Here is a 117,654-nt window from a genome sequence, read left to right as displayed (position 1 = left end):
TATACCAGGAACTGGGTGTTATATGGGGTTGGGGATAAATATCACATGATTCAAACTGCCGAGTTGTTGGCCATCTTAGTTCCAGGACACGTTGAGTCCAAAGCACGTGTCCCTTCTTATATTTATGTAAAACTTAGGCAAAGGTTAGCCTTGCTTACTCGGTGGTAATGCCCTCTTGTCTCTACAAGACAGGAAAATAATAAACCACATGGAAAGGACATTTTTTCCATTCAAATCACACTCAATTTTCTTAACTTGGTATTTTTTTTTCCCCTAGAAATCCTACCAGAAAGACCAGGTCAGTGTAGCCAAAAGAAAGGACACTTCAATTTTCTTTGACTTCAAGCTTCAAAGACTTTACACATCTGTACCTATGTGGTGATTTGGGTTAAAATAAGTCTGTTGAGTGGTTCATGGCTAATGAGAGGCCGGGACATTGCCTAATGATGAAAAGGGGACAGTTGGCAGAACTTGAGATAAGAATGGGTGCTATTTCCTTAGTGTACCCCAAAAGTTCAGCAACATGTTGTGTGTGTAACACAGGGTTGAAAATGTTCACATGTTGTATAAAGCAGATAGGTACACAGCAAAGCAAAAAACAGTCTCAAAGATAGGATTAATGCAGATTGGGTGACCTTGGAGTTCTTCCTGGCCACAAAGCAGAAGGGAGCTGGCAGTAACTGTAGTTCTATTTACTCTGCAGTAAGGGACAAGAGATGGCAAGATTAAAGGCTAGACTACACAGTGAGTTCAAGTGCAGCTAGGGCAATTCAATGAGACCTTGACTCAAACTAAAAGTAAACAACGATCTGGGATATACTTCAATGATTGAGCACTGCCTAGTGTGTCAGGCCCTAAATTCAATTCCCAATCAGATTAAAAAGAAATCTAACTGGATTTCTGATAGGAAAACATGTTTGTGGCACATACCTCCTCTAACACTCTAATACTGCTCTACTGCTGAGCAATGGCAGGCTGAGACCTTTGTCCTGTTCTCTTGGGGGAATCTGTCTACCTCTTAGTATCACCTTCTCTGTGTCCCTGGTGCCTGTGTACCTAGTCTCTTTACTCCGTTCCTATGAAGAAGCACTGGATATAGCCATCTTCCTAAGGAGTTTTGATATTCTGCTTCTAAAACCACCATTTAAATACGTGGCACTCCCAGCACCTAACACAACGGATGGCCATACCACTAAGTCATGCCACCTGTAGGCTAATTAGGGGCCATTGGTGCCCCAGCAGTCCTGCCCTGATGGTTTTGGAGTCGCCTTTTTCCTCTGCCCACTAAATTCTGTTGGCTAGTCTCTGCTCTCATCCCAAGGAGCCATGAAATAAGTTGGCTCTGCTTGATGAATATGAGATTTGATGATTTTGCTCTGTGAGATGGCTCCCTCCTTCTGGTGCTGAAATTGAAATTATTTTTGGAGACTATAAAGCACAGCAAATCCAGGCAGCTCTCACCTAACAAAACTGCATTCTGAGACTTAATGTCCAGAGAAAACTTCACATGGGAGAATCTCAGCTTTATATACCTATGAATATTTTATTTCCCAATAATTCGTAATGGCCCTTAAGGAGCCATTACTGTTAAGTAAATGTGCATGACCTATGTTCTCTAATGAGATAATTGCCCATGTTTTTGTTCTAGGTGACAAATATGCTAATGTAATTTTTACTGAAGTATCATCCCCCCTCCTGTCTGCCTCTACCTTCCTTTCCTTTCTTTTACCTTTCCTCATAAATCTAAAAATATAGTAATAACAATTTTATATTGCATTATAAATGTGATGCCGTCTAAAATGGCACATCACCAATGTGCCTGCTCACCTCAACACAATCTATTCGACCTTTAGAAGACATATTATCTAATGAAGCAAAAAAAAATATTAGAACATCTACTGAATTGGGCCTTTCCTGTCTCCACTCCATTCCAGAAGCATAGTGGAAGCAAAATTCATAGAATTTACAGGACAGAAAAAAAAAAAATCTTTGTGGGATAGGAAGGGTTGAGTGGTGACCCAGCTCTAGATCTAAGTGGGAATAGCAAGGTTTATCAGACTCAAGTCTGTTCCAACATGTGCCAACTTCCAGTCCAGAGGCAGAAGAAAAAAGTAAAGAATTTCAAAGCACCTGTCCTGTGAGGTTTTTATGTCAGCTTGACACAAGCCAGAGTTATCTGAGAGGAGGGAACCTCAATTGAAAAAAAAAAATGCCTCCATAAGATCAGGCTGTAAACAAGCCTGAGATCGTTTTCTTAATTAGTGATTGATGGGACAGGGCCCAGCCCATTGTTGTAAAAGTATCTCTTTCCCCCTGATTTAATTGTCCTCTTGGTCTGCTAACTTAGGCCTAGTCCTAGAAGCTTCTAGCCTCTGCTCACTCTTATCTACACCTAGAATGTTTTCAGCCTCTGAGATTTATTGGTGAATAAGCTCACCCTTTCTAACTCTTTCTGAACTCTGCCTGGCTGATTCAACTCAGCTGCCCCAAATCCCTCATTTTCATACCCCTTTTAGATTTCTCTTGGTTCTTTTCAGTTAAAGTAAGACACCAAGACGAGTTTGAGGGATGAGTAAGAAGTAATTCAAGAAACTATGTCCTGCTTCTTTATTATACTGTTCTAATAGATGCCTATAAGTGATCCAACTTACATCAGCTACCAGTCTTCAAGACTCTAACACCACACACATACCAAATACAAAACCAAAGAGGCACTTGGCACAAAGTGAGCTGTTACAAAGTGCTAGTAAGTACCGGTAGGCAAAGTTAAACTGTTATTCCCAGACCTCAGGGTTCCCACAGACCATCAAAGACCACCAGGAGTCCAACTTGTATGCAAAAGCAAATAGTCTTTATTTAAGCTTGAGCTCAGACTTCTCTGTCTCCAGCAAGTGGATGGGTGTGGAAGGTGCTGAGCTGGTGTCAGCCTTATCTTTGATACTGTTTAAGTTGGGTAAGGGGCTTTCTAACTTGGCAGTTACTTGATGGGTTGACTTTTTAGAAAGCATAGCTTGCATGAAATTTTAGCTAACATTATGAACTTTGCTATAACTTGAGTCATTTGTCCTGGACATGACATTGGGCATGTCCTCTTATCAAGGGTGGTGTGACTATTATTTGGCACTTGTGTGTGTGTGTGTGTGTGTGTGTGTGTGTGTGGTGTGTGTGTGTGTGTGTGTGTGTGTGTGTGTGTGTGTGTGTCTTGGTTCCTGGAACAAGCTGTGTTGTTTTTCCAGTTACCAAATTCAAACTGAGGACAGGCTGGACATAAGATAGAGTTTGAACACAAAGTTGAATTAGCTGGCTTGGTTCTTCAACAGTCCTGAAGCCATTCAAAACAACCTACTCTTGAAGAAGTCCAAGGCAGAGGATGTCTATGAGTATAACTATAGACTCAATGCAGGATCCAATGAAAGATGTATTTTAATGAATCTTATGAGATCCCTCACTTATAACCAGTGAGCCATGGACCACTCCTTGGGCTAACTTCTCCGTAGCTCCTCCTAGAGACAATAACTTTCATGCTTGAGGTACAGGAAGCTGCTGAGAAGGACAACTCTGTGAGTTCTTTAGAATGGGTGGTGTTCTGGGATGCCTTTTAGAACTCCTGAGAGAATGACATTTTAATCTTTGTACCTTGGTGCTTTTTGGTCCAATCTCAGTGATCAGTCTCTGGACAGGTAGTTTACATCTCATCAGGGCTAAGGAGACATAATCTTGTCATATCACTTGACTGCTTTTGCAGTTCTTATCTATCCACCAGGCACTTGGGCTCAGTTATGCCTGAGTTTCAAGGCCTCCTGCAGCCTCCATTAGAAGAAATGCAGAGAATTCAGCATCAGACCACAGTTGCCTAGCCTAGAATGTGAATCCTGGTGACTCATCTCCCCAGTCACTTCCACTGTCATCAAAGATTCCATAGTGTGTAGTTAAGAGTGTGAGGAATCTCAGATCAAATCCCATTAAGGCCACTTATCCGAGCTGTGTGATTTTGGACACATAGCTTCACTCTGTGAAGTTCTAACTCCCTTATCTCTAAGAGGAGGATAAAGAGGAGCCCAAATGAGGGAGCAAATGAACTAGCTTTTATAAGCCCCTACTCTGTTGACATGTGGTAACACTCAAGATGTGGTGGCTTCATCACCACTGAAATATAATATTTTGAGATATGGTTTCACATGCTAATTCTCAGCCTTTTAAAGTCCAAAATTCAGTGGGTTTTTAAAAAGTTTTTTTTTGTTTTTTGTTTGTTTGTTTGTTTGTTTTTTAATCTTGCAGAGTTGTGACATACTGCCACAAAGCACCAGCATTCTGCATAATGAATGGCTTCTGCCGAGGTCCAGCTCAGCATCCAGGTAACCAAGGAAGGCAGTAAGGTGGCATCAGCGGGGGCAAAAGCTGATGACTTTTGGCAGGTTTAACTCCTGTTGATAACATCAGGGGAATTAAGAAAAAAATTGTTACTTGGGCTCTTTTTGCTTTGACTCCTGGGCCTCTTGCTGTCTAGGCAAGAAGATCAGAGGTCCTTAGCTCTTTGTGAGCCAAAGAGAAAAGAAAAAAAGAAAGAAAGGAAGAAAGAAAGTTAGGTACACATACAGGCACACACATACTGAATGAAGCAGAAAAAGGTTAAAATGCCACTTTATTATTGTTCTTAGTTTTTATACCTTCTTGCGATAACTGATCATGATAGAACCTAGAGGGGAAACCCCCACTCAATTCCCGATTCGGCGTGCACCCAAAAAATCACGAAGGACCATCTTGATGTAATTACGTGAGGTCGTTTAATTATGGAGCTCCAGACCAACATGCATCCCACACAGGAGATAACGGATGTCGGCCACGAGGCTCGAAAGCTAGGGGTTTTTATGGGGTAAGGGGCTTAGGGGTGTGGAATTCAGCATAGCGACACACTATTGGCTTACTCAAACATCAGCAGAAAAATTACATGTACGTGCAGGGTGTCAGAGTTCTGTGAGTTGTTGACTCAGTTCAGATAGCCCTGTTATGTCTTCACATTCCTCTTTATCTTTAAGGTCTTTTTTTTTTTTTAAGAGTCCTTTTATGCTTTCCAGTGGCAGGGCCACTTCCATGTACATAAACGAATTTTTTTTTTAAATGTGTTTCCTTCTTGTAGATTATCACTTGTCTTTTGAGATGAAACTATCTTCAGGAGGTAGATAAAAATGTTTAGAGTGAAGCCTTGGAATTTCTTTTCCCATACGGATGGTATTTTTTGTTTGTTGAGACAGTTTCTCTATGTAGCCCTGGCTGTCCTAGAACTCACTCTGCAGACCAGGCTGTGAATGTTTTTATTTTGAAGCCAAGGTTTCACTCTATAATCCAGGATGCCCTGGAACCAGCAATCCTTCTGCCTAAACTTTCTTTGTGCTGGGACTACAAGTGTGCACCACCACTCCTGGATACATGTGGCTCCCCTTATTCTATCTCCCATCTTTATTTTATTCACCCTCATTTATCTTGTTATCTTTATTTTTCTTCCCTTCTTTATTTTATTCTGGTTTTTTTTGGCAGACAATTGTCTTTCCAGTAGGATGGAGAACTCAAAATTTCTCCTTTGATGTTATTATGTCTGTTGGTTCCTTGGTTAGGTCATAAAGGGCCTTCTTCATGTTCATATGTAATCACTGCTTTTGAGCTGCCCCTGGGAGAAGTAAGAGATGTCTTATTCAAATCTGTTCCAGGAATGTTTTAACTACGGGGCATACCCAGGTTTGTTTTTCTTTTTCCTCAGCCCCAGGAAGCCTCTAGGCTCACAAACAACCAGCAATTTCTGAGTACTTTATATGACTTACAGGTCTTGAAATTTCATCTTTCTTTCAATCACATGGTTTTTAAAAGTATTTTTACATTCCATAAGTTCATAGTAAGTTTAAGGCAATAGTTCATGTCATAGGTCATCAAGTCTTAAAAAGTTACAACAGAATTGTTTACAGTCTTTCCATTAAGACTAATATCTGACAAAACATTATCTGTTTTCTAGTTCCTCAAGTTCATTATGTTTAAAGCAATAGTTTGTATGTCACAAGTTAACACAGACAAATCATATACCTTGTCAAGGACAAATCATATACCTTGTGTCTTATTATTTTGAAGTCTTGTATAGATAAACTAGTCCATCATTTATTTTCTGTCCTTGCACCTACAATAAATTGCCCATTTCCAGCTTATGACCTTTAGTTACTAGATTGTGGCCTCATTCCTAACCTAGATTGTAATTTTGTTTCAAGCCTGTTTTCCTAGTGCAATTAGCCCATGGCACATGAAGGTTTACAGAGCTCTATTTGTAGCTTTTATTCTATAGGGGGCTTGAATATTTGTATCAGTTTAGGAGTTCTATAAAACCATTATCAGGAATTATGAAATAATCAATTTGTCTACATAGCATTACAACATAAATGTACATCTTCACGATTCTGCAGGAAATCTGTCCAACAGAGTAGGTAAATACCCATAAAATCATTAAGCTACGTAATAGTGGCAAGAAAGGCATATCAGCATTGAGAAGCAATCCTGCGGTGAAGTCTCTTGGGACTTTTCCTCCAGAGTGCACCCACAGCAGCCATGAAAACAGTGGGCCATCTCCAGAACGCTCACTTGCTTGCCATAGCTGTTCCTAAATGGCTTCTGACAGGCTTCCTCACTTGTCTTTCTGCCTTTGTCCATGTCTCCTCACAGTCTATCCTTCCCATGGCAGTCAGACAGAGTGAACTAGAATAATCTATCAGTTTCCTCCAAGACAGAAAAAAGTAACAACAGAAAAATAACTCTAAATAGCTTTAGGAAGTTCCTAAAGCTGACAAGATGCACTAGGCCCCTCCCTCTCCAAGTATATAAGCTCAAAGATTGCTGAGAAGTGTTTTTTTAGATAAGCTGAGCAGACTAGAAGAGACTTATACCAACCAAGCTACATAGAAAGGATATTCCTCAACCTTTTTGGCTGCCTGCGGGTTGTATAGTGTGTTCCTGGTTTCCAGCTTTTGTGGACTGTCACTGCTGCTGGGATGGGTTTTGTTGACACAGCTATCACCAAAACAGATAAGTCATTTCTGTTCCTGTAACACCAATACAACTCATTGGCTCACCAAATTTGGACTTTTGACATCCTTACTTTCATTTTGTTGTTGGTTCCTTAACTGGGGTGAATAAACATTTATTATTTTTTTTATGTCTCCCAAGGAACAGTGTCACACAAGGTTCTGTCACTTACTCCTGTGCTCAAATTACCTCATTTCAAAGGCTGACAGTAGTTACTAGCCCTTCAGGATTTGGTTTCTATTACCATTCTCATTTCCCATCTCACTACCCTACTCTTCAATGTCTTCTCCACCATTCCCTCTGCCACAGGTCTTTTGCACTTAATATGCCCCCATACAGAGCAAGAGGCACGTGGACAGTAGCAAGCAAAGTGAGAGGATTGATTAAGAAATGATATATTTCCAAGAGAGTAAGTGGCTTTAAGGGATTTTAGCAGGTCAACTGGCCCTCTCTACAGAATTGAGACCTCTATGTTTCCTTAGTGAAGGGTTTGGACTCATCTGTACAGCATAGATGTCTCTGCACAGGCTTTGTTCCATGTAGTTCTACATATCTCTCACAGTTCACTTAGCAACTTAAATGTCGACCCAGAGGTGTGAGTTTTAGTATTACAATGAACCAGGTCACCTTCAGACTCTGGAGTGCCTCTGTGCCTCTGGGTCTCAGTGGGTCTTGGGAGGGGTTCAGCCTTCCTCACTGACAACTTTAAAATTGTTTAATTTAATTGATGACCGGTGGTGGTGGTGGTGGTGGTGGTGGTGAGTTTGTGTGTGTGTCTGTGTGTCTGTTGTATCTGTGTGTAGTCACTTGTGGGGGCACTTGTACAGGTCAGAGGACAACTTTCAGGAGTTGATTTTCCTATTTCATTATGGATCCAGGGATCATACTCAGGTTCTCAGGCTGTGTGGTGAGTGCCTTTGCCTGCTGAGCCGACTCACTGACCCTGGCAATGTATTTTTATTACATGCTACGTTTATGAGACTTTGCACAAAGCCTTCCAAGCTTTACCTTTTGCTCCACTCTTCTGCCTCATCACCATATTATAATGACTTTTTCTTGGGCCTGCTGCTAATTGGGAGTCATCCTTACAAATAAAGTAACTATTAGTAACTTTATACTTTATACAATGTAATATACTAGACCCTAAGAGTTCCAGCTTTGGAAGCAAAAAAAAGTCCATAAATTGATCATCTAAAAAAGTGATTTTTATGTAATGCTGTCAAAGTCCTAGGAGTCTTAGTTAGGTTTTTACTGATGTAAACAGACACCATGATCAAGACAACGCTTATAAAAGACAACATTTAATTGGGGCTGGCTTAGAGGTTTAGAGGTTCAGTCCATTATCATCAAGGTGGGAGCATGCCAGCATCCAGACAGACATGGGGCTGGAGGAGCTGAGAGTTCTACATCTTCATCCAAAGGCAGACAGGAGAAGACTGACTTCCAGCCAGCCTCCACAGTGACACACTTCCTCCAACAAGGTCACGCCTCCTGACAGCGCCACTCCCTGGGCCAAGCATATTCAAACCACCACACTGTGTTAAAGTAAATGTTGGATTATTTAAAATTCCTCAGTAGCTTTTGGTGGCATTTGCAATGTCTGGATGTTCTCTATAGGTTCTTCACAAATACCACCAAACAGAATATTTCTCTTAGAATTTTTAAAAATTAAAAACCTATAGCAATGAATGAAAGATTGTCTGAGCTGGGCATGGGGGCACTCCTTTAATACTAGCACTTTCCCAAGAGACAGATCTCTGAGTTTGAGACTAGTATGGCCAATGTAGTCACTTCCAGGACATTCAGGACTATGTAGAAAGACCCTAGAAAGGAAGGAAGGAAGGAAGGAAGGAAGGAAGGAAGGAAGGAAGGAAGGAAGGAAAAGAAAGAAAGAAAGAGAGAGAGAGAGAAAGGAAGAAAGGAGGAGAGAGAGAGAGAGAGAGGAAGAAGAGGAGGAGGAGGAGGAAGAGGAGAGGAGGAGGAGAAAAGAAGAGAAAAACAAAACTGAAAATAAAGAATTCCTGGCTTCTTCTATCCCTAAGGATGAAAATTGACTGAAATTTTTGAAAAAAACCAGAATGACATAAAAAGGTTGATCTACTTTGAAACTGTGCCTGGAGGCAGCCCTTGTTTTAGGAGAAAACATAATGGTTTCCAAGAAGCCACAGGTTTTGAGGGAAGCAGAGTTACAACACACACAGACATCTCCACAGGCGCCCCTGAATTTGCCCCAGTTTCTCTCACTTCCCTTGTTCTCTGTTTCACTCACAGGCATCATTATACCTCTGTCTTGGCTGATAAGTCAGCTCTCCCAAGGAAAAATGCTTAGGGGAACATAGCAACCCTGGCTGCCATGCTACCCAGAAAATCCCAGCTTTATAAATGTGTCTGGTTTTGTTAACTTCTCTGAGGACCAAGGAGCCTTGGTGAAGCAGTGGGTTCTGCAGCAACCCATTCACCCACTGAACGTTTTCTAGTCAGACCACTTTGGGTAGAACAAGGTTTTAGAGGCTGAAAGCACAGAGAATATGTAAAATGAGCACCTGCAGGCTTACATTTTCCTTCAATCCTCAGATCTGCCCTTCTCCATTGTCCTGAGATTACAGGCCTATGCTACCACACTTGGCTTCTATGTGGATGCTGGCCATCTGAACCCCACTTCTACTTTCGCAGCACCCACTTTACTGACTGAGCCAACTCGCCAGCCCTCTAGTATGGTTTCTATTAAAAGTATAGATTAACTTCAGAAAATTTGTGATGATTTAAAACTTCAAGTTATAAATAGGTGTATGTAGGTTGTCCTGGCCAGTTTTATGTCATCTTGACACAAGCTAGAGTCATCTGAAAAGAGGAAATTCAATTGAGAAAATGGTTCTATAAGATCCAGCCTTAGGGCATTTCTTAGTTGGTGATTGATGGGTGAACGTCACTCCTATTGTGGGAGGGGCCGTCCCTGGGCTGGTGGTTTTAGGTTTTATAAGAAAACAGGATGAGCAAGCCAGGTAAGCAGCCCTACTCCATGGCCCTTGCATCAGCCCCTGCCTCCCTGTTCCTCCCTGCTTGAATAGTACCTATCCTGACTTCCTTCAGTGATGGACTACAATGTGGTAGTGTAAGCCAAATAAAGCTTTTCTTCCCCAACCTGCTTATGGTCATGGTGTTTCATTAAAGCAACAGAAATCCTAATCAAGACATGGGTAGGCACTTGATATACCCTGATCAGATACTACATATACATTTCCAAAGTTTTATTATACAAATTTCAAACATAGAAAATATTTGAAAAAAAATATCTGCATACACACATCTTAGATTTTTACCATTAATAGTTCACTCTGTTTGATGGTCTCATGTCTGTGGGCTGTCAACCTGATAGAATTCAGAAGCACCTGGGGATATGGGACTCTGGACATACTTATGGGGGTTATCTTGCTAAAGCCTGTCTTAAAAAAAAAACAAAAAGGCAAACAAACCAGACTATTCATTAATATAAGATTACATGGAAGACCTCAGATGTGTGTTTAAAATCATTCAGGAACTGTCAGTAGGATGTCCATATTCCAGACAAACTGAAGAAGCCTTTCCACAGTAACCCACACCCCAGCCTCTCTTGGACATTGCCAAGTTGCCCATTTGTAGCCAAAGCTCAGTTTAGGCAAATACTGCCCATGTTCTTGAAGGAAGCCCATCTCTTTCCCCTAGAAAAGAAATTCCATTAAGCTTATGGTTCTGGGGATGTAACTCGGTGGCAGAGTGACTGCTCAGGTGTTCAAAGCCCGGAGTTGGAGCCTAACACCACAATGAACAAGTGCTCATGAGTTTCTTGACAAGAGTCTTCGTATTCAGCAAACCATTAATCTTACCCAAACCATCAGATTCAACAGGAACCAGCTAGCTGCAAGCGCACTGACTGCAGGTTGTACTGTCTCCTGGTAGCCAGCTTTGCTGAATGGAAGGAGTAAGAGTCAGCTAGTTAGCACTCCTTCAGTGTGTGGCTATACGCTATTGGGCACGGTTGAAAGGTCAACCCTGTAACATGGCGGGCATTTCTGAGCAATTTATGCCAGTGAGAATTTTGGTTTTGGAAGTGGCAGAGATATGTTTCTGCTGATCAATTCTGGAAGCTTCCTGCTGGGGTTTGAATGCGCAAGGAAAAGTGAAATCAGGTTATCCAATGCTGGGGGGCGGGGGGGGATGACTCTTCCGGCCCTTTGAGTCCTCAGATCCTGTGAATTCTAGCCTTAGTTCTAACTAGCAGCATCTGTCTCTGTATCCACGGACATTATCTAGTAGCTGAGGTCTGCTCTGTTCCCGAACACTGCAGCATAGTGCTTGAAAATGATGTCTCCCAGTTGCTGCCTTAACCAGCCTCATAGGAACTGGTGTTTACATTCCCCTCTCTCACTGCATATGAAGAATTGCAAGGCTTGCTTTCTGCCTTGGCTGCCAGACTCTCTCAGTAGGATTCATCTCTACTTGGCCATTTGTTTAGTAACATCATCTTCTTGGCTTCCAAACTCTGTCTCAGCCCCCCTCCATGAAGAAAAAGGACTTTCATTTGAATTTGTTCCCCGGGGTCTGTTTCTGAGAGGAACATAAACTAGACTCAAAGGCAGAGAAGAGGACCCTGAAGGGCTTCCCAGCTGTTTGTTTTACACCTTGCAATCCTCTGAGGCAATCAGAAAGCACTGCCAAACACTTACCCTAACCCAGGAAATTCAAGGGCACCTTTTCCCTGTAACAACTAAGCTCTCAGCCATTGGGAACCACTGTCACGGTGTCATCTGGGGCCTCATATTACTAAACCACACATCACTATCTGCCATTGTGGAATCTGAGAGCCATCAGCAATACCCTGAAATGCAGAGGCACAAATCTAAGTTTCAAGTCAGCTCTGACCCAGTCAGGTGGCTCTCAGCCTGGCACGCTTTCACATGCAGCTCTAAGTGCTGACAGAGCCTCCAAGAAGAGACTTTAACACTCACTCTAAGGTCTAAACAAAGCCAAGTAGACACACTGTGCTTGATTCTCCTTTATGATTGGGCCAGGTGACACGAATATAGAGAAAGAAGCTGGTTCCTCTTTAATGAGGTTAAAGCCTTTGCAAACTTGGCACTTAAAATAGTATTGCTGCTTGTCTGGGGATAGAATACATTAGGGGAGAGAATTGAGAATAAGGGATGCTTTAATGGATAATGACTGTAGGCTATGCTAACCAAATTCAAGGATATCTAATTTAGTTTACAATTGCACAGAGGAGGGCCAGAGGTAGGGACATCCTATCTGAACTTTCTCTGAAATGTGACTGGCTATTCCTCCTGTCCAGCGTCCATATATCTTACCAGTTTTTAGAAACCTGGCATCTGTCCTTCTGCCCAATTCCCTTAGCAACTCGTTTGTCCTTTTATTAAATTCAGGCAGAGCTCATTTCTTCCCATGCAACCCAGAGCCTTGACTGACAGAGAAATCAATAGCCCATAATAGAGCCTCTTCTGGGCTCTTGTGCAGGGAGGATGTGGGCTGTGATGAGGTCCTCTACTAAACTGCTTAGTTTATACTCCTGTTGTAAAGTTCTGTGATTTTACATGTTGTGCTGGCCAGTTGAGACTCTCAGCTAACAGAGATTTGCCATACTTAATGGTGATGGAAGAGGATATGGAAAGACATCCTTATAAAACCAGAGATTTGGTCCAGATAAAACCTCATAGTGTCCTAAGTTACTATGTGTGTGCACAGGGTAAAGCAAATGGATGTACCCAAAGAACATTGCTTTGGTGTCAAGGCCATGAAAGGCCATGGTTCGTATTATGGTCACAGGTGACTACGTCATGCTGATGCTAGCAGCAATCTAAATAGTTCTGTAACTCATTAACATAAATGGGCTACGGGGCTTTGTACACAGTGAGTCATTTTCCTCTATCCTCCTCATAAGCAAGGAAAAGGTCACGCTGTATCAAAATGCAGGGGGAAATAAGGTTAAAAACTTATGGATCAGGAAATCTTTCTTGGTTGATGATAAATAAGCCAATGAATTTGGAATATGGTTTCAAAAGAGCCTTTTTAGATGCAAAACTTAAAGATTTAGTTTGTTATGTATTTGTGTGTGTTTGTCTGTGTGAATGCATGTGCATGTGGGTATCTGTGGAGGCCAGAAAGAGGGAGATCACCAAGAACTGGATTTACAGGTGGTTGTGAGTCACCAATTATGGGTGCTGGGAACTGAACCATGGTCCTCTGCAAGAACGGCCAACACTCTTAACCACTGAGCCACCGCTCCAGCCCTCAGTATGGTTTTGAAAAGAAGAGAGGACTACTACAGCTTGAAAGATGCTCCTGGAGTAGTTCGACCACATGCAACCACAAATCTTTGCTTGGATCCTTATTCTAATAGTGAGAGAACAGAGGAACTTTCCACATGGACCAATGATGTTGAGGGATTGACTGTTTCCTTGGGAATATTAGTGGTACTGTGGTTGAACAAGAGAAAGAAGCTGGGTGTGGTGGTACACACATGGAATCAGAGCACTCCAGGAAGGGTGATCAGGAGCTCAAGGATGTCTTCAGCTACGTACCAAGATTGAGGCTAGCCTGGACTAGCATATCCCTATCTCCCATTCTCAAAAGCTTTATCCATAGGGTATATCTGCTGAACTTGACTATGCAATAGAGCAATGCCTGAGATTTCTTACAATACACTCTAGTGCAGGGCTGCATTGTATCTTGGTCGCTTGAGTACCTACTTCCAGCCCCACATGAACCAGGCGTACTGGGCAGGCCTGTTATCCCAGCATTTGTGATGCAGAGATAGGAGAATCACCTTGAAAGTTTGGGGCCAGCCTGGGCTACATAGAAAGAATGTTTTTAAAACAAACAAACAAACCGGCTGTGTTGGGGGGGTGACCTCAATTTGTCAATAAAGATATTTTAAACATTTGAAATGTATATATGTTTACATCTAAACATAGAGTATATATACACAACACATATATATGTATATACACATATGGATGTTACAAGTAAAATAGCATACAAGTGCTACCCAGAGCCCAGAGCTCACATAGGAACTGCATTTAATGATTCAGGTTGAGCCTTTTGGTTTTACAAAAGAAGTTTTAGATAAACAAGCTGTAATTTGCTGGAGTATGAGCCTGAGAAGTTTGTATTATGTAACAAACTCTGATTATATAACAAAACTGCTTTAGGGCATGGATCCTGTGAGATGCCTGCCCCTTCTGTCTCCATAGCACTCAACCCAGGGCTGCAGAGTAAGTGGTGTTTAATAAACGTGGGCTGATGGACTAAACTCAGGAAATGAATTGTTATGAAGAGCAGTTTAATTCTCCCTGCACTTAGTCCATGCTGCTCAATCAATTTGCAAACCAGGCTCCCATATCCACCCTCTTTAGGGATTTGTCACAGCGTTTGAGCTTGCAGGGGATTTGGAAGTGTCCTCACTTGGCAGAGGCAGAGATAAGGGCCCAAGGGGTTATAGGGCATCCTGCTTGCTATTGGTATGTTGTTAGCTCTCACCTGCAGTTGGACAGTTCTTAGTGGCTTTCAGAGGGCACAAACCTATCTCCTGCTTGCTTGTAACTTTGGCTGTCTGTGGTTTCAGCGAAGGAGAGAAAGAAGTTGTTGGAATGCTTCACCATGATGCTGAACGAAAGACCTGAGTATAAAACTCATGCCCTGATTAACCTTTGCTATGTCTGGCAGAGGTCTGGCCATCGGAAGCTTTCTTTCTACTAGGGAGGAATGTGCATGAGCTAGGATCTGAAAGGTGCCCTGCCATGTAGGACTACTGGAGCTAAGTAGTTAGGTAGAGCCCTGGTGATGGAGAAGGAACACAATGGCTTTGGAGGTTCAGGTCCAAAAGGCATAGAAAAGGAGAGTAAGTGGCTTTGATCCAGCCTGGCCTTAGAGTCATGCTTCATTTTGTTGGCATTCAGGAACTTGGGAGGCCTCTGTGGGGGTGATTTGGAAAGATCCTGTGTGTGTTAGTGGCGACAGGGAGGGAGGAAGATGAGAGAACTGGGCCAGGGAGAAGCTGATCGGGTCCTAGACAGATAAAGATTCCAAACAGGTGGTGGCCATTGAAACAAAAAAGCAAATGTAAGCATTTGTGGGTTTTGTTTTGAAAAAGTCCTTCCTATCCTTTATAAAAGGTGCTTTCAAAAGTGGCCTCCAATGAATTGTGTCTCTGTATTCATTCTCTTGCATAGTCCTTTGTCACAATGCCTCAGAACTTGACCCTGTACCTTACTTTGGCTCATGAAGCATTGGTAAATATGATGCAAGTAGAGTCTTAAACAATGTTTTGTATAGTGGGAGTGGAGAATGCTCTTGGAAATTGCCAGTCACCCTCCGCATGATGGTCTGTCTGGTCGACAGCTGGCCCCAGTGGGTAGACTTGCATCTAAGGTCGTCTCCAAGCGTCCAGCACTAGTGGATCTGCCAGACGAATAAAACTACAAGAGTAGTCACCAAACAGCTGCTTAGCCAATCCTTCCAGAATATGGGCCCCTCCCCCCACTCCCTTTGAAATAGGGTCTGTGTAGCCCAGGTTGAACTCTCTGCCTTCCTGCTTCAGACTCCTGAGTGTTGCGATTGCTGGTGAGTGCTACCTAATGCATGGCTCTTCACTGTTAAGTTGCACTTATGTAGTATTATTGTTACTTTATGTGGACTAGTACGGGTGCACTCCTGCTATGCCATGTGTAGGGACCAAGGGGCGACTTTAAGGAGTAGGTTCTCTCCTTTCACCTTTATGTGGACTCCAGGGCTCAAACTCAGACAGTCAGACTTGCATGGCAAGTGCTTTACCTACTGAGCCACCACTCTGACCATCTTCAGTTTTTTAACCTGGAATTTAAATTTTTGTTCTAAGTGCATTATCATCCGCAGCTGTGAGAAATGATATATATCCTGCATATCTTGCATAGATATCTGCAATTCTTACAGCATTTACCTTATCCACGTTGTCATGCAAAGCTATAGTATAGTATCACAGCTAGGATATTGCTATTTGTAGATGATGTTGGTCAGATTTCTCCATTTGCTTTGTACTCGTTTGTGTACCTTCAGTTGTGTGCAATTTTCTCATATGTAGGCTCTATATCTTGGGTAGAAGAGAATATGGAAGTGTGAAACACTTTCATGGTATCCTATAGTTTATGAAGAGTTTAGGCACTATTTGCATGCATATATACTGAACATCTATTGATAGAAGTCTCATGAAGCCTGGGACATAGCAATGGTTCACTAATTTAAAGACTGGAAAACTTAGACAATGGAAGCAGAGAGAAGAGGTGGTCAGAGAAAACTATGATTAAATGAAGAGCTTGGTAGGTTGGCTGTGTACACAGGTATTTATTTGTTTGCTTATTTTAATATATAGACCTGTAACTCCACGACAGAATATGAAAGGGGAAAGATAGTAGGCTGGGGATGTTAGATGGGAGGGAGGGGCAGGCACTATAGCATCCTTGCAGGAATAACAGCACATTTTACACCAAAATGTTCCCACAGCTCCTTTAGAGCCTTGCAGCAGGCACTGAAGATCTCATGGGAGGGGAGTGGGACTTGTGCAGGCAACCGGAAGATTCTCACAATTTAATATGCAAGAATTACAGTCTCATGAGCTAACCCAGGGAGTTCCAGGCACCTGCCAGTAGGCTCCAAGGCTGAAGAAAAGCAGGGAGTGGGCACGGATGCTGTCTTGTGTCTTCTGCGAATGCACCACCCACAGAGACAGCAGGGAGAAAGATTTGCTTGGAATGCCTCGAGGCTTCTTGGTAAAGTACTATCTGTGATGCACAGCAACCAGGGATTTAAGGATAAAGAGAGAATGAGGCCAACACACTTCATGCAAGCAGATGGGCCCTGGTCCACAAGCCTATCTTCTGAGAGAGAGAACGGCTCAAGAAACAGAGACCCACACATTCACACACCCAGGAGTCCTATGAAAACACTAAACTGGGAGCCATTCTAGATATGCAAAGGACCTGGAGGGTAAAAAGAGAGGAGAAAGTTAATATATAAGTAAAATAAAAATTAAAAACAATAAGATAATTTTTTTTTAAAAAATCCCTGAACAATATTATGAGACAAGGGCCCTCCAAAGACGCTGCTGCTTTGCTTCCTGTTGGCCTTCTACTGCTGGGCATGTGGTTTGGCCTTAAGAGTAGTTTGTTTCCCCAGTGAGACTCCTGTGGAAGAAATTAAAATTTCAATTGTAAGTGGTTATCAGTTGGAGATTACTTCTGGGTTAGGAATGGAGCCGTGTGTCTCTTCAGCTCTAGGACGCAACTGGAGCAGCTTCCTATAGATGTTATGCATGCTGCCTTACTCTCTGTGAGTTCCTATGTCCGTCAGTCATGAGGATATTGAAGGCCTGGTTTTCTTGGTGTCCACCATACCTTCTGGCCTTACACTCTTTTTGTCTTCTCTTTTACTATGTCCCTCAATTTGTGTGTGTGTGTGTGACTATATCCTCATGGTTTTGCTGACTTTATAGCAAAATCAGCTTACAGCTGGATCACGTGGTGACCTGCATCCTTTCATCACCTGCCAGTTCGGAATGCTCGCCTCTGTTTCATAGCCAGCGTCTCTGGCAGCAGCAGCTGGGCTCAACCCACTCCAGCCTCACGCTATCTTCTCTGTGGCTTTAGCCTTTTTGCAGAAACATGGAGTGACTCTGGTTCCTGTCCTAGCACCACTTTCCCCGACAGATGACTGGTCCTTGCCCTTCTTATACCGTGTCTCTTTGTGGGTCTGCTGCCTGCCACACTTCTTGAAGAAAGCCTTGTGGCTTTTAGGAATGTTCACTGTATTTGCAGGAGTACTCCTGACACAGAAAGAGAAAAGAGAGGAGGCTAAAAGTGGAAGCCCATGCCTCAACTTTTATGTTGTCAGGACTATTGATCTTTTCTTGTTGGCACTGCTCTCTGTTTTAGGAAGAGCTTCTCACGCCAGTTACAAAACAGCAACCTATAGTGTCATCTGTAACTTTCGTAGTGCTGTTTTCCCATTTCAGTAGTTAATCCATAAGGAATTTATATTTTGCATGCAAATTGAGGTGCAGATCTCAGCATTAGATACTTAGATAATTCATTATTAATTTTTTTACATTTAGTTATTGTATTTTATGTATATGAGTATTTGTCTGTATATATCTATATAATTATATAGATAAAGAAATGCACCACATATCTGCCTGGAGCATGTAGAGGTCAGATGACAGTATTAGAGCCCCTAGCAGAATCTGCAGTTACTAGGAGTTGTGACCCAGTGTGGATGCTGGGAACCAAACCCAGGTCTCCTGCAACAGTAACACGTGTTCTTAATCAGTGATCCAGCTCTCCAGATCCTAGACAAGGATCATGAAATGTTGTTTATTTGTTTGTTTGAGACAGGGTTTCTCTGTATAGCCCTGACTGTCCTGGAACTAGCTCTGTAGACCAGACTGATCTCAAACTCAAGAGATCTGCCTGCCTCTGCTTCCCAAGTGCTGGGAATAAAGGTGTATGCGCCATCACTGCCTGAAGAAATGTTATCTTGAACAAATTCTTGGTTTCCAAAAGTATTGCAACCTATCCTTACTCACTCGTTGAATCCTCAGATCATTCTCTGTTGTCCTGGACTACAAGGCTACAGCTTTTGTGAAACTCATCTATACTCTGTCCTCTGGGAACCATCCTAGGGCCACACAGGACTTCCTCTGCCTGGATGCTTCAAGTTCATTCCAGGGTAGTTTCACACGAACTCTGCATACACTTTTCCCTATGCTGGATGTTTGGTCTTTCTGCCATGCTTTTTTTTTTTTAAGATTTATTTTATTTTATGTATGTGAGTACACTGTACCTGTCTTCAGACACACCAGAAGAGGGCATCGTATCCCATTACAGATGGTTGTGAGCCACCATGGTTGCTGGGAATTGAACTCAGGACCTCTGGAAGAACAGTCACTGCTCTTAACCACTGAGCCATCTCCAGTCCCTCTGCCATGCTTTTAAAATGTTTTATTGCCATCTATTAGCTATATATGACAATGGGTTTCACTATGACACTTTCATACATGTACATACTGTATTTCAGTCATGTTCAACCCTCCCCGTTACTGCCCCTGTGCCTTTCCATCCTCCACTATCCTGTCCTCTTGCTATTAGCACTTGTCTATTTTCTCTTTGTAGCCCAGGTATGGTTATTGGGGTTATTTACAGGACTGTGTCTACAAACACATCAAAGAAGACATATATATCATTTTCCTAATGTCATATTTTTGCTCTTTTTTCATCTTGGTTGTATTTCTAATGCTTTGCAAGAACTTTGTGTGTTGTAACTCCCTCTATTTACATATTCTATGTATTTTCTTTATTTTGATCTTGTTATAACTTTAAAACTTTTCCCACCTTGTTAGAACATAATCAAAAGAATGACCCATGGTGAATAATACTTTGGGGAACTGTAAGAGAAGCTCCAAGAAAAAAGGCAGAGGGTCTTTTATCTCAGGTGCATTTTGTTCCCTGGACTGTTCTTGGACGTGATTTCGTGCCTCCTGTGACAAATATTTACATTCAGTTTACAAGACATGTTTATTTGTGTTGGATGTCAGAACAAAGCTATAGAGCCCAATCTGGTGAAAGGATGTGCTAAGAGCTGTCCTCGGTGTGCCTTGGATCTGGATACGGCCTTGTGGCTTGCCTCATGTTTTCCCAGATATAATCTATAATATGTGCCAAGCAATTGTGTTTAAACTGGTCTGTCTTAAGAAAGTTCTGGGAAATGGCTGCTCTGTCAATATTTAGTAGGTTCCTACTAACATTTATTTACATGCGTTTTCGAACTCAAACAACCTTTCTTGGATCATTGCTTTCTTTGTTACATTTGTGTATAAAAGTGCACTGAAACTTTAGGAAGGCTGTCTATAGTATTAGACTACAGTCTGCCCCATTCTTTCAGGTCCAGATCCCAGGTACAGCAGACAAGATCTGCAGAGGTTGTCAAAAGTTGACACCACCTGAGGTCTTATGGTTCTTTTAAAAAATGTTTGCATGTGCATGTATGCACGAGTGTGTGTGTGTGTGTGTGTGTGCACGTGCCCATGCATTTACACCAGTACAATTTCATAGGTCAAAGGACAACTTGCTGGAGTCAGTTCTCTCCTCCTGCTATGAAGCCATGGGGATCAAACCCAGGCAGATCATCACACTTGGTAGCAAGAACCTGTTGAGCCATTCTTGCCAGTCCATAATAAAGATGTGTGTTTTTAGATAAGTTCATGAAAAAAAATTTTTTTCAATGTTTAGGATTTTACTTTTTTTGAGCAATTCTTAGAAAGATTTCTCCATTCTAAGACATCCCTCTCTCCCCATATGTGTGTGTATACTCTTTCTATATTTCTATATATCTATATATAGATATATATACATATTGCATATATCTCTCACATTTTTTAATTTAAAATTTCACCGTGAAACCATCTAGAATCTTTTTTGCTATAAGAAGTGAGATAGGGGAGCTGGTGAGATGGCTCAGTGGGTAAGAGCACCCGACTGCTCTTCCGAAGATCCGGAGTTCAAATCCCAGCAACCACATGGTGGCTCACAACCATCTGTAACAAGATCTGACTCCCTCTTCTGGACAGCTACAGTGTACTTACATATAATAAATAAATAAATCTTTAAAAAAAAAAAGAAGAAGTGAGATAGGGAACCCAGCCTTCTACTTTGACTCTCACTCTCCCAAAGCAGGGGTCCATCACTCTGAACATTGCTGAGAGCTCTGTCTTTGCCTTATGTTTTTGTTTTCCTTCCTGTGCTGGTCATCAATGCAGGACTGTGTGCATGCCTGGAAAGTGGTCCTCATGAAGCTACATCCCCAGCCATGCCTAACTTGAAACGCCACCTTTATCACATATTCAATTTGCATATCTGCTTATACATATTTATGGGCTCAACTTTTTCCTTCGATGTATCTATTTTTACACTGGACCTGCTTCAACTGCTAGACAGAAAATGTTCTCCTCTTTGATAAGGCTACTCTTTTATATTGCCTGGCCATTCGTGTATGCTTTTCTTTTTAAAAATAACTTTCACTGTAGCAACGAGAGGCAAAGGTAGCTTGAAACATAATGTATTCTGCACTTTCTAGTCCACCTTGTAATTGCCCACAACCCCTCTCCTAGGATAGTCTATTCTACTGCATCTTGAACTTCAGCAATTTCAGGAGAGGAAGTGTCATCCCATATTCCTAATTTCTGATGCATGATTCCACCTACTCATTAATTTTTATTAAGTCAGCCTTTTACATCTTAAGCACTTATATTAAGCTGACCCTACACAGCTATGTAAAAGCATGGATTAGATGTAGCACTTGTGTTTCCCTAGCATACTGAATGGAATAGATTAGCAATGAAAGAAATGCTACCCATGTGTTTATCCAGTGTGTGCTACCAGCACCTTGAGAAAACTGGTCAGTGCCAACTGCTCCCATCAGCTCGACAGATGGAACCTCTACTTAGAAGGCACCACCAGGCTGTTGGTGACTCTTGCAGCTCGAGATTTCACAAGTGGGCTCAGTCTGTGAGAATTATTAAGACACTCACACATAGGATATATGCGCCTCTGTGTGCATCTGTGATCCAATATAACATTCAAAAACACCTTTACAAGCTTAAAAAGAATGGATGTTTCTGTACTGTTTTGAAATTGCTGGTAGTAGGATCAGTCACATGTGCCCTAAAAGAAATCATACAGGCTTATGTGTATCTGAGTGCAGGCTGAGCAAGTGCAAGGTGCTGGTCAACTGCTGAGCTTGGGTCATCTGAAGAAACAAGACTGAGTGTAGGACAGGAACCTTAGATTCTGCTCAAAGTTCTCATCTTCGGGATTTGATGTTTCTGGAACAAAGTGGCCCTCACTAAGGCTCTGTAGATCTGGAAAATGTCACTGTTGATATTGTAAGTCCTCCCCCAGACCCCCCATCCCACCCCAATGAGATGATAAGATGCCGTGACCGTACCCTCAGTGATGAAACAGGCAACACTGCCAAGGGCCTGAGCTGCAGGATCCTTATCTCTTAGTCTTTATTAAAGGTTCCCAGAGATAAATGGAAAATGTCACCCTATCCCCACAGAGATCAAATTAAGAGGCAGGATCACAGAGAATCAAATATCTTGTACTAGCCTGTCACAAACACTTACTCCGATTTATGTAAACACATGCCATACTCTGTGCTGCCCCAAGGCAACCCTGGCTTTTACTCTCCACATCCCAAACTGGCAGGCTTCCTCTTGCTGAACACCTTCAGCACTGACTCCCGTGAAGCTTAGACATTCTTTGATACTAAAATCTATCTTCAAAATAGAACCCACTACTTCCCAACATGAAGAATCAAATAGTTTTTTGTTTGTTTGTTTGTTTTGTCCTTTAAAAACAAGCAGAGAATAACCCAGATTCCCTCTGTTGATAGTCATGGAAATGAATTGTAAGTATTTCTGTGGCTGAATAATTTTCAGTGACACTCTTTAAGTAATAAAATAATAAAACCTGGAACCTTCACATTTAACGTGCAGGTTTGGTTTGGTGTGATTATTGACTGATGTGCACCCATCTTGGGATTATTGCATGGACTGTTGAACAGGAGGGAGGGGGAAAACTGGAGTCACATTTGTGGGCATCTCCCAAGGTCCTATTCACATTTGATTTCCTACCACATGAGACCCCTTCCATTGGTACCTTGATATTTCTATGTGGGATCTCTTACCTGTGACCTTCCCTGAACTGGAAGCCTGTACACACCCCTGCTTCTTTTTAGGCTCCTTTCCATTCAAGAATGGTCCCCAGGAGACCTCCAGTGCACCAAGCTTAGTATGCACTTGCTGGCTGCCTCATTTGCATAATCCACTTCCTGAAAAGCTTTGGAATTTTACACCAATTAAACTTCACCCCGAGTTTCTCAAAATTTAACTGCAGAGTGTCGCCAGCTTTTGCATTCCTCCAAATGAGGGAAATAAGCCTTTCTCCTGATGTAATTTGCTTGAAGAACTCTGTGAGGCTTCCAATTACTGTCCCGAGTTCCTGGTGCCAGTTGACGTAATTCTCAAACTGAGGTACAGGATACAACCCGCAGAGCAGAGCATCTGCCAGTGCAAGCCTGAACTAGCTATTTAAAGAGCTCCCTGTCAGGCTAAGCACCTGCCTAGAGGGCAGGCACAGGTGACAGCAAAGCCCTGCTCTGGGCAAGCATTGGCACTGAGCTCAGGGTACTGGAGGCGAGAGCAGGGCGGGGATGAGGGGCAACCCTTCAGAGGGTGCTGGCAGTGGGCAGAGGGCAAAGGTAACAAGGACAGGGAAAAGCTCCGGCAAGGGATTCCTTATTCCCACGAAGCACAAATCAGAAAGGTCACCCGGTACACCCGGTGCACCCTTACACATTAGGCTTGTGTTCCCACATCCGAATGAGCGGATGGTTTGGCACCATCTCCTCCCCTCCATGCTGCCAGCTAGTAGTGATGATGAAGCCCTTTGTGTGTGAATCTTAGCTTTGTAGATGGAATTTTGGTTTTGGAGTGGAGCCAAAGGTGATTAAGATGTGACACACAGACTGTTGGAAGTGTATTTAAATCTTTACATTGCTTTAGGCCAATCAATTGGTCTTCACCTACAACTCGGTACAATCGCTACTCTTGATTCAGCACAGAAATGTATATCCTTAAAACACTCATCTCCCAGAATCCTGTTTTCTGAGGCTTGTTCTCCCAGAAATAGACTGAGTCAAGGATGCAGATATAAGAAGTTTATTAAGAAAAGGCCCTAGAGACACCAGTAGGTGAGTGGGGGAAGGGATGAAGCCAAGCAGGGAAGTGATTTCCTGCCAAAGTCCCAGCTCTGGCCAGGTCCCCAGGACAGCACTCAGGAGCACAGACTAAGGCAAGAAGCTGGGCTAGGACTCAACCCTAATTGAGTCAGTAGCAGCCTTGGCCAAGGTAAGCAAGAGGTAGCACACCAAGATGCTTACTGACTCCATCACCAGGTTGCTGAAGCTAGCCTCTAACTGCAAAGCTTATGGCTAACAGCTGGAAATAGAAAGATGCCAGAGAAGCCCACATGTACCCATGGACTCTGGGGACCAGGCAACAGCACTTCCTCTCTAGCACTGCCCACATTCACATCAGCAGCAGCTACGAGTCTTTCATTACAGTCTGCTCCAAGAGGAAACGAATGACCTCTCTTGACAGTCCTGGGGTGGGCTCTTCATCATCTACAGAGCTGCCTTCTTGCTCTAGTGGGTAAAAGCGTGTGTCCCTGGAATGTCGCTGTAAGATAGAGCAGCCATCCCGGCTGAAGATGACCTGGGCCATTTGGAAACTGCGGAGAGCATACCTTTGGCTCTCCTGGCCCTCGAGCTCAGAGATTGTCTGAGACAAGCACTGACACACAGATGCAGAGAGCGGATCCCCAGAGCCTGGCAGTGGATGGGCAAATGCTTCATAGAATCTATCCAGGGATTTCCGAAGTCCATCCTCTTCTTCATTGGTCTCCAACTGGCCTTTCGAAGAAGGATCAAGCCAGAAGTTCTCAGAGTCCCAGGAGCCTTTTTGCTCAGTATTTAGAGAATTGCTATCTGCAAGACAAAACACATTCTGATACTCAACACAGGCAGTCAAAAGTATCAGAAAGTGGGCTGGTAAGGAGGCTCAGTGGGTAAAGGTGTTTGCTACACAAACCTAATGTCCTGAGGTAGATTTCATAATCAAAGCAAGGTGGAAGGAGAGAACTGACTCTTGCAAGCTGCCCTTTTACTTCCACATACATACATAGCATGTACTCCCACAGCACCATGCACACATGCAAATACAAATTTTAAGACCAGAAATCAAATCAACAGTACAAATGCCTTTCTTCATCTCAGTATACTTACTACTCCCAAGACACTGACTCTAAGCAGGATCTACTGACTTCAGAAGTATTTCCCATTGCCCTTGGGCTATGCCACATGCTTGCTCTCATGAAGAATATTGTCTTAGCTAGGGTTTCATTGCTGTGAAGAAACACCATGACTATGGAAACTTCTATAAAGGAAAAACATTCAATTGAGAGTAGCTTGCAGCTTCAGAGGTTTAGGCCATTATCATTGTGGCAAGAAACATGGTGGCATGCAGGCAGACATGGTGCTAGAGAAGGAGCTGAGAGTTCTATATCTTGATCCACAGGAAGCAGAAGGAGAGACTACGAACTACACTGGGTGCAGCTTGTGCATATCAGACCTAAAAGCCTGCCCCCCACAATGACACACTTCCTCCAACAAGCCCACACCTACTCCAACAAGGCTGGCAAGATGGCTCAGCGGGTAAGAACACTGACTGCTCTTCCAAAGGTCCTGGGTTTAAATCCCAGCAACCACATGGTGGTTCACAACTACCTGTAATGAGATCTGGCATGTCTGAAGACAGCTACAGTGTACTTATCTATAATAATAAATAAATCTTTGGGCTGGAGCAAGCAGAGGTCCTAAAAATTCAATTTCTAACAACCATATAAAGACTCACAAAAGAAGAAGATGGAGGAGAAGGAGGAGGAGGAGGAGGAGGAGGAGGAGGAAGAGGAAACAACCCCATGTTTTTAAGATTCCTGGTTCCCTTAGTGCTTATCCATGATTGATCTCCTACACTATGTCAGGGATAAAGAAGGACCCACACTGCCCCAGTGTGTTATTGGGGTTTGGGTACCATTTTTCAAGATGAATCACCTTGCACATACTTTTATTTTTTAAGATTTATTTATTTTATATATATATATATATATATATATATATATATATATATATATATATATATGAGTACACTGTAGCTGTCTTCAGACACACCAGAAGAGGGCATCAGATCTCATTACAGATGGTAGTGAGCCACCAAGTGGTTGCTGGGAATTGAACTCAGGACCTCTGGAAGAGCAGTTAGTGCTCTTAATCACTGAGCCATCTCTCCAGCCCCCCTTGCACATACTTTTACTTTGTATGTTACTTTGTGCAGCATGGAGATTATTCATTCTTTGTTTCTAACAATGTGCTTTGAGTTTATAGACTCTCCCCACTTCTGACTCACTCTCTCAGCTTCCTGCTCAGCTACTCTTCCTGCTACCATGTGTCCCACCATGATGGACTTGTCCTTCTGGAACCATAGACTAAAATAAATGCTCTCATCTATAAGTTGCTTTGGGTCATGGTATTGCAAAACATAACCCATTCTGGCTGATGCTGAAAACTCACTGAGAAAGTAGTATCTGAAAATGGACATAGAATAGCTGGTGTAGGAACTAGGCATGCACACATACATGTGAAGAAACCATCTAGACACCTGGAAGAAGCTTATGGAAGAGAGCACCTGCATCAGGTATTTTTTGGTTGCAACATAACAAGTGTTACTGGACTCAGGGGTCACAGCCTGCAGCACTCTAACAAGCCATGTTTAGTTACTCATCCTCAATAAGCCAATTAAATGAGCCAAAGTAATAGTGAAAAGCAGAAAAGAGATTCAGTCAATGTGGCTACCCAACCCTCAAGGCTACCTCTGTGGCCCTGACAAATAGAAGGATGCATAACTGAGAAGTTTGTCCCTGTCATAGTCCCGCCCATCACTGCCTGCTCTCTGAGCTGTGTTTTGCTAATTTCCTCAGGAGACAAGTTCCTCTTCTGGATGACCCCCCCCCCCCCCAGATGTCAGTCATTTCTCAGCAGAGGGTTCCTAGGTAAATTTCTGGGGTTCAGTTTTTCAATAGTCAGCTAGGCAAAGAAGGGGTTATAAGTGTCCCTCTAAAATATATTCATTTCTGCCAGATGGGCTGTCAGCAAGCACCAAAGTTCAGGGGTGTAAAACAGCAAAATGTTAGCTCTCAGGTCTGTGGGATGTGTCACATGAGAAGTATATACACATATAAGCAGATCTGTTCATCCGACCCTTACCCCAGAACCCAGTCTGATAGATCAGTTACCTTAATATAATTGGCTGTGATGCTGGTAAGAGCATGATGAAGCATTATACCCAGGAAGCCTGTTATTTCAGTTTGTATTTCATTGACCAGGCCTGATTTCAAATGGACATGTGGGAAATTATTGTGTAGGGTCAGGCAGAGAATACTGGTGAACAGTGATTTAGCAGGCACCTTCCCATATCATATTATTTAAAACCACATTTCCCAATTTAACAAGAGCCAAAATGAATGCAAAAGTGTCAACTGTTCCAGGAACACTGACCACTGAGGAACCAAGCAAGCACCTAGAGTACGACTTAGCTTGATTTGCAAAGGCTTGGGCCCAAACTAATGCTTTGTAAAAGCCCAGCACCAACCAAGAGCTGCTTACAGGTTTTATAGGTTGGATAAGTGTTGAAACTCTATGGGACCATCTGAAGGTGGAAATTTCCATCACCATTTAGACATAATTGCAGGAAACAGTTCAAACATCTCTTCTTAGCAAACGGGATCTGTGGGTTGACCAGATAGCTGTAGTAATCATTTCTCAAGGCAATCTCTTGCAAGCATTTTGTTTTAGTTACCATTCTATTACTGTGAAAAAACATCATGACCAAGGCAACTCTTAAAGCATTTAATTGGGAGCTTGATTATAGTTTTAGAGAGTTATTCCATAATCATCATGACAGGGAACAGACAGGCATGGTGCTGGAGCAGTAGAAGAGAGCTTTACATCTTCATCTGCAGGAAGCAGCCAAGGATGGGCCTGCCATGGACTTTTGAAACCTCAAAGTCTATGCCTGCCCCCTCCCCCAGCCTCCCCCATGATACACTTCCTCCCAGAAGGCCATACCATCTCCAACAAGGCCACACCTCTTAATCCTTCCCAAACAGTTCAGCCAACTGGGGACGGAGCGTTTAAACATATGTGCCTGCGGAGGCTATTCTCATTTAATTCCACCATACATTTACCTTCCCAAGATAAGAGGTAGGGGCTTTAAGAAGCTAGCAGAACTCAGCACATCTAACCATTTCAGAAGTAAAACTTTAAATCCTTCTATTCCTACACACTCCTATAGTTTCTAGGCAAAGACTGCTATTAGGCTGTCATAATACAGAGTAGGAATGTGATTTTGTTGTGCATACATAAGGTTTACTAACATGTATGAATGTATGTATGTATGTATGGTGTTTACAGAAAGCCTTCTGCTGAAACCTGCTGGGTTGGGGTCTGTCTCTCTCTACTCTGGACAGTCATCCTTCTTTTTCCCTTCCCACAGTGGACGTCTCTTCTGTCCCCTTGCTGTTCTTCTATAAAGTGCTGGGAGGGGTGACACCTGGTCACTCTGTCAGCATCTTGAGTCCTCTTTCTGATTTGTTCCTGTCTTCCTCCCATATAACACCACCACCTGCACTGGAATTCTAAAGCAACTTATATCCTATTAATATTATTCAAATGAATCATAAAACATAAATAAGCCTGAGCCACCTTCATGCCTAGCAACCCCGCCACCCACAGTCTATGTTTTAGGTTTTGCAACAGTGTGGATATTGAATCCCAATTAACAAGGAGGATGGCTGCCTCTGGGTCAGGAGCTTGTGAGGCTGGGCAGTCTCTGTGGGTACTTGTTTACATCTAAAACCAAAGCTGGATGAATCGTGCAGAGGGAAGTGGCATCTGCTGCCACCCTCCATCTTAAGGAGGAGCAGATGCACTGCTCGAAGGACAGAGCCCTGTGACAGGCCACTGCTGAGGAGGAAAGTAAGAGCCAGAAAAAGCCAAAGATATATGTGCGGAGACAAAGCCCACATGAAGGGCAAGGCAACCGAATCCCACCCGTGTTCTGAATTGTAAATTATCTTACAAAATTATATATTAATCTTAAGAAATTAAAATGTTCTAGAGCTGGAGAGGTGTCTCAGTGTCTGGAAGTACTTGCTATATAAACCTGATGACCTGATTTTGATCTCTAGATCCCATGGTGGAAGGAGATATGCTGCTCCTGAAAGCTATCCACTGAACTCCACATGCATGTACATATGTATATCCATGTACACACACATGTACATATGTGTACCCATGTACATACATGCACACACTCACATGCATGTACATATGTATATCCATGTACACACACATGCACACACACTCAAACAATCACACACATGTACATATGTGTACCCATGTGCACACACATTCACATGCTTGTGTGTACCTGTGAGAAATCAGTTTTGTTTGTTTGGGTAAATATAGTTAGCTCAGCAAGGAATTCCTGAAAAATGCAACCTTAGCTGAATGTGGTGGGTGGCACACTAAAACCCTATATAAAAAAAAAAATCTCTCAAATAGTTTTTAAACTTTCATTTCAGGGGCAGAAGGGATGGCTCAACAGTTAACAACACTGGCTGTTCTTCTAAGGGGCCCTAGTTTAGCTCCCAGCACCCACATGGTAGCTCACAACCATCTGTAACTCAATTTTAGAAAATTTGAAGCCTTCTTCTGGCCTCTGCCAGTACTGCAAGCATATGCAACAGACATACATATATGCAGGCAGAACAACCATACACATAAAATAAAATAAAATAAAATAAAATAAAATAAAATAAAATAAAATAAAATAAAGTAATCTTCAAACTTTCAACTCAGTGGATTGCTCAAATCCCATCTTGGTCAGTCAGAAGCCCTTGTGAGAGGAAAGGAAAGCAGGGGATTGGGATCCTAGGTTTCTTGTTGTGTGTGACACGTTCTCATGTTGCCTCAGCATGTACTGCCGTGCCCAGTTTATGCTGTGCTGGGGCTTGAGCCAAGGCTTCTCAAATGCTAGGCAAGCACTCTACCAAATGAACTGCGTCCGCAGCTCCAACACTGCTACTCTGACTATGACTTCCTTCAGCAGAATCGGGTTAAAGGTGAGTTTCTAATTAAGATGCTGCCTGAGTTTTAACCTTAGTTATAACACAAATATAAGCATCTCAAAAGGCTGTTTTATTTTTACTCATGTGTATACATGTGTGTCTGTGTGCATATGCACATGTGTACAGGTGACTGTGGAAGCCAGAGGACTTTAAATTCCCTAGAACTGACATTATAGGCAGTTATGAGCCACCTAGGGTGGGTGCTGGGAATTCAATTTGGGTTCTCCGTAAAAAGCAGTATGGGCTCTAAGCTACCGCTTGAGAGCCAGCAAGATTGCTCAGTGGGTGAAGGCGCTTGCTGCAGAGCTAGACAAGCTGAGTTTGATCTCCAGGGTCCACAGAGTCGAAGGAGAGAACAAACTCGCACGAGCCCTGACCTTCATAAGCCTGCCATGGCATGCATGTGTGTCCACAGCCACAATCAATTATTAAAAAATTTAAGTCAGAAGCAGCCTGCTTGCAGGCTCCTCTGAGATCTGCCAAAGAAGCAAGCCCCGTTTTGCTTCCCAGGTCTGACTTTCCTTAGAGCCTTCACCTGCTGACTTTAGTGCCAAGACCAAAATTCTCAGACTGAAATCCATGCTGTCTGCCTAGTACGTCTGTTCATGGCTTTCATATGTCTTCTAATAAACTGATTACCCCCCAACACAATCTGTCTCTTGGTGGAACCCCTGGAGCCTGCACCCAAGACCTTTCACTCTCCACTTGAGACTGCTATTTTATACAGATGTTACCATTCTTTATATATACATTATGGGGACAAATGATGCTTGAAGTGTGGCAGATACAGTTAGGCTATTGGGGAGACTGGTCCTGTGTCCTGAAGAACTGAAAACCAATCCTTTCTCGTTAAAGAGGAATGGGACCCTCTCATATTTACCCAAATTACAATGTTCAATGACCAGACAAGACTCCTGTGGTGCATCCAGTTGCAATGTTGACAATAGCAAGACCTGTTCAAGAGAATGTGACATCATTGCTCTGTGATATACCGTGTTTCTATATTCAGGAGGGGTTTGGCTAGATGCAAGGTTTCCTAAATGGATTGCTATCCACACTAATATGTCAGTATTTTGGGAAAATAGGCAGACATCCCAATGCTATCGGAAGTGGTACCTCAGGGGTTCCCCAGGCTGCTGGGGACTTCTAGCTCCAGCCAAACTTGGATTTGTTGCTTAACACCAAAAGAACTTCAGGGCCAGCCAGTTACTGAGGTAGAGTTGGGGTTAAATACGGCTATTTTTTAAAAATAGTGTTAGCACAGGATTAGGAGAAAGAGAGGCTCTCAGAAGAAAGCAAGATGGACCCAAAAGAACAGGAATGGCTTCTCAGAGAAGAGCTGTAGACAGTAAGTCACATCCAAGTATGAGATGGGCTCTCCAGGGAGAGCATCGGATCGTCTTTGTTTAACAATTATTTTTACAATCGTCATACATTGTAGTTTTGTGGGGTTTAAAATTACTGTCTTTAAAAGATTACTAAAAACTTAATAGGGTCACAGTATGATTCCTGGAGGGCCCTTGACCAGAGATCACAGTTGATGAACTGCCCAGTATGCAGGAAGGTAGGACTTCTCTAAAGCAAACAAAGTCAATAGTATTGCTTGGCATTTTCAGAAAATGTCCTGAGGAAGGGATAAGGCCCTATGCATCATCATATACACTCAGTATATTCATCGCTAATTCAAATACAAAGGGCATTATCATCTCTGTGTCAGCAGCCTTATAGCACATGGTAACTGTGCAGGAATTCTTGCTTCTCAGCTGGCAAGAGGCTCAACCAGACTTCCAGGGTGAGAGGCTCCTTGCCTTTCCCATATCCCCCTAATTTCCCTGTCTTTCCATATTGCTTCAGATCTGTAGGTACAGATTTAACTGTGAACAAATATGCTACAATGCACCCAGCGGCCATTGCTCTTATTTGTAAGACTCAGAATCGTCAAAAATTGTCTTTGGTCCTAGGATCTTTTGGGCATCCTCCCTAGTCACAATCATAGCCCCAGGGGACAGCATTGCCCTTTTAGAAATTGTCACGAGGCATCAGTGCTGAGATCTGGTAAATAATGTGGATGATCAGAAAGGAAACATAGCCTGTGGTAAGAGGTAAGGATTTGACACAGAAAGGAAAGGACTGCATTGTGCCTCACAAGCTAATTTAAAAAGCAATCCTCACACAATCAGTTGTGTGTAATGCCAGGCAACAACATGGACAGACTTCTAAATGGTCACCTTGCAAGGTGGATTTCAGTTTTGGCCTTGTAAAAGTTAGCTAGCTCATGGTCAAAGATCTGAAACTGGAATGTCTTTGTCCTGACAGAAGAACTGCTTGTAAATCTAGGACAGGAGCCATGTGATCTTGGGCAAATTACTCAACATCTATGAATCTCAACTCTCCACCTATAATGGCAGTCTATAATCTAGACAACAGGGCTGCTCAAAGCACCGAGTGAGCTATTAACATAAAGCCTAATACATACCAACTGCTCCAGGAATAAAAGATACTTTGTAATTATTGCTATAGTAACAAAAGCAGAACTGTTACATCTGAAAATCAGGGAGTTTGTCATGTAACATCTAGAACTTTGAAAGATAAATTGCGCATGCCCATGTCTGTGTCCTAGGCTGAGAGAGGTTGTGGTAAGGAATGAGTCACAGGGAACATTACCCAGCTCCCGGCAGAGGTCCCCAGAGCACCCACTGCAAAACAATCGTGATCCCAGTGTGGGTGGAAACAGCGGGTGCCTTAGCGTGTGGGAGAGTCACACACTGAAGCCCAGGCTGGCTGAGCCCTCCAGCTGTCCCCAAGCCACCTCCCCCACCAGACCCCAGGATGGCACCGGAGTGGGTGAGACTGAAGCCGTCATGGGGAGGTTTCCTCTGTTTCAACCCCAGCAGCAAACTCTGAACTTTGAATCTGTGCTCCCAAGGATTCATATGGGGTATAGTCCAGACACATGGGAGTTAGAGCCAGCAAAGAAGCAAGATGCATTCTTTAGAGGGAGTGGGCTGGACGGGAGAGAGGCTCAGTGGATAAGAGTGCCTGCGCTGTTGCAGGAGCTGAGTTCTGTTCCCTGAACCCATGCTGGGCAGTCCACAATAACCTGTAACTCCAGCTCCAGAAGATCTGGTGACCTCTCGGGCCTCAGAGGGCAGGCAGGCAGGCAGGCTGATAGGCAGGCAGACAGGCAGGCTGACAGGCAGGCAGACAGACAGAGAGACAGACAGAGACACACAGACAATAAGTAAATACATACATACATACATACATACATACATACATACATACATACATACATAAATACATAACATACATACATAAATACATAAAAACACAAACAGGAGCCACCAGACGCTGACAGGGAGAAAGAAAGAGAACAAAGGGTCCTTGGTGGGAGTTGATGCTGCTTGTCTCCTCCCCCTCCTCCCCTGTCCCCCCTCCTCCTTCTCCTCCTCCCCCTCCTCCTTCTTCCCCTCCCCCTCCCCTTCCCCTTTTCCTTCTCCTCCCTCTTTCCCCCACTCCTCCTCATGACTTTATTCAACTTTCTAAATATGCCCCCCCCCCCCCGCTTATATCTCCAGGACTTTTCCTAGGGTATGAACTTTGTCTGTGAGACTACCATGTAAACTTTCTGTGCCTAAGGATTTGTAAGTTCATTGGGCAAAGTTAAATTTTTTATAAAAATCTGTAAAAAAAAAAAAAAAAGTTAACTTAAAACTTGAAACGAAGGGTTGATAGTTAAAAATCTACAACATGCTTATAGATAACTTGGATTCAACTCTTGTTTAGGAAAACAGATTTTTTAAGAAGGGTGTGTGCATACTCAATGGGCTCACTTTGAAGTAAATAGCAATTAAGTGGCTTGCCACTGTCTTGGCTGATGATCATCTCATCAGGATGGAAGCAACCACGTTGCTGCTGGCCATCTTTATACGGTTAAAAAGAGGACATACCATGTGATTTCACCACCATCATAAAATGACCACGTGGCATAAACCAAATAAAGCAACATCCATCAAACGCCTTAGTCCTCTGAGCCTCTGATTATCACTACACCTCTTTTTCAGACTAAGGGGGTGACAGCAGCACCCCAGGATATTTTTGATGGATCTTTTATATATAAATTTTGGATGGATCTTTGTACGATGATTTTTGTCCTGAGGATAAAAATAACAGATGAGGATAAAACCACAAACAAGGTTTTTGAGAAGCGGGGTTGTAAAATAGTATACGTTGATGAATAAGTTATTAAAGCAGCATCCACATGCATTTACATGCAAGGATTTAAAAAAACAAAACTGCAAAGCTTTGCAGGTGGGGGAATGTAGGCAACTTTCTCTTTTACCCTTGTGATGCTCTTGGATTTAATGCCTGAGCAACCAGGAAATTTTGGGGGTCAACCCTGAAGAGACCATGCCAATTAAAGATGTAAATAAAAATGTTTAGTGACTTTTATTTGTCCATCAAGGCAACATAAATGAGGCTTTGTTTACTGTGTTCACTAACTTTTTGCTCTTCTTGAAAAAGGCTGAGTTACTGAGTAAAGCACTGAAATTAAAAACTATATATGCCTTTTAAGGAAGCCAAGGAAATAATTATGTAAATATTTATGTAATTACAGAAATATTTAGTCAGTCTATCTAGGTCAATGAGTGGTTTCCCAGCAGGAAAAATCATTACTGCCCTTGGAGATGCCAGTGTGAATAACAGGTCTTCTGGAGGTCAGCTCTATCTCAGAATAGTGTCATGGACTGAACCAGAATGGTGTCCTTGAATGTCCTCAAAACGCAGAGTCTGCAAATGTTACTGATTTGTCACATGCAGAGATTCTTCAAGAAAATTTGCCAATTCTAGTTTTCAATATAAGTAGCGGGCTGTGGCCAGATATATCTCCGAGCTAAGAGGATGCACAGCTCAGGACCCAGAGAACTAGGCCTGAGGAATCTATTTAAAAGGCCAAGGCAGATAATCCCAGCACTTGGGAGGCAGGGGCAGGCAGATCTTGGAGTTCCAAGACAACCAGGTCTATCAAGTAAGTTCCAAGATAGCCAGGGCTATACAGAGAGGCCCTGTCTCAAAAAATCAAAACCAAACCAAACCAAATCAAACCAACAAACCAACCAAACAACAACAACAAAAGGTCAAGGCAGGAAATGCTACCAAAGCAGGACTATGGGAGAAATCAACACAGGTCACCTTCAGGAAAGCAGAGACCAACTGGCTTAGCTCATGATTAGAAAGTCAAAGAGGGGCTGGAGAGATGGTTCAGTGGTTAAGAGCACCAACTGCTCTTCCAGAGGTCTTGAGTTCAATTCCCAGCAACCACATGGTGGCTTACAACCATCTGCAATGGGAGCCAATGCTCTCTTCTGGTGTGTCTGAAGAGAGCAATGGTGTACTCATATACATAATATAGATAAATAAATCTTTAAGGAAGGAAGGAAGGAAGGAAGGAAGAAAGGAAGGAAGGAAGGAAGGAAGGAAGGAAGGAAGGAAGGAAGGAAGAAAGAAAGACAGACAGACAGACAGACAGAAAGCCAGCCAGCCAAAGGGGTCAAGAAAGAAAGAAAGAAAGAAAGAAAGAAAGAAAGAAAGAAAGAAAGAAAGAAAGAAAGAAAGAAAGAAAGAAAGAAAGAAAAAAGAGAAAGCAAGCAAGCCAAAGGGGTCAGGCTGGGGCCTGGAAGGAACCCCACAGAGAGCCTGATGGTTTGGAGTTATTCCTGGCCACTCACAGGTGCCTCTGTGCCCATTAGGAGGCCAGAGAGAGAAGAGCAGGAACAGTGATCCCTTAGTTTAACAGCTTCGCTTAAAAAAAAAAAAAAGAACCCCTCCTCCTTCCTTCTGCAATGCAAAAGTGTTCCTTTTTCTTCCTTTTGTGCACCAGACAAGAAGGCCTTTCTGGTGGGGACAGGAGGGACCTTATATGAGTCAACTCCACCTCCTGGATGCTTGCCTCTAGCCAGGTTTTGATGCCAAGCTGACAGTTACTAGCAGGGATTGGCACCCTTAGTTGGGTCTTCTGATTAAAAATATGCTTTAGGGAAGACCAGCAGAGGTTTAATTTCGTGAAACAGGATCTGGCCAGGGTTTTGGTTAGACTGAGATGGCAGAGATCAGAATGATTGTAGATGAAGGATAGCAGAGGCTCAAGGAGCAGTGAATGGCCCAGGAGTGAGAAGGGATAACGGAGAGTTAGGAATACGGGGAGGGAGGTGAGATGCTAAGGAGCTAGGGCCACAGCTCGGAGCATCAGAAACTCATTGTTTCAGTCGAGGGAACACTGCAACCGGAAACACTGAAGTGTTCCTAGCTTGGAGTGCAGCAAGACAATGGCCGGAGCAGTCTGGCAGGAGGCGGCAAAGCAGTGGTTCTCAGCCTTCCCTTGAATACAGTTCCCCATGCTGTGGCCACTGTCAATCAAAACATTTTTTTCACTGTTACTTCCGAACTATAAATGTGCTACTGTAAGGAATTGTAATATAAATATCTGATACACCACCCCTGTCAAAGGGTTGGTTGGCCCCCAAAGGGGTTGCAACCCAGAGGCTGAAAACCACTGCTACAGAAGGTCTCTCCTTATCTAAGGTCTACTCAGCTAGTAGAAGTCGACTTGAAGATGCGTGTCTAACCACTTATGCCTTGGCTAGCTTTGTAAAGCTTTAGCTATTTAGATAAACTGAGTCATACAAGAAACTGTGATATTCTGTAAGGGCACACTATAAAAGAATCAGAAAAGTAAAGTCCCCAGTCTCTCGGTGTGCTGCATTTATTGTTTTAAGGTTTTATTTTGAGACTAAAGGATCTTCAATTCAAATATTTAAGACAAAAAAACTCAACAGGGATAAAACTACAAAATCCTAATCATAAAAATGTCTATTAACAGTCTGTAAACTGTTAGAGCTGATTAAGACAAGCAAGTTAACGGTCAGCCACCTTATACAAATTCTTTAATGTACTCAGAACTATGCGTGTCGTCATGCTAAGTCCAAACGTTAATTCATTTACAGGGCCAAGATTTATCTTCCTGTATATGTTTTCAAGGTTAAGCCTGAAGCCAGTAATTAAAATCAAGTAAAAGTTTGTTTTTGTTTTGTTTTGTTTGTAAATCAGATATACTTAAGAGATTTGATGATGGCCCTCAAGCCATCAAGAGATCTGCTGAATACAGAAATTAGGTATTTATTGAAAAAGGCTTCCTCTGATAGACAAAAACATTAGCTTCTGGCAGCAGCGGCTGAGGCTACCTCCAGGAAGATGGGCAACAGAAGGCTCCACCTCAGCTTACTTCAAGTGGGTAACGCTGACCACTGGGCAATAAACTGCCTCATGCCTCTCCCATCACCAGGGCCCTGTCCAAACTGTGGACACTGTTGGGCGAGTGCTCTACTCTGCCTCACTAAGGTAGGTCGGTTCTCTCAAGTTCCTCCTCCACAGAAGAAAAATCTCTCAGACCTTCTGGGTCTGGCAGCCAAAGGCTAGAGCTGCCCTGTGTGACAGCCAAAGATTGACAACCTCATCAAAGCCATCGGAATCACCATGCTGGAGCACAGCTGGCTGATGGAGCACAGCTGGCTGTCCAGGTAACATATAATTTTAATTGATACAGAGGCTATTTGGCTTATAGGTCCTGCTCAAATTTTTCCTTCTCGGTTCTCTCTGATGGTGTTGCGAGCACACTACAGCCTTATGCGGTCACCAGCAGCAAGCAGGCCTCAGCCAGCCCCTCCCTGTGAGGCTGCAGCTGCCAGCTCAGTCCATTTCACCAGTAAGAATCAAGACTTGTGTTCCCTAAAGGCAGACAGACTCACAGACAGGTTTGCCTTGCTGGCAGGCTCCACACGGAAAAAGAGAAACCTACAAAATAGGCTTCAATATAAAAACAAACTCAAGCTTTGTTACTGACTACACAGTTACTTTGTACACTGCTATTTAAAAGAACTTGCTTTTCAATGACTGCTCTCAGTAATAAACCAACTATGTCTCACGTTAAATGACTGGATGAAACAAAAAGGTTTAAAGTTTATGTAAGTTCTGAGGGTCTAAGGAAACGATTGAAGTATGTAAATGCAAGTTATAAAGGTCTGGGGGAAGTGATTTAATTTATGTAAAAATGATACATAATATTAAGACTTCAGAAGTTCAGAGTCTTAACATATTAATCAATAGAGTTCTGATAAGGCGTTAATCTGGCCTTGGAAAAACACTGGTTACAATTATCATAGTCAAGGGCTCAAAATTTTAAAATTCCTTTGGCCATTTTCTAAATGTAGACTTAAAAGTGCTTCTCATTGTGCTGAAAACATCTGTGTAATTAATATTAGAGCCAAGGCTTGTGATGGAAAAGGTAAGAAAATTGAGGAGACCAAGGTCTTAAACGGGATGAGGGTAGGGGTGACCTCAGGGCATGACCCACCCAATTAAGCTTCCACCTTGTGAAAGGAAAAAGCCCGAGCAATATTCTGCTCCTAAAAACAACAAATGAGCTAAATGTGGTAGCACACACCTTTAATCCCAGCATTTGGGAAGCAGAAGCAGCATATCTCTGTGAGTTTGAGGCTAGCCTGGTATGGATGGCGAGTTCCAGAACAGTCAGGGCTGAATAGTGAGACCCTCTTTCAAAACAACAACAAAACCCTAACAAACAAAAGCTGCGCAAGTGTGGTTCAGGGAAGCCAGGCTCTATATGGGGGTGGGGTGGGGGGGTGGGGGGGGAGCTGAACTTGGCAGTGTTGTCCATCTGGGTCAGACTTTAGGGTTATGAGGGATGGGACTAGTAAAGGGATGGTAGACTCTTTCTCTAATTAAGAAGAACCGCTGAGTGCAGGCAGGTGTGTTGCAGGGGAGTCCCTGCACAGAAGCCCAAAGATGCCATTACATGAAGCTGTGAAGCCTGAGTTGGAGACCCCAAGATGCTGGAGATGCCAGGGCTGCACACAGGGTGTGGAACCACCCTAAAAGACAGAAGTATGCTGTAGGCAGCGAAGCTGGAGGGGCAGAGCCATCTAAATCCTCTGATGACAGATAAGGAGCTGCAGGATTTAGAGTTTGCCCTGACAAATTTCCATCTTGTTTTGGTCCAATATTGCCTTACTATGCCCCTCTTTCTTCCCTTTTTGGAACAGTCATATATATTCTGTTGTTAAATATGTAGCTTGCTTCTTTATTTTACTGGGGATTACAATTAAGAGACTGTCTTGAGTCTCAGAAGATACTTACACTTTTAAGCAGTGTTGAGACGGAAAGACTATGGGAACTTTTGAAGTTGGATTAAATGCATTTTGCAGTTTGATATGGCCACAAGCCTATGGGGGCAGGAAGTGGAATGTGGTGGTTTGAATGAGAATGGTCCCTAAAGCCTCCTTTTGCAAGAACTCTTTGGGAAGGATTAGGAGGTGTGGCCTTGTTAGAGGAAGGTGTCACTGGTGGTAGGCTTGAGATTTCAAAAGACTAATGACATTCCCAGTGTATCCCCAGTGTATTCCCTCTCTGCCTCCTTCTTGTGGATCAAGATGTAAGCTATCAGCTATTCCATGCCTTTAGTCTGTCATCATGAACGCTAATCCTCTGAAATTGTAAGCCCAATTAAATATACTTTTATAAGTTGTTGGGTCATTGTGTTTTGCCACATAAATAGATATATAACAAATGCATATGTAGACAGTACAAATTAGACTAGATGAGTTATGAAAAAAATGAAATTGGGAGGGAGTGGGGAGATGGGTATATCTACGAGGAGCTGTAGGAAAGAGGGAGTATGACCAAAGTGCATAATATGAAATTCTCAACTAATAAAAATATTATATTGTTAAAAAATACATTTATTTAGTTGCTAGAGAGTAACTGGTGGTTTGAATGAAAATGTCCCCCACAGTTTCATAGGGAGTGGCACTTTTGGGAAGTGTGCCCCTGTTGAAGGAAGTGTGTCACTGTGTGAGCTTTGAGGTTTCAAGTACTCAAGCCAAGCCCAGAGTCTCTTTCTCCTTGCTGCCTGCTGATCTGGCTGTAGAACTCTCAGCTGCCTCTCTAACATCACAGCTGCCTGCATGTTACCATGCTTTCCCACAATGATAATGGACTAAACCTCTGAACTATAAGCCAGCCCCAACTAAATGCTTTCCTTTATAAGAGTTGCTATGGTCATGGTGTCTCTGCACAGGAATAGAAACCCTATTTAAGACAGTTAGTCAATGGTGGGCCACTTGTTTGCATGTACAAGGTCTTGGGTTCAACCCCAACACCACAAACAAACAAATACTTGTTTGAAGACATGAGGTTTATAAGCCTTTTAAACTGAAAGGATATCAACAAAGACAACAATATTAGAGAATACAGGTTAGCTCACAGGTCATGTTCTAGCACAACACACAAAGTTCTGCTCAGACAACAACTATATTCACGGTACTCAATACTAATATCACCTCTAGGAATTCAGACTTGCAGTTTCTCATCTTCAAAGTTGAAAAATAATAATTTACTTAACGCTTTTTGGTTTTGGTCTAAAAGTGTTTTCAAATGTCTTAGTGGCAGCAGATAGTGGAGTGGGCGGAAGTGCTAAAACACGCATTATATCACACCAAGGCTGTGCTCAGTACAAATTATAATTACCACAGGTTTTTCTTTTCTTTTTTTGGAGGGGAGGGGTGCAGAGCAGGAAGGTAGTGCTAGCGATTGAACTCTGGGCCTTCAATGCTAAGTGGGTGGTACTTTACCAAGCTATATCCCCACCCCCTTATTTTAGGTCTTTGTAATGGCGCTCCTTACCGATCCTACCTTCATCAATTAGTTTGGTAAACTATGATGGATTCAAGAAAAAGATCATTAGATTCTACTCGGAAAGATAACCACAGTGTAGATCTTAGAGATAGGGAACCTTGAGAGACTAATGTCTGCTGTGTATCCTGTTATCTGAAACACAGCCCTGCTATTGTTTGCTCTTGAGTGTTCTCTCTGTCTCTATCCATCTGCCTACCTGCATCCATCCATCCTTACCATCCATGTCTTTATGACAAACTATCAGACTAAAACATTAAACTGGGCTTAATAAGCTCTCTGACTATAGACTAAGGCTGGGTTCTGGTGTGAATGAGAAACATCTCACATAGTCTCAGGCATCTGAACACTTGGTTCCCAGATGGTGACACTCTTAGGGGAGCGTCTGGCTAGAGGGAGTGTATCACTGATTTTGAGATTTAAAGCCTTGGGTTCTCTGTTTCCTGCTTGCCACTGAAGATTGAGCCCTCAGCTTCTTACTCCCACTGCCGTGTCTCACTTCCCTGCCATGACTGACATGGTATCCCTCTAGAACCACAAGCCAAAATGAACCCTTCTGTAGGTTGCTTTTGGTCATTTTTTTTTTTTTTTAAATCACAGCAACAGAAAAGTACTCTAAGTACGTGGTGAGGAATAGCAAGGGTGAGTTTGCATGCAGAGGATGCCAATGTCAAACGCTCTGAAGGCAGTAGAACACAGCAACTGCTTTAAAAGACAGTTTTGAACAGAGATCCTTACAGAGGCACAGAAAGAGAAAATGTTTGATTAGACACGAGAAAAGTTATAAATTGGAAGTCTGCCAGTTGGGGAAGGTAAATGTTTGCTGAAGATTATACACATGGAAAAGACACGTCATCGAATCTAAAGTAATTAAAACACCCAATTTAATATAATACAGCTTTACTCAATTTTAATAAACCTACAGCCTCAACAACTATGAGCCACAGTCCAATTTATCTCCATGGTGCAGAAGGAAATGGCAAGTGTCTTTAGTATGACTTCCAGTGAGGCGAAGCTGAGTTAATTATTCTCAAAGTAAATAGAAATAGACTTGGTTCAGTAAGTGAGCCTGGCCAACAAGTTCATTTCCACACACTGGAGAAAGTTCCTAGCAACCAAACATGCATCAAACGGTCAAAGGGACATGTGTTCATAAGAAGGAGCGTCAAGATACTTTTTAATTAATGACTAATATTTATTTTTATTGACATAGTAATTGCTTAGAAATTTTGAAAGAAGAGACTGAGTCTTATTCTGAAAAGCAAGGTTCCCTATCCCTTCTGCATCCCCCACAGTCCACTTTGGGTCAGATCTTTGGGTCTACCTAACCAACGTTTTCAAGGCAGCACACCAGTTTTAGATATCACACGTCCATTCCCTACTCAGCAAGGAAGAACTTGAGCCTGCAGCAGGGGGGACGTCTTCCCCCTTGTGTTCTCTAAGCATGGTTATACCAATTATATTAAAGCAGTATTCCGTGCTTATATTATTGTAACTATCCAAAAACGTATCATCCGTACATTCTTGTTTCCTTTCTGTATCTATTTGCTGTGATTTTAGACTGGATCTCCCTATGTAGCCCCAAACTAACCTGGAACTCACTGTGTAGACCAGGCTGGCCTAGAGCCACCATAGATCTACTTGCCTCTGCCTCCAAGTGCCGGGATGGTTTACATGATGTGTTTATAGCTTACTAACTTTTACCCCAATCCTGTAATGGTATATTAATATAATTTTCTATGTTAGTTGTCCGGGACAAACCCTTACTTCCTCAGCCCTGCCCCACTCCAGGACCTTCCACCCCTGCCTCCACCACGCTGCATTCTCTGCCCCATTCTGGTTTCGGTGTTTTGTTTTTTTCAAATTTCTCTGTCTCCTTAGTTGTCTCTGCTTTTCCCGAATTCCTCATTTCTCACTACTCTTGGTCACCATAGCTCTATATTTTCCAACAGAGGATTTCCTTGAATGGCCAAGTCAGTATTTTGAGAGGAGGGTTATCAAAATGCTAGGTGGAAGGTCTTATATAAATAGAACTCACAGATAGACCCTCCCTCCCACCTGGGCAGCCAGACAGGAAGGTTCCAGGTCCTCTTTCTGGAGAGAACACTTAACCAGAGAGACTACCCAGAGGCTGGGCACAGGCACTGTGTCCCCAAGAAGCACCAGAGGCCTCGGGTAGAAGAAACAAGGGAGGAGCAATGCAAAGAACAGGTTACAGATAGAGGGGCAGCAAAGAACAGGTTACAGACAGAGGGACAGCAAAGAACAGGTTGCAGACAGAGGGACAGCAAAGAACAGGTTACAGACAGAGGGACAGCAAAGAACAGGTTACAGACAGAGGGACAGTGGGAACTAGTGAGTGAGGACGGAAAGCAACCTCCTTGTAACCTGAGTCCTGGGGACAAGTTTGAGCAGGAGGGAGGGAAGGCACATCTAGATCATGGAAGAAGTTTTTACAGACATTGTCAGAGACATTTACAGGGTCAAACATTCAAATCTTTAGAAACATTTTATCAAATGCATCCAAATTATTTTTTACAACATTTTACATCACACATAGAAAAATCGCCTCCCATTTCCTTCTGGTTAATCAGACAGAGTAACATTTTCTACAGTGTTCATTCAACCTCATGAAGAGCCTGAAGAAAACGATGCTTTATAAACACACTAGAAACTCCTGAATAAGTTGTAAATCTCCATAGGCAGCCTCAGCTACACACCAAGGAAGCAATTCACATTGCTGAGAGAAAAACAAACAAACAAAGCTTCCAAGGAAGAGGCAGGCTCAGCTCTGTGAGTTTGAGGCCAGCCTGGTCCATCCAACAAGCTCTACACTAGCCAAAGCTACATAGTAAGACTCTCTCAAAACCAAAACCAAACACTCCCCTCCCCCAGAAATCAGCTCATTGTTGGATGGGGGGTGGGGGTGTGTGTGAGAATGAGTCAAGTTTTCAGCTCAGGCCCCATCGGGTCTGGAAGGTGGTAGCTCATTTAACCCGCACCTTCTCTTTGGCATACGGGATAAATGGATAAATGCAGAACCGCACTGTGGGGCTGGGCCTCTGCTTGTCCTAAAAGCCCACAGAAGAGAAGAAAACCGAGTCTTGTGGCTTACAAGCTATGGTGTGGGAACTACTTCATTTAGATAAGACCAGAGGGGATCCAGAGCATCCTCCCTGAAAGTCATTTCAAGTGACTCGGAATTGGCTCTAAGAGACATTTGTGTCCCTCCCCCACCGGCCACGCTACTGAAAGTCCCACTGCCAGCCATATTCCCTACTCAGCCTTTCCTTCTTTCTTCTACCTGAGGCCTCTGGTGCTACTTGGGAACACAATACCTGCGCGCAGCCTCTGGGTCGTCATCCTCTACGCAGCGGAGCTAGTGGGTCCCCAGCAAGCCCCTGCAGTCAGTGCGCAAATTTGTCTTCCATCGAGTTACTTTGTTTGCATCTCTCCGGCTGGCATTTCCTGGAAGCAGGGAGCCTGTCCTGCTTTTAGGGAGTATTTTAGGGAGTGAGGAAGAATGGGTGAGGGCCCTGGTTTTTAATGCTAAACGGTAACCCCAAATAACCATCGCACAAGCAGCAGTGAGGACCTGGAAGGCTGATAGCAGGGGGAAGAAGCAAGCGTCTGGTTCCAACACATCCCTAGTTAGTGCTTTGGCTTCAGGTCCTGCCTCCTTTCACAAAAGGAACACAACCTGAGTCCTCTTGCATGCACAAGAAGGGGGATTTGGGTGTCTAAGTTTGACAATGAAAAGCAGGATGCTTGGGTCTGCAGAGGTGTGTCTCCTCAGGTTCATATGTTGAAATCCTATCCCAAGGTGATGGTGCTACACGTGTGGCCTCTGGGAAGTGATTAAGTCAGAGGGGAGGAGTTTTTATGAGTGACATATTAGTGACTTTATAAAGGACAGCTTAGGCAGCCCTTTCCACTACGTAAGGAGTAGTAGGTACCATCTATGAGCCAGGTACCATGCCCTCATCACACACCAAATCTGCTGGCCCTGACCTTGGACTTGCCAGCCTCCAGAACTGTAAGCGACAGACTTCTTTTATTTACAAGCTATTTAGTCTATGGTATTTTGTTATAACCATCCAAACAGACTAAGGCATGCTGTGGAGCACATTCAACTGGTTTGGAGCAGACTTCTTCCCACAGGGTTAGAGGAGGATGGGCTGGAGTGAGGAAGAGAAAGCTACCTATGAACTCTAGGGACTTTGCTTTTTAGTTTTTGGATATGTTGAGGCACGGTTTCATGTAGTCCAGGTTAGCCGTGAACATACTATGTAGTCGAACCTAGCCTTGAACTCCTGACCTTTCTGCTGGACATGGCTTTCAACCATGTGACCTGAGTGCTGGTAGGCAGAGTTGGCAAGTCTGCAAACCTCAGGTTCACTGAGAAAGCCTGTCTCAAGGCAGCAATATGGTGGGCAATGGTGGGGGTTTTAAAAGCCTCCTCTGGCCTCCACATCTGTGTACACCTACACACTCATGTACATTAGCCAACACACACACACACACACACACACACAGCCTTTAAAACATACCTGAAGAGAAAAACTCAGAGGCAGAACTCTAAAAGACCCCTATATACCTCCTTCCTGCAGGAAACTGCTCCTGGAGAGGCCTCAGAGAAACTGAACATCTACTGCCTTCCTAACCAGAGTGCGGTAGCAACCTCAGGACCGCAAATACACCCTCGAGCAGGTACTATGATGCTTACAGAGCTAGAGGGATGGCATACAAATATTCCCTGTGGTTCTGTCTCCTTGGTGCCTAGGAATATCTCAGGTGGGGTTCCAAGAAGAGAAGACTGGGGGAGGATAGGCACAGTGACCCGGGCAGTGGCTAAGGGCTCTACACAGTGGAAATGATAAATGTGACAGTGCATGCTACTTCCCCTCTGCATTTTCTGAGAAACTCCTTGCTCCCTCATGCAGACCAAAGCACACAGCATCATACCACCTGGCGTTTAGATGACTCTGTTCATAATGCACAGTGACTAACAGCTAAGCATTTAAGCAGAGACAGTGACAATATCCCACTGCCCTAAACCAGAACAGAGCAGACTACACAATGCACCCCTTCAGGTTCAAGAGAGATAGCCCATCAGTGCTATGGGCTCCTTAGGGCTGCTCACACACTTCAGGAGGAGTCAGAGAGAAGGGTCTGGAAAGAAAGATCTGAGGGAGTCAAGGAAAGAGCCCCAAGGGCCCGAATTAGAATTGGTTTAAGAGCTCATTTCTAGGAGGCAAAAACAAGAGTTCAAATACAGTAGGTTGTGTGTGCCTGAGAGCACACAGGTTGGGAACTCCATGACAGCAGGGCGAGGCCACACTAGTCACACTATGGCAGCAGCTACCATGATTCCAAAAAACATGACAGTCACCACAACTACCCAGAAATCCAGGGAGAATCCGAAAAGGCAAATCTTTAGATCCAAGGTCAAGAAACCAGAAAGGATGAGGTTTTAAAAGGTGAAAGTTGTTGAGATGTGTATACACACATGCGCGCGCGCACACACACACACACACACACACACACACACACAAAGAGGAGTATATAGTATACATGCTTCCACTAAGGTAAGGAAGAAGAAAGGGTGTAAATCGTGATAGCAGAAGGTGGCACTTGGGAGAGGAAGTAGTCCAACAAGAAGAAAGGAGGACAGACGGGGGAAGGGACAGACAAGAAAGTTATGATGACATACATGTATGAAAATGTCACAATGAAACTCCTATTAACAAACAAGACACCGATATGGGATGAGGGCTATAGCCCAGTGGTTTCCCTGCATGGACAAGGTACAGGTCTGATGAAGCTACTGACTCCATGGCTGCTTCCAGGAAGACAGGAGACGAGACTTAGGAATGGAAACAGCAGCAGCAGCAGCACACCCTGTTCTGAAGAATTAGTCCTCCTGTTTTTCATCTATCTATCCATCTATCTATCTATCTATCTATCTATCTATCTATCTATCCATCTATCTATCCATCTATCTATCTATCTATCTATCATCTATCTATCTATCTATCTATCTATCATCTATCTATCTATCTATCATCTATCTATCCATCTATCTATCTATCTATCTATCTATCTATCTATCTATCATCTATCTATCTATCTATCTATCTATCTATCATCTATCTATCTATCATCTATCTATCTATCTATCATCTATCTATCTATCTATCTATCTATCATCTATCTATCTATCTATCATCTATCTATCTATCTATCTATCTATCTATCTATCTATCTATCATCTATCTATCTATCATCTATCTATCTATCATCTATCTATCTATCTATCTATCTATCTATCTATCTATCTATGAAGTGTGCATATTTCATGACCCTCATGTGGATGCGTAGTACAGCTGTGGGAGTCAGTTCTCTCCTTCCTCTGCATGGGCTCCTGAGTCCGAACCTTGGTCCTCAGGATTGACAGCAAGGACCACTGAACTACCTTGCCAATCCTGTCTTTTTCTTTTTTAATTTGGAAAATGTAATGGATACTAGCCAAGATAATCTCAAGAATGTAAGCAGCCAGGCAGTGGTGGTGCACCCCTTTCATTCAGGTGCTCTGGAAGCAGAGGAAGGTGGATCTCTGAATTTGAGGTCAACCTGGTCTACAGAGTGAGTTCCAGGGCAGCCAGGGCTACACAGAGAAACACTGCCTCAAAAATCAAACAAACAAGTAAAAAACAAACAAGCAAACAAACAAACAAAAGCATGTACCCAGTTGCTAGGAGCTAGAGTTCTGTATCATACTATGTTAAGACTCAAAATGCTTGCATTACAATGTTAACGAACCTCTTGTGTATGGAAGAAGGAAAATGGGGTTGGTGACATATAGAGTCCACTTTCCTCAAGATGCCTTTAAGAAACTACAGTTGGGGCCAGGTGGTGATGGCTCATACCTTTAATCCCAGGAAGGCAGAGGCAGGCAGATCTCTGACTTTGAGGTCAGCCTGGCCTATAGAGTGAGTTCTAAGATAGTCAGGGCTATATAGAGAAACCCTGTCTCAATACCCCTCCCACAAAGAAAACCTCAAACAAACAAATAGAAGAAGAGGAGGAAGAGAAAGAAGAAAAGAAAATAGAGTTGGGAGCTGGAGACATGACTCAGTGGGTAAGAGCACTGGCTACTCTTCCAGAGATCCTGAGTTCAAATCCCGCAACTACATGGTGGCTCACAACCATCTGTAATGAGATCTGATGCCTTTTCTGGTGTGTCTGAAGACAGCTACAGTGTACTTATATACAGTAAATAAATAAAATCTAAAAAAAAAAAGAAAGAAAGAAAGAAAGAAAATAGAGTTGGGTATATGTACAGGTCTGTAATTCCAGAACTCAGGAGGCAACAGTGAGAAGATTGTGAGTTTAAGGCTAGTCTGAACTACTTTGGAAACACACACACACACAGAGGGAGAGGAGGGAGGGGAAAGGAAGGAGAGAGAGAGAGAGAGAGAGAGAGAGAGAGAGAGAGAGAGAGAGAGAAAGAAACTATAGCACTGGTATAATAGGAATTGAAAAAGAAGAAAACCCAATACAACAGAGCATGAATTCCCCCACTGTGTAGAAAGATTATGGGTGTTTTTTTTTTCCCTCTTTGAGCTTTTGTATATTTCTTGCTCTTTTACAATGAACATGCAAACCAGAAAGCTTTGAAAGAGGGAGACTGATTGACTCACACAAAGAGGTTTCAAAGGGATTATTCAAATTACTATTATACATCACCACACAGCAGAATGGCAGGGCCAGCTCTTTCTTGCTCTGCCCTTGGGGCTAGCTCACCCACTCCCCTTAATACCTGGGCCAGCACCACTGTGCTGACCAGGCAAGGACTGAGCAAGGGCAGCAAAGAACCGCTGCCTAGTTCTTCAAAGTCAACAGTCAATCGCTTGTCAGAAGTTCAGACACCCACAATGCCTGACCTTGGGTAGAGAATGAGAAATGGAGTTGGATTCATTCTTGGGGTTCTCAAAGAGTCATATGGCCCCTTTTAGTTTAGGCAAAAAGTTCCATCTGGAGACACTGTAACCCCACTGAGTTAACATTAAATGGCCACTGAGCCACCACTGGAAATGGCTTTACCTTGTGACATAGCACAAAAGACCTGGAGTCAAGCACAGCTCTTCTTTAAATGACTGAAATGTCATATTTTCACATTGATTTTTTTAAAATTTCCATTAATCTATGAGATACATATATACAAAGTCACCATTTACTGGTTCCCATGAACTGAACACATCTAGAACAATTAGCTCGGAGGTAAGGAACTCCAGAAGCCCAGGTCTTCATCCTGCACCTTCTATTTATGGTCTTGTTAGCAGTTACAGCCATTCTAATACCCATCACCTACAGCTTTCTCAACAGTACTTTTATTTTCATTTCCTTGTGTGTATTTGTATGCCACGTGAGGAGGGGGGAGGTAGAGGTCAGAAGAGGTCATCGCAGTCCCTGGAGCTGGAGTCACAGGTGGCTGTGAGCCTCTCGATGTGAATGTTTGGAAAGGAACTTGGGTCCTCTGCAAGAGTAGCAGGTGCTCTTAACCCAGAGCGCTCGCTCCAGACTGTGGTCTTTTTGACTTATAAACAGGAAGTCACACAGAGTGGACTCTTTGGGTTCTGGGTTTTTTCACCTATCATTGGATTGTGGCAGTCATTCACACGTACTGTGACAACCTGTACATTTTCAGTGAAGAACCTACACTGTGAAGAACCACTGCTGACCGTCCATTCCAGTTGTGGCCACTTGGGTGGTTTCTGGTTAGCGTCAGCATTGGTGCTGCCGACCATCAGTGGGCGTAGGCTTGTTCCTTTCAGGGATGCACCTGGTAGTAGAAGTGCTCTGCTCTAGGGAACAACACAAGCTCAGCTTCGGAGGAGATACTGCACACAAGAGGGAGTTCTCTGTGAACTAAGGTCTGTCTGCACTCCTGTCTGCATCTTAACGATGGCATCTTATGCCAGGACTTGAGCAAATACAACCTTTCATCACATAGGATTGAAAGCACCAGAGTAGGGGGCTAGGGAGATGGCTCAGTGGTTAAGAGCATTGACTGCTCTTCTGAAGGTCCGGAGTTCAAATCCCAGCAACCACATGGTGGCTCACAACCATCCATAATGAGATCTGATGCCCTCTTCTGGTGCATCTGGAGACAGCTACAGTGAACTTAGATATAATAATAAATCAATCTACAAACAAACAAACAAACAAAAAGAAAGCACCACAGTGTGTACCTTAAAAGTGTTACCCGGAAGGCCTAGTGAGAGACCTGGCTTCATTTTCTGGAGTCTATGTGAAAGTAGGAAATGTGACCCCACAAAAACTGTCCTCTGACCTCCACAAGCATGTCATGTGTGTGTTCCCCTGTGCTCCACACGCCCACACCCACCTCAGCCCCACACGCAACACACAGCCACACACACTAAACAATAAATTAGTAAATAAATATTTTCAAACCGGGCACGGCGGCTCCTGCACATGGGAAGCTGACGTACAGAGACCACCAGGAGTCCAGAACCAGCTTGGACTACTGAGTTGCAGGTCAGCCTGGGCTAGAGCAAGATGCTGCCAAAACAAATAACAATATTCACAGATATTCCTTCAGCTTGTTTTTCCCTCCCGAAGAAGAGGCTATTTATCAAGAAGAGCAGGAGAGATAATTCTGTAGTTAAAAGTAAATCATATTACAGCAGACAAGCTGCTGAGTTACACACAGCACAATGAAACACAATTAAAACAAAACACAATTAAATCAAAATCAATCAAATGACCCACGCAAACCCAAGCACTGACTGGTAAGCTAACGAGAGAAATTGGACAAGATGGTGCCTTTAACCAGTGTCTGCTCCGACCGCCACCGTTCCAGCTTAGGTGGCCAGGCAGACAAGAGGCAATTAGTTGTCATAGTTGTCACAGATGCAGCAGAGCTAATCTTCCAGGTCATTAGGACCATCTGCTCACTTTATTCTTCCAGATTCTCACTTTGTATAATCCTCCTTAGTCCCTTCAACTTAATTGCCTGCTGCTTTTCTATTTGATCAGTATCTTTTCCTAGTATGCTCAGTTTATGAGCCTCACAGGGCTCTGTTATCTTAAAGTGCATGTTCAATTTCCTTCCCAGAGGCCTTTCCCAGAATATGAGACCTGGGGAGGAAATGACAGATGAAAAGATTATTGGGCCATGCAGGGCTTAAATAAATTGAGGTTCCAAGGATATGTTGCTGTTTCCTGTTTCCAAAGGCAATTTTTTTTCAGGTTATTAAACATCACTTGTGACCTTTAAAAAGAATTGCCCGTCATTAATAATAAAACCTGTTACAATAGTAAGTAATATAAAATGATGTCAATTCTCAGTAAGACGTAAAGCGTATTTGCATATATTCAAAATTAGTACATAGGCTTGATGTAGTCCAAATTATAACAGAGTATACTTTGCTTAGCATCACAAATTAAGAAACTACAGATAAAGCTGGGCACAGTGGCACACACCTTTAGTTCCAGCACTTGGGAGGCAGAGACAGTTGAATCTCTGAGTTCAAGGCTAGCCCCATCTACAGAGTGAGTATCATGACAGCCAGAGCTACCCAGAAAAACCCTGTCTCAAAAAAGAAACTATTACAATAGACACACGCTTACTGGTGGCTCCGTAGTATAGGTGCTTCTCAGGAAGCATGGTGACCTGAGTTCAATCCCTGGAGCCCACAGAAAGGTGAAAAGAGAGGACCAACTCCAAAAGTTGTCCTTTGACCTCCACACATGTGTCACAGAACACACATACATGCACACACACACACACATATATACACAGACATACACACACAGAGACAAACATATACACACAAAATAAAGAAAATACTTTAAAAAAAGATTTATTATTATTATTTTATATATATGAGTACACCATTTCTCTCTTCAGACACACCAGAAGAGGGCATCAGATTCCATTACAGATGGTTGTGAGCCTCCATGTGGTTGCTGGGGATTGAACTCAGGGCCTCTGGAAAAGCAGTTGGTGCTCTTAACTGCTGAGCCATCTCTCCAGCCCAAGAAAATACTTTTTTAAAAGACAAGAAATATCAATGAAAATACTTATGAATGAGTTGTTATGTTCCATATGCTGTTCTAAGACCTGGAGATTCCACAATGAGCAACATGAAAATGGCCTCTGCCCCGTGCCTTCTGGAAAGATGGATAGGGGACATGTAGAAATCAAATGTGGGTGTTAGGGAGGGAGACAAAGAATAGCCTGTTTACATAGGACATACAATATAGTTAGTAAGTGATTAAAAAAAATTGTCGGGACTCCACTGTTCACAGTGATCATTCTCAGCTAGTGAAGAGTACCTGCTATGTATGAACCTTCTTTAAGTTTGGAAAGACCACTGCACAGGTAACTTTTGGGCACCATAAGAGAATGTAGAGAAGTGTAGTTATCTGCCCATAAGTGGATGATCTAAGGTAGCAGTTCCCAGAAGGACCCGCAAGGTCCTAGCGAGGTCATAAAAAGTCATTCGGCTATCATGGTACCTGACTGAGGCAGGGAGAACTGCACACAAGGTGGCTTGGTTATTTCCAGCATTTCTCTCCACTAGGAAGGTAAGGAATTCCGGGAAAGGAACTGGGATGAAAGGTGAGGAGATGCAGAGGTCATGGTGTGGAGGTCATGTGGGTGAGCAGCCCATAGAACAGCAGAGTTGTAGAAGAGACACAAGTTTCCCCAAAACAATCTGGCTGCTTGTTATCTGTGCAGACCGTTAAAGTGAAGTCACCTGGGAGAGTCTTGCTCTCCTATATAAAGCCCACCTCAGAGACAAGAAATAACTGTACACAGGCAGCTGAGTAGCAGCCATGTTCAACTAACGACCGTAGCCAAGTAAACTGCTGGAGACACGAGGACAGAGGGCTCAAACTCATCCTTAGCTACACAGTGAGTTCAAGGCCAGCCTCAGCGGCATGAAATCCTCTGTCCAGACAGACAGCGAAGCAAAGGATGATTAGCTCTGGTATAAAACCATGGTTATGTTCCTAAGGAAATTCACAACATTAAGAAACATTAAAAGGGGTTGGAGAGATGACTCAGCAGTTAAGAGCAGTGACTGCTCTTCCAGAGGCCCTGAGTTCACTTCCCACCAACCATATGGTGGCTCACAGCCATCTGTAATGGAATCTGATATCCTCTTCTGGTGTGTGCCTGAAGACAGCTACAGTGTACTCATATAAATAAAAATAAGTGGATAATGTTTTTAAAGAGAAACATTAAAAATAGCTATCTAACATAGGAGAGGAGAGCTGAGGCTGTAGATAACACTGGGTATGTCTTCCTGTAGTAGGTCAACAGTGAAGAGTTGAATTGTGTCACTAGCCACAAATAATAAAGGGCTGGACCACAGGCGAACAAGCCGATCAGAAAGAATAACCTAGACAGCAAGAGAAAGTAACCTGTTGCCAGTTCACAGCCACAAACAGCACAGAAAATCCTCCTTGCTGCCAGCGGGCGGCTGGCCTCCTTCCTCACCCTCCTAGGTGTCCCCAGGCCATGGGTAGTCTTCTTTCCTCTAGTCCTGGGCTCGCTCTGGGTGCCCCTTCAAGTCCTAAGGGTGCAGAAAGTCCCCACTTAATAACAGCCAGTGCTCTCTATGCAAATTTCTGAAAGGCTAATTAGCAATTTGTTTAAGGTCTCCTGCAAAGATAAGATCGTGGAAACAGCACTCTGTTAAATGAGGACTGCATGTGATGTAACAGCCCCAGGGCACATCCCGCTACTTGTTTTAAATGGCACCGTGCCATCTTAACTCAGGCAGTCTTTGAACCCAGCCAATATGCCTATTAATATCAGAAATAACTTCCCCAGCAAGCACATCCTCTCCTTAAGGAGAAAGACAGGAAGGGAAAATGCTCCCTGGTCAGACCTATATCTTTCTCATTTGCACCATGGGCTGCCAAGTGTGCCAGCTCAGCCAAGACGGTAATGAGGAATCTAGTGATGAACTCTTAGAAGCATCGTCAGGGGCTTTTGCCTCCGAGAGAGCGTGAGATAACAGTGCTGGCTGCACTGATGGCCTGACCTAACGGTGCTGTCTCCTCAAATGCCCTCGTGCTGTGTCCCAGGCACAGAAGACAGGACTGGGGGGAATGGTCCATTCTGCATTGGTCACTCACTAGCAAAGGCAGGTTACCATGACTACAAGACCACTCAGCTTTTCTGTGTAAGAGGGCAGCTGGCAGGTTACACTTGTCAGTCAGTGATAACCCACACGTGCACTTTAACAGAAGCCAAGAAAAACAGGTGCATATGTTTTCATTTGTTTCAAAGGAATATGCCTTCCTTAGGTGCAAGACAAGGAGAGAATCGATGTGGAATTTTCCAAGGCAATGATTTAGGCAATCCATCTTGTGATTTGCAAGGAAGGCTAGGGTCTCCAGTGGTTACAGTGCCATCTACACAATCCACAAGAATCAAATCACTGCAGGTCTGAAAAAACAGTATCAATGCAAGGGTCCAGAAAGGCCAGTGACATTTCAGGATCCCAAAATAAGCCAGAGAAAGCAAACCTTAATGCCAATGGTTGAAAACTGGGCGTTTGCAGGTCAGGAGAGAGGCACAACAGCTAAGAGTGGTTCCTCCTCACCTCTGAGGGCTGGAGTCCAAATCCAGCACCACTAGCAGCTCACAGAAAACTAGACATTTTGCTGCTACATCGTTCCCGAAAGTCTCCCCTTTAAAATGCAACCTTGGCTAGGGTGGCGGCTCATGCTTCAATCCTGGCTTTTGAGCAGCAGAGACAGGCTGATCTCTGTGAGTTCTGAGCCAGTCTGATCTACATAGTGAGTTCCAGGACAGCCACGCTACAGAGTGAAACCCTGCCTAAAAAATAAATGAATAAACAAACAAACAAAGAAATGAAACAAAAGAGAGCTTTGTCTTCTGACGGCAAGGAGAGCATCCAGGAAGACTGCTTCTCAGCCTGTTGTTCCATACTGACTGTACTAGGCAGCTCAGTTTGCCGGGTGGGTCACCAGTTATGGCTGGTGGAAAAGTCAGGAGATATTTATATCTTGCTCTTTCTACCACAAGCACTAGTTCTAAGATAGTTTCCCTAGACACACTCTACCATGTGTCCTTTAACAAACAGCTAGACAGTATTTCCAGCCAAGGATGCCCCCTCACCACGTCTTCTCCTCTGGAACATGATCAGAGATGACATGTGCTCCTGAAAGCCGTGGCCCATTGAAGATATCTTACCCACTTCTTCATGGTCTTTGTTGTTTTGATTTCTTGAATAATGACAAGGCCCAGGAGCCATGTGATAAAAGGAACCTGGGTTCCCAAGGGGCAGTTTGGAGGAAAGCCCCCTTGCTGACCTGACCACTTGCCTAGGAGGTTTACACAGTCAAGGAAAAAAAATCTACTCTCTGCTTTAAAACAAACAAACAAACAAAACCCCAAAACTGGGATAGGACGTACTGGAGGGATGGCACAGTGGTTAAGAACATTTGTTGCTCTTCAGAGGGCCAGAGACCTGTTCCAAGCACCCATATTGAACAGCTCACAACTGCTTATAACTCTAGCTCCAGGGGAGCTAACACCTTCTTCTGGCCTCTGTGAATACTTTCATATACATGGCATTGATTCAAGCGTACACACATACACACACACACACTGAAGTACAATATTTAAATCCTATTCCTAGAAAATGTATTGTCTTAGTTCCTGTTCCATTGCTGTGAAAAAGCACCGTAACCAAGGGTTTCACTGGGAGCTTGGGAACACAGTTTCAAGGGTTAGTCCACGATCAAAATGGCAGGGAACATGGGCAATCCTGGCCCCGAAGCATTACCTGAGAGCTCACATCTGATCCACAAGTTGCAGGCAGAGTTAGTGAGAGACCTGCTGGGCATGGGCTCAAAACCCACCCCTCCTCCCCCAACAGGGACACACCTCCTAATCCTTTCCAACAGTTCCAATAACTGGAAACCATACGGGTCTATGGGGACCATTCTCATTCAAACTGCATTTTTATCAAGGAACAATAAAACATGCCATCTAGAAAAGCTTGCAATTGACAGCTCAGAATCTACTAACAGGGCTGGGGAGACAATTCAGTCAGCACTGGCTTGCCCTGCAGTCATGAGGACTTGATTATAATCCCCTGAACTCATTCCAAGATGCTGGGCATGAGTACACACTTGTAATCCCAGTGCCAGGAAGATTGAGACAGGAGGATTTCTGGGGCTCACTGGCCAGCCAACTTAGCTTAGATAAGTAAGCTCTAGGCCAACAAGAGACCCCATCTCAAAGGACTTGGACAATGTTTCTAAGAAGCTTGTCTATGGCTGTCTAATATGTCCACATACTTCTGCACAGAGGTATATACATACTCATCCACATACATGAATATACACATTCAATTTTTTAATCTACTATTTCTCTGGATGTACATTCTAGAAAAAAGACAAACTATGGGAACAGTAACAAGCAATGGTTGCAAGAGGCTGAAGTTGAGGGAGAGACAGGAAGGGTGAATTGTCAGAGGAATGATTTTCAAGGCCATAAAGCTATTCTGTATGACTTGGCTGTGTTCTGATGTGAAATACCCCTGAGGCCCCGTTGTCTAAAGGCCTGGTCCTCCACTGCTAGTCCAGGATGGTTGTGGGTACTTTAGGGTGAGACTTAGTTGGGAGAAACAGTTCCTAGGGGGAGTCACTGGCCTTGGAAGGTTGTCCTCGCCCCCAGCTCTCCTCTCTCTGCCCCACCCCCATTCTCTGGAGGATCAGCCTTCCCCATGGTGACCTGCTTTCAGAGAATCTAACCAAGCCCATGGGTCCAAGAAACCATGACAGAAACCTCACAGATCAGGAGCCACGATAAACCCTTCCTCATTTACGGTTTTTTTTTTTAATGAATATTTTTTCACAGTAACGAGAAAGCTAACCAACATAATAACACAGTGGTCAATAGAAATAAGTCTTCACGTGTCCAAGTCCAGAGGTTGTACCACACCTGGTGAACACACCTGTGACCTACGCACTTTTCTGACAGCAATCAGCGTGTCTCTGTGGTGGAGAGAACTGTGCATGTGTGAGATAGGATGTAGATGGGAAATCTCTGTGCTTCCAATTGCGTTATGAACTTAAAAATGCTTTTAAAAGGATGTGCTTTTATTCTTACATTTTATATTCATCGAATATGGAGAATAGACTAGTTACAGTCTTATGAAAGCTGTTAGGCTGCTAGAAAAGTTCATTCCTGGTCCCTTTATTTAAAACAGGCCTTTCCGTGATGGGAATGTCCTTCATGAGTCACCTAATATGGTGGTCACTCTTAGATCTGTGAAATGTGGTCCCCGTGACTTAGGGCCATGGATTTTAGAGTTAGCTGGCCTTATATAACTGGTGGTACCATATTGGATAGACTGCTCCAGAACCTCCTGGTTCTCCAGCTCCGAATGGAAACTGGATGACCCAAATTCTATTTCTGAGACCTGGCATACAGCACATCGTCTACATTTCCAATCTCTCATATCGGGAAAGAGGCACCATTTGGTACTGCAGCATCTTCTCTCCCAAATAAGCAAGTCTCCCTCCTGTGAACCCAGGGGAAGTGCTCCTACTTGCATATGACTAGAAATCTCCCCGTGCACATTGAAGTGGGATAAGATAAAATAATTATGCTTGTGGCTATTTAGGTATGTATGCATTTTAGAGGAAATTTCTTTAAATGCCGCCCAAATAACTCTACTGTTTAGTGGCACCACGGTAAACACGCTCCTGACATGGAGACACACAGAGGTCGTGGCAGGCAGTGGTAATGCTGCGCTTGGCAAAGGGCCCCGTGCTGACAATGTCTGTACTACAGAGTGAGTATTCTCTTACCAGTTGAGATATTTTTGAAACAGAAAATTTCAAAAGGTACAAAAATTAATACAGCATTAAAGTGAAGCAAAAACTTTCATATTATTTAAAGTATGGACTGTTCCATCACTGTGCACGCCATCCTTGCACAGGGGCCATCCTAATCTTCTCTGTGTCACTCCAATTTTAGTATAGGTGATGCCAAAGCACACACTAACTTAGCTAGTGAGCCAGCTAAGTGGGGTGGGAAACCTGCAGCCAGCCTGATGACCTGGCATCAAAACCCACACAGTGAAAGGTTAGACGAGACTTTCCTAAGCTGTCTTTGGAACACACACACACATTATGTATGGTAAGTTCAAAAAATTAGATTGCAGGTTTTTGTTAAGAAATATGAAAACACACAAATGTGAAAACTCGGGGCTGGGGAGATGCTGAGCAGTTAGGAGCACAGACTGCTCTCCCAGAGGTCCCATGCTCACAAAACCCACACTGGGTGGCTTATAACCTCAGCCGTGGGGAATCCAATGCCTCTTCTGGCCACTGTGGGTATAGAGGTACATGCAGGAAAACCTCCATATATAAAAAAGTAAACATTAAAAAGAAGGAGGATTCAAGGCCAGACAGGGATAGCTAAGACTCAAAAGCAAAACAAAAAACAATCACAACCCCTGAGTCAACCGATAGGGGCTGAGGAGGGAACTGAGGTGCGATGTTGGTGACAAGGAGGCAGAGAAGAGGATTATGTGACAAGAGCAGAGAACACTCACTGTGAGGGCTGGAGGCAGATGGGCCAGGTGGCAGGGGAGCAGAAAGCTGATTCTTTTTTCTCAGTAAATTGAGGAGGAATCAGAATACTAGGAAGCAGATAACACGACCTCCTAAACAACAGCCAGCCTCAGATTTGGACAGGAGGGGGCGCCAAAGCCCAGAGGGCAGCCAGGCCCACAGCCTGAGACCTGGTCAGGTCATAGCAACTTAGCAGCCTTGTGAGAGAACGAGTGGCCACATCTACAGAGATCAGTAGCAGTGGGGTCAGGCACCTCCACTTGCATGCCTCTGGCTTGGCAGGCTGCGGGACTCTGAGGATGGGAATTGCAGCTTCCCCATAGCAACGGATGATCCCATGTCTGTTGTTGCTGTCCCTGCCCTGGGAATTTCTCTTCCTTGGTGCACTGTCAGTGTTGGTCTCTATGGCTTACACAATATGGCAGAAGTGATGCCCCGGTGCACATGCTCATATTCTCTCTCTGTCCCTCTCCCTCTCTGTTTTATTTTGAGAACACTCTGATGCCCAAGAAAGGGGTTTCTGGAGAAGAACCAGAGATTTGAGCCTCTCAGAAGTAGGTTCTCCACCTCTGCCTAGGCTTCAACTTCCCCGCTGAGGCAGAAGCACCTGGCTAAGCTAAGCTAAGCCCTCCTGGGTTTCTTTCCTCCAAAACTGGGTGACGATCAACACGTGTCACTGTCGTCAGTTTGGTTTGGGGTAATTTCTTATTACTCCCCGTGGGTAGCCAAACTCCCTAGTCCTCCACGCTGAGTTCACTACAAAAATCTTCACCAAACCGTACCTTACAGGCTCGATGACAATGTCAATCACAGATGTCCATACAGCTTTTAAAGCCTCATAATTAGTATGTGTACAATGGGTAGATAGACCCACAATCAATTTCCTCAGCGGATGGAACTCAGACGGTGAAAGGTTTTTCAAAAGACTATAAATAGCCATGACATCATCCGGCAACTCAGCAGCACACCAGGCTGGCTTCTCCCTCGCTAGGCTCTTTGTCCAAATTACTCCTGGAGATGAAAGGAAGACCAGGCTAAAGCTGGCTGGAGTGGAGCTTCTGCTGTGAGAAGGTGGAGCCTGCAGGCTAAGCCATCAGACCAAAGGTGACAGAAGTAAGCTTGTGCTAAGCTTGTAGAACCAGCAGGCCACTATCACATAAAATTCTCCACGCTTTATTTTATAAACTTGCTTATGTTTTTTTTCTTTTATTTTGCTTTTAAAATTCTTTTCAAGTAAAAACAGCTTCTATTATGAATATTTTATTATGTTTTATTATTCATCTCCCAAATGGGAAAGGCTGCCTTTACCTTAGACTTCATCCCCAGGAGACAGCACAGGGCCTGGCATAAGCGCTCACTAAGGTCAGCTAAATGAAGACACTGAGTTTGTCCAGTGGGCCAGTCAAAAAACACCCGTTGAATGACTTTGCATCGCAAAAGCTGCCAAGTCTATAAAACTTAACATGATCTATACTTACATGTGCTTACATGGACTCACCCCAACATCTATGGTTTGTGGCTTTCTGGTGTTTTTTATTAAATTTGAGTTTAAAAAATTATTATTATTATTTTTTAAGATAGGGTTTCTCTATGTAGACCCAGCTGGCCTTGAATTTATACAGAGATTCGCCTGCCTCTGCCTCCTGAGTACTGGGATTAAAGGCGTATGCCACCAAGCCCAGCCTAAATTCTGACTTTTAAAAGTCACAGCACCTGTGCAAACACTTTACAAAGAGAGCATTCAGCTACACAAAACCTCACAAGCCCTCATCTCACATTCGCTACTTTTCTGTCACTTTAAACCACAGGGGTTTAAACAGCGCTATAGTTCCTGAGGCACCCGAGGTCAAGAAGGGGTCACTGGATGCTTACCATACTCCGTGAGGTCAAAGTGATGACCAAGATAGACACTGGTTAAGCAAAACTGGGTTTGCAAAGAATCACCTTCAATATCGTCAACTTCTATAATCAGAATAAGTTTGCTTTAAAATTGGTGTGTATAGACTTTAAAACTGGAAGAAAATAATAGAGTCCCTGTCAGGAAGGGGTGCAGCTTTAGGAAAGAACGCATGGATGACCGATCAAGTCAGGAACGGTGAGCGCAGAAACTGGTGCGCAGTACGCAGGCGCACAGCTGTGTTCTGTGGCTGGTTCAGAGGACGCTCTGTTGCTCTGTCGCGCTCTGTCTGGGTCTCCGCACAGAAAGCTTTGCCTCTGAACCCTCTGTTCCCTGATCTGTAAGATACTGTCATGAGGGTCCTCCTTTGGAAGAGGAGGAAGATTACATGAGACAATACATTGTCCTTAGGCTACAAGAGCAATTTTGAGGTCAGGCTTGGCTACGTGACACCTTCTCTCTCTCTCTTTTATTTTTCAGAAGAAATGTTCTTCTCATTTATTTCCATGTGAGGATTAAGCATGGAGCATTACCTTCTGGTATAAGAATTGATCTATTTCCCTATTTGGAAGCCCCCCCACCCCGACCCCTTACTCTATTCATTCATATTCTCTCTCTCTCTCTCTCTCTCTCTCTCTCTCTCTCTCTCTCTCTCTCTCTCTCTCCCTCTCTCTCTCTCTCTCTCTCTCTCTCTCTCATTAGATATTTTGTTAATTTACATTTCAAATGTTATCCCCTTTCCTGGTTTCCCCTCTGAAAACTCCCTATCCCCTCCTCCCCTCCCCCTGCTCCCCAATCCACCCACTCTCTCTTCCTGGCCCTGGCATTCCCCTATACTGGGGCATAGAACCTTCACAGGACCAAGGGCCTCTCCTCCCATTGATGACCCATTAGGCCATTCTCTGCTACATATGCAGCTAGAGCCACGAGTCCCACCATGTGTTTTCATTGGTTGATGGATAGGGAGCTCTGGGGATACTGGTTAGTTCCTATTGTTGTTCCTCCTAGGGATACACATTCCCGGGGCTGGAGGGTGGCTCAGCGGTGATGAGCACTTGCTGTTCCAGCTGAGGACCAGCGTTCAGTTTCCAGCACCCACAGCACAACCATCTCTAACTCCAGTCCCAGGAGATCAGTGGCCACGTGCACTTACTTTCTCCTTTTACACAGAAAACTGGCATCTTAGTCTCAGAACTCACTTGATAAGCAAAAGAATTGGTCCCCTCCCATCTCTAATGCTGTTTATGAACTGATCCCCCATCTCTAATACTGTTTATGGATTGGTCTTCCTATCTCTAATTCTGCTTTTCTTTTCCTCATAACACATCTGATACACATCTTTGTTTAATTATCTATTTCCCTCTTCCATGTAGAATCTGAAAAGCTTCTGTCCGGGATGGCTTGAATTCTTATTTTATCCACTATCTCCCCTGTGCTGTGTACAGAACCTGAAGCCTCATTGATGCACAATAGCATTTCTTTTCTTTCCCTTTCTTTCTTTTCTTTTTTCTTTTTTTTTTCTTCGAGACAGTTTCTCTGTGTAGCCCTGGCTGTCCTGGAACTCACTCTGTAGACCAGGCTGGCCTCGAACTCAGAAATCCACCTGCCTCTGCCTCCCAAGTGCTGGGATTAAAGGCATGCGCCACCACGCCTGGCTTCACAATAGCATTTCTTAACAACTGGATGAACATTTACTACACTGTGAGAAACCCAGTCATGGTCTGGAGAGATGACTCAGCAGTTAAGAGCACTGACTGCTCTTCCAGAGGTCCTGAGTTCAATTCCCAGCAACCACATGGTGGCTCACAACCATCTGTTATGGGATCTGATGCCCTCTTCTGCTGTGTCTGAGGGCAGCTACACTGTACTCATATATATATATATATATATATATATATATATATATATATATGATAAATAAATCTTAAGAAAAAAAAAAAAGAAACCCAGTCATCAGGGGTCAGGTACAAGCTCCAATATAATATGAAAAGAACTCAGTACATTAGCAAGAAATACTGTCCGGTGATAGTAATTCACACACAAAGCCAAAGCTCACTAGCCCAGTAGCCAGTTTTATAAAGCAGGGAGACCATGTTACTGAGTATTTCAGATCTAACAAAATGACCCATAAAACTTTATAGAAAGCCCTTGGGGGTGGGAGGGAGGGACAGCCTTGGCTGTCTTCCAGAGTCCACTCAACACTGACTGTTCAAAGACTTCTAGACTCGACTGTATGCATTGACCCTGAGCAACAGTTATCAATACTTTTTTACATCCTCCGCCTTTGCTAATAAGCAACCAGCACAAGAAGCAGCTCAATACAATCCGCTCCCTCAGCACCCCTCCAGCAGCTCAATGTGCTGGCTCCCTCGGAAGCCCTCCAGGCGCTGGCCTGTAGACAGGTGCTCGCCAGCCAGCAGCGAGAGAGAAGAGCGGGGACTACAGAAGGCTGATTTTTATTTTGGGATTTTTTAATTTTAGATATGCAAATATAAATTCTTCCAGAAATAGTGAGAGGTTTGTGAGGAGAGTGATGTTTTCTTAGAAAATAAAAATATTACAGCACTCTATATAGATCTTTAAATTAAAAAAAAAAAACAAAGTTAGCTGTGCATTGTCTCACTTAATCCTCATAGCAACTATGTAAGCATCAGTATCATTCTACAGAGGAGAAAAGTATGGGTGAGAATCATCTACCATGGGGCACAGGCAAAGGGAGGCAAGAGAATTTAATTCAAGCTCCCAGACATAATCCATTTATCAGTTATTCTATTGTTAGTGAGATATCAGCTCAGCATCAGTACCCTCAGTGTCAGAGATACCAGCTCAGCACCAGTACCCTCAGTGTTAGAGACATCAGCTCAGCATCAGTACCCTCAGTGTCAGAGATATCAGCTCAGCACCAGTACCCTCAATGTCAGAGATAACAACTCAGCATCAGTACCCTCAGTCTCAGAGATACCAGCTCAGCATCAGTACCCTCAGTGTCAGAGACATCAGCTCAGCATCAGTACCCTCAGTCTCAGAGATACCAGCTCAGCATCAGTACCCTCAGTGTCAGAGACATCAGCTCAGCATCAGTACCCTCAGTGTCAGAGATATCAGCTCAGCATCAGTACCCTCAGTGTCAGAGATATCAGCTCAGCATCAGTACCCTCAGTGTCAGAGATATCAGCTCAGCATCAGTACCCTCAGTGTCAGAGACATCAGCTCAGCATCAGTACCCTCAGTGTCAGAGATAACAACTCAGCATCAGTACCCTCAGTGTCAGAGATATCAGCTCAGTATCAGTACCCTCAGTGTCAGAGACATCAGCTCAGCATCAGTACCCTCAGTGTCAGAGATAACAACTCAGCATCAGTACCCTCAATGTCAGAGAAGATTGTTTGCAGGAGGAACTTACAATGGCTTTTGTCCAGTTTTTGACACTTCAGTTTGTGACAAGAAGCCTTTAAAAAGAGTGTTCTAGTCAGTTTGTGTCAGCTGGACACATGCCAGGGTCATCCAGGAAGAGGTAAATTTCATGAGAAAACACCTCCCTCAGATAGACCTATGGGCAAGCAGGTGAGACAGTTTCTTGATTTATGATTATGTGGTAGTTCTTGTTAATGACTAATGTGGGATGGTCTCCACCATTACATTACTTACCTCTTGGCCCTGGAAAGCATAAGAGAGCAAGCAGGCTGAGCAAGCCATGAGGAGCAAGCCCGTGAGCAGCACTCCTCCATGGCCTCTGATTCTGCTCTTGCCTTTAGTGCCTGCCCTGACTCCCTCAGAGGTGCAGTGTGACTTGGAAGTTGTAACAAACCCAGGAGATGAAACAACCCCTTTCCTCTCCAGGCTGTTTTCAGTCCTGGTGTTTATCACAGCAACAGAGACAGTAACTAGGACAGAGAGCACATGATTTCTATGTGGTTAGGTCAGGCCTCCACTCCCTTGTCCTGTGACCTGCTGAGATCACAGGAGGAACATACTCTGAGAGTAAGGGGAACTATGAAGACCTCTGTCCCTAAACTGTCACAGAGACCACGGGCTGGGGCACTTCTCTAAGTTCTGATCTCTAGGTCTTTAATTAGAGGAGAATAGGCCCTTTACAGCGCCCTTCCTGCTTTGTGCATGCATCAGAGCTCAGTGTTTATCCAGGTTACAATGTGTGCAAATGAACCGATGCTGACTGACTCCTGCTGAAGCGGCAATGGTGGCTGGAGCAATCTTTCATTAAGTTGGACCTGCTTGGGGTTGGATGTCCAGATTCAACGTATAAGATGGTCTTAAGTGCCAGGACAGCTGCAGAGCTAGCCCAGTATTTGACGATAGACAGGTAAAGGATATGTGTCTGGTGCTCTAAGGCACAAGCTGAACAGAACATCTGTATGTGGCCACTGCCAACCTCTCCTGACTCCCAGAACACCTCTGCAGTGGCCATGATGCAGTAGTTTCTGACTTAACACTCAGCACAGACTTGCAAATGCCCCCATTCAGATGCACATGCAAAATAATGAAAAATAATCCCATAGCTCCCCAGAGGTCCTGCAGCTACTTACAGCACCTATCTGCTAACTGCCATCCAGCCCAGTGTCCTTTCCTCCACCACAGCATTGTGGGTCTCAGGTTCCCTTAGTCACACTGCATCTAGGGCAGCCCCTTACTGAACTTTTCACAAAAGCACAGTACAGACAAAAATAGTCAACTAGCAAACAAAAACCCACAAACAACAACAACAAAAAAAAAACAAAAACAAAGCCAGAGTGACAGTGAGGCCTCTGTGAAGGGCAGCGACTCTTTGGCGGGAAAGCCACCCTGAACACTGAAGAACCTCTACCCACCAGAGGCCAGTAGGACCCTCCAGGTTCTAACAGTCTTAAGTACTGTGTCCCGCTGTGCCTGCTGGGAGGTGAGACTGCCCCTAGCTGAGTTACCTTCACAGCCCACAAGGCTGTGGTAAAATGTAGGGTCACAGAGGAAACCACCCCTCTCAGCTGCTGAGGGTCAGTGCACTCACCGGGCCAGTCCCTGTGGTAGAACAGCAGTGCAGTCAGGGGCAAGTTGGACTATGGTATTGGAGGCCGCCGCGACCTTACCTGATGCTGCTACTTGGCTATCTCACCGTAAAGCTGGGATATAAAGGAAAATAGGGAACTTAGCTGTGAGCTCAGGGTAAGTTCAGTTCTAAGACTTTCCTTAATGACACCATATAGACAGGATGCTCTCAGGAATGACTCTAAATTGTGGGTCTCAGGTTTCCTAGTGCTGTGACCATTAATACAGTTCCTCATGTCTCGGCGACCCCCAACATAACACTGTTTAGTTGCTACTCCCTAACTGTAATTTTGCTACTGCTGTGAACTGTAATGTAGACATCTGATCTGCAGGGCATCTGATCTGTGGCCCCCGAAGGGCTGGAGAACCACAGGTTGAGAACTGCTGCTCTAAACCTTGGCTCATGTTCATTTCACGGACCTGCGTGGGTTTCCTACTTTCGTACAAACATGTACAACCAGATCCTTTCTATTTAGCCACACGATTCAGTAACTTTCAAAAGCTGCCATCACTTATAAATCACTTACAGATACAATTTTGGAAAGAGAAGTTGGCCCAGCACTTCTCGCCTCCTCCTAGGAGACGTTCCTCTTGCACCTCCACCTCTGCCAGCGCCACCGAGTGTGCCACAGCAACTCAAAAAAACAAAACAAAAAGCCACCCTGAAGTTCCTGTGTGGGGTGTTAATTTGATGTTCTAAAACAAAATTCCCACCAAGATTAGCTCCTAACAAAACTGAATTCTAAATACACACACATGTGGGATATGTATGTGTTCGTGTGTGTGTACATGAATGTGCATGTGGGTACACATTTGCATCCATGTAAAAGCCATTGTTCCCCAGCCTACTTTATCTTTATTATTTTTAGGTGTGTGTGTATGTCTAGGAGCACTGGGCTGTGTGAACAGGTGCCCAGGGGGCCAGAATGGGCAGCCTATTTGGAGCTGGAGTTCCAGGTTCTGACTGACCAGCATGGGGCACCTGGGAACTGACTCCAGTCCTCTGCAAGAGCAGCAAGCGTTCTTAAATGCTAAACCATCTCTCCTGCCCCATACCTATGATTTGTGACAACGGCTCTAATCAAATGTGGAGCTCAACAATTCTGCTAAGCTGGCTGGCTAATGAGCTCCCAGGATCCACCTATGAGCCCCACCCACCTCAGCACCGGGATGACAACCGTTCAACTGCAGCTTTCATCTGGGTACTGGGGATCAGAACTCAGGCTCTCTCACCCTGCAGGCACTTTACTGAGTGGGCCATCTCCCTAGTGCTACCCCTCCCTTTTTTTGAGATAACTCATTCTATAGTCTAGGCAGACTTAGAACTCAGGGCAATCCTCCTGTTTCAGCTTTTCAAGTGCTTTTACAAAAACCAATCAACCAAATAAACAAAACTATGTTTATAGCACATTTTTCAGAAGATATTTTTGGATAAAATCTGCTAAACTGGTATACTGGCTAGTTTTGTGTCAACTTGTCACAGCTGGAGTTATCACAGAGAAAGGAGCTTCAGTTGAGGAAATGCCTCCATGAGATCCAGCTGTAAGGCATTTTCTCAATTAGTGATCAAGGGGGAAAGGCCCCTTGTGGGTGGGACCATCTCTGGGCTGGTAGTTTTGGTTCTATAAGAGAGCAGGCTGAGCAAGCCAGGGGAGGCAAGCCAGTAAGGAATATCCCTCCATGGCTCTGCATCAGCTCCTGCTTTCTGACCTGCCTGAGTTCCAGTCCTGACTTCCTTGGTGATGAACAGCAGTATGGAAGTGTAAGCCAAATAAACCCTTTCCTCCCCAACTTGCTTCTTGGTCATGATGATTGTGCAGGAATAGAAACCGTGACTGAGACAACTGGTGATACCTGACATCTGGCAACAGAGCTTTCAGGTTTGACTCTATCAATGGAAACATTTATTCACCGAACGTATTGACTGAGATGCATGTATGAGGAGATCCAAGACGGTCAGTGACAGTGAAAAACTGGACAACCAAACATCCATCCATCCCGTATTACTCATCACATCAGATAAATCATGGTCAAACACACACTGCAATGCTGCGCAGCCATGGAAACAGGAGCCCTCTGCATGCACTAGTGTGACAAGATGCCCTGCCTTGGTAAATGAGAAGCATGCGGTGGAACCCTCTCTTCCTGGCAGTACTCACACCCAGAACTTCACACATGCTAGCTGAGCCCCCTCCCACCAAGCACACCTCAGGGCTACCCCCATGTGCTTTTAAAACCTGATGTGCTTGCCGTCCGTGCATCTAAACACTTGGGTACCTGGATGTATTTGTTTGGATGAATACACTCACAGGTGCAGGGATGCAGCTGAAAGGACTTACAAAGTTGCTCACAGAGACGCTTTATAGGAGATGCTTTGGGTAAATCCGAATGATTTCATACATTTCACACAGAACTTGCTATGTACATGCAGACTAGCTGGCTTTGAACTTGTGCAGTTCCCTGTGGCTACGGGGGCTGGGATTATATGCATTGCCACCATATCTGGCCTTATGTTTGATTTTATATTTTGCTGTAATATTTACTTTTATTTCTATTTTTTTTAAAGAAAGAAGTAAAACATTATTATTAAAAACTTCTGTGGGACTAGAGCTGGCTCAGTGGTTAAGAGCATTGGCTGCTCTTGCCTGAGTTTGGTTTCCAGGACTCAAAGAGTGGCTCACAACCATCTCTAACTCTAGTTATAGGGAATCCAATACCCTTCTCTGTCCTCTGAGGGCACTAGGCACGCACATAGTGTATATACATTCATGTAGAAAAAAATCATAAATACATATATGAATTTTTGTATACACACACACACACACACACACACACATAACAAAATAAACCAAACCTAAAACACATGCACACACAAAGCTGCCAGGCGTAGTGGCTCCCACCTGTAATCCCAGTACTTGGGGGCAGGCCTGAAGCAGGGAGATTGCAGTGAATTTAAGGCCAGCTTGAACTATCTAGTGAGATTCCATCTAAACACAAACAGGGCTGTTGAGATAGCCCAGTAGATAAATAAAGTCTGATAACCTTTTTGATCCCTGGACCCACATGTTGGAGAGAGAGAAATGACTCCTATGATTTGCATCTGACCTCAGTGTGCACATCTCACCCCACACATTAAACAAGCAAACCAACAAATGTATTTTAAAAGCAAACAAAATAAACTAACTTGGGCTGGCAATAGAGCTCAGTGGCACCGTGCCTGCCTAGCATGCGTAAGACCTTGGATTGGATTCCAAGCAAACACACCACATACACACACACATACACACACACACACACACACACACACACACACACACACACACCAAACAAAACCAGACTAACTTTATCACAAATGCTATAACTATCATGCCTACACCAAAGTAAAGGCCTCTCTCCTAAACCTAGCAGAAGTCATTCTATAATAGAAAGACTTTAGATATGTTCTTATACAGCTTATTGTCTGAATGCATTTCTACCTTTTAAGGAAGCATAAAGAGCTTGCTTGCTCTCTCTCTCTCTCTCTCTGTGTGTGTGTGTCTCTCTCTCTCCTTCCAAGTACAAGTTCCTCCTTCTCCCCCTCCTCTTCCTCTTCCTCTCCTTTCTGTCTGTTGTTTTTGTGGTGCTGGGAATCAAAGCCCGGGACCCACACACATGCCAGGCAAGGACTGTGCTGCTGAGTTGCTCCCCAGCAACCGTGGAAGCACGTGGCCTGAGGCCTGAGCTACATCCCCTAAGGGAACGTGAAGGGGCATCCTTCCAACCAACACTGTTAAAATTATCCCTGGAACCTCAACTTGGGACAATCAGGAACATCCTACAGAAACAGCATAGAAGAACTGGAATGTAGAGTATTTTCAGAAGTCAGGAATGTGTATTACACTTCCAAATTTAATTTTAAAGTTGTTATTTTTCAAGATTGTGTCTCACTACGTAGGTTTGGCTGCCCTGAACCAAATTTAACTAAACACACACACAAAAAAAAAGTGACATCACTTTGCCAACTTAAAATCATAATTCAATATAACGACCATGGCCAAGAGTTGTCCACAGCCCAACACAGGAGGGCACACAAAGCAAAGGCCAGGAAGAGGCTCAGCCCTGCAGAGCTCCAACTCAACGTGGTGAGTGCCATCCTGGCACCAGGCCAGCAGCCAAGAAATCTTCTGGCTAATGTAACCATGAATGAAACAATTCAAGGAAGAAAAATAGAAAGGCTTGAAGACCATTTACTATAAAGTACAAAACTCGAGTCTTTAAAGACACCGTGCCATCTTACTAGAGAGGGTAGAGAAAGGCTGACAGCTATCACGACCACCACCCTCTGCTTTCCCTGACCCTACATTTCCCAGTTCATACCCACTGGACACACAAAAACAAAGACTTGTACATAAATAGGAAATATTGGTGTCTTGGCTGATCCGCACACTATAATCAGGCAAGATGGCTGAAGTCAACTTTCCCGTAGTCACTCTGCAGTGATGCAGGAATGCTGTCAGAAGCAGATGAGAGTACCTGGGAGCCAGCATGGTGGCTCATGCTAGCACTCAGCAGGCATAGGCAGGAGGATTACAGCAAATTCAAGGCCAGTTTCTGCTACAAAGTGAGTTATAGCCTCGCCGGTGCTACAGAAGTGAGATCTTGTCTTCAAAACCAGAAGAACATGAAAACCCCTGGGCCTACACTGTTATTATTCTATCATAATTCCACTGTTGGGACTGGAGAAGTGGCTCAAAGGTTAAAAGCACTGGCTCCTCTTTCAAGGATCCAAATTCAATCCCCAACAGCCATAGAGACTCACAAACGAGTCTCAGGGTATACAACACCCTCTCTGGTTTTTCCAGACATTGCATTCATACATTAAATGACATTCATGTTAGAAACACACACACACACATCACACACTTTCTTTCCATGTATATATGTATGTATATATATATATATGCATTATATATAATTATATATAGAAGAAAAATATACCTTTATATATAGAATAATTTAACTTCAAAGAAACCAAACAGTAGAAATGTATATATCCTCTCTATACATAATTATATGTACATGTAGAGAGAATACATACATATCTATATGTATTGGTTTCTTTGAAGCTAAATTTAATTCCTTCATAAATTAGAAGGTAGTTTGTCAAAACTGATACCTGACTCATAAGGTTAGAATAGATTTTGAGCTGTTCTCTTCAATGCTTCCAGTCATCCCTTCTCTCAGAACCTCTCTCCATGCCAAGGCTGGTCCCTGGCACCTGTTCTAGACAGAACAGATCATCTTGGTGGGTAAGGCTTTGGCTGAGGTGGGTCAGTCAGTGGTGGAGCCTGAAGAGGCAGCTCCTGACACCGCCATCAGGAAGCAGAGAGGGGTCAGGCTGAGGTAGGGTTAGGCTGTAAGTCTTTCAGCCAGGTAGGCCTTATATACCAAAGATTCAAACCCCTGCTAGGAAAGACCAAGTGTTAAAACATATGAACCTGCGGGTGACATTTCACATGGAAACTGTGATTGTTACCTGAGAGGCTAGTGGTGTGGGAGGTGAGCGCTCTCTCTCACCCACTGTGCCCAACTTCACCAGGTAGTGTTACTGAGACTCACAGAGAGACAAAGCTTAGAGACATTAAGAACTTGCCTCAGAACACCAGGCAAAAAGTGATAAAACAGTGGTTCTCAGCTTTCCCAGTGCTGCGACCATGTAAAACAGCTCCACATGTTGTGGTGACCCTCAACCATATAATTATCTTCATTGCTTTTTCATAACTGTAATTTGCTTCCATTATGAGTCGCAATGTATATATCTGATATGCAGGATATGATATTCGACCCCTATGTAGGGTTGTCCCACCCTGCAAAGGGATCTTACCTCACAAGTTAAGAACCACTGTCCTAAAACCTCAAAGGCCATACTTCCTCCCACTCATTGAGGAACGAAGGTCATCAGGGCCAGCCATCAGTCTGCCACATTAAGCTCATGGCTGTCTAATTACAAATTTGACAGAAAGTTCAGATATTTATATTCCTGTCTTGTTTGCCCCAGTTTTCTTTTACTCTTCCAAAACAATTAACATGCTGAGCATGGTGATGTATGCAATCTAAACACGAGGAGGCTGAGACAAGAGGAGCAAGTTTGAAGTCAGCCAGGTCTCTACAGGAAGTTCCAGGCCAGCCTGGAAAAAGATCCCAGCACTAGGAAGTTCAAGACCAGCTGGGCATGGTGGCAAAAGCAGATGGATTTCTATAAATTCGAAGCTAGCCTGGTCTCCCTAACAAATTTTAGGATAGTCAGAGCTACAAAATAGAGAAACCCAGTCCAAAAAAAAAAAAAAAGAGGTACAAGTTCAAGTAGCCATCCTTAGCTACTTAGTGAATGCAAGGCTAGCCTGGGCTTCCTGCGATGTAGTGTAGGAGATAGAGACAAACATAAGACTTCTAGAGAGATTTATTTCTTTCTTTTCTGTTCTTTCTTCATGTGTATGAGGTGTGTACGGGCATGCCCTTCCAGGGGCCGGAGGAGGATACTGGATGTCCTGTTCTGTCACTCTGACATAGCCCCTGACACAGAACCTGGAGCTTGCTGTTCTGCTCAGTGTCAGGCCAGCACGCCCCGACCTCCTCCCACAACCCAGGTTACTGGTGAATGTGGCCGCTCTGCTTTTTACAAGGCTGCTGGGGTCAAGCTCTGCTCTCCACGCAACCTTTCCCTCAACCCAGTCTTCGTTGTTTATTCTAGTGTGCTAAGAGGGTCTTCCTGTACAGCCCAGGCTGCCCTTGAACTCAAAAGGAAATGGAAGTCGTGGCTTTAAGACTTCTTAGATTGGGGGTTGGAGACATGGCTCCGTGGTTAAGAATGTGTGCTACTCTTGCAGAGGACCTGAGTTCAGCTCCCAGCACCCACGTCAGGCAGCTCACAACCTCCTGTAACTCCAGTTCCAGGGGATCTAATACCCTCTTCTGACCTGCACATATATACATAATTAGAAAATTAAAAATGTCTCCAAAGAAAAGAACTCTTAGATTTAGGAAGGCATGGCAGCGTGGACTTGGGATCTCAGTACTTCGGAGGTGGAAGCAGGGGGGTGAGGAGTTTAAAGTCAGGCTCAGATGCTTAGTGAGTCTGGAGTCAGGAGGGAGAGGAAGAAGCACCCGCTGGAAGGAGCTTCAGGATAGAAACTTGCTATGCATAAGGCCTCCCGTCCAACCCCCAGCACCGGGGGCGGGAAGCTTGGTATCAGGTCTGTAATCCTGGGTATCAGAGAGAATGAGTCAGGAAGAAGCCCAGATCAAGGCCTGCCAGGGCGCTAGAACAGGTCTGTGCCAGCCTGGGCAATCTAGTGAGGCTTTGTCTTGAAATTAAAATAAAGGATGAGGGTGGGCAGAGGATAATGGCCTGAGGGGTGCTCACCCAACATGCACTAGGCCCAAGGTCAACCCCCATTATTGGGAAGGGAAAGGAGGGTGGGGATTTTTTTAATGCCATCATCTTATCAACAGATGAAAGTGTACATCCTTTGGTCTTTCCCAAAGAAAAAGTCTAAGCCTTATAGGTAAATGCATGGACAATGCCATGAACATGCTCTTAGACCACATCGCACATGCATAGTGAACACAGCTGACATTGGGGACAGTGACAAATTAGCTGCTCAAGTTCCAGCCTAAGACCTCATTTCAAAAAAGGAGTCTCTAAAAATGTTTAATTCTACCCCAGTAGACAGCTTCTATAAAGAGAGGGGCTGGGTGTGCAGTGTGTAGCTCAAGGCTGAGCTCTTGCTTCACATGTGCCCCGAGTCTTGAGTTCCACCCAAATGGTGCTTGTGTCTGTCTGGGTGATGGCAGGGGTGGGGTGTGTGTGAGGGGGTGGGGTGTGGGAGGGTGCGGTTGTCATCTTAATCAAAGCAGAGAATGAATGACAAAAGGTTTAACTCACATTTCACGCCCCACCGGCCCTCAGAAATCTGTGGGCAGCAGCAGCCACAAGAGGGCAGCAGAAGCAAACTCGGCACTTGCTATTACTGTATAAAAACTGGGGAGTAATTGTAGCCAGTCCACCCTCAACCCAAGAGAGCCTGCATTGCTCATAGATGAATTCTTCGACTTCATATTCTATACCGTGCTTAACTTAAATTCTCAATCCTCACTTTCCAAACCATTTTTGTGAAGGCTTGGTGGCTCGCATTTGTAATTCCCCAGAGGTAAGGGGAATGTGAGTTTAAAGCTGGCTTGAGCTACAAAGCAAGATTGGATCTCAAAAAATAAAATTTTAGAAAAAGATGAGAAAGTAAGTTCTTGGAAACACCAACTTATATGACATGCTGGGAAGAAACTACCTGCCACTAAATGTTATCATTTTATTAGTAGGAAAAGACCCAAAGGGCTGGTATGTGATAGAAGCAGTTATGTTAGAGAAAATCCCTGCAGGCAGATGTGATTGACCAGCAGTGCAAGTGCTGGTTATGAAAACCTGGCCAACTGACTTTGATCCTTGGATCGCACACAGAAGTGAGGACTTAGTTATTTGTGACGCGTAGTCTAACAATTTATACCAGGCTAGACTTGAGATCAGAGCTCTACCTGCCTTTGACTCCCACCTGCTCACACAGGCTACCCCAAGGCTTTGCAGCAGACCGAAAGCTGGGGAGCACAACTGTGGGGGCAGGAGTGGGAAGGACAGCAAGCAACACACACACACACACCAGGAATGCCAGAGGATAACCTTGGGTGTTGCTCTTGAGAAAACATTGGTCTTTGAGTTTCTATTGCTGTGAAAAGACACCATGCCCACACACCACACACACACACACACACACACACACACACACACACCACTTTTTGCCTTTTTTCAAGACAGTCCCTCTGTGTAATAGCCCTGGCTGTCCTGGAACTTGCTTATGTAGACCAGGATAGGCTCAAATCACAAGAGATCTGCCTGCCTCTACCTCCTGAGTGTTGGGACTAAAAGTTTGCACCACCATACCCGGCACTCTTTAATAAGGAAAACACTTAATTAGGGCTGGCTTACAGTTTCAGAAGCCTAAGCAGAAGTAGCACTTAGGAGCTAGAGGCAGGCAAATCTCTGTGAGTTCAAGGTCAGCCTGGACTATATTTTGTGTTTCAGTACAGCCAAAGCTACATAATAAGATCTTGTAGAAAGAAAGAAAGAAAGAAAGAGAGAGAGAGAGAGAGAGAGAGAGAGAGAGAGAGAGAAAGAGAGAAAGAGAAAAAAGAAAGACAGACAGACAGACAAACTTTAAAAATTATCTTTGGGAATAAATATCCTTGTCTATAATTTTATGTACTCTTATTAAGTAATATTTGCTGAATTGAGAAGCAATTCCTAGGGTAGAAAGATGGTTCAGTGATTAGAGCTCCTTGCAGAGGCCCCCCCCCCCACCAGGCAGCCCACAACCACCTGTAACTTCAGGCACCTACACTCACATATCCATGCACACACTTAGACAAGCACACATAATGACGGAAACAATTCCCTCAGGCATGATGTCACAAACCTATAAGCACAGCATTTGGGAGGCTGGGCACAGTAGATTTTGAGCTCAGGACCAACAGAGGCAACACAATGAGATGCTACTATTTCAAAGAAGCAGTCCAGCGGGGCATGAGTCTTTAACCCAAGCACTGAGGAAACAGATCTCTGTGTGTTCAAGGCCAGCCCTGTTTACATAATGAGTTCCCAGACAGCCAGGGATATACAATAAGACCTTGCCTCAAAGTAAATAAGTAAGTATATTCTCTTTTAGGAACGCATACAGATCAGTATAGTCCACTCAGTCACATGATACAACTTTAAAGCTGTTCCATTTCCTACCCTGCTCTTCCTGTTTCCATATTTTCTTTTGTTTATATATTAATTACATTTATTTATGGAGTTGGTTCTCTCCTTGCACTGTGTGAGCTCCTGGGATCAGACTTAACAGCAAACACCCTGACCTTGGAGGTGTCTCACTATATAGTCCATGCTGGCCTTGAACTCACTATGCAGTTGAAACTAGTCTCAAAATCCTCCTCCTCTTAGTTCTCCTTCCCCCCCTGCCCCCTAGCTTCCCAAGGGTACACCTCCGGTGCACAGGAATACACCACCATTTCAACCTCAAGTATTCCCTTTTCAAGGAAAAAAGTGAGTAGGGGTGCACAGAGAAGTGTGGACTAGTCCCTTTCTAAATAAGGTTTAAATAAATGTGCAGAGCCTGTGTAAACGTGCACACTTTTAACTTGTGGACTTTGTCATCCACCCTCATAGGTGAGACCAAACACAGCCTGAATGTGTCAAAATAAAAATCACAAATTTATGAGAAAGGCACTCATGACCAATACTTTCTATCCTTAAATCTTTTAAAAAATTTTTAAAATGTATTTATTTTATGTACACTTTAGCTGTCTTCAGACACACCAGAAGAGGGCATCAGATCCTATTACGGATAGTTGTGAGCCACCACAGGGTTACTGGGAATTTAACTTAGGACCTCTGGAAGAGCAGTCAGTAACCTTAACTGCTGCGCCATCTCTCCAGCTCCCTTAAATCTTAAAAAATAAAATAAAATCAATTCTCATTTTATGTGTATGGCTGTTTTGCCTACATACATCTATGCACCAAGTGCATGCGGTGGCCACAGAGGACAGAAGAGGATGTGGGATCCCCTGGTCCTGGAGTTATAGACAGCTGCAAGCTGCCATGTGGATGCTGGGAATCAAACCTAACTCCCCAGAAAAGCAGCCAGTGCTCTTAACCACTGAACCATCTCTCCAGCCCCTCTTTCTTTTAAATCTTAACAGGTTTCATTATTCAGTCTATCAGCCTTAACTGACCACCTACTATATACCAGGTGCTGCCCTGAGAATCTACGCACAGGTCAAGGCCTAAGTTAGCTAAACAGCAGCTGTGGGGCGCCTGCCAGTCAAGCACAGGGAAGCCAGAAGCGAATCCAAAAGCATTTACCCTGAAAGGCTATGCTCCAGGAAGCTGGACTCTGCAGCACGTCAGCAGCTCAGGGAAGACACTGTTTGCACAGCTTAGTGGTGACGCGTGTCTAAAATACAAAGTCCTGGGCTGGAACCCAGGCTCCACTTCAAAGGGCAAAGCCAACAGAGCATCCTAGAGGCAGGTGAGAAAATGTCTTCTGGGGAAAAGAAGGGTTTCATTCACTCCAGCAAACAGCTAGAGTCCGAGTTTCTGTTGCTTTCCTGCTTTCCACCGAAGACGGTGGCTCTGACGTCTTCTCTGCAGCTGTTCTGAAGATGGCTGCCGGTTGCTTCTTCCGCTGCACAGGGTTAGGAAGGGTAGTGATGTATGTGAGAGTGTGTGTGAGTGTGTGTGAGTGTGTGTGTGTGTGTGTGTGTGTGTGTGTGAGAGTGTATGGATGTCTATGTGTCTGTGTGTCTCTGTGTCTGTGAGTGTATATGTGTGTGTTTGTGTCTGTGCATGTGTATTTGTGTTCGTGTCTATGCGTGTGTATCTGTGTCTCAAGTGAGTTGGGTGGCATGGCTGGCCCCTGAGACGTACTGATCTTGGAGTGCAGTTGGCAGGAGGGGGCTGGGCAGGGGTGACTGCGAGTGCTCTAGGCTTAGCACTTTACCGTCCTTGCAGACCTCGAGTTTGCCTTTAAAGTCCTGCCTTTGAAGTCAACCTGACCCAGGGTTGAGTCTTTTTAGCACTCCTGAGACCAAACCTGAACACATCAGCCTTTCCAAGGCTGCTTCCTCAGGGGTCACACAGAGGTCAGAACAGTATGGACTTCTTTGGGGGTGGCTCTAAGAATCAATAGGCACAACATGCGGGGGGTGCACAGTGCTACGGCATTGTCCAGCACGCTGGAAGCCCTGGGGTTGCTGTCTGGGAGCAACAGCAACACACACACACAGACACAGCACAGATGAGACACAGACACACACACGCGCACACACACACACACACACACACACACACACACGAATGTGTATAAATGCCTATGGCACAGCATCTACAGAGTGCACAATAACTCATCCTCCCTTACTGCCTCTTGGGAGTTTGGCCTGGGTGTCTGTTGGACTACACCAGTCAAGGCTTTTCCTTGCACTGTAGGAAGACACAGCTGAACAGTCCTGAATGTCAGCTCACTCAGGAGCCTGAGGCCTGTTAAAGACATCGGCCACCACGCCCAGTTTGCACACGGATGCTGTGTACCTGAGAGCCTAGGTCCCCATGCTTGCTCAGCAAGTGCTTTGCCCACTGAACCACCTCTCCAGCCCCAAACCTAGAATTTTATAGTTATGTAACTTCCAGTCTGAAGTACCGACTGTTAAGAGTTTATAATTGTTTCACTATGAGAACAGAGTTTTATAGAATTACAAAGAGATACCATGGGAATTATAAACAGGATAAGGCATATTTACCTATTCTAAAATTTTACATTATCTGAATATCTTTGAAGACTGGGATGTTGACAGATACAGAAAGAAAAAAAACCCCACAAGGGACATGAAAGCACTGTTAAAGTTTACAGTCACCTGCCAGAAGGGGCCTTTAATCATCAAAGAGTTATTGTGCTTAACTCTCAAGTCTGCCTCTACATTCCCAGTTCCCAGCACTGTTCTCAGACAAAAAGTTCTAGTCTGAGGAAAGCGCTAAGATTCCCTCCACCCATATTGCCATGCCTAAACAACTGCAGAGAGAACTGTGCTGTGTCAGAATGCTCTGTGGGTATCTGCAGGACAAAGGTTCCGTGGCCCAGGGAAGGTCGGTAGGCTACAGGGCCTATCTTACCTTATTAAGCCACAACAGACCATGGAAGGACATGCCCTAAGGAACCTGTGACCTTGCCTTTGAGATAGTTCATTGCTTAATGTGGCTCTTGGCTCCTGCTTATTGTCCTGTAGCCAGGCCAGTGAGGATCTAACAGGCAAGAAGTTCAGGCCCATTGCCAAGTCTGAAGTTGCTGGGGATGGATGGGTCTCATTCTACAGCCCATGGATTGGAGTTGGTCAAAGAGGGAGACATCTAACGAGGAATCGGGCAGCTCAGGCATTAAGAGTCGGCTCAGCCTAAAACAGGAGTCCAGGCTTATATAATGGGTGGGCCCAGGGGTCTGTGTTCAGCTGTCATGCACCTGGACAGCCTTGCACCACTGCTGTATTGGTTGTTTTGAACAAATAACATGGTGTACTGGCTAGTTTTGTGTCAACTTGACACAGCTGGAGTTATCACAGAGAAAGGAGCTTCAGTTGAGGAAATGCCTCCATGAGATCCAACTGTAAGGCATTTTCTCAATTAGTGATCAAGGGGGAAAGGCCCCTTGTGGGTGGGACCATCCCTGGGCTGGTAGTCTTGGGTTCTATAAGAGAGCAGGCTGAGCAAGCCAGGGGAGGCAAGCCAGTAAAGAACATCCCTCCATGGCCTCTGCATCAGCTCCTGCTCCCTGACCTGTTTGAGTTCCAGTCCTGACTTCCTTTGGTGATGAACAGCAGCATGGAAGTGTAAGCCGAGAATAAACCCTTTCCTCCCCAACTTGCTTCTTGGTCATGATGTTTGTGCAGGAATAGAAACCCTGACTAAGACACATGGCTACCAGATTACAGAGTCCTGAAAATGAGGCAAAAGGGCTTAGGGAGGGCTGCCAAAGAGAACGCACAATCTCAGAGACACACGCTGGGGTGGAGGTGTGCCCCAGGAAGACCTCTTGGCAGCAGGGAGTCTTCACCTTATCTACCAGGGCAGGCATGGGGAGGAGTCTCATGACCATGCCTGTGTGAGGCAATGCTTGTTTACTTCAACAGTACTTCCTGATAAGTGCCTGTCCGATGACCTCAGGACAGACACACAGCTATTTAGGCAGACTGAAATGAAAGAAACTTTCAAGGTTTTCCTAACTTATTCCTGGGATCCTTATAACTCCTTAATCTCTTAAAAAGTGATTAAAAAACCGCATTCCTCTTGCCACTAGCAGCCTCTTCCAGGGCATGGAAGGAGGTATGGGGTTAGACACATGCAGTGAGGGTGGGAAGTGTCTGTCATCTTGGTTCCTAAACATGAGCATAGGCACCGGCGCCAGAGCAGGCTTCATCCCATGGGCAGATGGGGTGGAGGCCACGTGCCTGGGGAAGAACAATCAAGGGATGAAGAAGTTAAAAGAGCCAGCATCTTGGCTCTGCGGGTCCCTGTGTCAGGTGGGTTTGGAGAAATCACAGCCTGGGATCACTGGGCTCAGTAGTCCATCGTCCATTGTGGGCAGCAGGCTCAGGGTGCCTGGGGCTCTGGGGAAATTTAAGATTTTTATTCACGTACATGGCATAGACGATGAGTTCTCCCCCCACCATGAATGAAGACCCTGATGCCCCACAGGCAGTCTACCAGCTTGGGATTTTAGCTGCAGACTCAGTACATACAAGAGCTGTTGTCTAGGACCCAGGATATGTACCTAGCCTTTATTTGTGGACCATTGGCAAACCCTGTCATCCACCAGCTTTGTAAACTGTGGTGCAAACAGAGAAAGGGTGGGAGGAAACTGGGACTATAATGCCAGTAGAAACTCCGCTTCCAGCCTCCGAAATGCACGACTCTTCCGTCCTCCAATAGAGCTGACAGTGAGTTCTCATGAAATTGATTCATGTTAAGGGAAGGTGCAGAGACTACACACAAACCCGCCCAAACAGTGGTTTTGCACATAGATGGTTCTGGTGCTAAGTCTTCGAGACCTTTATATAAGGAGGCTCTGCTTAAAACTTAAAATGTTACTAACTTTACTTTTCCAGTGGCTGCTCAACAATGCACAGTGCCAACCATCTAGGTTTGAAAGCAGAAAGCTTCACCATCAACCAAGGTCATGACCGCTCGACAGGTTGTGAAATCTGAAGTTGGGAAGAGGTGCCAGTCCCCATTCTAAGACGGTTCTGTAAAGTTCCAGGCTAGCCTGTGCTATGACTGAGACCTTGCCTCAAATGAACAAGCAAACAAAAGAGAACGGAAACCCTGAAGCCCGTCTTCTCCCCCTACCACCCTCCCAGGAGTTAGAAAAGAGGCCCTGCCTCAGATAAGCCACCTGGGGCTCACTCTGCATGACATATGTCTGGGCTTTGGAGGATGCCCGCTGACTACATCACTGTGTGGAGGCTGCCCCAGGCCATGACTGTACGCTCCACTCTTTACCAACTCATGCCTGAATTTCATGGCGATGGTGACAAAGGGTTAATTTGATTGAATTATAATTTATCTTTCTTATTTTTTCTGGTGTTGGGATTGAACTTAGGGCCTTGGGCGTGCCAGGCAAGCTGTACAATTGGACCCTCAGCCCATGACGGATTCTCATACTCAGCTTCTGGTCCTATCTAACTTAATAGCTAGGGAGGCCATTATCAGGCCTCCATCCTGAGGCCCCCAGCATACTCTGCAGGCTCTTCGGAGCTGACTATATTTGGAGCCAAGCACCAGCCACATGAACACTGTCAAGGGCTCCTGAGTGCATACTGAAGTTACAGAACACTGCAGAGCTACCCCAAATGACCCTCCAGTTGGGAGACTCCTCAGAAGATGAATGTCCTAACAATACAGAACAGGAGACACAAAAACTAACATCTAGTTGGCTTAGGAACTGGAGTTGTTAAGAATCTGGGCTTGAACAGCAGTTGTGGGGATAGCCCTGAAGATCAAAGTACAGGCAAGCCTGGGTCTGAGCACACAGCTGGTCCAGAATCGTCAGAACGAGATGAAACTGTTGGGGCTGGAGAGATGGCTCAGCGGTTAAGAGCATTGACTGCTCTTCCAGAAGTCCTGAGTTCAATTCCCAGCAACCGCATGATGGCTCACAACCATCTGTAATGAGATCTGATGCCCTCTTCTGGTGTGTCTGAAGACAGCTACAGCGTACTTACATATAATAAATAAATAAATTAAAAAAAAAAAAAAGGGCCGGGTGTGATGTGGCACATGCCTTTAATCTCTGCACTCGGGAGGCAGAGGCAGGCAGATTTCTGAGTTCGAGGCCAGCCTGATCTACAGAGTTGAGTTCCAGGACAGCCAGGGCTACACAGAGAAACCCTGTCTCCAAAAAACCAAACAAACAAAAAAAAAGATGAAACTGTTGACAGGAATCTGCTGACGGGCTATGGAGGGAAAATCCACAGCTCTGACTACTTAGAAACATGCCATAATAGGAGGGCAAATGGACTCAACATGGAAATAAAAATCAAACCAACCACAACAAAAACAGGCTCTTGCAGGGACAGTACAGGTGGCTAGGCATGGAGCGTGTGCCTGCATTGCTAGCACTGGGAAGGCAGAGTGAGGGGGTGGGGGGAGCTCAAGCCTAGCCTAAGCGAGTGGCTCAACACCTTTAATCCCAGTACTCTGAAGGATGAGGCAGGTAGATGGGTCTCTGTGAGGTCAAGGTTAGTCTAGGCCAGCCTGGGTCTACATAGCAAGCTCTAAGCCAGCAAGTGGCACATTTAAATTTGAATCCAGGTTTGTGGATTATAGAGTGGATAATTAATGGGGAAGAGACAGGCTTTCCAGCTTGCTGATTGTCTTTAGCCTTAAATTATCAACTTCTGCAATCTAGTCAGGAAATTTTACAGTAAGGTTCTTATTTAAATCCAGAGCACAGGGACTGGGAAGGTGGCTCAAACCCGATGAGCTGAATTGAATCCCTGGGACCCACACAGTGGAAGGCAAGAGCTACTGATTCCTGCAAGCTGCCCTTATCTATACACACACACACACACACACACACACACACACACACACACACTCACACACTCACACACTCACACACAGACACCCCCCCCCCATAGCTTCTATACACTCATACCCTGCATCAGTCCAGAGCATACTTCCCAAGAGAAGCACTGACGCCTCTATCCTCCTCATTCCTCAGCACACAGTAGGGCATACTGCTATTTCCTGCAGTCTTAAAAGAACAAAGTACAGTCCTACTCTCTTTATCAAACCAAGTGTCCTCCTGCACTGAGTGCATCTGGACAGACATCAGAAACAAATAACAAAGGCCTGCCTCCCTTCCTGCTCCTCTTTGTTTAGACACACTGTGTTTGGATCTCCCCAAACTCTGAGCTCTGTGAGAGAAGGACCTGGGCGTTCACCTCCACACCCCCAGTTCCTGAACACCATCCTGTTACTCAGGGAGGTTTTGAAATCCTTCCCCACAGCTTTCTGGGTAAAGTGCTTTCCTATGTAAGGTAACTTACATAGTAAGAATGACCACATGTCTGTGCCTCTGCTAGCTGGTTTTTTCTTTTTCTTTCTTTTTTTTTTCCAATGTGTGAAAGGGAGGGAGGGAGGGAGGGAGGGAGGGGGAGGGGGAGGGGGAGAGGGAGAGGGAGGGGGGGAGGGGGAGAGGGAGAAGGAGAGGGAGAGGGAGAGGGAGAGGGAGAGGGAGAGAGAGATGGCAGCAGAAAGAGAAGGGGGAAAAGAGAGCCGCTAGTTGTTTTCTTAAAGTTGGCCAATTCAAACTGTGCTTGTTACCTGGATCAGTAGTCGAAGAAGAAAGGAAAGGATGGGATTCCAGAGAACTCAGAGAGTTGCTGCTTCCCTGGCTGACTCTCTGGGATGCTTCATAACTGCTGGTGTCACACACCGCGGGTAGATCCAAGGTACAGCTCTCTCCTGACAGGCTGCTGGGTGTGGCTGCCTGGGATTCCATAAGCCTATGAGGGGAGGAAAAACAGCCCCATGTCACAGGGTCTGTGGAGTAGGAGCTACCAAAGCACAGCCCGAGGACGCCAAAAGAGCAGCTACTCTCTTCCCCTACGTCATGGTTTTTCTTCTTTTCTCCTTTGATCTAGTGTTTGGGTACCAAGTTCCCTTCGTTGTGAGACAAACATACTCCCACTTGAGAAAAATCAGTCCTAATTTCAGCTAGGAGCCAGACATAATGACAAATACCTGTAATCCCAATACTCAGGAGGCTGACTGACTGTGTGAAGAGGCAAGGATGACACATATTACTTTGTATGCTAATGCAAAAAAAATTAAGGAAAAGAATAATAATCAGTTTAAACCAGGCCTAGTGTTATAGGCATATAATGGAAACTACTTAGGAGACTGAAACAGGACAGCCAGCCTGGACCCTTAGAGGAATCCCTGCCTCAGAATAATAAAATAAAATAAAACCAAGGGCTGAGGAGGAAAAAGGGGAAGAAGAACCATGTTAGAACCACAATCATCACAGGGCACTGGGAGTTTAAAATGAGCATCAAAGATCGCTTATGCTAGGTGCGGCTGCTCAGGTCTGTAATCCCAGCACTCAGGGATCACTTATGCTAGGTGCAGCTGCTCAGGTCTGTAATCCCAGCACTCAGGAGACAGAGGACTGCTGCCGGTTTGAGTCAGCCTCGGCTACAATCCGAGACCCTATCTGAAAAATCAGACAGACAGACAAACTACCAACAACAAAGGATAATTTGAACACTGACTAGCAAGCCGTTTGGTCTTAGTTACATGGCCTTGGAGTCTCCTACGCTGCTGTCGTCTCTGGAAAGGAGAGGCAGGGCCTGGCTTCAGTCAGCATCTTACATACAGAAAGTCTCTAGGTGAACTCTGAAGTCCTCCAAGGTAGCTTGCTCGATGAAGCACTGGAAAAGTTCATGCTTAAAACTCGGAATTAAGTTAGGACTGGAGAGGTGGCTCAGCAGGCAAGATCACTGGCCATATTTCCAGAGGACCTGGGTTCAATTCCCAGTACCCACATAGTGGCTTACAACTGAAACCATTTGTAACTCCAGTTCCAGGGAACCTAACACTCTTCTGGACTCTGAGGGCACTGCATGAACATGGTACACAGACACACATGAAGGCAAACATAAAAACAAATTCAAACACCCATGTACCAAAAATAAAATAAATAAAATTTAAAAACAAAAACTAACCAACCAACAAACAAGAAAACACTAGTGTTTCCCTTCCTGGGTCTTGAATCTGTGGGGTACTGGATTCTACAGGCAATCCCAGGAGCAACAGACACTCGTTCCTGCAGTAGTCTAGGTAACGGAGAATGACTCTACGAATCAAGAATAAGGGGGGAGATTAAGAACAAAAGGAGATCAGAACTTAACAAGTGAATGCATAGAGAAAGGAGTTAAGGAGGAAGCAGCTAGAAGAGATCGCTTGGATGCCACGGCTGGCTGTGTCATCAATGGACTTAAAGAAGATGAGGAATGGGTTTGGAAGAAAGCATTATTTAAAGGCAGGAATACTATACAGTTGTTGAAATGACAGAACACACAAAAAAGAATAAAAGAACTTGAAAAATCTCAAAGACATATGTTTAATGAACGAGGCAATTTCAGAATAAGATGAGCAGTGTAATGAGGCTAGATCACATTTGTCAACAGTATAGTGGATTCGCCCCCTGCACCAAGTGCTTCACCTGCAATGACCCCGTGCGTGGAGCAGATAATCCTATCATTACACCGTAGAAGCTGCTCCCAGTGAATGCGCTCAGCTTGAAGGCCTTCAGAGTGAGCAGCCTCAGTGTGATAGCCTTGATCAGGCAAAGGCAGCAAGTACAGAAAACAAATCAACACTGACGTCTGGCCAGGTCCTAGTTTGAGGACACCCAGTCACACGCTGCAGACACTTGCGCAGGCAGAAGATCTGCCAAGGTATCAGCTGATCACTGCTAAAAGGAGTGGAAAGATAAGGTTTCCAAAAAAACCCAGAACATCCCGTCTCTCTGCAGGCGCTCTAACAGCTCAGTGAGCTTGGAGCTTCAGCAGGGACCTCTGCATGGCACCTCTGGCTTCTGCTTCCGTTACGTAACCCTGCGCAGGAGGCCTGTGGAAGGGAGTGTAGAGGTCATAGATGAGCCAGCATACTCTGCTTGCCTTCAAAGGAGCCTTGTTAGAACATCAAACTGAGTGTCATCAACGAAAAGAATACCTGATGTGATAGTCTTGGTTTGCATTTTGAATCACTTAAATGCCCAAAATTCCATGCTGGGCACTGTGCCAAAGGGAAACAAAAAATCGTGCTGCAAAGCTGAATCCTTTGCACCATAAAATAAGCAGCTGCACGTGTTCTCCTAAACATACTGTCTGAGACTCAGCGAATGTGCACAGGAGAAAACGATGAGACAGAGGGAACTGGGGGATTGAACCCAGGTCCTCAGGCACACCAGCCAAGGGCCTTCCTTACCACTAAACTACACTGCTAGGCCTGTAAAACGAACTCACATAGTTCCTCTTTTGAAAGAAAAAGGAAGAAAGACAAAGGGAAAGGGCAGCCCATCAATATCCACAGTCCCATCACAGGAAGTACACAGTCCTGTACCACAGACACACATACAGAGCATCTAGCAGTGCACACACAGGAGATGGCTCCAGAGACTGGAGGTATGGCTCGGTTAGACTCAGCAAACCTGTGCACCTTCCCACAGCCACCCTCCCTCCCCAAACACACCAAAAAAAGAAGGAAATGACTGTATGTCAGGACTAGATGGAACTAACCTCCACCCCCCCCCCACCAAATTCAAATCTGTTTTATTTTAAAATCATGTTATTCATTCTTGTTGGTTTGTTTTGTTTTAGAGTTTCATGTAGCTCAGGCTGACACTGAACTTGCTGTGTATGGGGGAGGCACTGAACTCCTGACTCTCCTATTTTCCCCTCCCACTGAGTTGAGCTTAAAGGTGTGCCTGGTTTATGTAGGACTGGGGAGCAAATCCAGGGCCTTGTTGATGAGAGGCGAGCACTCTACTAATTCTACTGAGTGACAGCCTCAGCCCTCAGCCCCTGCCAAGCCCTCTGCGTGTCCCAGCACATTACTGATGAGTACCACAGACTCAAGCAGACTTTTGACAAATATAGTTTCTCGATTACTCACTCAACAAGCTAGAAATAGTCTTCTGCAACCTCAAAAAGAGTGGTTTCGAAAACCCACAGTAAGAACGCTCAATGAGGCCAGCGAAATGCTTTCATCTTGCAATCAGAAGCAAAATGAGAACGTCTCCACTTGCTATGGCCAGTCAGTGTTGTGTTGGAAGTTTTAGACAGCACAGTTAGACAAGAAAAGGCAGTGAAAGGTTGGAAAGAGAGCTATAAAATTATCCCCCTTTGCAGGACACAGGGGCAGGGGATGCAGCTTGGTGGTAAAGTACTTGCCTAACATGTACCAGACTCTGGGTTCAATCCCCAGGGCAAAAATCAAACAAAAATCAGATATGATCTTGTATAGAAAACCTCAAGGAAGCCACAAAAAAAAATTTTTAAATAAACAACTTACACAAGTTTGCAAGATACAAGACCAAACACATACACAAATCACTTGTATTTTTAGACAAGTGATACAACCTCAAAAGAAAAATTAAGAACCTTTTCCATTTGTAAGGGCACAGAAATGAAACACGGCTGTATTAAATATGCACAAGATGTTAAATATGCACTAAAGAAATGGAAGACCTTCCTTGTTCGTGCACCAGAAGCCAGTATCTTAAGATGGTGCTATTCGCAGGGGTGGTGGCCCATGCCTTTAGTTCTAGCAGACATAAGCCCAGCTCTGTATGTTTAGAGCCCACTGAACTACATAGTGAGTTCCTGGCCAGCCAGAGCTACATAGTGAGACCCTGTCCTAAAAATAAACTAAAATAAAACATAACAAAATAAAAAATAAAATATGATGTTACTAATGCCCAAACTATCCCTACAAAACAAAACAAATAGTGCAAGTCAGATGTGATGGAGATCCTGGAATGAAGACAAGAATATTGACACAAAGACATAGAAGTGAAAGAGAAAGGTAAGTCCCAAAGTAGAATCACACTGATGGGCAATTGATGGAGAAATTCAGAAAACAGACAGGAAGGTCCTTTTCAACATAAAAATAAGAATATGCAATACGATTCCATAAAGATAGGCATTGTTAAGTCATCCATGGAATGCAATTCTCTCAAGTCCCCAAAACAAGCTTTGCAAATCCCTGCCCCAAGAATCTAGCCACATACTTTTTTGATTCCGTTTATATACAATGCAAATTAAACAACCCTAGAGACAGACAGCACTCTGGTCATAGCCCAGGACTGGGGTAGGGGCAAGTGGTGGGCGGAGCGAAGCTCTCTGGTTCTGGACTGTGTTCCTCAATAAATAGTTTTCCTTGGCGTGATGAGAACAGTCCAGGGTTATCACAAGTGCACAATTAGGCTAACGTACAAAACAGACTGTAGTTTACACTTTTGATTTTTATGGAAACATCAAGTTACTAATACTGCTGTTTAAAATTATAATAGACCCCTGGTAGCCCACGCCTTTAATGCCAGCATAGGAAGGAGGATCTATTTGTAAGTTCGAGGCCAGCCTGATCGACATAGTGAATTCCAGGACAACCATAGCTATGTAGAGAGACTATATATATATGCAAACCAAAACCATAAAAGCCTTAACAAAACCAAAATAAATAATTGACTGGAACTAATCCTGATCTCTACTAATTCCAGAGCGAGGTAAAAAGAGCGCAGTGGGCGGAGCTTGGAGCGGAGGGGCGGGGCGGGGCAGGTGCCAGGGAAACCGGCGGAATAAACCATCCGCTCCTCCCCCTCCCTCCTCGCTTCCCCGCTCCCTTCCCACCGCCCTCCAGAACGGCAGAAAAACCGGCAGAGGTTCTCAGAGCCCCGTGTCACTCACCGGCTGACCGCAAGAGCCCGGAACCGGAAGCGCTGGCTCCATCTTTGTTATGGGAAAAGCAGAGTTTAAAAGGAAGTTGTTGAACCCGTCTTTGCTGAGGCGAGAAAAGGTCAAGGCAAGTCAGCTGCGGCCATCTTAACTGAGGGCATTTGCCTGAACTCCTGCAGCAGGACGGTCATCTGGGATATTTAGTTGCTCTAAGTGTCCTTGTCCGACTCCAAAGAAACTGGGAAACTGTTAACATGCAAAGTCTCTTAAAAAGGACATAAGACGAAAACTGGCCTTGGAAGTACAGTCTGAACCCGAGGCCTTGGGAGGACGTTGTGAGGCAAGACGATCAGGAGCTTTAGGCTAGCAAAATTCTCTCAGACAGCATTAAGAATAATTTAATATTGTTACATGGATTCTATTCGGGCTAAAATTTCAGGACCACACAAAAGAACAAAAGGGTTGACTGTTGAAAGACAAAATTCGAGGGGCTGGGGATATGGCGTAGCATGTGAATCGGTGTCTGGAATTTGGTCCCAAATTCCACCCCTCTCAAGAAAGCACACAACCAGAACAAACTCAGCCTAGAGCTAGTGGAGAGTTCTAGAGCAGCATGGATCTGCTTATGGGGAGACGTCCCATATTTTCTTATGGGAGAAATGGAAAGAGAATGAAAAGCCCAAGTTCTAGGGTACTATCCTTATAGGTTTAAACAAAGGAGATTGTGTTGAGCAGAACTATGGAGAAAGCAAGCTTGTTTCAAGTTCATTTAAGTGGCACTTAGCACAAAAGATTCCATTCCAGTTTGGTTCTGTCCACTGGGCCTACTACTGTAAAAAGCTAGTCTAAAACAATTCTGTTTAATTGGACGGTTTTCTCCCCCACCATAGTCTTGAGGGGTCCAGTATATTTACAGCCCCTCCAGATCCCTACCTTTGGGTGAGACCCCACACATTAGGAGTCCTGCAAGTTAGAGGAATGTTTTCAAATTACTGCTTTAGGGGCTAGAGAGATGGTTTAGCAGTAAGGAACATGGGCTGCTCTTCCAGAGGACCTGGGTTCAGTTTCCAGTGTTTACATGACAGCTGACATCCTTTTCTAAACCCAGTTCCAGAGAACCCATTGTCCTTTTCTAACCTCCAAAGGCACCAGGCATACACACAGAAAATATTTTAAAATATTTAAGCGTTGTGCTTGAGCCAGTTGTGGTGATAAATGTCTTTAGAATCCACTGCTCAAGTGGCTGAAATAGGCTGTTCTCTGTGAACTCAAGGCCATCCTAGTCTAGTTATCTATTCCAGGCCAGCCATAGATAGATAGTAAAACGCTGTCTCAAATAAATAAATAAATAAATAAATAAATAAATAAATAAATAAATAAATAAATAGTTATCTATTCCAGGCCAGCCATAGATAGATAGTAAAACGCTGTCTCAAATAAATAAATAAATAAATAAATAAATAAATAAAATAAAAGCAAATAGTGCTTGAGGTTTGGCCATTCAATACTATATACTGTGAAAGTGTGTGCACATGTCTTAGTTAGGGTTTCCATTGCTGTGAAGAGACAAGTCAACTCTCATATGTGACAACATTTAATTGGGGCTGGCTTACAATGTCAGAGGTTCAGTCATGGTCATGTGCAAGCAGTCTTGGTGCTAGAGAAGGAGCTGAGAGTTCTACATCTTGATCTAAAGGCTGCCAGAAGACTAGCTTCCAGGCAGCTAGGAGGAGGGTCTAAAAGCCCACCCCAACAGTGACACACCCTCTCCATCAAGGCCACACCTAACAGTGCCATTCCCTGGGCTAAGCAAGTTCAAATTACCATGTCAGACAAAGACCTCATCTCTCCCCAGCTCCACCTCCTCCACACTGGTTTCATTGCTTGTTCTTTCTTGCCCTGAGTTTTCCTTCCTCACAGCTTCATTCCTTAGGAACAGTTTTTTCTACTTTCTGGTCCTTATAATATTCAGATATCAGCTTTAGAGAGTTCTCCCTGCCAGAACCTCCCCTGACTTGTCAAATAGGCGTTGACTGTTCCTTCCAAGAGACCTCGCTTTCCACTTATCTCTTTAAATCCTTTTGCTCTTCCTTCTTTTCCCACTATGCAGTAGCTCTCTGAAGGGCAAGGACAAGTATGTTTTGCATACTTCCATCCAGATCCCAGTTCAGTGAGCCAGGTTGGTGTGCTGCTGTGGTCAGGAATGGGTGAGGCCCTCCCCCTCTCGCCCCCTCCCTGCTCTCAGTATCTCTCGTTCCCCACCCACACCTGACTCAACAATGACACCCAAACTTGGCTTTACCACCTGTTATCAGTGAAGCAGAGACTTTGCCATTTGCCTGTTATCTCATTCATTTGGTAAACAGTGTGTGGGTCTGCTTTACCGCTCCTGTGTTTTGGTGTCAGTTTTTTCCATGATGAAGGTTGTTTTTCCTATGGAGCTTCCTGGAGCAAACGTCTGAGACCGTAATAACTTTGTCTGGCCTGTAGCCTGCTCCTAACCATCCTCTTTCATCATGTTCTGGGCTGAAGCAGCCATCGAAGCAGAAGCTGTTTGTTTGTTTATTTGTTTGTTTGTTTGAGGCAGGGTTTCTCTGTGTAGCCTTGGCTGTCCTGGAACTCACTCTGTAGACCAGGCTAGCCTCGAACTTAGAAATCCACCTGCCTCTGCCTCTCAAGTACTGAGATTAAAGGCATTCGTCTGGCTTTTTTTTTTTTTTTTTTGATTTATTTATTTCATGTATACTGTCACTGTTTTCAGACACACCAGAAGGTGGCATCAGATGCCCACTACCTACAGGTGGTTGTGAGTCACCATGTGGTTGCTAGGAATTGAACTCAGGACCTCTGGAAGAGCAGTCAGTGCTCTTAACTGCTGAGCCAGCAGAATCTTTTTTTTTTTTTAAGATTTATTTATTATATGTAAATACACTGTAGCTGTCTTCAGACACACCAGAAGAGGGCATCTGGATCCCATTACAGATGTTTGTGAGCCACCATGTGGTTGCTGGGATTTGAACTCAGGACCTCTGGAAGAGCAGTCAGTGCACTTAACCGCTGAGCCATCTCTCCAGCCCCCAAAGCAGAATCTTAAGTTGGGTACAGTGCATGGCCCAACACTCAAAAGGCTAAAGTGGGAGAGTGGCTTGAGTCTGGCCTGGAGCGTCTCATCTCCAAACAGAAAAGGGAAAACAAGTTTTAATCAGCAAAACACAGCACGTTAATTAAGTGTGGTGGTGTGTGCCTATAACCCCACATTTAGAAGACTGAAGCAGGAGCATTGTGAGTTGCAGGACAGCCTGGGCCACATCATGAGAGTTGTGTAGTTGTAAGACAAGACACCATGTGGGTGCTGGGAATCAAATTTAGGTCCTCAGCAAGAGCAGCCAGTGCTCTAAACAACTCAACCGCCTCTCTAGCCCTGATTCTCTGTTCTTTTACCATTGATTATATAAAGACTACGTAAGCTGATTTATATCACAATTTTGTATTTGTATGATTTACAATTTTCTTTTTCTTTTTTTAAAAAGATTTTATTTATTTTATATATATATGATGAGTACACTGTAGACACACCAGAAGAGGACGTCAGATCCCATTACAGATGGTTGTGAGCCACCATGTGGTTGCTGGGAATTGAACTCAGGACCTCTGGCAGAGCAGTCAGTGCTCTTAACCAACCACCTCTCCAGCCCTTACAATTTTATTTTTAGCCATTTTTAATTTATTATGTGTATGTGAGTAAGGGTTTGAGTGTAGTGCCCGAGGAGGTCAGAAGCCAGCCTCAGGTGCTCTGGAAGTGGAGTGACAGGTGGTTCTGAGCTGCCTGATGCAGGAGCTGGGAAGTGGACTGAGGTCCTCCAACAAAGCAATACATGGTCTCGACCACTGAATCATCTCTCCAGCTTCTATATTTGTAGTTTATGAATACATTTCTGCTGTCAGGTAAGCCATCGACTTCAGCCAAATGTCTTTCAGCAGGGGGGAGAAGAATCATTTAGTTGAAAGACTAAAATAACTATTTTCAAAACAGGTTGAAGTCCTTTGAAATCATTTTATCTCTGTGTCATGTTGAACTTGAACCTACCCACTACTGTCAGTTGGGAAATTATCCTGATGAAAGGGGAAAGAAAACATCACAAAAGTCCAAGGGTTAAGTAATAATGAATCTGAAAACACATTATTGCTGTTTCAACGATACTGTAAAGGTACAATTAGATAATTAGTTGGCACTTAAACTTCTATCGAAGAGACCATGACGTTCCCAACTAGACACGCAGATCTACAAATGCAGTTCGAGTTTTATTTCCCAGTGACTTCTCGGTACCTAGCATCTAAGTCACCCAGGCGGCAGCACTTCAGTATTTACAGGGAACAGAAGGTTGGACAGTGTGTATATACTTAAAAACATTGTGGTATTCATATAATTTTATTTGTCAGTTGAAAGTACACATAGTATGGGAATACTTCTCAGTTGAAACATAATGTGTTCTTTGAAGACAGGGTCTCTCTGTAGTGCAGAGTAGTTACAGGGTGGAACTCACTGTGTATCTAGGCTGACCTCAAACTCACAGCCAACCTTTGGTCTCAAGTTCCCAAGTGCTGTGCTTTCAAGAATGTCACCACCTCTGATTCTTCTCTTCTTCTTCTTCTTCTTCTTCTTCTTCTTCTTCTTCTTCTTCTTCTTCTTCTTCTTCTTCTTCTTCTTCTTCTTCTTCTTCTTCTTCTTCTTCCTCCTCCTCCTCCTCCTCCTCCTCCTCCTCCTCCTCTTCCTCTTCCTCTTCTCCTTCTTTTTCTGATAACCACGTGCTTCATAAATAAAGACTTCTTTTTCTTCTGGTGATGCTGGGGCCCTTGAACATGCTAGGTAGGCTCTATACTACTGAGCTACATCTCCAGCCCTTAAAAGTGTTGGGGCCGGACAGAGTGTATACATTTATGCACACATACACACGTGTATGATTTTTGTATTGAGAAGGGGTCAGGACGTGTGTAGGACTACTTGTCCCGGAATTCACTGTGTAAGAACAAGCTGTCTTGTAACTTACAGAGATCCATCTGCCTCTGTATCCTGAGAGTTGGGATTAAAGTGTTGTACCACCAAGCCTGGATCACATGTACAAGTTTAATGTTGGTTCTGAATATAAGAGAAAAATATGTGAATCTGGGAATAGTGGCATATATCTTTAATCCCAGCCAGGGATATTTGTCTTTCTGAATCTTACTGCTTGGTTTAATATGACTTCCAGTTGTGTCTATTTTCTGTAGTATCAGGATTTCATTTCTTTCTCTGCCCTTGCCCCAAAGGTGTGTGTGTATATATATATATATATCTCCCTGGCTGTCTTAGACCTCACTACGTTGACTAGCCCAGGCTGCCCTCAAACTCATAGAGATCTGCCTGCCTCTGTAACCTGAGTGCTGAGATTAAAGCTATGTACCACCACACTCAGCTCACTTTTTGCATCTCTACATCATTTTATTTTGTGTACATGCAACATTTGCCTTATCTCTTCTTCTGCTGGTGGATATCTAGACTGCCCCTCTAAAGCAGACTCTTTCAGAGTAGCTCAGCCTGTTCAGGAAGTTACTGCATAGCCTAGGCTTCTTTGAAACTTTGGATTCTGCTACCTCATCCTCCCAAGTACGGGGATCAAAGGCTCTTGGCACCTGTAACAAAAGCCTTTCAGGAATGTACTCAAGATAGACCTCCCTGTGTAGACTAAACTAGTACACAGGGAACCAGAGAGACCTTGCCAAGAACATCTGACTCCAGCTGCTTTTATCAGTAAGGTTTCAGCCCTAACTGATTTTGCTGTCATTACCTTTAACAATAATCTCAGAGACAAGAAAACACAGCACTCCATGATGGTCAATGCCCAGGCTCATCTACTCCAAAATGACTGGCAATAAATGATTGACTCCCATCTGCCCTCCTCTTGCACCTCCTCCTTCTCTCTCTCCTTCTCCTTTCCCCTGTCCTCCTCTCTCCTTCCCTCTGTCCTTTCTCCTCCTGTGCCATCCTCTCTCTCCACTCCTATAGACTCCCTGCTGGTGCCATGAGGGTATCTGTGCAGGGTGCACCATGGCCTCATTGTGCCCTTCTTATCCTTAGCTAAGGGTAGCATGTCTGGGAACCCCAAGGAAGATGGAGTAATGAGTTAAAAAAATGTATTATGTGTTCAGTGTTCTCTTGAGTTGTGCCCCTTGTTTGTTTTCTAATCCTGGTGCCCGAGAGCTCCTTGAGATCACTGTATAAAACCCAGCAGGTAAGGAAGGGGATGAAATTTGATGACGTAGGCCTTGAAATTTCAGCCCTCCTAAACAGCTGGGATTCTAGGCCAATGCCAGCAGGCTCCATTCTCAATTGTTTTCCTTAATTAAAACTTCCTTGTAATTTATCTTTGAGTTGGGCATGGTGATTTGTGCTTATAATTTCAGTATTTGGGAGGTGGGGCCGGGACAAAGAGTTAAGTGCAACCACCAGCTACACAATGAGTGAGTTTGAGGCTAGCCTGGGCTACATAAGACCCTGACTCAAAAAAGTAAATATAAAAGCTCGGGATAGTAACTGAATCACCTTTGTGTGCCTGAAACAAAACAGATCATCGGCTTAAAGGGAGAAAGTTTTATTTTGGCTGTGGATTTCAGAGGCTCCAATTTACAGCTGTTTGGCTCTGTGGCTTCTGGGCCACCTGGTCCTGACACAGCTAAAGAGGTCTGTTCACTTAGTGGGAGAGAAGGGACAGGGCTAGCTTCCCTCAAAAGCAAATCCACAGTGACTGAGCTTCCTTCTTCTAGGCTCCACCATCTCCTAAAAGTGACCAAGTCTTTAGCATACAAGTCTTCAGTGACATTCAAGAGCTAAACTACACGTGAGATATAGTAGTATACCCTGCCAGCAATCCCAACACTCATGAGAGTGAGGTAGGAGAGTGAGGCCAGCCTGGGCTACACAGCAAGACTCTGTCCCAGGAATAAAATAAGCAGTCAAGCCAAACAAGAGATCTCAACTACAGCATTTTGATTTTTCGAAGGGTAATAACATTCCTTGAGGTTTATATATTTTATCTGCTTAACTTGAGCCTCCTGTATATCAGAATGGCCTTCAGTGTCTATGTGGCCAAGATCAACCCTGAGTTTCTGATTCTCCTACTTCCAGTTCCCAAGTACTGGGATTATAGGCTTATATCACTGTACCTAGGCAACTTTTTTTTTTCAAATAATATACATTATTTTATTACAAATTAGAAAAAAATTTACTGGCAATACAAATTTCTATGGAGTTTTGTTTTGCTACCATAAGAAATTAAAGAGGAAGCTGGAGAGATGGCTCAGTGGTTAAGAGCACTGTCTGCTCTTCCAGAGGTCCTGAGTTCAATTTCCAGCAGCCATGTGGTGGCTTACAACCATCTGTAATGGGATCTGATGCCCTCTTCTGGTGTGTGTCTGACGACAGCTACAGTATACTCATACACATAAAATAAATAAATAAATCTTCAAAAATAAAAAGAAATCAAAGAAACTGTTAAATACTTAGAAGCATTCAATATCAAAAGCTTTAAATCTAACTATATGTGGTAGCCCCTGAAAAAAAGCTATAAAGCCTTTTTTTAAAGTATTTTCTCTACAAAGAATTTCATCAGTTCAGTTTTTGTACTGAAGCTAATGTTGAGCTAGCTGCACTTGAATTTCATATTCTTAGCAAAATAGTTGCCTAAGCACATACACTCCATACATTTTAGGACAGCCATTTATTCTTCATCTTCTTCCTCTTCCTCCTTCTCTTCCTCTTCTTCCTCCTCATCTTCTTCTTCTTCTGGCTCATTCCTCTTCCTTGAGCCTGTTGGCCTACCAGGACCCTTCTTTCCTGCTTCACTTTTGCCCTTGGCACGGAATGCAGCAATATCCTTTTCATATGTCTCCTTTAGTTTAGCTGCTTTCTGCTCATACGGTTGTTTATCTTTGGCAGATTGTTCAGACCACATCTCACCCAATTTTTTTGCAGTACCTCCAATAGACAGGCCTGGGTGTTTACTTTTGATCTTTGGGCAATGTTAAGAGCAAATCAGGAAGAAGGCAGATGCTGGTGGGTTTTGGAGCTATAGGATCTTTTTTTCTTGACTTTCTTATCACCTTTGGGAGGAACATTGTTCTTCACTTCCCTGTCATAATGAGCTTTGTCACTCTTGACCAAGTCTTCACACCTCGACTTTTTCCATTGTATGCATGGTCTTCCATCTCTCAGAGTATTTCCTCAAAAATTCAGTGAAGGTGACTGTCTTAGTTAGGGTTTTACTGCTGTGAACAGACACCATGACCAAGGCAAGCCTTATAAAAAACAACATTTAATTGGGGCTGGCTTACAGGTTCAGAGGTTCAGTCCATTGTCATCAAGGTGGGAGCGTGGCAGTATCCAGGCAGGCATGGAGCAGGAGGAGCTGAGAGTTCTATGTCTTCATCTAAAGGCTGCTAGCGGAAGTCTGACTTCCAGGCAACTAGGGTGAGGATCTTATGCCCACACCAACAGTGACACACCCATTCCAACCAGGTCACACCTATTCCAACAAGGCCACACCTTCAGATGGTGCCACTCCCTGGCCCAAGGATAGACAGACCATCACAGTGACCAAGGAGTCAGAGTGCTTCTTCTTGCACTCCTCCCAGCAGGTCTGCACAAAGAAGACATACAGAACATTTTGCCCTGCAGCTTGTTGGGATCTCCTTGGCAAGAGGTCTACCTGGCCTGAGCTCTTCCCTCAGAGCTCAACGGAGATACTTCCTTCCCCAAGCTCCAGCGAGAACTGGTTTATCACTAACCCAATCCCCAGCCTCTTGTTTTGCCATACCTAGACAAGTTAATGAAAACTTAAATGAGCCAACACGCAGGCAGCAGGAACAGATAGCCTCTGGGCTTGAAATGGGTTTTCTGAAACCTCAAAGTGGCATACTTTCTCCAACAAGGCCACACCTCCTAATCCTTTTCAAACAGTGCCACTCCCTGATGCCAAGCTTTCAAACACAGGAGCCTATTGCAGCACTTCTTATTCAAACTACTGCACAGAGGGAAAGGAGGACTGTGTCAAAGCCAAACAATTCGCTCCTTGAAAACTGCCAAGAAAATGCCACTCACGGAGTAAATGTCTTCTTTATAAATATGTCCTCACCAATTGCCCACACTGATCAGTTTTGTCAAGTCTCAGGTCCTGTTCATATCCCTGATGTCACATGTACAGTAAAAACCATCACAGTTCAGAACTTACAGTAGACTCAAGTGAGCTGTGAAGTCTCAGGCAGCTTTCCTTGGCAGTGCAGAACCCACACTACAGAGAAGGAAGGGCTGTGTCCACAACCAAGGCTTCTTTGAACCTACTGGGGCTCTTTTTTTTTCCCTTAAGATTTATTTATTTATTATATGTAACACTGTAGCTGTTTTCAGACACACCGGAAGAGGGCGTCGGATCCCATTACAGATGGTTGTGAGCCACCATGTGGGTTGCTGGGATTTGAACTTAGGACCTCCAGAAGAGCTCTTAACCGCTGAGCCAACTCTCCAGCTGCCCCTTCCCCGGAGCTTTTAAGTGAGATCTATGGCTAACCTTTGCCATGTCATCTTTGACCATTCATTGGTGTTCTTGAGATTGCTCCAGGGCAACCTTACCTTTTTTTTTTTTTTTTTTTTGAGAACTTCCTATTTCTCTTATTTGCTGATAACTCACTAATCTCCACCAGTAGATCAAAGACTTTAGTGAAGCTCACTGGCATCAACTACTGTGGCGGCAGTCATCTGCTGGCTCATCTGGGGCTCAATGTCTATATTTGCTTTTCTGTTTTTCTTTGTCTTCATGTTTTTTTTTTTTTTAAGACAGGGTTTCACTATGCAGACCAGGCTGGCCTTGAGCTCACAGATCCACTTGCCTCTGAGTTGGTAAAATTCCTTCCTATGGGGAGAGACATAAACAATGTCTCCTCCTCTTCTCCCTCCTCCTCCTCCTCTCCCTCCTCCTCCCCAGCTGAAGTTACAGACAATTATGAGCTGCCTGAGATGGACACTGGGAACTGAATTTGGGTCTGCTGGAAGATCACTACATACTTTTTACCTCTAAGCCATCTCTCCAAACCCCCAGAAATTTCCAAAGGCTACTGGTTATTGGCAAATTACTTTAAAGAATCATGTAAAGAACTTTTAAATTTTAATTTAATTTATGTACATTAGTGTTTCATGTGCCTCATATTCCCCTGGAACTGGAGTTGCAGACAGTTGTGAGCTGCCATGTAGGTGCTGGGAATTGAACCTGGGGCCCCTAGAAGAGCAACCGGTGCTCTTAACCACGGAACCATCTCTCCAGCCCCCCATTTTAAGAACTTTTAAGTGCAGAATTTTCCAAGTATTTTTTCTTAGCTTATTTTTATTTAATTTATTTATTTTTGTTTTCTGAGACATGGTTTCTCTGTGTAGGCCTGGCTGTCCTGGACTTCTCTATATAGACACTATTTTTCTTAGTTTATGATGCCAGCTGCCCTCCCTTCCTTAATTAAGTGGCTCATAACCATTAGCATGTGAGCCCCTGGAGAGCCTGTTCAGTCATAGATGTTGAGCCAAGGGGAGTGCCCAGCGCCTGCTATCCCCAGTGTTAGCAGGTGGGAGCAGGGCAGTCTGTAGTTCAAGGCCAACCTGGTGTTCTGTTTGATGTTTTGTTAATGTAACCCAAACTCGGGTCATCTGGGAAGTGGAAACTTCAAAGTGAGAAGCTGCCTCCATCACCACTGCTCTTTAGATAAATCTGCCGGCATTTCCTTGATTAACGATTGATGTGAGAGGGCCCAGTCCACTAAGGGTACCACCCTTGGGATGGTGGTCCTGGGTTATTTTTTTTAAAGGCCAACTAAGAAGGCCAAGGAGCCAGCAGGCAGCACTCCTCCATGGCCTCCACTTCAGATCATGTGCCAGGTTCCTGCCTTCAGTTCCTGCCCCAACTTCCCTCAGTGATGGAGTGTGACCTGAAAGCTGTAAGATAAAACAAAGCCTTTCCTCCCCAGCTTGCTTTCAGTCGTGGTGCTTACCACAGCAATGGAGAGCAAACTAGAACACTGAAGAACACTGAGCTATGTGAGGTTCCATTTCCAAACCAAGCCACCTCCTGCAAATTGTACCCAGACATAAAGCAGCTCTCACCCCCTTATCGCTGACTCTCCTCCCCAGAGGCTCTGATTCCGTAGTTTAAGGTTTGAGGATATGTTTATAACAAACTCCCCCAGAACACTGATATGGCCTGATTGACCACACTTTGGGAATTGCCACGTTAGCATCAATGATACCACACAGGGAAAAGAAACGTATCTTACTTTTTTAGGAGTATGGAATGATATTGGATTCCCCACTTAAGCCACGCCCATACCACCCCACCCAGGAGAAGAAGAGCAAATGGGTCTAGCATCTGTCTCTGCTGGTGATTATGGGCCCCTTGCATGACCATCCCTGGGACAGTCTGTGGAGACTGAGGATCTCAGTGAGCTAGTGTGAGTCACTGAGCCTATGGCCCGCTCACACTGCAGAACCATGTAGACAGTACCTCTACTTCTAGGCTTTTCTGAGCCTCTACAGTGACACAGCTGTACCTTTAGCCACAAACCTCCATAGACAACACCACTGAAACACTGCAAGGTGTCAATTTTAGAACCTGGGAAACTGGACTGGAGAGATGGCTCAGTGGTTAAGAGCACTGACTGCTCTGCCAGAGGTCCTGAGTTCAATTCCCAGCTACCACATGGTGGCTCACAACCATCTGTAATGGGATGGGATGTGATGCTCTCTTCTGGTGTGTCTGAAGACAGCAACAGGGTACTCATATAATAAACAAACAAACAAATAAATGAAAGAACTGGGCTGGTGAGATGGCTCAGCGGGAAAAAGCTCCGACTGCTCTTCCGAAGGTCCTGAGTTCAAATCCCAGTAACCACATGGTGGCTCACAACCATCTGTAATGAGATCTGAAGCCCTCTTCTGGAGTGTCTGAAGACAGCTACAGTGTACTTAGACATAATAATAAATAAACCTTTAAAAATAAATAAATAAATAAATAAATAAATAAATAAACTAAAACAAAACGAAAAAACCTAGGAAACTATGGAAAGAAGATATGTTTGGCCAAGGTGCTGATGCTTCCCCATCAATAGCATCATGCTGACAGTTGGCTCCCTCCAGCCGTACAGCAGACAGAAAGTCAGAGAGTTTATAGAATTACCCGACAATCCATTATCCCTGCTCATGTTCCTTTGACTGCCTGGACTCCTTCTACCGACACCTATCTCTAAATCTTGAGCAGCCTAATGAGGCTTCACTGTCCTATCCAAGATAATTGAAGAATAAACTGCTCCTTTTCAGATCATCCTGGACCAAACATAAGCACCTTGCAATGTGTACCAACCAGGTCCTCAGGCCAGGCTTTATGGATGCCAGCGGTAGGTGATGTCTTGCTCACTGACCTGTGGCGATTACTAGTCATTATACTCCCGAGGCTGTGAGAAGGAGATTCTTACAAGTTTTAGTGCATTAGGTCTTTCCAGCTCACTGACAGTGTGGGTGTGTTTTTATGATGTTTTCCTGGATTGTTTCTTTGAAAGGATGGGATAAAATCTGACAGACCTAGCCATGCAACCAAGTGAGCATAACCTTTTGAGCATTTTTTGTGGCCAAAGTACAAGCTAGTGTTGAATGGAACTAGGTTAGGGGGACCTTGCTAGGGCCACAGCAGTCAGCCATTAGAACCCCAGTCCTGACAGAGCTCAGAGAAGTTCAGAAACTCCAACTAAAATATCTACCTCTTAGGCTAGAGAGATGGTTCCGTAGTGAAGAGCACTGACTGCTTTTCCAGAGGTCCTTAGTTCAATTCCCAGCAACCACATGGTGGCTCACAACCATCTATAATGGGGTCCAATGCCCTCTTCTGGTGAGTCTGAAGACAGAGACAGTGTACTCATATACGTAAAATAAATAAATCTTAAAAAACGAAAAAGAATCTACCTCTTCATACCATACATCTGGTGCACAAGGAGGAGACAATAGTTATTTTGGACCCACCTGGTGGCATTAAGGTCTTCCCCAAAGAGGAGGTCCTCACTGACCTGCAGGTCACCATCTAGGGCCCTGAGGGGAAGCCCTATGCCAGAGGTCTGTTCAGCATGAAGCTCCTTCTAGGCAAGGATTTCCCTCCCTCCCCACCCAAGGCCCATTCCCTGACTAAGACCTTCCACCCAGATGTGGGTGCCAATGCTGAAATCTTTGCCAACCTGTTCAAGAGGAGCTGGACAGCGGAGCTGGTCATCAAACACGTGCTGCTGACCAAGTGCCCACCACCCAGAGCTTGCACTCAAGTATAAGGGCCCCTGCTTTTGGAGCACTACGAAGAGTATGCTGCCTGTGTCCTGTCTGCTGACAGATCCATCTGATGCGCAAGTAGCACCAGCAGCTGAAGAGCTGAAACTACCCAGGACATCACCATAGTACTATACCCCCCTACATTGAGCTTACGATCCCAGGGGTCTAGGAGGGGCTAAAGATCCCCGGATGAAAAAGCACTCAGGATAGCAAGGTAAGTTAGCAGCCAAGTGGGCTCTTCTTTATCCTTCCTTCCTTCCTCCCTCCCTCCCTCCCTCTCTCCCTTCCCCCCTTCCTTCCTTCCTTCTCCCATTCCACACCCACATACATTGCGTCTAAGTTATTTAATTTATGGCTGGGTTGGGAGCAGAGACGCACCTAAACCTGGAGACCCAACAGGGTCTCCTCTGCCTGATGTAAGACTTTAGGCAAAAAGAAACTGAAAAGCTCAGCTTGCGTCAGGCAGCTCTGAAGACAAGTAAGGCTTGTGCATCCTGAAGAGAAAGGAACGAGAAAACATTGCATTGTCTACGATTGTTGCCCCAGAAGCAGATTTGAATCAGGAAGTATTTGATAGAATTTAGAATCAATTTGGAAACAAGGATCTGAGCACATCTGGGTAGACCATCTAAATCAGGGTACCTGAGGTGAGAAGATGGGTTCTGTGGGCTGTTGTCTCAGACTGAGTAAAATGGGAAAGGTGAGCTAAGCACAATCTCGCATCCCTTTCTGCCGGGATACAATGTGACCAGCTAGCTCCCTGCCATGATGGACGGAGCCCTTCAACTGTGAGCCAAAGTCACTTTTGTCAGGTGTTTTACCACAACAGTGAGACAGAACTCTTTATATGCCAAGTCTCACCCAAAAGGCAAAAAAGCCTAATGGGTGTATTTGTCCTTACTGGCCATCCTCCAAAGAGCAAATGGATCCCAAGGGCAAATGGAAGGCATATCTGGAATCTTGAACAGAAGGCAAGCGGCGATGTGAGTGAGGAACCACAGTCACCAGCAGCTGCAAATGCAAGGAAATGGGCTCTCAGAACCTCTGGATGACGGAGGATGGCAGCTCTGCTGACACACTGGCTTCAGCTCAGCGGGGATGATGCTAAACTTCAGGCCTCCATGCTTATTGAAATAAGAGGCAAGCGGTTCCCAACTCAAAACACTCCAGTGAAAGTGTCTGACTGGCAGCATGCTATAACTGCTATAACATGCTATAACAGTGTGACTGGTGTGAGGGAAACTTCACAACTGTACATCCAGAGTGGGATGCTCTAAGAGATGCTGAGATATGTACTTTCCTTTTACAGCTCTGTTTTGGCTGGCTCGTTGTTTCCTTTTGGGTCTGGAGTATGAAATGTGAGTATATTTGTCAGTACCAGAAACTCACATTCTTGCAATCTAGGTGTTAGGACAGTTAAGTATAACATCTAAGAGTTGAAGAAAAACCAAGAGGATTCAGAAGTACCCGTGAACTTACCCAGCATCTCCATCATCTGGAATGCACACATGCACAGTAAATGAGGGACCATGGAAAGCTATTTTGTACTTGTCTGTTCCTAGGTCACAGGAAGGAAGGATGCCTGTACCCATACAGAGAAACACTTATCCAAGAGAGAAGCTAGACCTGTATTGGGTTTTCAAGCCTAAGCTGTCAACTCCCAACAAAGCGTCCTAGATGAATTTGTAATTCTCCTTGGCTGCCTTTAGTGGAAAGATGATATTCAACAACAATCATAAGATTCTTCAAAAAATATATCATATGAAACATTACATGCTGTATGACTTATACTAGCAGCTATAGGAGCTGGAGAGATGACTCAGGGTTAGGAGCACTGGCTGCTCTTCCGAAGAACCTGAGTTCGATTCCCAGCACCACCATGGTGGCTCAAAATTGTCTGTAGTCCTAGTCCAGGGGCTCCATTGGCCTCTTCTGTCCTCCCTGGTCAATGCAGGCATGTGGTACACAGACATACATTCAGTCAAACAAGCATATAGTTAAAAATAATAGTAACTATGTAAAAACATTACCAATTATTGGGCTTACTTTTCTAGATAATGTTGATGGACACTTGTAGTTTATGTACAAAATGTTATTGGAAATAATTTCTAAACAATCTAGGAAAAGTAAATCTTATTTTAAGTATTCCACAAGAATGTTGTTATTAGGGGTGGAGATATGGCTTTGCAGTTAAGAGTACTAACTGCTCTTCCAAAGGACCCAGGTTCAATTCCCAGCACACACATGGCAGTTCACAACTGTCTGTTAACTCTAGGATCCAACACCCTTACACAGTGTAGGTAAAACACAATGCATGTGAAATAAAAATAAGTTTAAAAATGTTATTATTCGGGCTGGAAAGATGGCTCAGCAGTTAAGAGCACTGACTGCTCTTCCAGAGGTCCTGAGTTCAATTCCCAGCAACCACATTGTGGCTCACAGCCATCTGTAATGGGATCTGCCGCCCTCTTCTGGTGTGCATGAAGACTGCTACAGTGTACACACATATAAAATAAATAAATCTTTTTAAAATGTTATTATTAGACATCTTGTAGTAAGCTGGGCATGGTGGTACACACCTTTAACACTAACACTCAGAAGGCAGAAGCAGGTGGAACTTTGTGAGTTTGAGGCCAGTCTGGTCCAAAGAGTGAGTTCCAGGACAGCCAGGGCTATGTATAGACCCTATCTCAAAAACAAACAAAATAAAACAAAACTAAAAGAAAACCCATTATAATAAATACATTGTAAGTGAAAGAAGAGGGGATCTTATTTATATTCTTAGCAGCAGTTTGAAAGATTAATTCGTTCCATTAAATATTTTATTAATTATTTGAGAAACTTGTACAATGTATTTTGAAATATATAGACGTACAAAGGAGCCTTTAAATACCTCTAAACATCAAGAAAAATCAATAAAAATGGGATGGGGAACTAAACAGAAACTTCTTAAAATATGAATTACAAAGGGCTAAGAAACATGTTTTGATGTGTTCAACACCTTTAGCAATTTGGGAAATGCAAAGCAAACCTACTGTGGGATTTCCCCAGTCAGAATGGATAAGACAAAAACAACAACGAAAAAGTGTCAAGTGCTGATGAGAGCATGGGAAAAGGAACACTTCACTCACTGTTGATGGGAGTGGAAACTGGTGTAACCATGGAAACTGACATCAGGGTTCCTCAGAAAACTATAAACGGATCTGCGCATGATCCAGCCAAACCACTCTAAGGCACATACCCAAGGGCTCTGTATACTACTATAGAGAAACTTGTTCATTCGTGTTTATAGATGCTCTATTCACAACAGCCAGGAAATGGAAACAGCGTAGATACCAATCAACCGATGAGTGGATTCTGAAAATGTGGAGCATTTACACAATGCGATATTATTTCACTGTTAAGAAAATAAAGATTATGAATTCTGTAGGTATACAGAGGGAGCTAGAGACAGTCTTACAATCTATAGTTCTAGTCCCAGGAGATCTCTCCAAGACCCTCTTCTGACCTCTATGGACATGGACACACACACATGGACACACGGACACATGGACACATGGACACGGACACTGAGGACACGGACACACACAAAAGCACATTCCCATCTTCCAGTCAGATTTCCAGAAAATGTCAAAGCACCATTAAGTGTCTCCCTGGCATGGGACTCCTTTAAACATTGGATGGAACCTTTGAAAAATAAACACCAGGGCCTTGTAAACTATATATCTAACCTATAAATAAATAGGTAGCAGCAGGCATCAAACTACTAGAAGTCAAAAATGTCAGGTCTCTTCTCTAACCCAAAGGTACAGTGGAGAGGCCCAAGTGTGAGACCTTGCCTGTCTAGCAGGATGTTGGTTTGTTTGGAGTCGAGTCGGTCCTCCTTGCTTGGGCTTTCTCACTTCATCTTGCCTGGAGGGTTCAAGGGTAACCAACTGCACAAAGCTGCCATCTTTGCACTTGCAGCCTTTGGTTTTATTATTGTCTTTTAAGACAGAGTCTCCACAGAGTCTCACAATGTAGCAAAGGCTGGCCTTGAATTCACTATATAGTATCCCAAGCTAGCTTTAAATTTGTGACAATTCTCTTTCCCTAGCTCTCAAATTCAGAGACTGCAGGCAGGAGCCATGAAGCTAGGTTCTACCTCCCTTTCACGCTGTCCTGTGTGACACCGCTTTGATCCCACCAAGTGAATCTAGATTCATCTGTGAGTCTTTCACTCAACTTATCACCCCTGCAAAGTCTCTTTTGTCACACAGAGGACATAAGTTCCGGAGGTGTGGGTGTGGTATGTTTGTGAAGGCAGACTTCTGCCTGCCCTATCATTATTCGTATCATTTTCTTGACTCATTCACAGGTGGAGTAGAGGAACACCTTTCATCATCCGAGGGAGACTCTGAGTCCTCTGACAGTTCAGGAGACACAGTGCAGAGGAAGAGTGCTTGAGCAATTTTCCAGCAGTACGTGGTCTTTTGAAGTCTGAACTTAGATATGGATGGGTTGGATGTTGCCAAAAACAGAAGGAAGGGGAGAACAATACAGTGATGGAAAGTATCTTTGGGCTAAGTGCAACACTTGTTTTTGTTTTTTGTTTTTGTTTGTTTGTTTTTTGTTTTTCAAGACAGGGTTTCTCTGTGTAGCTCTGGCTGTCTTGGAACTCACTCTGTAGACCAGGTTGGCCTCAAACTCAGAAATTCACCTGTCCCCAGAAGATGTTCCAACTGGTAATAAGGACACATGCTCCACTATGTTCATATAAACTTTATTTATAATAGTCAGAAGCTGGAAAGAACCCAGATGTCCCTCAACAAAGGAATGGATACAGAAAATGTGGTACATTTACACAATGGGGTACTACTCAGCAATTAAAAAGATTGAATTTATGAAGTTCTTAGGCAAATGGATGCATCTGGAGGGCATCATCCTGAGTGAGGTAACCCAATCACAAAAGAACATGATATGTACTCACGGATAACTGGATATTAGCCCAGAAACTTAGAATACCCAAGATACAATTTGCAAAACACATGAAACTCAAGAAGATGGAAGACCAAAGAGTGGATACTTCGTTTCTTCTTAGAATGGGGAACAAAATACCCATGGAAGGAGTTACAGAGACAAAGTTCGGAGCTGAAACAGAAGAAAGGACCATCCAGAGACTGCCCCACCTGGGGATTCATCCCATATACAACCAGCAAACCCAGACATTATTGCATATGCCAGCAAGATTTTGCTGACAGGACCCTGATATAGCTATCTCTTGTGAGGCTATGCCAGTACCTGGCAAATACAGAAGTGGATGCTCATAGTCATATACTGGATGGAACACAGGTCCCCTAAAGAAGGAGCTAGAGAAAGTAACCAAGGAGCTAAAGGGGTGGGCAACCCTATAGGAGGATCAACAATATGAACTAACCAGTACCTCCCAGAACTGTCTCTAGCTGCATATGTAGCAGAGGATGGCCTAGTCAGCCATAAATGGGATGAGAGGCCCTTGGTCTTGCGAAGATCATATGCCTCAGTACAGGGGAGTGCCAGGGCCAGGAAGCAGGAGTGGGTGGGTTGGGGAGCTGGGCAGGGGGAGGGTATAGGGGACTTTCGGGATAGCATTTGAAATGTAAATGAAGAAAATATCTAATAAAAAAACAAAAACAAAAAGAAATCCACCTGCCTCTGCCTCCCAAGTGCTGGGATTAAAGGCATATGCCACCACTGCCCTGTGAGACATTTTTATTCTCATAGTATTTGTACTGGCTGCTTTTGTGTGTCAACTTGACATAGGCTGGAGTTACCACTGAGAAAGGAGCCTCCCTTGAGGAACATGCCTCCATGAGATTCAGCTGTAAGGCATTTTCTCAATTAGTGATCAAGGGTGGGAGGGCCCATCGTGGGTGATGCCATCCCTGGGCTGGTAGTCTTACGTTCTATAAGAGAGCAAGCTGAGAAAGCCAGGGGAAGCAAGCCAGTAAGTGACATCCCTTCATGGCCTCTGCATCAGCTCCTGCTCCCTGACCTGCTTGAGTTCTAGTCCTGACTTCCTTTGGTGATGAACAGCAGTATGGAAGTGTAAGCTGAATAAACCCTTTCCTCCCCAACTTGCTTCTTGGTCACGATGTTTGTGGGGGAATAGAAACCCTGACTAAGATAGTACATGAGAAAAATTTAAATGTATTTTATACCCAGTGCTGCTTCTCACCTTGTATTTCCCAAGGTGGGTATAATAACACTTGCCTTCCTCTGTCTTAGAAGTAACTGAGATTTCTCCTATCCAGAGGTGTCAAAGGCTTCCAGCCCCATGAAGTGGATGGGTTATCATTATGGTGGAAGGGACATAACTCCAAGACCAGAATGTAAAGAACCATGCCAGGATCTCTGGAGAAACTCATTCCCTACTGCAGTCTCTTGCCTTTTGAGGAAGCCCAAGCTGAGACACAGGTGCTGCGCACAGTTGCGGGTAACAGCCCAGCTGAGTTCTTAGCCAACAGCCCAGAGGCACTGAGCTCAGGGTGCTTAGATGGTGCTTGTTAGCTAGTGGATGCTGTTTGTGGCTTCTCAGATGAGACCCAGGCACCATGCAGAAGAGGTAAACTGTCCTTCTGTGCTCTTTGCAGTCTCCTGACTCAAGGGACGCAGAATCACAATAAAGATGGTGGTCGATTCAGGAGTTGGTTTTGGTGTGGCAATCGTAGTTAGTATTCTGGTATACAGAATGATAGAAGGCTTTTTAATTCTATTTATTTATAATTTTGGACAGAGCCTTATGTAGTAGCCCAGGCTAGCCCTAAACTTGCAATCCTGCTTCCAGCTGCTGATTGCTGGGATCATAGGCATGTGCTACCATGCCTTGCTTGGCAGATGTGTTTACCAGAAGCCACAACAACCATAACAAGATGCCCCCTAATTATTACTATTATCATCATCATCATCAATTACATTTGTTCTTTGACAATGTCATACGTGTATATAATTCATTCCCTGCATCAGTCTCCTTTACCTTCCTCCCAACTCTGCCCCGCCTTCCCCCTTCCCATTTCTAAACTCAAGTCACTTTGTGTTGTCTTGTGACTTGCTGTATTTTAGCAGGGCTGTCTGTGTGACTGGGAATGTCCAACTAACCATGGAGCTTAGTGGGCTCTCCAATGTGCACAGAGGTGAGCACAATGACTTCCCCTCTTCCAGAACCTACAGTGGCCAAGAGTTTGGTAGTAACAGGTAAGGTGCCAGGGCTGTGCCACTCCTGTGGCTGACGGTTGTCAGGGTCAGTCCTGTGCAGGCTTCAGAGTAGATAATGAAAGATCCTGACAGAATGTAAAAGGACACAGAAGCCCTGAAATTGGCAAGATAGATGTCAGTGTTAGCAGAACTAGCTTCACTGATTTAGAAAAATAGAGGTGCACAATGCTCTGGCCACTCCTTGAACCTGTGTGTCTCTTTCCTTGTACCCCTCCCATACCCATTTCTTGAGAATAGACATTGTTTAGATCTGGAAATCCCCTACACCCCCCCCCCATGTCCTTTATGGGTTCTCCCTGTCCATTCCTATCCTAGACTCAAACTAATTATCCTGAATGGATGTAAATGATGAATTGGATTTTCTGTTCTCTCTCTCTCTCTCTTGTTTTTGTTTGTTAGGGTTTTTTTGTTTTTGTTTTTGCTTTTGAGCCATAGTCTTACTCTGTAGTCCAGGCTAACCTTGAACAAACTGCTGGGATTGCAGATGTGAGTCAACACATCTGTAATTGTTCCTGTGATCTTAAATTTCTCCTTTCAGATCCAATCTTTTCCTTTCTCTGTTCTATTCTGGGTCCTAGATGCTAAGCTCTGAGGTCTGCTTTGATGATGGGCATTATCTTCTGGCTTCCATTTTAGATTCAGTCAAAAATGGTTCTGACTGAGAGGAGTAAGACTACAGAATTAGTCTTCTGAGGTTCTCCCTACAGATGTCTATAGCTTGGCTGTGTCCTGCTGGAAGCAGTACAACATAGAGGTCACTGTTTTCTTTACCTGTAATGGTGGCTTCCCAGTATGCCTTCAGGTTTAAGGGTATAAATAGCTCCCTGCTCTTTCTAGCCCCATTGCACTAAACTATCCAAAATGGTTTCCCCTCATCATCACACACTGTTGTAAAAGGTCTATGAAATTCCCCATCTCACTTTTATATAACACAGCCAGCCAGGAGACTAACATTTGCATTATTTAAAGGAATCCCTATTATATCTACAAGATTTGTGACAACCATTGGTTTAGATCATCCATGATTTCAACAACTTTAGGCATCAGAACATACCATGAGCCTTTTGATAAGGGGTCAGCTATGGTCTATTATATTTTGAATGTACCATATAATTCCAATTTCCTCCTAAACTAGCAATTGCCACCTCTCAAGAGGCCAAGCGTCAGAATTAAAGAATACTTAGTACCAGGTGCATCATGTTATCAAGGCTGACCAACTCCAGGAGCCGTGCTGAATTGCCATATGATGGACTTAGATGACCCATCCTTTCCTGATCTTTTTCCCAGATCTGCACTCTGGGTACTTGCCTCTTAGACATGACATCTGCTGTGGCTTGGCTAAGGTGACTATCTATCTGGCTTCTGCCCCTTGACCTTTTTCTGTGGCATTTGGATAACATAACACCCAACACCTTTAGATTTCTTCCTCTAGACCCCTAGTATTACCACATACTTTCCCTGGCATCTAAAGGCACTTGGGACTCTTGAAAAAAGAAAAGAGAGAACTAATTTTAACATCTATGTGTCTGGCCTTTCCTGTGAATTATTTCAGCTACTGTTGCTGCATTAAAAGATACCACCAAAGTATAATAACTTTAGATAACCACTTAATTCTTCTGGAATCTGTTGAGCATCAAGGTCTCAGACAGGAAGGAGAATTATTTGTCTTTGCTACAGGAAGTCTGGACCTCAGCTGGAAAGACTTGAAGCTTGAAGGGACTTGACAGGTGCTGGCTGGGAATCATCTGCAGTTTGTTTACTTTGGTTACAAGACAGTGAAATCAAGCTGGAAGTGACCCTAAAAACTTCCTGCTGATTAGCTTTTATGGTGCTAGTAAGTACCGTGTAAGCCATCTGGCATAGAAAAGACATCAATGGTACAGCTACAGCCAACTCTGAGTGCTGAAATACTGGTGTACCAGGTAAAATGCCCTCACAGATGCAATAGTGGCATGAGGGTTACAGGTGTAACCAAAAGTTTGGGATTGGATTTGAGGCCTGCTCCACAGGAAGGAATTTGGGCCTGATACTATAACCTGGACAAAAAGCCCATGAGTTAAGAGGTTATAGGCCCTAAGGAGGAACCTACCAATGTTAGTTTACTAAATGACACACTGTGGAAATTATACCTAAATATGTCTGCTTATTCCCATACATTAGTGCTGCTCTCAACTTTGGCCTGAGAAACTTCGTTCTGCAGTTGTCAACAACGAATTTGGGCTCATAACTAGTCAAAGTGAAAAGAAATATTTATTGAGTTTTCGACCCCAAGTGGACCATCTATATCAATACTTGCACTCAACGCTCAGGGAACATCTCAGAAGAGAACTAGAAAGAGCGTAATAACTGGCGTCTGAGAGGTGCTGTGAAATGATGCTTGGGAACATGACATGACCAGTGCACACATGAACTCCTTCTCAAGATCAAGTCAACAAGAGCGATCAACCTTTCAGTGGACATCACTAATTGGGCTCAGTGGATTACTAACAACCGAAGAGAAAATGATGCACAAGGAGAGGGAGACTTATTCTAGGTGCTGAGGGAGTGGGATGGAGAGTCTGGATTACTAGGAAGACTGGGACGGGGAGTTAGAATCCAAATGATCAAGACCACTCTTTACATGTAGAAAACTGTCAAGGAATAAGTAAAGAGTAATTCTACTAGGAAGAGGAGGAGGAGGAGCAGAGAGGTTGTGGGGCACTTCTTTAATCTCTGCCCATGGAAGGTAGAGGCAGTTAGAGGCCAACCTGGTCTACAGAGTGAGTTCCTGAACAGCCAGAGTTACACAGAGAAACGCAGCCTCGAAAAACAAAAACAAAAACGACATGGGTCAGTGGTTAAAAGCATTTACTGCTCTTTAGAGGACCTGAGATCAGTTCTCATAACCGACATGATGACTTACAACCATTTGAACTTCAGTTCCAGGAGACTCCGATCCTCTTCTGATCTCTGTGGGCACTAGGAATGCACATGATGCACATAAGCACATGCATACAGACCACTCATATACACACAATAAAATAATCTGAAAACTGGGTGTGGTGGCATAGACCTATAATCCCACACATAAGAGGTAGAGTCAGGTGGATCAGAAGCTCAAGGTCATCTTCAGGTACGTCTGAGTTCAAAGTCAGCTGGAGACACACAAGTTGCTGGCTCTAGCCATAAGAAAGAAAAAAGGGTATTTTCATTTTACAGATGAAGAAACAAGAAAAAAGTAGATAAATGAATTTTTTTTCCCCAAAGAGAGCATAGCATAGTACATATAGGAATAGATTCTGATTGCTGAGACCCATTTACTGTGTCGGGGATATAGATGTTTTGTGTGAATTTATGCTCAAATCAGAGTGTTTCTACTAAAAGCAAAGCATATACGTAGTTAAAAATTAACCTTTATTTTTCTTTTATGTGTTCTGCCTGCTTATTTGTCTATGCACTTTGTACATGCAGTGACAACACATGCCAGATGGGGGCATTGGGTCCTTTGGAAATGGACTTAGAGATGGTTGTGAGCTGCCCTTTGAGGGCCAGGAATTGATCTGGGTCCTCTGCAAGAGCAACTAATGCTTGCTTTCTTTCTTTCTTTCTTTCTTTCTTTCTTTCTTTCTTTCTTTCTTTCTTTCTTTCTTCCTCTTTTTAATGGTGAAAAAAAAGTGTGTATTTAGAATTAGCCATCTGGACTCAGTTTAGATTATCTCAATCTTGTTGGCAACATCTAGGGCATCATAATTAGAAGCCAATTGAACATACGCCTTCTTCTCTCCATCAGGCCTTATCAGGGTATTGACTTAGGCCACATCAATGTCATAGAGTTTCTTGATGGCCTGTTTGATCTGATGCTTGTTGGCCTTGACATCCACAATGAACACAAGCGTGTTGTTGTCCATTTTCTTCATGGCTAACTCAGTGTTCAGTGGGAATTTGATGAGAGCATAGTGGTCAAGCTTGTTTCTCCTGGGTGCACTCTTTCAGAGGATATTTTGGCTGCCTCTGGAGCCGCAGGGCCGCTGGAAGGTGGGTGATGTTTGGATCTTCTTTTTGTGCTGTGGACGCCTTTTAGCACTACCTTCTTAGCTGTCAAGGCCTTTGCTTTGGCTTCTTTGGGAGGGGCAGGAGCTTCCTTCTTTCCTTTCAGCGCCATTTGGCGAAAACACAACTAATGCTCTTAACTGCTGAGCCATCTCTCCAGTCACAAAAGTATGTAATCTCAAAAGCAAGTTTATGCCTTAACTCTATTGTCAATAAATCTACACCTCAATTTCCCCTGGTTCCTTCAGGATGGAAATTTAGACTATCCAAATGATTATTATCCACATATGTTCTTCTGGACTTCAAGAGAGAGATTCTGGGGTTGGAGAGATGGTTCGGCAGTTAGGATTTGTTCAGCTCTTTGAAAGGACCCAAGTTCAGTTCCTAGCACCCACATCAGGCACTCACAGCCACCCATAACTCCAGCTGATATCATCTTGATATCTTTCTGATGCCTCTGGCCTCCGAAGACATCCATACTCACATGTACTCGCAAATAAAAATATTCTTTAAGATGAAAATAAGTTCTGTGCCCCCACTCCATGAAATATTAGACTTCTAGCCACAACTACAAAAAGAGTACAGGAAAGGATGCTCTGGGGTTTCCAAAGTTAGCTCATAAAACCCACTACCTGGCTTTCAGTCAGCTGGCTGGAGTCCTCTTGCCCTGCCCAGATAAGAATGATGGGTAGGTGAAACATCGTCAGTGCTGGCGGTCCTGGGCCCTTGAGAGCCTAGGGCCTAGGAGAAGTTCAGGCAGACCCAGAGGCATATAGATCCAATCTAAAAGTTGGGGGACTAGTATTGCTTCAGGCTTTAGAAACTTGGTCTCCCAGCACTTGGCTTGGAGGGTTATTGTTCTTGGTTTGAACTACCAGTAGACCTTCTAGAAATTTGGCAGGAATCTGACCTTGGGCTAGGACAAGAAAGTAGGCTCAAGATGAATAGAGCTAAGGAATGTGTTCTTTGTATCTTGATGGTCCAAGACTCAGGATACAGTAAAGTTGGGACCTTTGTTTATGCTTTGTTTGCTCCTTAACTACTCTGTTCATGCTTCGTTCGTTTCTTGAATGCTTTGTTTATGCCTTAGGACTCACCATATTCTTTGTATGTATCTAGAATGACATAAAGGCAGACTGGGAAGTAATAAACCCGCTTCAGCCTCAGCACTGGTTGGGGTCGTGCTATGGTGTTGTCTAATTGTCTTTTTCTTTTCAATCTTCCCTCCCTCCCTCAAGACCCTGTTGACTGACTAAGCTGGCTTGGTCATGTTCTTATAACAGACAATAGAGTATACTCTCTTTCCTTGTTGGTCTCCTTCTATCGCCTTCCTTTTCCCCTTTTGTCTATCCCTCCCCTCCTTTTCTCCATGCATTGAAGAAAGGCCACATGTGGACATAGTCAGAAAGCAATCACCATTGCAATCCAAGAGACAAAGTTCCATCACCAGACAACACATCACTCAAGGCGTTGACTTGGACTTCTACATTTCAGAATTGTTGAGAAAGAAAGTTTATTATCTAACACAGTCAGTCTATGGTGCTTTGTCAAAGCTGTCCAAGGAGTCTAGCACAGGCATCTCTCTGGAACTGAGGGAAAATTTCTAGAATATTAGTGAAATACTAATATATACCTTTAAATAATTAGTGAGTTATCAGCCGACTAAATAAGTACTTCCTGGACTGGAGAGATGGCTCTTTCGAAGGTCCTGAGTTCAAATCCCAGCAACCGCATAGTGGCTCACAACCATCCATTACAAGATCTGACTCTCTCTTCTGGAGTGTCTGAAGACGGCTGCAGTGTACTTACATATAAAAAAATTAAATCTTTTTTTGAATAAACAAAATAAAGGGCCGGTGAGATGGCTCAGTGGGTAAGAGCACCCGACTGCTCTTCCGAAGGTCCGAAGTTCAAATCCCAGCAACCACATGGTGGCTCACAACCATCCGTAATGAGATCTAACTCCCTCTTCAGGAGGGTCTGAAGACAGCTACAGTGTACTTACATATAATAATAAAAAAAAATCTAAAAAAGAAAAAAAAAAGAAAACAAAACAAAACAAAACTTCCCAACATTCTAGACTGAAGCAGCTCCTCCGGGTGAATGAGTGCTTAGGGCTGTTTCCCCCTTGGGGCTGTCCTTAGTTGGGAAGTAACAGCTGTAGAACTGAGCTGTGGTTTTTGTAGTCCCAAAGAGTAAAGGGCACAGTAACAGCTATTAAAAAAAAAAAAGAGGAAGAAAGAAAAAAAGAAAGAAAGAAAGAAAGAAAGAAAGAAAGAAAGAAAGAAAGGAAGGAAGGAAGAAGGGAGAGAGAGAGAAAGAGAGAGAGAGAGAAAGAAAGAAAGAAAGAAAGAAAGAAAGAAAGAAAGAAAGAAAGAAAGAAAGAAAGAAAGAAAGAAAGAAAATGTCACTTAGCAAAGCCTGCCCTGGGAGGTGACTCTGATCTTCCGTTTGGCTGGGACCGAGCTACCTTTTCAGAGTGAACAGAGAATGAAGCCAAGTTCCTGAAGGATTTAAGCTGGCCCACATCACTGGAAGAATCTAAGGAAATGCTTTTTTTCTTTTAATTTAACATTTATATAAGGACTCATTATGTTCCCCTAGTTATTTCCTATAATCCTGTTTTGGCCCCACAAATGCTGGAATTACAGGCATGTGTAGCCACACAGTCTAAGGAAGCTAAAGATTTGATCTGGACTAGAACTAAAGTGGTTTGTGTCACCTTCAGATGACAGTGGAGGGGAACAGAAATCTTCTGTGGGGAAAGATGCCCTCATCCGGGTCTCAAATGATTCCCACATATGAATTCTGTATAAGTGTACAAAGATAATATCACATAGAGGAACAAGCCTGTATTAACAAGAACCCCCCTCCAACAGAAGCAGACCTACAAATATTTGAGTTATAGATTATCAATCAAAAAATAATATAATTTGTTTTCTATGTTTAAAGGCACACACACACACACACACACACACACACACACCTTGAAAATATCACTTCAAAAGCCTAGCATGGTGCCTTGCATCTTTAATCCCAGAATTTAGGAAGCCGAGGCAGGTGGCTCTATAGGAGGTTGAAGCCAGCCTGATCCACGCACAGAGTTCCACACCACCCAGGGATACATAGTAAGATACTATCTTAGTGTATATATCAAGACAAGAAACAGCAAGCAAAATTCAAAACCCTGATAGCACGTGTGAGAAAGGACTAAATGTAAGTCCTCATTATTCTGTTGGATCTGTCATAACAAAACACCACAGGTCATATGCCCTAAAGAATGCAGATTTAGGGTTGAGGAGATAGCTTGGTTTGTAGTGCACTTTGCTACGGTGCACAGAGCCCTGGCTTGGTGTCTAGTACCATGTAAAACTGGCCCATGCTTGTGATCCGAACACTTAGGAGTTGAAATCGGGGAAAGCCTGAAGTTCAAGGTCGTCCTCAGCTATGTAAGCAGCTTGAGGCCAGCCTGGGGCGCTGGTCAAGAGTTCTCTAGTGGAGCAGAATGACTATATATCAAAAAGAGATTTATTACACTGGCTTACACAATACAACCAGAGTACTCCAGCGATGGTTGTCTTACACCAGAGAAACCAAGTGTTCATCGGTTGCCCAGTCTACAGGCTAGATCTCCCAGCAGCTGTTGTGGCATGGAACATCATGCCACAATATCTATCATGTCCCTGCAGAGCCACGGGGACAGGATAGACCCTACAAGCAGCTTCTCTCTTAGTCTATTCTAACCCAGTCAGGTTGACAGCCTGATAAACTGTGTGTTCAGAGGAAGTAAGCTGCTGGGGGTAGGCTTTGAGGGGGGTAGGCTTTGAGGGTTTATAGCTTTGTCCCACTTCCTGGTTCTTTCTGTCTGCTTCTTGTGTTTAGATGAAAATGTGATCAGTCAGCTTCCCGATTCTCCTACCATGCCTTACCTTTCTGGCCATTCTGGACTTTCCTCCTGTAACAGAAAGCCAAAATCAATCTTCTATAAGTTGTTTTTAGTCAATGTGTTTTATCACAGCAATGGAGAAGCAGCTAATACCACATACATACACAACCATACATACACACACTCACACATACACTCACACACACCTATACAAAATAGATTCCATGATGAGATAAGATGTGATATTTGTATTTCTGGTTCTAGCTCACTGACTATCATGTTCAGGCCTACCCATTTTCCTGGAAATGACATAACTCATCTTTCTTTGTGGCCAAATAAAACTCTACTGTGCTCCCAGGTGTGATATAGGGAATATTAGCTTTTGTTGTTGTTGTTGTTGTTGTTGTTGTTGTTGTTGTTGTTTTTAACGTGTGTGGGATGTCTCTCTTGCCTGCATGTGTGTATGTCTCTGTGCCACTGGTACCTGAGGGGTCAGAAGATGTCACATCTTTTGGAACTGTAGTTATAGAGAGCTGTGAGCCGCCATGTGGGTGCTGGGAATTGAATCCAAGTCTTAACTGCTTAGCCAGTCTCCAGCCCCAGGAATATTTTAGTATTTTGAGGAACTTCCATACTAGTTTACATGGTGGCTGCAGCAGTTTACATACCTCTCAGAACTGTAAGGTACACACGTACACACACACACACACACACACACACACACACACACACACACACACACCCAGCACATCTTTGTCAGCATTTGCTATTGTTTGTGTGGTTGGTTTGGTTTTTATGAGATGAGGTTTCACTCTGTGGCCTAGGTTGGCCTTGAACTCTCAGCTATCTTTTGGGTTCAGTGTAATGCACATTATGTTGATCAATTTTCTTGCTCTTGACAAAAGCAGACTCTGGGAACAAGAGATGAACCACCTCTCAGATTGGAACAAGCTCATGAATGTCCTCCAAATCTCTTTGTCCCCGGGGCAGGCTGACCTCTCATTTCTGGGGCAGGAAGAGAGGACAACAGCCAGAGGCTATGGATATTTAATCTATTGCAACATTGCAAATGGCTGGAAGGTAAACTGTTTTCTGTGGGAGTTGCAGTTGTTTACCTCCTGCTTAAGAACACCAACAGTAGGAACAGGGTGGTAAAAGTTCATCCACAGAGAAACGGCTTGCTTTGCCAGGAGCCATTTCTGCCAGATGTTGATGGTCTTACTGT

General features: G+C 44.0%; 1 protein-coding gene, 2 long non-coding RNA genes, 1 other non-coding gene and 4 pseudogenes across 10 annotated transcripts; 4 read left to right on the top strand and 4 right to left on the bottom strand.

Annotated features, from left to right (window-relative positions):
• Positions 1–23,841: 23,841 nt before the first annotated feature.
• Shld1 (shieldin complex subunit 1) lies at positions 23,842–87,966 on the bottom strand. 7 transcript variants are annotated; one of them, XM_011239798.2, is made up of 4 exons: positions 84,669–87,914; positions 84,169–84,299; positions 82,766–82,947; positions 23,842–24,684 (listed from the first exon to the last, which is right to left on the bottom strand). In XM_011239798.2, the coding sequence occupies exons 1-4, from the start codon at positions 84,705–84,707 to the stop codon at positions 24,242–24,244; spliced, it is 795 nt and encodes a 264-aa protein (XP_011238100.1). In that variant the 5' UTR covers positions 84,708–87,914; the 3' UTR covers positions 23,842–24,241. The 7 variants fall into 7 exon arrangements, with proteins under 7 accessions (XP_011238100.1, NP_001345189.1, XP_011238102.1 ...); NM_001358260.1 differs by lacking the exons at positions 84,169–84,299; positions 84,669–87,914 and adding an exon at positions 87,916–87,966; XM_011239800.2 differs by having other exon boundaries at positions 84,173–87,914.
• Positions 44,630–68,878, top strand: Gm52525. The gene is made up of 3 exons (XR_003953907.1): positions 44,630–44,745; positions 45,320–45,419; positions 66,177–68,878. It is a non-coding gene; the product is annotated as a predicted gene, 52525 (long non-coding RNA).
• On the bottom strand, positions 57,689–57,793 carry Gm22245. The gene has a single exon (XR_003954153.1). It is a non-coding gene; the product is annotated as a U6 spliceosomal RNA (small nuclear RNA).
• Positions 76,213–81,193, top strand: Gm38455. Its single transcript, XR_375002.3, has 2 exons — positions 76,213–76,421; positions 80,044–81,193. It is a non-coding gene; the product is annotated as a predicted gene, 38455 (long non-coding RNA).
• Gm14097 (predicted gene 14097) lies at positions 79,592–80,156 on the top strand (annotated as a pseudogene).
• Positions 87,967–95,460: 7,494 nt separating the features above from the next.
• On the bottom strand, positions 95,461–96,182 carry Gm14098 (predicted gene 14098; annotated as a pseudogene).
• On the top strand, positions 100,918–101,521 carry Gm14099 (predicted gene 14099; annotated as a pseudogene).
• Positions 112,151–112,665, bottom strand: Rpl23a-ps4 (ribosomal protein L23A, pseudogene 4; annotated as a pseudogene).

The sequence above is a fragment of the Mus musculus genome, chromosome 2 (assembly GCF_000001635.26).
Source record: "Mus musculus strain C57BL/6J chromosome 2, GRCm38.p6 C57BL/6J".
In the NCBI taxonomy this organism is placed as follows: Eukaryota; Metazoa; Chordata; class Mammalia; order Rodentia; family Muridae; genus Mus; species Mus musculus.
Note: the sequence above shows the minus strand (reverse complement) of the source record. Positions and strands in the feature narration are given on the sequence as shown.

Coding starts and splice junctions, on each gene's coding strand:
- Shld1 (XM_011239798.2), bottom strand. CDS start 84,707: ATGATAGGATTATCTGCTCCACGCACGGGGTCATTGCAG. Junction 82,948..84,168: donor GTTTTCTTGTTTGTTGGTTG/GTTAGTTTTTGT, acceptor CTCCCCTCATAG/GCTTATGGAATCCCAGGCAG. Junction 24,685..82,765: donor TTCTTCGACTACTGATCCAG/GTAACAAGCACA, acceptor TTTGTCTTGCAG/ATAGCAATTCTCTAAATACT.